Here is a 129,018-nt window from a genome sequence, read left to right as displayed (position 1 = left end):
TGGGTGTCAGACACTCATCCAAAGTAAGATTTCCAGAGACGTTTTATTTCAAAGTTAGATGGGATGGAAGGAGAGGCAAATTGCTGCCAGATGTTTCCTATAACTCAGTCTGCGCCACGCTGCAAAGGCCAGTAGGGGTCCTGCAGTGGGAAGGCTGAGCAGTATCGAACCTCCCCACACCTAGTAAATAAGTGCAAAAAAGTTTTGCGATGAGCTACACACATGGCATAACTGCCTTTCTCAAGACCGTCAAACACTGCCTGAGGTTTGCCTTCACAGAAAAGGGAAAGGGGAGGGGGAAATCAACAGTGGTTTTTACAAACGTCTATTCGAGATTCAGTATGGTTTTCATAATCATTACATAATCCTAACTGGTGAGATAGACATCTTGGAGATGTCTGGAGGGGGGAAAAAAAGAAAAAAAAAAAGAAAAAAACACTTTTCTAGGGCAATGTCCCCAAAATAGCAAATATCCAGCTCTGAATTATTTGGTTGAACATTTGCTGCTTATCTACCACGTGCAAAGCAGTGGTAGGAAATTTTTCTACCCAACCCCTATAAGAGATATTCATGTTTTCGGTGAATCCTCTGATAGCCAGGAAAAGCAGTGTGTCCTCCTGTCTCTTGGTATTAGGAGTCGGGAAGCCTGGGTCCTGGCCTGGAACTGTTGTTCCTTGTTCAGTGCTCTACCAAAGGGGCCCTGCGTGGTTTTAGCAGGGATAAGGCAACCAGGGGATCCTGGTGGTGCCCTGAGTACTTAAGAGTCAGCCAACGTGTACATTCGAAAAATGCTTCTAAATATAAACTTGTAAGAAATACCACGTGCACTATGTCCCATTCTTCATGAGAATCACAGGAATGAACAGCATTCCAGACGACAGCTTGGACTTCATAAAACCAGTGTTCAAACTGAAGAGATACCAGCTTGTTTTTATGGGTAGAGATATGAAGGTCCCCTGATTGTTTCCAAAAGTCACAGAACCTGTCAGTGACAAAGCCAGGGAGACCACATGGGTCCTTTATTCTTTTTCCAAGAACTGTCCCCCCAACACTGAAGTCACTCTTACAGAACTGACACTAAAATGGTCATTCTGAAAATCAGTCCCTCCCTCTGGAGAGATGCGATCCCCTGGGGAGGAGTGAACACGCACATCTTTAGATGCAAATGGCACCTCCTGACCAAAGGTTTCCTCAGCATTTGTGAGGCCCACAGGCCACACGGAAGCATGAATGCAAACAGTACATGATTTGGGTATCCAAGGGCCCCACTGGACATGATCTGTGGCAGGAATCCACCAGAGTGGCCTATGGCTACAGAGGCATTCTAGCCCATAGGCAGGACTCATGGCCTCAGTATTATCTTTCACCACAAGGGAAGCCCTGTCATGGCACAGGAAAGCTCTAACTCTCCTACCTCTGCCTTCACTGTGAAGAGCCCTTGGTCAGGAGATAGAGACAGAGATCTCAACAGAGGTCTGTATCCACCTGGGATTCTCTCTGGTAGGTGACATGTTTAGTTGGTGACATGTTTAGTTGGCGTCATTCATCTGACAAACACGGATGTCCCTCCCTAGCCTCCGGCCCTCTGCTGGACTTGAATTTGGCAAAGGTAGGATGGGAATGCACAACGCTCACTCTTCTTTGTGGTCAAAAACTTTCATAATGATCCGGGATCCTGGCCCTCCACCCCAAAATGCAAGATCAGATGGTTAGATCATGGGTCGGAAACTTTTTTCTGTAAAGGGCCAGAGAGTAACTATTTTAGGCTTTGCAGGCCACATGCAGCCTCTGTCACATAGCCTTCTTTAAAAAAAAAAAAAAAAAGAGCTTTAAAAATGTAAAAACTGTTCTTAGCTGTGGACTATAGAAAAGTCCAAAATCAGGCCAAGGGCTCAACTTGAACTGCTGGCTGCTGTTTGCTGATCCTGGTTGAAGAGTCATCTAGAAAGAGTGAGACTTCAGAGTGGACTCCCAGACCCTCGGCCGAGGTCTGGAATCGACATCTGTTTGTTCATTTAGAGACCATATAGTTTCTAGGCCAAATGTGAATGCTCTTGAGAAGGAGCAGAGCTGCTATGAATTACCGGGGAGCACTCTCTGTGAGCTCGAGCAGCCCAAGCAACCCCTGCCAAGTGAGTCCTGGCAGTGCTCGCCCATCCTGGGCCTGTGGGATCTCCTCAGGCCTCTGGGGAGCCCAGAAGCCCAGGCTAGTCATGAGCTGGAATCACAGTTCTGGCTGGATAGTGCTTTTTTTTTGGATGGGTTATAATAGAGTGGTGATTTCGTCTGGTGGTTTAGATGTGTTTATGTTGGTTAGGTTTTCTGTTTCCTAATTGTAATACTGATGGCCAAACGCCTCTGCAAACTCCAGTCAATTCGAAAAGGAAAGGGGTTATTAATGGTTTGGACCTGTAAGTCCTGCTGCCTCTTTCCTCTCCACCCTGTCCCTACCAAATAGGGCACAGCAGAGCTCCCTGAGAAACTTGTTTACTGTGACGGAGATGGAGGCTGAACCTAGCAGCACTGCAAGCCCCAGTCCCCAGAAAGTAACGCTAAAGTGCTCCTGGGAACGTAGCCAACTACAGGGTCTCCGCTCTTCTCTCTCTGGCCCAGAAAGTTCAAGAGGCCTTAAGAAACACAGGAAATCAAGGAGGTGGAACTTCCTCTCCAAAGCCCTCGGCCTCCTTTCCTGCTGGCCATCTTTGTGATGCAGACACACATGCTCTTCCTTTTAATCCATCACCCCCTCCTCCTTCTTTGACCATCAGCTAGAACCAAAGGAAGGTCTGTAATGCCAAGAAAACCCTGACCTTAATCCTGTGGGGATTTGGAAAGGTTTTTTGTTTGTTTTTTTTAATTGGAGTTTAATTTGCCAACATATAGCATAATACCCAGTGCTCACCCCGCCAAGTGCCCCCCTCAGTACCCATCACCCAGTCACCCCAACCCCCCCACCCACTCCCCTTCCACTACCCCTTTATGAAGCTGCAGCTTACCCAAAGGGAACTCCACCACCAATTGGGGTGGGGAGGGTGAAGCTTTCCAGAGTCCACACCTCTTTCAGAGAAAATAGGAACACATCACAACCTGCGCTGTTATAGTTGGTGAAACAGAGAAATTTCTCACTACTGGGCCCATCCCCGGGGGCCACCTTGTTACTTATCCTTTGGTAGACACCTTGGTCCCATCTGAACATGCAACTATCCGGGTGACGTTTCACTGGTCTTATTATCACACCATTTTACCAAACGTTATCATTATTATTATTATTATTATTAATCATTCACCATTAATCAATTATCTATTGAAACATCGCCCAAGTATGTTTGGAAATTCTTTTTGCACATGGTTTTTGCACATTTGCTCATGCAATCAAGCATTTGTTAATTTGAATTCTCCAGTCTCCAGGAGCTTTTCCATCTGCTGATCAATCACCGCACCACCTTGAATCCTCATGCATTATCATTACACACACACACACACACTGAAAGGAAAAATTAAGGAAAATTATTTTCTTTTCAAAAATCCCTTTCACATCGCTTCATTTTTCTGTTCTTAAAAGGGGAGTTTCTGCCCTAGAGCTTCAGACCAGGCGTTCTTTGTTGTAGCCAGGAGCAAGAGCAGCCCTGAATGAGACATGGGCATGCTCCGCAGTAGCTGGAGCAGGGAAGACTTGCACAAGTCATTTGTTCTTCTCGTCCTTTCTAGCACCTCTCACTCCTTCTCTGCTCTGGGTCCCTGCTATCTCCCCAGGCAGGGAATGCGGAGACATACAGTCTCGGTCTCCTCTCCAAGAACTTCAGCGCTTAGGGACTGCCTCCTTGGACAGGAGCAGCTGGTGGTCTCCAAATGTTTTCTGAAGTGGTGGAACCTGTTCCTAAACTAAATCTGATGTGAGGGCAGGCCGGGTGGCTCAGTGGTTTAGCGCCACCTTTGGCCCAGGTCATGATCCTGGAGACCCAGGATCGAGTCCCACATCAGGCTCTCTGTATGGTGCCTGCTTCTCCCTCTGCCTGTGTCTCTGCCTCTCTCTCTCTGTCTCTATGAATAAATAAATAAAATTTAAAAATAAATAAATAAATAAATAAATAAATCTGATGTGAACCCAATTTGTAAAATAAATAGAAAAGAAATAGAACCTAATTTGTAAAATAAATAGAACTGCCCCCCCATGTCAAGCCCCACATTCAGCAGGGAGTCTGCCTGTGGATTCTCTCCCCCTCTGCCCCTCCTGCTTGTGATCTCTTTCTCAATCTCTCTATAAAATAAAATATAAATTAAAATAAATTTCCACCTTGCTGCCCAAGGGAGAAATTGCAGGAAGCAGGGGATCACCCTCATTTCACACACACACCCCCAACACCAGTGGCACTTCCTAAGAGCTCTGGGACCCAGAAATATGGCTGAGAACCTTTTCCTTACAGCACGGAAGTTTCAAGGCTCTTGCTTCCTATGCGAGTGAGTATAGTTCAAGGATATCCTGTAAAATAAAACAAAAGCAAAGCTGAGAAACAAAACCTCTATAGGAGCGAAACACAACAATTTAACCCCATATTATGCAAAAGGACTCAATTATGTTATGGAAGATAATTATTATCCTCTTTCACAAAAAAATCATTGGCTTGTTCATCAGAACTGCATTGGAGCGGCCTATTATCATAGGTAAGTGTCTCACATTTACATACAAATATTAAACTTCATGACAAGGCAAATTCTATTCCATACTAACAATAATACACAAAACAAAATTACTGAGTGCTTCTACTAGCAAGGTTGTAGTTGGGGCCCAGTGCTCCAGGGAATATAGAAAGAAAAAGATTGGGGCACCTGGGTGGCTCCAACAGTTAAATGCCTGCCTTTGGCTCAGGTCATGAATCCCAGGGTTCTGAGATCGAGCCCCGTGTTGGGGGGCGGGGGGTCTTGGCTCAGCAGAGAGTCTGCTTCTCCCTCTGCCTCTGCCTTCTGCTCTGCCCACTTGTGCTCTCTGTCAAATAAATAGAATCTTAAAAAGAAAAGAAAGAAAGAAAGAAAGAAAGAAAGAAAGAAAGAAAGAAAGAAAGAAAGAAAATAAAATCATCGTCACCAAGCTATATACAGTCTCTTTGTTAGTCCTGTTAGTCTTTTCTTCTCCTGAACTGCACAGGCTTTCACTCCATTTACTTGCATGAAACTAAAGCCCCGGGGCACCTGGGTGGCTAAGTCCCTTAAGTGGCCAACTCTTGGTTTCAGATCAAGCCATGATCTCAGGGTCATGAGATGGAGCCCAGGTCAAGCCCAGTGCTCAGGGGGAATCTCCTTGTGGATTTTCTCTCTCTCTCTCCCTCTGCCCCTCCAGCTTGTGCTCTCTCTCTCTCTCAAATAAATAAAATTTAAAAAATACAAAACAAAAACAAAACAAAAACAAAAAACAACTAAGCCCAGACAGACAGTACTCAGGTTTCCTTAAAAAAAATAAATAAATAACTTTCTTACTTTGAAGTAATTGTAGGTTCACATGCAATTTGAAGAAATAATGAGAACTGGGGTACTGTTTACCAAGATTCCCCCAATGGCAACATCTGGTGAAAATATAATTCAACTTCACAACGAGGATGCTGACATTGATATGGTCAAGACATTACAAAGGCTTCCCATATTGTCCCTTTATAGGCACACCCAACCTTGCTCCCTCTGTTCCTCCTCCCCTCCCCAACCCCCATCCCACCCCAGGCCTTGACCCCTGGCAACCACGAATCTGGTGTCCATAGTTTATCATTTTGTACTTTTGAGAATGTTATATAAATGGAATCATACGGTATGTAGCCTCTGGGGACTAGTTTTTTCCATTCAGCATACTTCCCAGAAGATCCATCCAATCCTCCCATGTATCAATTTGTTCCTTTTTGTTGCTGAGCATATTCTATGGCATAGATGTTCCAGTTTGTTTAACAATTACTATCTTGAAGAGTACTTGAGTTGCTTCTAATTTAGGGTGATTACAAATAAAGCTGTTATGAATGGTCACCTGCAGGATTTTATGTGAACATAAGTTTCCATTTTTCCGAGGTAAATGCCCAAGAGTGAAATTGCAGGGTCATGTGGTAGGGCTATGTTTAGTTGTGTTTTGTTTTGTTTTGTTTTAAAGATTTTATTTGTTTATTTGAGAGAGAGCAAGTGTGCAGAAGTAGGGGGAGAGGCAGAGGGAGAGGAAGAAGCAGGCCTCCCATGGAGAAGAGAATCAGACATGGGGCTGGACCCCAGAACCCTTGGGATCATGAATTGAGCTGAAGGCAGATGCCCAGACACCCAAGCCATGTTTAGTTTTTTAAGAAACTGCCAAAATGCTTTCCAGAGTGCATGTGCCATTTAATAATACCACCAGTAATGCATGCAATTTCTTCACATTCTCATCAGCTTTTGAGGGTGTCTTCATTTTTAATTTTAGCCATTCTGAGAGGACTGTAGTGCATCTTACTGTGCCTTTAATCTGCCTTGTCTTAATGACTGATTAAGCTGAATAGCCTTTCACAGGTGGCTTAGTTGCTCTATGTACCTTCTATGGCGAAACATCCATTCATGTCTTTTGCCCATTTTCTAATTGGATTATTTAGAGATTTTTTTTTGTTTTTTAACTACTGAGTTTTGAGAATTCTTTAGATATTCCAAATACCAGCCCTTCATCATCAAATGTGTAGTCTGAACATATTTTCTCTTAATTGATAGCTTCCCTTTGCATCCTCTTCACATGGACTTTCTCAGAGCAAAAAATGTTTACTTTTTATTAATTTACCCTTTTTTCCCCTTTATGGGATGCTTTTATGTCAAGTCTAAGAATTCTTTGCCTAGCACCAGATCCCAAAGAGTTTCTCCTATATTCTGTTCTAAAGTTTTATAGTTTTTGAATTTTAAATTTAAATACACCATTCATTTTGAGTTCATTTTATATTTTGTATAATCTGAGAGGTTTAGGTGCAGGTTCACTCCTTTTGCCTATAGAAATCCACCTGCTTCAGCACTATTTGTTGAAAAGGCTGTCCTCCTTCTTCTATCTTGGTCAAAAAGCATCTGTTTGTGTGGGTGCTCTATTCTGTTCCTTTGGGGTATGTGTCTATCCCTCTGCCATTACCACACAGCCTTGACTATTGCAGCTTTATATTGTACGACTTAGTATCAGGAGAGTGATTCTTCTCAACTTATTCTTCTTTTTCACAACTGTTTTAGCTATTCTAAGGATTGTCTTTTCATAAGAATTTTAGAATAATCTACAGCAGCAGCTATAGTGGCTTTCCAATGTTCCTACTGTAATGCAATTTCTTCACATTCTCATCAGCATGCACACACACACACACACACACACACACACAAACACATGCACACACACTGAGAAAGCGAGATTTGGATCTTAGTATCCAAAGAAAGGTCTTTCTAGTGCTATCATAGACTATACTTTCACTCTCTGTTTTCCTTGTCGCTTTGCCATCTTTGTGCTGTGGTTCAGGATGTGGCCATGAATCATAATATTTCATAAGGCAGAGTAAAAAAATTCGAGAACCACATACTGTTAGAGATCATGACGTCCAACCTCCAATTTGACAGATGCACACAATGAGTCTGGAGAGATTAGGAGAGTTGCTGAAAGTTGATCAGAGTTTATGGCAGAAGCTTGCCTGTAACCAGGGCCCTGATTGCCGTCCTGAGCCTGAAAGTCCTGCTACTCGGCTCTGAACTTCTAGTAGCATAATTCACAGCAGGGCCATTTGCTCACCTGGATCAGGGTCCTGCTTGCATCAATTCTATTAGCCTCTGTATCAGAGGCAGGGAGGGAGGCCGGGTGGGGAGGTGAAATAGAATAGGGCTTTATTTGTCCCTCTGACTGCCTTGACCAGTTCTGCAGTTTATAAATTTCCATTCTTTCTAAAATGTAAACAATGGAGGTGACCAATATGCTAGAGAAAAATGGACATGAGTCCTAACTCTGTGTTACAGTGAATGGCCTAGCTGGAAGAAAAAGACAAAATAAAAACAAACAAACCTTAATCAGCCACTAATCGCAAGTCACTGTGGGTGATTGCCTAAGTGTACCATCCTGTCCCTTGCCCTCAAGGAGCTTACAATCAACCTGGAAGGGCCAGCAAGTACTTATTGCTCAAGTGACAGGAAATGTGAGTTCATCATTAGGTAACCCTCATCCTGACTATAGGAACACATTTATTTTTCCGGTGCTCATTACAACAGAAGTCAATACGGCATTGAGGATGAATAGTATAACCACTTGGTGAGAACTACTGAAAAATCAATTGTTTGTTTTTGTTCATCTTTCATTAGGCACGATGCATGTCTAGACCAGTTGAAAAGCATTCTGCTGATTTAGCAATGTTAAAATCGGTGCTGATAGCTCTATTCCTGCTGCTATAGCTGAGGCCAAAATGCACTGCAGAGTGTACAAGCACTACCTCCTTCCACCCTCCTGGTGATAATTACAGGCCTGAAGTAGACTTAGAGACACATAAGACACCTTTATGTCAGTAGCCATTCCATATTGGTAGATGGGCTGTCCAGTGGTTAATTACTAAGGTTCATCAGTGAACCAAGAAGTGACTATTAAGGATAACTGCAATTTAGTCTTTGATATTTTTTCTTCTAATTAAGAAACACAAATTTAGCTTCCTTCCTCTTCTTTCTAATTTAGTCCAGCAGTCATTGGGCAGGTACAAGTAAGTGATCACAGGGCCTGGGTAAGGATAGTATTGGAATGAGGTGGCAGGGGCAGCTGGTGACAGCCAGGAATGACAACTTTACAAAGACAGTGTCAGAGCACGGGAGAGAGGCGGCCTCACATAGTTGGGGGAATGGCTACATACAGAGAACTGAGCAAGTAAACCTACTAAGGATAGTGAGACCAGAGAAACAGAAGAAAGAACAGTTGTAAAGGTACGTGTGCATACATACATATGTGGGTGGGCATGTGTGTATATATAAAAGTACATGCATTTCTGAGCTCTGTCCACTGAGAGGGCCTGTGACAAGCAACATGCCAGTAGCAAAGGGCCCACTGAGCAACCAGATTTTGGCTTCTCAGTATCACTGTCCATGAAAAGGAATCAAGGTCTCTGAGAGAACTAGCTGATCCAGAGCTGGGGCAGGGAAACTACAAGGTAAGCCAGGAGCAGCTTGTTATGGGGATAGTGCTCGACAATAATGGGCATGAGTCAAAAGGGCACAGAAGCCAGGTTCACGGGGCTTCTGGTGTCAAAATCTGGGTCATTTTTGAGCATGAAAATAATTCTTGATAATAATTTGGTATAACCCATGCAGAATAACTCATTTGTTTATAAGCAAATGAACAAACTTAGGAATGGGAGATGAGAAAGTTCCTCCTCGCAATAGAATGCCAACTAATAAATGTGTAGGGAATGATACAATTAGAAATTGTCTAGTTGGCAAACATCATAGTGATAATAAATTCAGGCAAGGAACCTCAATGGGTGCTAATACAAGTAGGTGAAAGTAGAATGAGTAATGGATATTTACATGGCACTTCTTAATTATAAAAGAAAAAAGCAACTTTGCGCAGAGAAATGGGGCAGACACACTCATTATCGAGTGATCAAAGTTACTACTGGGACACAAAGTTAAAGGGACAAAGTGACAGCAGGGGCCACTTGATAGAGAGCATTAGGAACACAATATCACTTTTGCGACATTCCTGCTCAAAGTGCATAACATGGGGCTAGTCATAAGGAAGCAGGGGACAAACCCTCGTGGAGGGTCATAAAGGTCAAGGACCTTAAACCCGTTCTAGGACTAGAGAGACTAGATCATGCGATCCCGAACTGGACCCTGCTGGCAGGCACATCATGGGTTAAAGGGGCTTGGATGAGAGGTATACAGTTCTTTGTTGCATTCTTGCAACTTTTCTGCAAGTTTGAAATTGGTTCAAAATTCATTGTTTTTTAAATTAAGCCAGCTTAATAATGATAAGCTGTAAAGATGACTTAAGTGAGAATAACGTGTGTGGCAGTCTGTAGACAGACGCTGGTCTGCAAAGCTACCATCCTCCATCAGGAGGAGGAGCGTGAGCTGTATTGCACGTCAGCTGCCTCACCAAGCACACCTGTGCTTCAACTGGTGGGTTTGTGCAAGCCTGACTTGCTCCACGAAGGAAGGAGAACATTGAGTCACATTCTTGACCAAGCCCCTCCTATCACCAGGGACACTTTGAGCAGCAAATGACATTTATAAACGACAGTGAAACACGGATTGAAACTTCATAAAGGAGGTTATGAAATTGGAGTTCTCTCTCGTGAGTCAGGGTTAAAAATAATCATAATTATATGACCTTAAGTGTCCAGCTCTGAACTTACTCCTCAAGGTATTTTGGATGAAGTGACCGGCACCAGCGTGAGCTGGACTGATCACCTCATGGACTTATTCTGGTTTCCATCTCTTGGCATCCTCATAATCCTCAGAGGAGGGGATGCCTCTCCACTCTCCCTTAGTTCATCATGGAATCTTCACCAAATGAACACTGGTTAGACCCTTGCCATGGAGAAAAAAAAAAAACAATCAAAGAAGCATGTTTAAGTGAATTAGTGTGGAAAAATACTTCACCCAACATTAAGAAAACCCTCCTTGTAGCTAAAAGAGATACTTCTTGAAGATTTCATGCTTAGAGTTTATGTCTAGCAAACTGGAAAACAAACATCTTTCCTTGACTCCCTTGACTATAAAAGTTCTTGGCCATCTATTTCTTTTTTTTTTTAAGACTTATTTATTTGAAAGAGAGAGAGTACAAGCAGGGGGAGGGGCAGAGGGAGAGGAAAATCTCAAGAACCCCCCCATCCCCTCCTGGGCACAGACACAGGGCTCAACAGGTGGCTCGATCTCACAACCCCAAGATTATGCCCGAGTCAAAATCAAGAGCTGGACTCTTAACTAACTGCGCCACCCAGGCACCCCTTGGGTCATCTTCTTAATAATCATCTTATTTGAGCAAAATCCTTGTTGGCATGTTCCTCTCACAGTTCTTCATGCTAGTCTTATATTTTGCCCTTTTGGTGAGTTCTACTTGCTCATGCCAAACTGGTGTGAGCCTTTTTTTTTTTTTTTAATTTCTTGTATTTACACACCAGCCCATACTGTTCTGCTTCTGTTGCCAGGGTAAATAAATAAGATCACCTGATTTGTATACCTCAGTTCAGAGGGGCAGGGACTTCAGGATCCAGCAGCTTGGCACACCAAGCTGGTCAGTCACATGGCCTGTGGGGCCATCCAAGTCCACCAGTGGGAGGAACAATTAAAGAAACCAGCAGGATCTTCAGTGCCAGCCTGGCATTGTCAGCAACTTCTACATTCTCGGGAAGAATGTAAACACTACCGCTACCTTGACCCAGTGAATCAATGGTCCCTGCTGCACTAGTTCATCTGTAGCACCTGGAGGTGACACCAAACATGGGGACGTCTGCCCAGAGCTGGGTGTTCCCTCCTAGCTAGCAGTGTTTGTCCTGGATCTGCAGAAACTATTTCATCAGCCTGCTAAGTGCTATAGCATGTGGGTGCAGCATGAAGGCAGACAGAGCCCTGGAGAGGGCAGAGAGGGTTTTCAGAGATCCACAGGAGCCCTGAAAAAGAGATCATGTTGCTGAACCTGTGGTGGCAGCCAGGGAAGTCAGGGACCTAAGGATGGAGCTATATCTGAGGCCCATTTCAATTTGAAACTTAAAAAATACTACACTGCTTGAAGCAGGTTCTCCACCATTTGGTTTCTCTGGCTTCTGCCTACCTCCATGGCCTCCATTCGCCAGATCCACCACTACCCGCTGACTCACCTTCCACCAAAGCCATGTTGCTTGGCAGTCCCCACATAACCCACGCTATTTCCTACCTCTGAGCATTGCTCATAAAATTCCTTCTGCCCTGTTGACTAAAGGCCCAGTCCTTGGCTTATAGAGACACTCAGGCATGGTTGTTGAGCTGAGCTAATCCTTTTCTTGTTGTGAACTACACAAGCTACTAGAGTTTACTCTAGTAAACTTATCTTTAAGGCTTCCTCTTCTTTTTTAAATTTATTTTACTTTTTTTTAATTCAATTTGCCAACATATAGTATAACACCCGGTCCTCATCACATCATGTGCCCTCCTTAATGTAAGGCTTTTTTTTTAATCTACTTCCCATAAATGAGAGGCCTAACATGTCTCAGCAATAGGTTAATCCTATCTCAGAGACATAGACGCTGGTCAGAATTTTAACCCAGAGGAAATAACCTTTTGCATTGGGTTTAGCCAACAACACAGCATAGCCCATACAAATATCTCAGCTGGTGAAAAGAACTGCCTCATCCAAACTGAAAAATACCCAGGGTGTGATGATGTCTATTCCCATGTTAACAAAGCACTAATCATCATAGTTCTTAGTTGCCATGGTAATTTTCTCTATTGACTTGATTCTCATAGGTGAGATACCAAGGCCTTGCCATTCCCCACCATTAAGGCAACTTTATAAATTATCATCCAAACTAGGACACTCTTAAAGGTCAGAAGGACTGAAAATAATAATTACTCCAATACAACATGTATAAAAGGAAAGTTTCTGGACAGTGGGGCTATATTGCACACTATCCCTCAGGCTTCATGGTGTCCCATGCAAATACACCCACAACAAGTGATTCCCAACTAAATGTGCTTTGTTTTTTTTCTCCCCAGTTTCAATTTATGGTCATTAAGAGCAGAGGTGATGTCTAATGCTTCTTGTAGATTACTTGTAATGTTAGACATATAATATAGTTGCTCAAAAAATATGTGCTGGGACGCCTGGGTGGCTCAGTGGTTGAGCATCTGCCTTTGGTTCAGGGCGTGATCCTGGAGTCCCAGGATCAAGTCCCACATCAGAATCCTTGTATGGAGCCTGCTTCTCCCTCTGCCTGTGTCTCTGTCTCTGTCTGTCTGTCTGTCTCTCTGTCTCTCATGAATAAATAAATAAAATCTTTAAAAAAAAAAATATGTGCTGATTGAGTTCAGGTGAGATGTTCTTCCCAAGTGAAAATTTCCCCTGAGTAGCTATAAATGTAAGAATGGAACTTTGCTGAGAAGTTAGGGCTAGAATATTTGGGTGGGTCTTTAGCACAGAGAAAATAGTGTTAACTATGAATAAAACACTCCCAAAATATTGTACGTGTTGAAGAAAATTCAAGTCAATGGCAAGATCTGAAATATTTCCTAAAGACAGTGAAATCCTCCTGTATCTTGCTGAGCTAGAACATAGGCTTTTTACTAATCTTAGTACTTTATAAAGTGAGAGGAAGTAGAGGAGCTTGCAGATTATTTTGCTTAGGAAAAAAGTAATAAAATGGGATACTTTTGAACAACGCCAGCTTTGATAATGATAAATGAACATGATAATACTAAAAAGACACAGACTGTAAATACAGGACAGAACCACGGACCACTTGTGACTCCTACTGCCTCATCTCACAGATGAGAAAACAAAGATCGAGAATAGTTAAATGGCATCCAGTCACCTGTTGCCATTCTAGGAAATGCTTGCTGTGAGAATTTAACAGCATTTAACTACCCATCGGTGATTACTACAGCAGTCCTGGGACACTTAAATTGCCATCCCAAGGCATGAATATTGTCATCTGTTAGATAAAGGAAGTGGAAACTTTTCAAAAGTTTTTCCAAGATGAGGACCTTCTTTTATTCTTTGCTGACTCTACCCCCGACCAGGTCTAAGTTAGCAAACGTGGATCCACTCTTGGAAGCAACAGAAGTGTGAAAAGGGAGAAGGCAAATAGAAGTTGTAAGCAAAAGTGGTGACATCTGGCCCCCCATGAGTGAATGTCTGCCCTTTGCCATCTTTGGCACAGAGACGATAAAACGTCAACATCTGATTTAGATATCCCCAAAATGAACTGGAGAGTTCGATCTCTGAGTAAATTGAGGACATACGTTTATGACAAGTCAGAAAGCTCTGTTTAAATACTGTTATAGTTTTAGCAATGACCAGAAACGTCACCTTTGTAGGGTCACTTTATTTTTCTAAGCCTCTAGTAATATTTCAAGGGTCTTCGCTGACACAAAATTATGAGAAGCAACACCTTGGCATCTATCATTCGCAAGGACCACAGAAAGGTTCAATTCATTTCCCAAAGTTACACAGTGAGTCAAAAGGACAGTGCAGTTTATGCTTCTAACCTTCTACTAGAGCCATTTCTGGGAAGATGAAGAATGTGAAGGCCTTTCCTGGCTGTGTCACAAGCTGCCATTCTCAAAGAAACTGCTCCAACCCTATATGTACCTCCTTCTACTCCATTTCCTCCCCTTAACAGGATGCTTTTTCCAGCATGATTATTAAAAATAGGGAAAGAAAAAAAAAAGAGCCAGAGTTGGGGAGGAGAGAGGCAGATCTTGGAGATTCCAGAAACTGACAAGATTTTGGTGCCAAGAAGGCATTTTAGTTAGGACTTTCATTCCTAATTTATCTGAAACAAAAACTTGTACACTGATGAATTCCTTAGAGAAGAGGTCCACATCCAACCTACTGTGCTGTGAGCCTAGAAGTGAGCATAGTGACGTGGAAAAGCAGACATGGAAACTGAGTTCTACAGAGGAATTAGAAATGTAAACAATCTTTTCCTCCTACCTACCCTAAGCAGGTAGATTCTTTCTGTAGGTGGGAAAGTTTAACCACTCAACTCCAGAGCACAGGCCACCAAAAGAAATGACTATTGTACCTTTGAGCTTGATCCTCTGTAGGAATTAGAGCCCTGGAAGCAAAAAGTGGCCTAGCCAATATCAAGGTACCCCTAAGTAATGACAGATAGGCCAACAGCACTGACTGGGCAGGGAGGCTTTAGCTAGAGTCAGAGATTGAAGAGCACCATGTTAAGATCCTGGTTTTGCTTATTCATGTTTAGTTTTTGGAAGGTATCTGGGAAGTAAAGATGTCAATGACACTCTAGATACTGTTAAACTCATGATTCACAAGCAAGATCTGGGCAAGAGGCTTCTTTCTAGCTCCTGGCCACCAAAAATAAACCGTAGAATTAGGCTGTTAACAGCTTTGGAAGAGATCTCAGAGTTTACCCAGACTTACTGATGAGGAAGTCAAGAAAGGCACAGTGACTTGCCCAGCATCATACCAGGATGTTGGGAACAATGAGGTCTACAGTCAAAATCCTCAGAGTCCTTATCAGATGAACGCATGTCTTCTACAACTACAGGGATTCCCTCCCTTTGGGGTTCCTGGCACTGCAGGGCCCATTGGACCTAGATATTCTCTCAATGAGAGAAGGGAATCAGAAAGGTAAATATTTATGTATTTATATGACAATGAATTATATTGGCATGTTTTGTCTGCAGAGAAGGAGAGGTAAAACCTATAACTACTTTATGCTTACAAGAAAAGAGGTGTTAAAAGTCAGGGAAATCCAGATTTTGGTCCTTCTTCCACATGCATCCAGCTGTGTGACTGAGAGAAAAAATCATTTGATTTCTTTAAGTCTCGCTAATTCACTTGCACAATGAGGATAATAACTAGACCGAATTAAAAAATTCTGGGGAGGGCTAAATGAGATCTGTCTATGGAATACTTACCATGATGCCTTGCAAAGAATACATTAGCTATCATCATTATTTTGGTTTCTGCATGTTAGTCAGCTCCACTCAAAGTCACCTCAAAGGCTGCCCCATATCCAAGCGGACCTTCTTCTGTGCGCTGGAGGCCAGTATCCCGAGATGAGGGACCTTATAAGCACTTTTGCTGAGCAGGGACAGGGATCCCAGCCTGGATATATTTGTCTCATTGACACAGGCATGTACATCCCTCCAGCCAAGCCTTAGCACTCTTTCCACTTCAACTTCCTTCTCTCCAAAACAAGGCAGTTGGCAGATCAATCTTCCTGCAGATAACAGCCATAAACTCTGTATAAAATATCAAAGACAACTACCAAAAGCACGGGAGAATGGCCAAGAGCAAGCAGAAAGTAGAAGAACCAACACTTGGAAGAAGGAAAAGGCACTTGAGGAGTTCCTGCCTATTTTAAGATTTGGGGAGACCCAAATTCTGTATTGAAATTTTCCCCAAATCTCTGACTGACCCCTGAACTCTGCAAATGTGGGGTAAAATCCAAACAACCCATGGCTAAAAGAAGTGAGCACAGATTTCAGCCTCTGCTCATTACAAGGTATACAGATTTTAGAGTTTGAGGCCTGCCAAGTTACTCTCCTGTTAACAACAACAACAACAACAACAACAACAACAACAACAACAATTTATCTCTTTGGAGGAATATATGAGAATCCAGACTGTCTATAATGCATTATCATAATGTCTGCCATATAATCTGAAATTAAATGATATATAAAGAATGTGATACTTTTCTTTAAAAAAGTAATCAATGAAGAACAACTGTGAGAGGATATAGATGTTAGAATGAGCAGAAATGGGTTTGAAAGCATCTATTATAACTATGCTCAAAGGCATAAAAAATAAACTCATAATAAGTGAACAAAGAGGAGATCTTAGCACAAAAAAAAAGAAACTAAAAAATAGCTAAGAGAAATCTTGGAACAAAATACCCAATATCTGACTAAAAAATTCTTTGGATGTGCTTGGCATATTAGACAAAAGAGAATATTGAGTCAGCAAACTTGAAAATAGGTCAGTAGAAATTATCCAATTTTTTTAAAAAGAGGAACATTTTGAAAAAAAAATGAGCTTCTTTTTTTTTTTTTTAAACAGAGCTTCAGTGACTTGTGGCATATATCAAAAGGTCTAATATGAGTAACTGGAGTCCCAGAAGGAAAGAAAAATGAGAATGGGCCAGAAAATAAATATTTCAAGAAATAATGAGTGAAGGTTTCCCAAGTTCAGGAAAAGACAATAACTTATAAATTCCAAAAAATTCAGGAAATCCCCAAATATGATGTATACAAAGAAAGTCTAGGCACATTGTAGTCAAATCACTAAAAATCAAAGACAAACAGAAAATCTTTCAAGCAGTTAGCAGAACAGCATTTTATAAAGAAGAGCATCAATGTCAATTTTCACTGACTTCTCACCAGAAGCAATGAAGGACAGAAGACCATAGAATAATATCTTTTATAAGTGTAAGAGAAAAACAATTGCCAACTTAGGATTCTATATCCAATAAAAAGTATTCTGCAAGAATGAAGGAAATAAGTGTCTTTAGTGAAATAAAGACATATCCAGACAAACAAAACCTAAGATAATTCATCACCTGCAGATCTGAACTATAAGAATGCTATAGTGTAAGTTCTTTAGAATAATGAAAAAGCTATAGCCACTTGGAGTTTCAAAGAGGGATGAAGAGTGTGAAAATGGTAAACATGAAATATTTTCCCACTGAATTTCATAAACGGTGTATATACAATTTCATAAATTCATAAATGGGTATATATGAATGTGTATAATGTGTTTAGATGCATGACAATTGTATCATAAAGACTAGGTGAGGTAAAGGACTTGTCAGATATAAAGGTTTTATATTTAATGTGAAGTGGTATAAAGTAGAGATTGTAAGTTAAAGATATGTATTTTAATCCTTTGAATAACCATCCAAAGCTAATTAAAGAGGCGTAACTACAAAGCCAATAGACAAATTAAAATAAGCATCTAGGAATGTCTGGCTGGCTCAGTGGTTGAGTGTCTGCCTTTGGCTCAGGGCATGATCCTGGAGTCCCGGGATCGAGTTCCACATCAGGCTTCCCATGGGAAGCCTGCTTCTCCCTCTGCCTATATTTCTGCCTCTCTCTTGGTCTCTAATTAGTAAATAAATAAAATCTTAAAAAAATAAAAATAAGCATCTAAAGTGTTCAATTAATTTGGGCTGCCTGGGTGACTCAGTCAGTTAAGATCTGACTTTAGCTCAGGTCATGATCGAGCTCCCCTGTTCAGACTCTGTGCTCAGCAGGGAGATTGCCTGACCCTTTGCCCCTCCCCCTGCTCATACTCTCTCTCTCAAATAAAAGTAAAATACTATTTAAAAATTTTTTTAAATAAATAAAATGTTCAATTAACTCAAAAGAATGAAGAAAAGGAGGAGCAGAGGGACAAGAAGGAGATGAGACCAGCAGAAAACAAATAGAAAAATAGGCCCAAATCTAACCAAAATAATAATTGTATTAAATATTAATAAAACATTTCAATTAAAAGGCAGAGATTGTGTTCATGGATAAAAGAGCAAGACCTAAATACATAGTGTCTACAAGGGATGCACAGAAAATATAAAGACGTGGGGCACCTTGCTGGTTCAGTTGGTAGAGCATGTGACTCTTAGTCTCAGGGTTGTGAGTTCAAGTCCCACATAGGATGTAGAGCTTACTTTAAAACATAGATAGATGATAGATAGATAGATAGATAGATAGATAGATAGATGATAGAAAAAGTAAAGTAAAAGAATGGGAACAGACATACTATGCAAACAGTAAGCTTAATAAGACTAAGTAGCAGTAACATTAGGTGAAGTTGACTTCATAAGAATTAAAGTGTCGGGATCCCTGGGTGGCGCAGCGGTTTGGCGCCTGCCTTTGGCCCAGGGCGCGATCCTGGAGACCCAGGATCGAATCCCACGTCGGGCTCCCGGTGCATGGAGCCTGCTTCTCCCTCTGCCTGTGTCTCTGCCTCTCTCTCTCTCTGTGACTATCATAAATAAATAAAATTAAAAAAAAAAAGAAGAACTGCTTCTTGAAAAAAAAAAAAAAAAGAATTAAAGTGTCAATTTATTAGGAAGACAAAAATTGCATGTGTATATATTAAAGTATATACAGCATATATATATATTCCAAGCATATAAATATATATAAACAAATATATAAAATGAGGACATTGCATGTGACATTTTATTACCCTACATGAGAAGGTGGTAGTGGTGGGAAGTTCTGGTGGCAGGTGGAGATGGAGTGAGGACTGTATTTAGGTCAGCATGAGAGAAGCATTCCACCTCCCCACACAGGAAAATACCTGGTTCATCTTCTATACTTTATGAACAAGACAGCAATAGGTTCTTAGGCACTCTTTGGTATAATTTCCACAACAACCCAGGCATCATTTGGAAATTCTTCATTGGAGCATGTGAATAATTGTATATATTGATAACTAATAAGAATATTAGTTTGAAATCAACAGACTTTCTTGAAACCATTGAGAATTTGCTCTATGTCTGCTGTTGTGCTATAGGCTATAAGCTCTCTGCCTTCAAAGAGCTTAAAATATATTCGGGGCAGTAAGCCAGAAAGGTGAAAACAATCCTTAATGATACAAACTGAACTGAAGTTTCAAATAATCAGTGCAGATACAAAGTCACTCCGGTAGGTGGGCATTTAAAATGGGTAGAATTTGGTGAGGGAGTCAGGGGTGTGCTGTGAGCAAATTTCAAAGGCAATGATCTGGCTTCCCAGGAAACAAAGAGCATGGCACACTGGCTGGAAAGTTGCTTCCTATCACAATCCTGCCCTTCAGAGGAATGGAGCAGATCGAGACCTAAGGTTATTGTTGGCTCAGCCTTTCAGGATTTAAAAAACAATGTACACATTTGGATTAAAGCTATGCAAACAATGATCAGGGACTGTAGGCCAGATGTACCCTACAGGAGGCAGGAAGAAAACAGAAATCCCTCTTTACTTCATGCAGGGAAGGTATGTTTTTTATGCCAAGCAAAGCCCCCCAAATGGTGTAAAAAGCCAAGGTCTCCATGGTTGGTGTGATAGATTTCCCAGGCAGGGGATGGCAGAAGGGCTCTTTCCTTCTTTTTGAAACAAAGGAGAATGATTTGCCCCCAAGCAGAAGCAGGCAGGGGATAAGGACTGTATAGCAATCTAAGGAAATGAAGGAGTAATATCCCCCGCCTTATTCCATGAAGTTCCGTCTCCTTACTTGATGTTCCCTCACCATTTTTTTGTACACTCTCTACCTCTCGGAGGCACTTGCTTATCTAACATCTTGGATTTTTCTTCTCACTCTTTAGCATATGGGTGTCTCATTACCACTTGATATAGTAAGTTCTCCAAAGTCAGGACCTGCTTTCTTCTACCCTTTCTGGTGTCCTAAGGTCCAGGATATAGCAATGCTACAAATGGGTGCAGGGTTATCGTCCATGTAAACAACCTGCATCAAGCTGCTTCCACTGCTGCTTTTACTACTCAGGCCTCCACATGCAGGTTGACAGGGCATGAGCTGACATAACCAGCTCTTCAACAGGAGCTCTGAAAGAGGAGTCTATTGATAAACTGGCCCCTGCTGTGTTGTTCAATGTCTGTAACTCCGAAAGCACAACTCATTTCTCCTATCTCACTACAGAAATTCCTTGGAGCAAAAGAAGGTGCCTAGCCTTGAGCCAGACCCAGCTTCATTAAACGTATAGAGTAAGGCCACAGGATGCTATGGGTGAAAGTAGTAGTACATAACATGCTCCCACGACAGAAGCAAAGGGAACTAAATGAAATCCTTGCACTTAACAATGCAATTGTCTTTTTGTTTTTTAACTCTTTTTTTAAGTTTATATTTAAATTGTAGTTAGTTAACATACAATGTTTTATCAGTTTCAGGTGCACAATGCAGTGATTCAACACTTCCATATTTATCACCCCATACTCATCATAAGTGTACTCCCTAATAACTCCATCACCTAGCTCACCCTTCCCCCGATTCCCCTCCCCTCTGGTGGCCATCAGTTTGTTTTCTACAATTGAGTCTGTTTTTTTTTTTTTATTTCTTTCTTACTTTTTCCCTTTGCTTGTTCATTTTGTTTCTTAAATTCCACCTATGAGTGAAATCATATGGTATTTGTCTTTAAGATTTATTTATTTAGGGAGAGCACAAGTGGAAAGGGTCGAGGAAGAAGGAGAGAGAATCTGAAGCAAACTTTGCATTTAGCAAAGATCTTGATACAGGAGAGCTTGGTTCTTGTCTCACGGAGCTGAAGAATGAATCTCGAATCTCGCCGACAAGAGAGAGTTAAGCAAAGTGAGAGTTTATTAAGCAGACAAACAGAGAAAGCTCTCAGAAGGGAGAGGGGGCCTGACAGGGTTGTCACTGAGGGCTTTTATGGCCTGTCTTTTATAGGAAACTGACCAGGGACTTGGTAAATTTTTGTCAATATCAGGGTGGATAATGGAACAAACATGGTAGACTTAACAACTATCATAATAACAAGATGTTTTTGTAAATATCATGAGTCCAAACAAGGTGTTCCCTTCTCTCAGGTTAATATCTCCTCCATAACATTTCTCTACATCTGGGATTTCTGTTTTTTCTGTCTTATCTCTGTTTTCTTGGGATGGCCTGACTCTGGGGCTCTTCCCTTATCTTTCCCTGTCTAGCCCCATCTGCCCCTAACTCATTCTTACATCAATCTCACAACCCTGAGATCAAGACCCAGGTGGAAACTAAAAGTCAGCCACTTAACTGACTGCCACCCAGGCTTTGGTATTTGTCTTTCTCTGGCTGACTTATTTCACTTAGCATTATTTTTTTTTTCCACTTAGCATTATACACCCAAGCTTCATCCATGTTGTTGTAGATGGCAAGATTTCATTCTTTTATATGGCTGAATAATATTCCTATATATATATATATATATATATATGAATCCTATATATAATATATAATATATAATAACATTATTATATTATTTATATTATATATATTATATAATATATATTCCTATATATAATATTCCTATACTCCTGTATATAATATATATAATATTCCTATCTATATTATATATATAATCATATATATAGGAATCCTATATATATGATTATATTCCAATTGGATTATATTCCAATATAATATTGAAATATTATATATATATTATGTATTATATATATTTCACATCTTCTTTATCCATTAATTAATGGATGTACACTAAGCCTGCTTCCATAATTTGACTATTGTAGATAATGCTGCTATAAATATAGGGGTACATGTATTCCTTTGAATTTGTTGTTCTTGTATTCTTTGAATAAATACCCAGTAAGTAGTGCAATTGCTGGAGCATAACGTGGTAATATTTTTAACTTTTTGAGGAACTCCATACTGTCTTCCAGAGTGGCTGCACCAATTTATATTCCCACGAATGGTGCACAACTGTTCCTTTTTCTCCAACTGTTCCTTTCTCTCCACATCCTCACGAACACCTGTTGTTTCTTGCATTGTTGATTATGCAACTTTCAAAAGAACATTTCTAATCCATCATTGAAACACACAAGCTACAAATAGTTACTGAGTGTCTGTCTGTAAACACAAACCACCAAACCGCAGGCTAGCATGGGAAGCTAACTACTTAGAGCAGGCCTTGGCAATACAGCGGACTAAGAAGGTTTTAACGAAAGTTGTTTTTAAATGCATAAATGAGCTCCCAAGAAAGAAAGTGAAATACTCATTTCCCAAGAATGCAGAGGTTTTAAAAAGTTTTTAAAACAAAAACAAGAACAAACCCGGAATCCACACTAGCTGTTATTGCGCCTTCTCCAAGGGACCGGTTGGAAAAGTGAGCATTATATAACTTGGTGATCAGGGCAGTGCTTCCCAACCTCCAACATGCTCATGAATCACCTGGGATCTCATTAAAAGGAAAGTTCTGATTCTCTAGGTCTGGGAGGGACTGAAGTTCTGAGTTTCTAACAACCTTCAAGATGCTGCTAATGTTGCTGGTTCAGGGACCACTTAGGATCTTGGCACCATTGGGTTTTAAAGTAAAGAGCTTGTGATTTCAAACTCAACAAGGCCTGATAGAGATATGAAGCTGGGAACTGAAATCCCTGCATTAAGTTAGAACCCTAACAAGAGTTTCCTCTTCGGGTAAATGATAACCTAGAAAAATGCACCACCAAAGATATCATGAGGAAGTTTTTCTGTTTTGGGCTGGACTCTGGGTAGGGAAATACTGTCTCCCATGAAAAAATAGCAACTCTAGCCTACATCTAGTATGGATGAAGAATTCAAATTTACCTGTGTAATCGAGAAAACACTAAGTTTGGGAATTAATGGAAAAGCCTGGTCCTGAGCCAGTGATACCAGAGTCTTTGGCAGAAAGCAACCATTAGAAGCAGCCTTTAGAAGTTGCCTCAAAACCTATGTCACGAGAGTTTTTCACACACACGCAATCTCTACTAGAGCACAAATAAACAATTACAAAACACATGAGGAGACAACACTATTTGCAAGAATGACAAGGCAAAACAAAATAAAAAATTAAGACTTTATTCAATAGAATGGCAAATCAAAATAAAATATAAAAGGAATGTTTAAAATAATTACATATCCCGAAGGCAAAAACCCCAAGTATAGACAAGGCATTATGAAAAAAACCCAAAGATTTGAAAATTTTTTTCTAAGAGTGGACAAGCGTCATGACAAGATTAAAATGCATGTACTGGGGTGTCTGGGTGGTTCAGCTGGTTAAGCGTTGGACTCTTGATTTCAGGTCAGGTCATAATCTCAGTGTGGTGAGATGGAGCCCCAAGCCCTAAGTGAGGCTCTCCACTCAGCATGGAGTCTGCTTGTCTTTCTCCCTCCTTCTCTGTCCCTTCTCCTATGCATGCACATGGACTCTCTCTCTCTCTCTCTCTCGCTCTCTCTCTCAAATAAATATATTAAATCTTTTTAAAAATTTTAAAAATAAAATGCAAAGTACAGTTTAACTACAGATTAGCAAAACTGAGGAGAGAATATGTGACTTGTAAAATAGGTCCTGGTAATTTATAATTGCAAAATGGCTATGCACATGTTACTCATTAAAAGGCCAGAGAGAAAAAGAGATCAGAAATAGTAAAAAGCATCAAGAGAAGTAGAAGATGGAAAAGAAGGACCAACATTTAGTTGGGGTTTAAGTTTCGAGAAAATGTGTGGGAATTCATATTTAAAAATAAGGAGGAGGAGGCATTAGTCCCAGACAGAAGAGAAAAATAAATATACACCAACACAACCATGGCAAAGCTACAGAACAATGACAACAACAAATGACTTAAATGTAGCCACAGGAAAAAGTAAGAAAAGAGAAGAAAAACAGAGAGAGAGAAGGAGGAGGAGGAGGAGGAAGAGGAGGGAGGAAAAAAGGGAAGGGGACAGGAGGGAAGAGAAAAAAAAACAATGAGAGAAAAAGACACATTATACAAAGGACAACAAGTAGCCTGATAAAAGGCTTCTCAATACCTGCAATAGGCATTAGAAGACAATGGAAGAATATTTCCAAATACTGAGGGGAAAATAATTTTAATCTGGAATCTCTGCAAGGCTAAATTACTAAACACAAGTAGACATGAAATAAGATAAATGCAGACAAAGAGAATATGCTATTCACTGATCCTCAATGAAAACAGTGGACTTTAAGAAGGAAAAAGTAAGGTGCAAACAGCCCCCAGATCTGAATCAATGACAGCAGAACGGTAGGTGGGCAAGACAAGGGGGGGGGGTCAGAAGGCATTCCTAGTGAAATCGTTGAAATGCACCCAATAAAGACATAAAAGCAAGTACTCTCTCCTTGTACCCTGCTCTATTTTTTTTTCACAGTACTTTGTTTTGTTTCTTGACTTTCTCTCCTACTAGAATCTAAATGGCATGAGGGCAAGAACTTTATCCACTGTATTCCCCAGCCGGGCATATAATTGGTGCTCATGTATCTATTGAACACAAAAAATGGAGCCAGCTGGTGCAGAAAGGCCTCAAAGTGTGTGGAGTTTAGACTTCCTTCTCTGGGGAACAGGTGGTATGAGGTAGGGAAGTAACTAGCATTTAGGAACATCCACCTGGTCCTGGGCTACACACAATTCCTTTCATTTTATAGGCTGTGCAGTAACAAAACCCATATGCTAGGGAGCTAAATGAATTGGTCTTTCGATCTGGCCTAAAACATAAGCTGGGCATTTTTTTTTCATCTCAGTTTATTATTTATAGACATTACTGCCAATTTCCAAGGGAGATGTGGGCTGTGATTGGACATCCAATGTGATGTCACATCCAACTGAGGCAGAAGAGAGATCGTGCTCTGCGTGCTTCGGTAAAGCTTCCACACTCAGGACATATCTACATTCAATACCACTTAATGACCTGGTAATTCCAGTTTTCTCACACCTACCTCTGTAGACTCCAGGCCACAGAAACCCTGAAATTCTGGTTCTAGCCATGAATCATTGAAAATCAAAAGGCTCCATCATGAGGTCACAGCCAGCCCCACTCCTTCTTGTCAACAGGCTGTCTCATCTTCTATGTTCTCAACTGTACAATGAAGATGCCCTCTTTGAGCCACCTCAGGTCCACTAGCTGCTGTGAAGATGTCAAAGCCAAGCGACTCTCCAATTCTGGCCATCAGCACCCACCAACCGCCCCCCCCCACCATCAACCCTGCAGCCAGTTCTAGATACACACTGACCAGAACTGTTCTAATGAATGGTGTCAGACACTGTGTTCTCATTCAAGTCCTGATAGCATGAGGGTGACTCTACACACAGATCTGAGGGCAAAGAGCAAGAACCCTTTCTCTTCCTCTCCTACAGCTAAGACAAAAATGGAGAAGGCATTTTTTGAGAATAGGCTTAGTAGCTGGTGAGCCACGAAAAAAAAATCACTGGTTATATGTCTATATAGCATGAGAAAGCAATGGGAAATAATCCTGATTGAGAAGCACACACAGTGAGGCTGGTGCTGCTGGCTGCCCACCACCTGTGTTCTCGCCTTTTCTCTTGGAGCCACATTTTTGCTCTTTGCATGCCTTTTGCAGTACCTGCAACCCTGCCTTCTCCACTCACTTAGCTTCCTGGGCTTGAAACAAGCTTGAAAACAAACAAACAAGCTAAACCTTCCTCTCATCTTCTCTTTACCGTCTTCTTTCTCTGCTCTTTCCCTCCCTCTGAACCCTTGCCAAAATGACTTCTTCTAGACTTTGAAATTCGTCTCCTAAAGCTGTTTACAGCTTCCATCCTAGATAGTAAGCTCCATGAATACAAGGGGCACATGCTGGTCCTTCTTGTTAATCCAAAGCTTCACACATAGTAAGTGCTCCATAATTGCTAGAAGGAAGGGAGGGAAAGACGGACTGGTTTGGGAAATGATGTCAACACATACTGTATTCTTTCTAAAGAGCGACTCTCTGAGCCTAGAGACCTTGGAGAAATTGGAAAGGATCTGGTTTCAGACCCACTTTGTGGTAGGACAACAATGTGGTTTCAAGTTCTGTTCTCTCACTGCTCCTAGGTGGATTCAGCTGGCTGAGCAAGTATCCTCTTTCCTCTCTCACTACAAAGATTTGTAGAAGAGGTTCTGCTGTCACTCTAGGCCACCCCTTCTTGTCTATAATTCACCAGCCCCGTAACGGAGGTCATAGCAGATTCTACTACATTTAGAGAAGGGTGGGGGACGTGTTAGCTTGAACTTCTTCCGTGTTCTCCAGAAAGTGGCAAATTGGCAAGCACCCACTATTTTGTCAGGACTGAGGAGAGTGGATGGGAAAAAAGGAAGCAGAAGACACAGACTCGGATTCTGATATGATTTTGCTCTCATTTTGACAAGATTAAAACCACAAAATAATTTATGAACCACACAATGTTTATTTTTTTTAAATTTATTTATTTATGATAGTCACACACACACAGAGAGAGAGAGAGAGGCAGAGACACAGGCAGAGGGAGAAGCAGGCTCCATGCCCTGGGAGCCCGATATGGGACTCGATCCCGGGTCTCCAGGATCTCGCCCTGAGCCAAAGGCAGGCGCCAAACCGCTGTGCCACCCAGGGATCCCCCCACACAATGTTTAATTAGCACAATAATTACTTTAGAGGGGAGAGAGCACTGTTGATAGGAGAGGTAGAAAGAACTTCCTGGAGGGGGTGGGGTTGCAAGGTTATCCTTGTCTACTGTGGACTATGGTAGACATTTCCTGAGAATCTGGGTCTCCAGTCTGTGGCGTTACCTAAAACCACTAGCTGGGCTTTTCCGGGGATACCTTAGAAGGTTTTAAAGGAGGGAAGGATGTGACCAATACTACAGACACTTTTTATTTCCCTTCAAAGGACCCACAGGATGGGGAGGGAGTCAAGGGGAGGGGTACCTGCCCTGCTGTTAAGTGGAAAAGAAGGGCCCTAGGTGTGCTCCTTCCTAGCCTCCCCGCTTTATGATTTGGAGCCCAGGGCTCTTTGTACACAAGAGACAAAGATTTCTTCCTGAATCCAGCCATCCATGTTTTGGGGAATAGTTTCCATTTAAAAGTGAACACCCGTGAAAGTAGCACTGGTGGCTGCCGTGTGGCTGCAGCCTGGAGTGGGGTTTACATGCACACTGAGAGGAGCTGACATGTATGGATGCCTCTGGTGATAGCAGCAGTTATATTTAGGCCTGAGCTCAAGTTAAACATGGGAACTCCTGCAATATGCATGAAGAGAGCACAAGAACAAACACAAGTGCAGGGCCAGTAAAAATAAAGAGCAAAGTACAAGACTCAAAAGAAGAAATATGCACAGGCTCTGTGATGGAGCCGGTGAAGCTGGTCACTGTGGGCAAGGTCGGCAGACGTGGGGTTGACAGCAGAGGGGCTTTGCCCAGTGTTAGGAGCCCACAGTGATTAGAATGAATCAGCCAGGACGTGCCTTCATTAACCATCCGCTCTCCAGCTGCTAGGCTTAGGGACAGCAGCCTTGTGCTTAAGAAAAGGCCATGAAACCTTGGAGAACTCACCTAATTTCCCCATGTTTTAGTTTCCTTACCTATAAAAACCAGGGAATTGAAGCACATGATACTCAAATTCCCCCTCCGGCTTTAGGACATTTCCAGCTCACCTTGCTCACTGTCTAGAAGACAAGGCTGAAAGACACCTTTGTTTTCTGAACACTGTTGACATAGTGATCTGTTATCTTTACCATGTCCTCTAAGAGATCAACTGAGCAAAAAGCACACTTCCCCTCCCCGCCCTGAACCAAAGACGATCTACTTAAAGCTAAACTACTCTAGGAAAATCGTACCTGGTACAGCAGGAACACACTGGGTGGCGGGGGGGGGGGGGGGGGGGGAGTGAGTGGGGGGCAGCCTTCAGGGGACCTCTGAGCAAATTGGAAAGGGAGCCTCCTCCAGGTGAGCAGAGGTCTGAGGGCCTCACCTCCCAGCTCACTGGTTCCTCTTCTCTGGCACTTCCACACCTGCAGGGTCTCCACAGAAATGGAGCAGCTAACTGTAAATAACGTGGGGACAGTCAGGGTGGTTTATATGCTTGGTTCCCTGCTTACATGGCATCATTTTTATCTACCTCCTAGGACTTTTCTGCTTTTTTATTCATGTATGTAATGTATGTAGGTAATTAATAACTCACAAATTCACAAAATGCTGCAGTTTTTTTTATTTACTACTCTATAAACTGTTACCCCCCTTAAAGTCAGGGAGAGACAGAGTTGATCTGTGCAAAATGCATGACATACATGGTGAGTATTCCTTAAATATATTGAATAAATGAATAAATAAATGGATGACAACTAATCTCTCAGTGGTTCTGAGTTGATTTTGAATGGTGGATTTCTTTGAAAGCTGATAAAAGCCAGGGACATTTTCCCACCAAAATGCTTATGTATAAACATACAAAATTTTGCATACAGTTTGGGAGGGATTGCCAACCCCAAGCAGGAAAAGCTTTAGATTTTAAGTGAGGATGGGAAAGTATGAGTTTTTAAGAAAAAAAAATTAAAAAAAAAAGAAAGAGAAGGAGTAGAAGGAAAAGGAGAAGAAGGAGGGGGAGGAGGGGGGAGGGGAAGGAGAAGGGGAAGGAGAAAAAGTAACTAGGAACTGACAGCAAGAATCTAAGGCTTTGACTGATAATTTTCTTCAGTCCTTAAAACCCTTTAAAATAGACATTACTATCTCCATTCCACAAATGAGGAAAATAAATAGCTTTTCCACTGTGAAACATAAGATCAACTATTCAATCTAAGTCTTTTTCACTCCCATACTTGTATTCTTTCTGCTATATATCATTCTACCTTCAAATATTTAGTCAATCCCATTTATTGTGTTTTGATGGAGGAGATCCTCTAAAGAACTATGATCTAAACCTAGTAAAAAAGAACTACAGTTTAAATATAGTCATATATGGGGGCCTGGGTGGCTCAGTTGGTTAAGGGTCACCTTTGGCTCAGGTCATGATCCTGGAATCCTGGGATTGAGTCCTACAACAGGCTCCCTGCTCAGTGGGGAGTCTGCTTCTCCCTCTTCCTTTGCCTGCCTCCTCCCTGCACCATCCCTCCTTGGGCTCTTTTTCTTTCTCTCAAATAAATAAATAAAATATTTAAAAATAAAAATAAAATAATATAGTCATATGTTTGGATTGCACAACTTTATAAATGATTTCTACAGAGTTCTAGAGCAATATATAAAAATAATTTTTCTAAATGTATCTTGCATATCACATTTTGCTTAGATTTTCAGACTAAGAGTTAAAATGAAACCAACATAGGGGTGGCCAAAGAGACCTGTCAGTTCCTTAGAAAATTAAACATAAATCTACCACATGACTGAGAAATTCCACTCCTTGTGTCTACCCAAAAGAAATGAACACATACATCCACATAAATAGCAGCACGCAAAGGTTCAGAGCAGCAGTATTTAAAGTGGAAGCATTATTTAAAGTTAAAAAGTGGAGGAAACACAAAGGCCCATCAACAGGATTTAAAAAAAAATGGTATATGATACATGGAATACTACTCAGCAGTAAAAAGCATGAACTAGTGATACATGCTGCAACATGGATGAATCTCAAAAGAAAAATGCTGCGTGAAAGAAGCCACACACACACAAAAAATACATATTGTATGATTATTTATATAAAATCCTGAAAAATTCAAGCTAATCAGTAGTGTTGTAGTATGATTACTGCTTTGGGTAAGAGGTAGGGGAAAGAGGGAACAGAACAAACTTTGAGGGGTGATGAGTATGCTCACTCTGTTGTAATGATGATTTTATGGATATAGACATATCAAAGCTCATCAAGTTGTATATTTTAAATAAACAGTTTATTATATGTCAATTATACCTCAATAAAGCTATATTTAAAATGTTTTAAAACCCTCTAAAATGGCTTTGATTGCTTTCAGAATAAAATCCACCCTCTCTACAATATATTATGAACTGCTTATTTATTTTTCTCTTTTCTTTCTTTCTTTCTTTCTTTTTTTTTTTTTTTGAAATCTCCCTTCTTACTTACTAAATGGTAAATCTCTTCTGAGGAGAGGGCGTGTTTTGTTTGGTTCACCATTGGATCTTCCATACCTAGTACAGTGGCTACAAAGGCAAATTGCTAATGAATGAGTAAGGAACAGAAAATCATTACAGATTGAAGAGCAGTACGGAAAATATGATATAAAGTATACTATACTACACCAGAGGAGGGAAAAAGAGTAGACATGGAATTGTCACAAAAGGCTTCAGAGGGAGGTAAAGCTCAAAGCGTCCTGAACATTGGTATAAATAGGAAGAGAAAATGAGAGGGCCTCCAAAGGGAGTGACAGTGAGAGTACAGGCAAAGATGTGATAGGGCCTGGAGCTTGTTCCGTGGGAAAAGTAGGCTTACAAGCCTTAATTCCCATAGCAAAGGCAGTATTTAGGACAGGCAGGATGGACCACTGAGACTAGCAAGAATGCTAGCAAGGAAGTTGGAAGGAGAACAGCAACAGGATGTAAGTCATGAGCATTTCCAAGACAAGGATCACAGGACTTCGGGTGCACTGAGCACTCTTCTCCAGCGATGCCACAGGTACCACCAAAGTCAAGCTGCTCGAGCAAGCCTCCTGGCCAGCCCCATGCTGCTGCCCCTCCCCTCTTATCCTCATCCTCATGGTGACCCTATACACAATCCAGCAGTGATAACTGTCCAAGTGCTTCTCCTGGGATGACCCCCAGGCAAGAAGAAAAAGGCAATTGCCTTGGTGCACTTGGCTTTGGTTTGGGGCTGGTGAAAAGGCTCATTCCTTAATTCAGAAGCAAGTGTAGGTGTCTTTAGACATCTTTGTTCTGATGCCTGGTTTTTCTCCACCTTATAAGGGCCTATGAACTGGGGCAGGTTTGCAATCCAACTCCCTTTCTAAACTCAGCAGGAAGCACTTAAAGGGCCTGGCTTTGTTTTGAACAGAGAAAAGAGGAAGCAAAGCAACTGAAAAGCTACTGTTTACTTTTCATTCAATGCTAAAGCCAAACAGAAAGTGTTTGCTCTCTGCTGAATGCTGAGGAATGGAGAGTTGTATCTGAGCCTCATGAATGGGACAGTAAGTGTTCTCTCTGCCTTAGTCCACAGCACCACATTTAGATAATGCTCGAAGTTTACCAAGCACTTTCACACACATTATCTCATTTGATCCTGAGGTCAACCCCATGATGAAAGTCGGGATTATTATGATTTCCATATCACATGTGACCCAGTGCCCTGTAGCTGGGAGGCAGGGGCCCAATGGATGTTTCTTTAAGAAGGTCACTAAGGCTAAGTGACTTGCCAGGGTCACAGAGCTGGGTTAATCAATGTCTTCTCCCTGTCCTCAAAGATGATCCTTAAACACAGAGCAAACTGTAACTACTACAAACACGTATACCATGGGTTTGCGTATCCCTTGGTCACAGGTCCCCTATTTACACTGCTGACTCCTTGCCATTACACAGGAAGCTAATAAGGGGTACCAATTACTGAACATCCATAATGTGCCACGTGCTTTCATTCAGCATCTCATTTAATCTTTATGATCCAAAGAGCAAGTTATATTATCCTCCTCTCTGCAGATGATAAACTAAGGGTCAGCAAAGTGAATGAACTTTCTCAAAGTCACTAGCTGTTCCAACAGCCAGTAAAAAGCAATCAAGATTCAAGTCAGAACTTCTGGCTCTGAGGTCTGCTCTTTTTTCCATTCTGCTATGATGGCTTTTAACTGGGGAATTATCTTTGGGTCTTCCTGCCACCCACTACCCTATTCCAGGTACACCCCCCTATCCCACACCCCCACACAACCACACTCATAAGACATACATACACACATCAGCCCTAAGGGGATTACAACCTTTTTGAGAATAGGAAAAATCATCTGAATCTTAGTACTTTTGAGCCTTTAAATCTAGCAAAGCACTTCAGGGTTTCCTGTCTTCTTCATAAAGACAGCCATTGTTAAACATTAGGGAAGGGCCAGTCTTGTATGAGATGAAATAGCTAGTAATCCCAAAAGCAATGAACCCCAGCAGGAACTCACATTGTAAAACATAGCAAGTAATGAGAAACACATTTATGTTCCCCAACCAGTGCAAAGAGAAAAGAGAAAAGGAGATGTGGTCTTTGTTCTGAGCCGTTGGGTTGCTGGAAACTCACCATCCATCAAAAACACTGGACAGAAAGAATGAGCAAAGGCAAGCTCTCCCTTGTGTTGAGAGCAAGAGCAAACAGGTAGGACAGATGGTTGGAGGGTTTTTGCCTCATCAAAGAGGTTCACAGATTGAAAAGTCTGAGACTCAGTGCTTTCAGGGACCACAGAGAGAGGGAATGCTAGGTAAAACATCAATCCCTAACTCTTGTAGGGAGGCCTCTGGGACGTTGCTCAATGTTCACTGAGAATAGGAGTGAGATGATTTGCTGGCTGTTGCGATTTGTTGTAAGAGTCCACAATGAGCCTCAACATCCATAATGTAATAGGATATTATTTTAAGAATTGGAGCTTGTCAAGAAATAGCATAGCTAATTTTTCTACTTCCCTCAATGCTCTGTCTGCCATCTGTAATATTTTCCAGCAAAGCTTTTAAGTTGCTGATGATTACTTTGTCATTGTCATCATTAAACAATTATATTAAAACAATTATTAATAACTGTTGAAGCTAGCTGATAGACATGTGGGTATTTTTCTGCATTTGAATGATAAAAAATACTTAAAATGCGTTAGCATCCTCTCCTAAAACTCAGAACTGCCCCCTTCTCTCCTTGAAAAAATAATTATTTTTAAAGTCTTAAGCTGTTTTATAAACATTATTTATAGGGATGCTGTGCTTCTTCATTTTGTAGTCCCTCGGTGTCTTCACATCCATACCCTACACTCAGCAAATGTCTTCTGGTAGATAAAGCTCCCTAGAACATTCGGGGATCTATGTTCTGTTTCCTTAAAAGTGTGCTGTTCTCTTGGACAGATGTGCTATTTTCCTGACCCCTGATGAATTAATCCAGATTAATGCAGATCTGTTCTCTGAAGGACCAGTACTGGTCCCCCTTGGTTTCTCTGTGCCCCCTTGGTTTCTCTGTGAATGACTTCACGGGACAGACAAGATTCTGGATCTTCAGAACTAGCAGGGACAATGTCACAGAGCTTCTGTTGTTCAACTGGTGCAGGGTGGTGCACCACACTCACTGCTGAGATGTGGCAAGCCTAGAGCACCACAAAATGGCATTTACTTAGTCACTACAAGGCTGTCGAACTTTTTAAGTTCTAGGTGATCCAGTTCTACCATGCGTCTGAGCCAGGTTCACCAGGGTCTGCTCTGGCAATTGCAGACTTGCCCAAATTGAAACTAAACTATTGTGGAATAAATAAGTTTCTAAACCAAAATGAAGAAGTAAATCATGCTAATGATCTTGAGAAATGGAAGAAATTTTGTGAAATCATAAACCACATCTCATGCTTTCCAACTGGCCGGCGTGCTAGTTGCATGCATATGTGGCTATTATTCCTGCCAAAAAATAACTGATACATGAAACATCACTGTACCATCAAATTCAGAGGCGATGCCACAAATGTATGTAATGCATAACTGCTGTAATTGGCACCATACACTCATCTGTCATAATAATGCTATAGGATTCCAGTAAGACTCCACCATGCAATCAGTGTCCAGAGCAAAACGAATTGGCCTTCACTGCAAAAACATTATACATACAAGCATGTATGCACATTATCTGTTTACATTTGTTGTGGGTTGAATTGTAGCCCCTAAAAACCCATATGTTGAACTCCTAACTCCCAGTACCTCATTTGTGACCCTATTTGGAAATTGGGCTATTACAGCTCGATTTCCCTTACTTAAGATGAGGTCATATCAGCATAGAGTGGGACCTAACCCGATATGACTGGTGTCTTCATAAAAAAAGAGGAATTTGAAGACAGGCATATTCATAGAGAAAGCACCATATGAACATGAAGGAAGACATTGGGGGGATGCGTCTACAAGCCAAAAAAGACGACTAGCACATCCCCAGGAGCTAGGAAGCAGGCATAGAACAGGTCTCCCCATCACACCTTCAGAAGGAACCAACCTTGCTGACATCTTGATTTTGGACGTCTACCCTCCAGAACTGTGAGGAAATAATCTCTGTTGTTTCAACCACCCAACTTGTGTTATCTCATTACAGTAGCCCCAGTAAACTAATGCAAGATACGTCTATACATATAAAAGTCACCAGGTCTCAAGAATTCAAAATACGAACAAGGAAGTAAAAATCTGAATCTAGTTCTAGTGGCCGACCCCCACCCACAGCCTTGGCTCACAGCAGTTATCGCTATCCTCATAAATTGATTAGTAGGGAAGGACTGAAAGAAAAATTGCTCCTATGGTGCCAAGCAATCTTCACTTAAGTCCCATATCTGTTTATCTATGGCAAAAGCAAATCTTAGTTCAAGTAATTACTAACAGTCTACTTGACCAATTAACCAGTTTCTGGATATAAATGAGATATTTTCTTGTTCCAGCCCAGACTCAGTGAACCTGACCACTGGTCATGAGTGATGACAGTGGTGTCAACAGGAACATTCTGAACAGAATGAGGGCCAATACCCTTCCAACTCTGCTCCTTTAAGGGTTTACATAACATCACAGGAATCTCATAATCAATGCACAGACACACACTTCAGTGTAAGTGCAGAAAGCTCTTTCCAACATCAGAAACCAACACTTCTGCTACTGAGTCCTTTTAGCAGTCTTTAAGAATGTCTGTATCTTGGGGTGCTTGGGTGACTTGGTTAGTTGGGTGTCAGACTCTTGACTTCAGTTCAGGTCCTGATCTTGGGGTCGTGGGACAAACCCCTGCATCAGGCTATGTGCTTAGCATGGAGTCTGCTTAAGATTCTCCCCCTCTCTGTCTGTACTTCCTCCCCACCCCAAAGAATGTCTGTCTCTTTAAAGCTTGTGTATGGATTCTGAAATATAGTTGTAAATCCAATGATCTGCATTTGACTCTCAAACTTACATTTAACATTTTTGGGAACTAGAGAGTTCCTAAGTGCTGTCATATACAAACCAGACACTTATTTTCTTTGGGATTCTTTTGAAAAATCTGATAACATTAGTCCTTGACCTAAGAATCAGTGTAAAATTTGTTTTCCCTGATGGATTCATTTATACAAAGCCAAAATTTAAACTTGAGCATTTGGCACTCAAACGTAAAATAAGAGGAACCTTTTAATTTACACACAAATAGCAAGAACTCTAACTTTCTTGTATGTGTTGATTTAGGGATGATGGAGAAGGGTCAGTGGAAAGATATAATTCATGCTCTGTGTATTCTGAAACAGAAGCATATTGACCTGCAGTGGCATTGTAAACTTGAATATGAGAAGCAAAGGGGAACATATATCCATAAATATAAACATTTATTACTTAAAGAAGATTATCTGTGTTCCTGGCTGAATTCTGAACTTGAATGCAGTCTTTAGGTCCTAAATGCTGAGTGTTAAAAAGCGAATATTACACATTATTAAAAAAAATAGAAAAAGTACCCTTAATTGTGCCACTCAGAAACAGTTGGGAATATTTCTTTTCTGTAGTATTTTCATCCCACTCTCTCAAATTTCAATTACACTGCAAAATTAGTGGTCTTATCTGTGTCTGTCTTCCACTTACCATTACTTTGGAGTCTTTTTCTTATTTCACTGCTTTCTTTTCTAAAGCACAATCTGTAAGTGATGAGAGTAGTTATATCTATAGGGAAGGACTGAGGTCTAACAGAGAGAGGCCTCCTTCTTATTTCTTCTCTTTTGCACTATTTAGACTCTTAAACAATATGCATGGATTACTTTTCAGGTTAGAAAATGAATACATCTAAAACATCATTTTGGGGGGCACCTGGGTGGCTCAGTCGGTTAAGCATCCAACTCTTGGTTTTGGCTCAAGTCATGATCTCAGGGTCATGGGTTTGAGCCTCGAGTCAGGCTCTGCATTCAGTGCAGACTCTGACCCTCCCCCTGCCCTTCCGCTTGCTCAAGCCGGTTTCTCAAGTAAATACAATCTTCAAAAATCAATCAATCAGTAAAAATAAAATAAAACATCATTTTCATTGGCTGTGTAATCCCATCATATAGATGTACTTAAATACATTTAGATACTTCCCATCCTTAGCCATGTCAGTTTTTTCCCAATATTTTATTATCATATATAACACTAAGGTGAGTACCCTTAACATACACACTAATCATCATCACCTATGATTTCTTTTGGGGAGATTTCTAGAACTAGAATTACTGGATCAATGAATGAGAACTTTTTTTTAATTAAAAGATTTTATTTATCCATTCATGAGAGACACAGAGAGGCTGAATGAGAACTTTTATATATCCATGCAAATTATTTTCTAAACTACGGCACCAATGTGCCCTCCCACCAGCAAAACTCCCTGGAGCTCACCTCATCTGTGTTCCTACTGCTCCAACACCCACCTGTTCTCTGGCAAAATCTGAGAAGGAGGATGAAGCAGTTGGGTTTCTAGATAATTGGGTCAGCCAAGCATCCTGGGCCCTTGGATTAGGTTTGCTCACTCAGTGGGGTTGTCATTACTCACTCCTCAGTACATGCGGGTGTCTGTGTTACACACGTACACACAGGAATGTGATTATGGTGGGACGAATGCCAGGTCGACAACATACAAGCTGTGATCTCATCCTGCTGCCAGTCATCCTTCCTTTGAAAGCAGCACTCCCTCCTTTCTGTCAGTTGTGTCAGGAGATGTTCTCATGGGTGATTTCAGGGAACCTCTCTCCTGGCTCACACTCACGTCACCCTCCTCTGGATCTTACTAGGATTCCTACCAACAAATCTCACCTGAATTCATCTCACCACACCTCTTATCTCCTCAGCAAAAAGCAAAGTGGACTCTCTTACCTAATCCCCCTATTCTTCCTAACGGTATAAAACAAACAACAAAACCCTGAGGAATTGCTGACTACCCAAACCTTGTCATTTTGCTGTTAGCGGAGAAGAGGTGCCAAGAACAAGAAGGCATCAGATGTGGGCTCTTGGTAAGACTGAAGAGGTGACTAGGAGAAGAAAAAAAGTGCATCTTCCCAGGAGAACCCAGAACCCTCGCCAGAGTCAGTAAGATTCATCTGTTTCCTCCCCACAGAGCAATGTGAGCACTTTCTCACACTGAGTTCTATAACACCTGGGGGACCAGAGAAGCCCCAGTGGCACACAGGACATACATTACAGACCCTTGCCTGCATTGGTCCTTATCAGAAAAGAAAGGTGAACCTATAGTTCCCTTGTGGATCCAGGCTCCTTGCTCCAGGACACTGTGTGCCAGAAAATGAGAACAATCTAGAAAACCTCTCGGTCAACTACAGTCTCTTTCCATGTGTTATGCAGGCAGTAAAGGTGCACAAGTCAGAGGACTTCAGTAGAGAAGGAGAAAAATGAGAATGATGTAGGAATTAGATTACTTCCATTGTACATTTGAGGAAACGGAGTCTCAGTAATGTCAAATAACTTGCCTGATGTCACACAGTTAGAAAGTGGTTGGGCGGCAGTTCAATCCTAAGTCTGGCTCATTCTAAAGTATGGGCCATTTCATTCTGCCATGTGTGCTGAGCCTGTGGGCTAGGAAAAATATAATTCTGCACTTCATCACAGAAAACAGAGGGAATGTCTGGTAGCACACCGCATGACCTGGTCGGGGAATGTGCTCAGGCTGCTTGTGGAAATGCTCTCATACATCCCAGACAGAGCGCTCTAGACACTGGGGTGAACATGAGCAATGAGGCAAGTTCCCTGAAACTACCCATGAGAACATCTCTTGACTCAGCTGGTAGAAAAGAAAGTGTGCTACTTTCAAATAAAGGATGACAGGCAGCAAGACGAGACCACGATTTCCGTTTGTTGAAGTGACATTGGCCCCATCTCACCCACCACCCACAAATGTATGCATGGCCAACACAGGCAGAAATATTTGATGCTAAGTGCCCCAGCAGCTTCCACAGACTTCCACTTCCGTCACATGTCAAATTTCCTTTCAACACCAACTGTGGTTTGCTGGTTCCCAGTCCTGATCCCTTTTCTCTTTTGCTTTTATAAAATGCTTTGGTGGGATGGGCACAATTGGGTTAATGAGTTACAATAAATGCAATTCCAGCAACATTAATTAGTTTAGTGTTTAATAATAATTAAAGTGAGAAATTAAGTCATTGGACAGCTGTTTGGCCTTATTTTCAGATCAGACTTCATTTCGTTTTACTTACAGAGGCTCAAGACAGAACAAATGCATGCATTGAGATAAACGCAGGGTTGAAAAGGTGTCACCTAAAGTGAGCTCTGCTTTCTTCAGGGTTAGAAAGCCTCTTATGAGCACTGAACCTCACTGCTGAGCTGGCCAGGAGAGCCAGAGGTCAGCAACACTTTCATAAGTAATCTCTAAAGAGACCACATCCCACGGAGTGAGTCAGAAACATACCTCTGCATACCTGCGTCAGTACTAGCCATTCCTCCCAAGCCTGCCAGGAATAGGGTGACTGCCTTCCTAGTTTGCCAGGGACTTTCTCAATGCAGCACTGAAAATATCATATCCTGGGCAATTCTTCAGTCCCAGGCAAACTGAGATGGTTTGTCATCCTAGCCAGGAAATGAGGAAGGAACAAAGGGTCCCCAGGTATCATACCTGCCAGTCTCTGCTTCTTTCCCTCTCTCCAAAAGTAGAACTATCTATAACCCTTGTGGGGCCTGCTGCCCATCTAGCTACCTGGGGTGGTCATTTGGGTCAGTTGGGACAGAGTGCAGGTATCTAAATTTATCCATTTAAATTTTGTGTTACTTCTCTGGACTGAGATGTGTGTATGTATGAGTGTGTACATTAACCCAGATGCAGAAGTAATACATCATCACTGTAGAAAAACTAAAAATAAAGATAAGACAAGAAGGGGATCAAAAGTATTCATACCACCCAGCAGTAACCATTTTGAGAATTTTTATGTATACTCTTGTCAATTATACTGTAGGTATATAGATAGGTATAAATTATAGGAAGTCCATTCCTGAAAAACATAATTACAAAAATGATCTTCTGAAGCTCTTGTTCACTCAACAATATGGGTATTTATCCATGTTAATGACTATACCTTTACAACATCATTTTAAATGGTCACATAATATTCCATAACATGTATATACTACAGATTACTCAATAAATGGATTAGGTAGGACATTTAGGCTGCTTTCAATTTTTCATTGTTATAAACAGTGCTGAAACCAATACGCATGTTGCTATGTCACTGAACACATCTGATCTTATTTTCCTAGAATAAATTCCTAAAAGTGGAATTACTAGGTCAAAGAGACTGCACTGCTTTTAACTCTTCTGATATATGTTAGAAACATGTCTTCCAGGGAAGTTATCACACTTGCAATGAACAAGAATGACTATTTCCTTCTTCTTTGAAGAGCCTAGGTTTGAAGTTTCTTAGACACTACGATCAGAGCAAGAAGAAGCAAAAGACCATTTGCAAAACAATTATTGCATTTTTTGAACTAGAAAGAATACTAGAGATCATCCAGTTCCACTCCATCATTTTCTAGATGATAAAACTGGCAATGAGGGAAGAAAAAGGCTTGCCCAGGATCCATGGTACCCAGTGAATGGCATCCCCCTAGCCCCACTACCCTGACCCCACTCCCACTATTATCCTGGGACTAACTTAGTGAGGGACCAGTGGGTGAAGCCCTCACTATAAGGCATCCTCTTCTTCAAGTAGGAAGGATCTGAGTAGAGTAGAATGAAGCATGACCAAATAACAGTCATTACTTGCTTTGAAGAGTATATCAATCTCAAATAATCTACCCCAGCCACCCTCTGCACCCTCTGAACTTATTTGCAAGTTATCTCTATTTTTTGCATTTGTAAAAAATGCCCCAACACCACAAATTTGGATTTGGAAGAAGACTGGAGTTATGTCCCTAATACTAGGGATGAAGTTAGGCTTTGATCTGCTTTTCCTGTGATTGTTCCTGGTTATATGAGAGATTACTTGTCTTCTGCATACACACACATTTTTAAAAGTATTTTGATCAAATAAGATTCTGTTACATTTAAGTCCTCAGTGGCAAAGATTGCCATCGATAGAAGTTAGAAGTCACCTGCTATTCTGTATTCCACAGACCTCCACTAAATGGTAGAAGATTGCTTTTAAAAAATTTTATATTTATTTATTTGGGAGAGAAAGAGAGAATGTGTGGGGGTTGGGGGAAGGGGGAGGGGTAGAGGGAGAGGGAGAAGCAGACTCCTGAGATCATAACCTGAATTGAAAGCAGACACTTACCTACTGAGCCACTCAGGTGCCCCAGAGGACTGCTTTTTTTATGCAACCATTTCCAAAAGCCAAACTTTGTTATGAATTAGTGTCAGGTATTCCTGTCCAACTCTTTTTGGCTCATCCTCTAACTTTTATTGACTCATCATTTAGCGTGAATCTAAATCAGAGGTCAATAATTTTCTTTTTTTTCTGCAAAGGACAAGGTAGTAAATATCTTAGGCTTTATAAGCCACATGGTCTCTGTCACCACCATTCAACCTTACCATTAGAGCACAAAAGCAGAGACAATACATAAAGGATTGTGGAGGTAGTCCAACAAAACTTTACTTACAAAAACAGGCAGTGGGCAGGATTTGGTCCTCAAGCTGTCATTGCTGATCCCAGATTTAAATCATCTAGCCCAGATTGCTGCACTTCCCTCCACCATCAAGGTTTCTGATTTACTAGGTTTTGGGAATTGGCCCAAGAATTTGAATTTACAAGTCTCTAAGTGATATGTCGATGCTGCTGTTTGGAGGCCACATTTGGAGAACTTTTGTTCTAGGATAGTCCCTTAAGCCTGAAGTGCTCAATAAATCATTAAACTCAACAAATCATCACAATTTCTTCTGAGTGACTACAACACTTGTATGTAGTCTTGTTTTTTTTTTGGAAAATAAGCATGACTAGCTTTTGTACCAGTCAGGCTACCAAGTTAAAGTCAATGGAACCCTCTCCAGTTAGTGCATGAGGGAAGGATGTATTAATGCATGTTATAGTGCTCACAGATTCATTGGAAAAGCTGGAGTAATATCTTCTCGGGTCAGCTTCCAGGAATAGCTCCCAGAACAACATTGCAGAGGGCGCGTGTACCTCCCATCCCTCCTGATTCCTTTCCCAATTCAAGTCCTAGCTGAAGTCTTGTGCCAGGTGGGTCTGATTTTCAAAACTCAAGTCCCCTGTGAAGGCCCTAGGAGCAAGGGAGGCTGGGAAACACAGATTTAAGGATTTCTTACTGGGAAAGCTAGCAATAAGATGACTATAAAAATGTGGAGTAGCATTCAGAAGATTTTAGGGTAGCCACTAGTCATACAATCCCATTACTAAGAAAGAAAAAGTACCTAAGGAATGGAAAGTTATAAGGCAATAAAGCTCCAGCTCTCTGGGATTTGTTTTAAAATAATGGGGTTGCAGTGAGCAGAAGGGTTTAGATGAGGTAGTATTGATCATGAGTTGGTGGTTATTGGCTGGGTGATGGGTACACGGAGGTTCCATTGTTCTGTTCTTTCCACTGCAGTGTATGCTTGAATTTTTTGTAATACAAAAGTAAAAATTTAAGAGCCATGAAAGGCAGAAAAAGAATGGACTTAAGGAGCAATGTCTAAAGGCTTGATGGTATGCCCTCTCCAAGAAGCATATACACTGTAATAAAGCCTTTAGATGGGAGTTATTTTCATGGCAGAATCATTGTTTTAACATTATTCCCAAAGGAAAACAATAAGTGCTTTTTTTCGCTGAAAGTAGGTCAAGGTAAAGCATTATTACTCCAGTCATTGTGTTTGCTTCACCTGGACAAATACACCATAACAGCTTGTTTCATTTCGGGGAAACAAAAAGGGTCAGAATGACTGGGCTACTATATAGGGTCATCAGCAAATGAACATGCAGGACCCAGTTAAATCTGAATTTCAGATAAACAACAAATCCACTTTCTTAATATATGTGTATCCTGTGTAATATTTGAATATGCTTATACTAAACCTGCTCATACTAAAGATGTATTTGTTGTTTATCTGAAATTTCACATTTAAGTGGATATCTCATATTTTATCTTCTATAACTTATAACTTAGGAGATTCTATCCTCCCCTACTCTTCTCCAACCCATGCCACACACCTTACCTCACCCTGAACTAACCAGACCGGACTTCTGTAATTATGACTCTCTGGGTATTTCGCCATTAACTTTCCTTATTTTCCCACAAAGGCACTCTTCCCAACCCTGGATAGGCTCAGGCTGGACTGTTGGCTTGAAGAGGAATAGGTAAGGAGAGAAGCCATTTGCCTAAATGTTCCCAAGCAAATGCCTCCTAAGATGAGGAAGCCAGACTTCACTGCGCGATAAATTCTTCACAATATCCTTTGGACACAACTGAGATTAAGACCCCTGACATGTGTAGGCCAGTCCTGCTGTGGCATCCTTTGTACATCCAGAAGGGCTCCATAGAATCTGGACTCCAAAGGAAACAAAGAAAGAGTGATTCCATGCTGGAAGGCAGGAGGTATCTCGTCATCCAACCTAACTCTGTCTTGGTTTGTCATTGCCGGTTCCAGACTGTTAACACCCAGATAATCAAGTTTTTGCAACAGGGAAGGCACTTTTGTCTTGTCCTGCCTTGGTCACTTGACAACTCATTAGCATCTCCACTGGAAGCAAGCCAGAGGAAGGAAGTGATAAAATATCGTGAGTCAACATGTTACTTGCCAGGAGTTCTGGTAAAAGGGGTAAGATGGTTTAAAGGAAGAGAAATATAGAAATTTGTATTCTTACAGAAATCTCCTTGAAGAAAACAACAATTTCCCAAGATTGTGGGGATTTCTATTTTCCTGCCCCTACTCCAGTGACAAATCAAGGGTCAAGTCTAATAACCTGGATCTCTCCTGATGGAAGTTTCTCTAGACAGGGACTAAACACCCATCCCTGGAATCAAAGGAAATATCTACCATTCATACCTTCTGCTTTTGAGGTTAAATGAATTTTAGAGTTGTAATGGGGGAAATATGGTGATTTTTATAGCTTGCTGCAGGTGGACCAGGAGGAAAGCATGAAGAATTCTTCATGAGGTTAGAGCTGCTTTTTGTCCATAAAAACAGTATGAATAGGTATGTTTGGTATAAAAGAGAAGGTACTTCCAGTTTGGGCTTATGAGAAGCCCCAACAAAGAAGAAGTAATTGTTTGCTTTGTACAGAACAGGATGGTACTAATGGTGATGATGATGGTGATGATGATGATGATCACGATGATGATTTAGCATTTTGCTGAGGTGGGGAAGACAGGGTTTTAGTGGATGACAGAAAGAGGTGAGGAAATGGGTAATATGGGGTAGAGAGATCCAAGCAAACATATCAGTAGGCAGAGAAGGATGGCTAGAGAGAAAATGCCTGTGCCAGGGATGGCTGAGGGACTCTAGGACAGTGGTATCTAGCATCTACTTTCAAAAACTTTATTTATTATGGATCACTTCAAGCATGTGCAGTAGTAAACAGACTAGTTTAATGAACTTCCATGTGTCATACCCACTTCAACAATTAACTCACAGCCAATCTTATTTCATCTAGAACGCCCCCACCCATTCATTCCCTCCCCTATAAATTATTTTGAAGGGAATTCCAGACATTATATTTCATTGGCAAACCCTCTAGTATAGCAATCAATTTTAAGCAGTAGCCTATCCTGGACTGCACCGTTGTCTCCCTGAATTAGCCAGTGTCCTCACTAAATGCCTGTATAAAGGAAAGACACACTCCTGTGTGTCTCCTTTATTCTCAACACTCTACTACAGCACGGCTGTACTTTGGGCACCAGATGTGTGTGTGGTAGTTTCCCCACACAAAGCAATTCTGTGACAGCAGCTGGGTGTCCTACAATTTAACCCAATTCTGACTCCATCCACCTGGAGATAGTATCAGATCCCACGGGCTAAGGGCTCGACCCCACAAAACTCCATCCCCCCACCAGGCAATGCAGATGCCAAATACAAGTCTGAGTTGTCACCTGTGCTTCTGACAGACTGGCTGTATCTCAGAGGTTTCCACAACACCCCGCTCCCCCGTTAGGTTCAGTTAACTTGCTAGAGTGACTTAGAGAACTCAGGCAAACAGTCTACTTACTAGATTGCTGCTTTATTATAAAAGGCTATAACTGTGAACAACCAGATGGAAGATGTATAGGGCCAGATATGTGAGAAAGGGCTCAGAGTTTCCATGCCTCCTGCTGACGTGTCACCCTCCTAGCACCTCCACAAGTTCACCAACCTGGAAGGTGTCTAAACCCTGACCTTTGGGTTTTTATGGAGGTTTCGTTATGTAGGCATGATTGATTAAGTCATTGGCTATCAGTGATTGAACTCAATTTCTAGTCCCTTTCCCCAACCCAGAGGTCAGGGGGTGGTACAGAAACTTCCAACCCTCTAATCACATGGATGGTTCCCCTGGCCACCAGCTCACCATCCTTAGGAGCTTTCCAGAAGTTACCACATTGGGTTGACTAGGAGAACATGAACCCATGGAAACCTATAGGAAGATCAGGGCAAGAGTGATGGACTTCCCACAATATATGTATGTGTGGGTGGTGACCCAAGCCATTCTGTCAGACATTAAATGAAAGTTCACACTAGAAGACTTCTGGAGACTTGTAGGGCCCATCCGTTCAGACAGCAGGCTAGTGGGTTATGTGGTCATTTGAACTTTGGTAAGTTCCTCTTTCTGGCAAGCTAATTCTGTATGCATTACAAATGGGAGTAACAATCAACATTTTGTATTATACAAATAGCTTAAAGAAACCAGAACCTTTTACAGTTTTTTTTTTCTCCTTAGAAAAATGAATTGCTTAGGAAAAATAAAAGTAATCGATAGCTGGACTCACTAATGTTAGTAACAAAATGGTCACAGGAACTCTATTGTCCAAGTCCATTCTCCAGACTAAGAAGCTAACCTTGCCTTTTAGTACCTCACTATCTCCTCTCAGAACTTGGTGATCCTCCTGGATTGTTCTGCCCTTTTACCAAAAGTCTGCTGTCAGCAGGTTTTAAAAAGCATTTCTTTTTAATGTCATTTGTTCCCAAATTAAAATCCCATAATAAATCTTTCTCCCCCCTCCCTGTGAGTTTCACTAACTCTCATGAAGAATTTCCCTTTCAAAGTCCTATCTTCTTACCTCCTCCACTTAAAGCTCCACTTGACACCTGCCTTACAGGTAAGACAACACCCTTTAGAGCTCATAATCTTGCCAGTTTTGTCTTTACATTTTTTTTTTAGCCTCCATGAAATTTTTGCTCACTCAGCACTATAAGCCACCCTCTTCTCTGAGAATTGAGGTTTGCGTACTTGTTAATGATCCAATAATGCCCCTGTAGCCTGTGGAGGACAAGGTCCCCACAAGAAAAGGATAATCTTCTTACAGCCCTAGTTCTGAGACTTGAGTACACATCAGAATACTTGGAGGGCTTGTCAGAACAAAGACTGTGGGAGTCTGATGCAGCAGGTCTGGGGTGAGCCTGAGAATGTGCATTTATATGCAAAGAGGACAATGGCCTCGTCTCTGGCTTCTAGAATATTTCAGTCTGATGAAAAAAAAATCCCTTCGTTCATGTGCATAGCACTTCAGAATTTTAAAATTGTTCTCATATTTAATTTTTCTTTAACTAAACCTCAGCACAGGAGGGAGGGAAATAGCTCCTGGATTTAGGGTTAGAAAACCCACATTTGAATTCCAGCTTACCAAATATTAGCTCTGTGATTTTGGAGAAATTACTTAAGCTCTCAAAGCCCAAGTTGTCTACAGGAATAAAAATCTCCCAGGTAGATAATAAGTGTGTTTGTGAAAAGACTTTGCAAGCTGCAAAGTGCTATACAAATATAGAATGTTAGAAAACAAGAGAGGCTGTGGTCAGTGTCAGACAGACTGCCAGAGTACTATGGGAACACAGAGAAAGAAGTGGTGCAGTCAGCTGGGATGAGGAAGGTTTGGATGGAGAAGGCTTCTAGAGAAAGGCCAAGTTTTCATGGGCCCTAAAATTTTTCAACAGTCAGGGAATTGAATGGGGAAGGTATTCAGAGGTGAATGGCACATAGGCAAGAAAGATGACGAATGATACAGCTGGTAAAGGGATTAAAGCCACATTACAGGAAGCTTTGAATAGCAGGAAAAGGAGCTTGAGCATGATTCAGTAGGTGATGGGTAGCCAATTAAATGTTCTGATCAGCAACTCAACATGCTTAGAAAATAATGAACACAGGTCTGCTTACAGGGGTGATTGGAGACAGTGGAGGTAGGGAGATCTATTAGGAGTATTTTCCTTGACAGCTTTCCTTACTCTTCCCACCCTGGTTCTATATCCACTTCCCCATATCCCATCGGTGCGGCCTTACAATAAATTCCAATCTTCTCCATTATCGTTATCCTCAGAGAGCCCTCTTCAAAATGCTGGGCAGCTCTGCATTGGTCTTAACCCCACCTTCCTGAGCATTAGAGAACACACTTTCCCTCTTCCTCCTCACATTCCTGACAGCCCTGTGGTCCTCAGCCAGGTTACACTTCTGGTTGCTAAACATGCCTGGGTTTTTCAGCCATTTCTCATTTAATAGAACTTTGGACCATTCTACCCTTCTCTGGACATAATTTTGTTTCTCCCATATTCAGAAAGAGAAGCACAACGCCTTGCCAAAGACACTTGGATAATTCAAACTCTTGATGGATGGATAAGAATTTAATTCCCTGCACCTACCTCTTTTCTGGGTAACTTTATTGGCAGTGCTTGAGAAAAGGTTAAGTCCAAGATCCAAACAGGTTCTCCACTTGTCTATGGTGTCACTTATACCTTGGAGCCTTGGTCATAGTTAAATCCTTCATCTCATTCTAACTTGGGTTTGCTCTGATTTATAGTTGAAACTTATATATTGTATATTTTCCCCTTTGGGGAATTTTATGGATGCCAGCCGTGACATTCATACCCCTCGGCTATGCCCTGAAATATGCATCACATGATTTGCACTTCTTCCTTAAAATTTTCTTCTTTCCTTTTCAAGCAATGATAGTTAACCTTTGGGCAATCATTACACTGCAGTTCCTCACTTTCATTCTCCAAAGCTCAAAGGGTTAACATGTCCATGGCTGAGGTGTGCACACTTTGGAGATCATCTGTGGGTTCACTTAGCCCTTTCTAAGTCTCTTTAGCAACAACACAACAGAAATGTGCTACCAATAATTTCCCACTTCTAATAATAGGGTCAGTCCTATTCCAAGTTAAGACCATGTTCAATTATTCTGTATAAACAAATCCCATCACCTAACGTTTATGTGAAAGCTCTCAGGAGTTCAAAATACCTTTAGACACTTCATTATTATCATACCCAAAACTCCTCAGTAGCTTCTCCTTGGTCCCCAAACCCTGAAAACATTTTCCAATATGTGTCTCCCTCATTTCCTCATATTACATAACATGTGTATCTAAGGAAAAATAAGGACAGATTGAATTTTCACTTTGTGTGGAAACACATTTCACTTTGCTTACCAAAGTGAAAGGTCTATCTGAGCTTGGCTGGTGAAACATAATGCTTTAATTTGATAAAGATTTTTCTTTCATGTAGCTTGGTGTGGAGGCATACTCAGATTCATTTGGAAAACAATTTTTATTGACTGTGACTCATTAGAAAGAATGTCATGTACTGGCATTTCATCACTGAGCAGGGAATCTTTCCCTTATAGGGCCTTTGGCTCTGATGTGACTCAAGAAAGGAAAAATGGACTTCTGTGGGAAACCCATGAACTCAGCCAGGACTACACGAATATATGTAAATATATGGTACCCCTGTCACTCTTTTGTGTTACATCCTGTACTGTTGAAGGAAAAAAATTTGCTCTTATGGGCCTGAAAATTAAGAACATAAGGAAATGGCTGATTTTTCCCTTAGAAGAACTAAAATAAGCCAAGAGGACTACACCCTCGATTAGTTAAAGCTTCAAGAATTCAAAAAAGGTGGTTGTGATGGAGGGAATACTACAGGAAGTGTTCATGTATATAAGGGCACTATAAAAATAAAGTATAGTGTTTACTGAATCATGAAATTTTATTAGATATTATAGGACTTGAATCTTTCATGAAATGAATTATTAACAAGTGAAAGACCCTAAAACAAAAGTCTTGTGGCATGGATATAGTTTCATTCCAGTCTGTCCAGTCCTGATTGCATCAGAAGGAAAGCAGCTGAAGTATGTTTCAGCCTATTTAAGAAATGAGAAGCTTTCTAACACCACAAATTTTTCACAGCAGAAGAATATAATTATTCAGTGACATTTTTAAAAGCCTGATATCTGTGCTTTCAAAATAAAAATTGAATATAGAATGATTAACAGCTTGTAATTTTTTTTATTTTAAAGATTTACATTTATTTGTACATTATTGTTTGTTCCCAGGACCCAGGGATCACGACCTGAGCAGACGCTTAACCGACTAAGCTACCCAGGTGCCCCCAAAGCTTGTAATTTTTGAAAAGTTGAACTGGAAAATCAAAAGAATATTATCAAAATCATTCTACTTGTTATTTTAGAAATGGCTAGTTTCAATGATTTCTACTATCCTCTGTTTTCTTTCCTGCCCACCAGTACTCACGGGGGCCCTCCTCCTACCTAAATATCCCCGTGTATGCCTTCTCTCATGCTTACCCTTATTGGAAATATTCAGGGCCATAAGTGGAGATATTTTAATAAGAGAATGGAAAATGCCCTTCAGTAGAAAAGAACTCTCAGTTTAGATAATAGAGAATGCCTTGCATCTTTGGGATGATTTGACAGATTAATGCTACTTTAAGGTGGTTAGGATACAGCCTTCAGCGAAGATAAATAATGTTGATTCACTGTTCTTCCCAAACCAAGGACAAAGCTGTGATAAAGTTTATGGCTGAGAAGACAACCAATATCCAAATTGATGGACAGCAAAAGCCAGAGGAAGAATTATTCATAGGTTCCTGGATGAAGGTGTTGGATACAGATGAAAAGTCCCGAAGGGGAGCAGAGTAGAAGGTGAAAATAAACTAAAGGAAACCACAGAGTGACGGGATAGTGAAAAGCTAGACCACAGCATGGTTTTGTACTTCAGAAGAGGCAAAAAGATGAATCCCCTGCAGTCTGAGCTCCATGGAAAGACTTAAGGCTGAGGAGGCTCTCCAAATGCTGGTTTGAGATTTTCAGTTCACCTGAGGACACTCAGCGCTAACCCCAACCCTCAGTTTCTCTCTGGGGTGCTACTTTTGTTGGTAGATCGTTCTGTTCCCTTAGCACACTGGCTCCAACTGAAGGGGAGAACACACATTAAAGTCTGGGAAAGAACGGATCGAAAAGAGTGGAGATTTCTATTAAGTGCTGATTCGTGAGGGCTTCAGAGATTAAAGCAACAGCAGCAAATAGATTAGTGGTTTAGGGCTGGAGGGGATGAGGGGACAGAGAGGTGGCAGCTAAAGGATATTCAGTTTCTTCTTGGAGTGATAAAAGTGTTCTAAAACCAGCTGTGGTGATGGCTGCACACATCGATGAATACACACTGTAAATGAGTGAATGGTATGGTATATGAATGACACAGCAGTAAAGATGGTGTGGTTTTTTGTTTTGTTTTGTTTATAAGCCTACAAGAAATTAGAGAGAAGGGTCAATGTGAGGTGAGAGTAAGCCTTAACACAGTAATCTCACAGGGCTAGAAGGTAAAGTCTGGGTATCAATGACCCTGATAAGCAAAAGTATTAATCAAATGCCAAGTAAAGAACCACAGAGAAACCCAAAATCATTATATTCCACATTTCACATCTCTTATGGGAACTGGGTTACTCTCTCATTCTCCAGATACTGCCTTTTCCCAAGTTGAATTACCTTGCCCTGTTGGAGCTCACAACCTATGGGTGTGATAAATGTGTTATAGTCCATACACCTGAAAGGACGGTATTAACCACAGAATGAATCACATGAGAACATTTTCCATGTTTCCCTGTGGAATAGGGACCAATTAAAGAAGCCAATTATGCTGTCCTACCTGGAGAGAGCATTTCTCAGGCGAATGAAATGGGAACTGAAAACTGGAAATGGGTTTTTATTCCTTTATATAATTAGGACACCATTTACAGGACTTGTACTTCTTGGGTGTCCCCCAAAATTCCTCACATAGGCTGACATTATTAAAACTTAACAAATACTTTCTGCTTTTAATTATATTGAATTCTAAAGAGGAAGCTTAGGCATTCTGTGATGAGTATGCATTCTGCTTCCAAATGTAATAGCTAGACTATAAACCCTAGAAAAGGAAAAGTATTTATCAAACACCAAAGCTCCTTTGAGAAATGACCAAGTCAAGTGTACTGGTTCCCATTAGTTTTATTAAAATGGTTAGGAAAAACTGACCTTGCAGATGTCTAGAACCATGAAAGCTTCAGCTTAGAATAATGCCCTGTATTATACTGTGTAAACACCAAAACTTTCCCTTGTGAGTCCAATAATCTTAGCAACAGCTCCCTTTCCAAACATGCCAAGAAAGATGTTGCTTTGGGTTACGGACACTGGAAAATCAACAGACCAAAACACGCAGAAGAAGTGAGTAGAGAGAGGATTGAGTTGGGTCACCCTGCAGTCTCTGGAGAGCTGCAGAGTGATAGAGCAGATTGCAATGCGCTTGAAAGGTTCTCTTCCCACCCTCTGACTGCCACCACCACCACAGCATCCCTGCTAGGCTCTTCACATGTGGTCTGCCACAATGGCAAGGAAAGAGAGACTTAAAATGAAGTCAGCCCCAAGATGAGAACATAGCTCACAAACTACAGTTAAAAAAGTTAACTTTGACCTATACGCCTGAGACTGGAGCTAGAGCTATACACCTGAGACTGGAGCTAAAGCTAGAGCTAGAGCCCTTCAGATATCAAGGGTTCTCTTTCTATGAGCATTTGCAAGGATGAAATACATAGGGTAAGTGGGTTAATTGGTCCTTATGAGCAATGAATTCTTATGAGGATTAATTATGAATGCTCTGTGGGTGAATAAGTAAGTGGTTGGGATAAGGGCCAATTTCTTCCTTTCTGTCCATACTGGTAGTTCTGGTAGTTCTGAACACCACCAATGTCCCACCAAATATAACAAAGTACTTGCACTGTGTTTTATTAAATACATTATTTCAGTAAAACCATATTGTTCTCTGCTATACTCATCTTGAGTATAACAAATCATTATGATTGCATGACTTGTTTATACTTCTTAAAGTGCCATCATACATGCTTGATCTTCATAACTGAGAAAGGCTGATACAGTAACCTTGATTTACACAACTTCTTCACAAAGATTAACTGAATTTCTTGACCACTAAAGTTTATCCTTTTATGTTACCACAATCAAAAAACAAAATCTTAACTAGTCTGAACAAAATTTCTCAAAAATGCACTTCAAAAAAGAAATGTATATTAAAATTAGGAATAATAAAAATTATTTTTAAAAGATTTTGCCTACTGTAGTAACAAGGACTTCTTATTAAGTTGTGATACCTAGGTTCATAGAGGATGTAAGCGAAAGGATCCTCATAGACATTGTTAATGAGTCTATACATTTTGACATTTTTGAGAGATGACTTGATAATATGGATTCAAAACCTTATAAATGTTCAACTCACTGAGCCCACAATTCTTTTATTCTTTTAATAATAGTTGAGTACCTATCAACTGCTAAATACTCAAGATACACTGATGAACAACTCAGACCAGCTTCCTGCTCTCAGGAAGCTTATATTCTCCTGAGGAGAGAGAAAAACAATGAATATGCACACAGGTAAATAGAGAAGATAAAGTCAGATGTGATAAATTCTTTTTTTTTAAGATTTTATTTATTTATTCATGAGAGACACACAGAGAGAGGCAGAGACATAGGCAGAGGGAGACTCCCTGTGGGGAGCTCCATGCAGGACTCAACCCAGGACCCCAGGATCACAACCAGATCTGAAGGCAGGTGTTCAACCACTGAGTCATCCAGGTGCCCCCAGACATGATAAATTCTAAGAAGGAAATTACACCATGGGCATGACAAGGGAGGAAGAAGTTGCTTCTGGTGATGTCAGGAAAGATCCCTGTGGCAGAGAGGTTCAATGCCCTTACAATATCCAGCTTCCCACTCATCCTTGATAAAAAGAGCTCTAACTAAAAAATAAAATAAAGCACAAAACCAAACCCATCTTCGCTGGCCTTTTGGAAAATCAGAGTAGCATGTGAGATGTAATGAAAGTCACGAGGTAGACGTCCAGAAATATTTTTCAAAAGTGAGACAGTATTAGGAGAATCACACATGATAAGATTTCAAAGATATCTGGGGAAAAATTGAATTTCAAAGGAGGTAAATTAATGATAAAGGGAAAAGCAATTCTGGCTTAGCTTTGGCTCTGAAAAATATATGTCCTCTGATTCCTCTGCTTTTTTTTAAGCTATAAAGCTTTAAGTTAGATTGTGGACACTTTTTGCTTGGAGGAGAGTGTTGGTGGAGGAATGTTATATAATATAAAGGTGGTATAACATTCTATGCTAAAATGTATAGGAAAATTGTATGATACTTGACAGAAGCAAAATGAGCTAGACCTGGCTTCCAGTACTGATTCTGCTCTAATAAACTATGCATTTGGGGGTATCAACTACATACATCATGTATTCTAGCCTCAATTTAAAATGAAGAAATTGGACTAAGTCATCTGTAAGGCTTCACCCAACTTCTGTTAGGCCTTGTCCACATTTCTTCTTTTTTCCCTCCTCCTATGAACATATCACACACACACGCATGCACACACACACACAGAGTTTAAAGGTTAAATCCCATTATGATCTTTATAAAATGAACAGGTCCATAGAAAGGAAAACATTATGATTATAAAATAATGAACTATTTGAATCCAGAAAACTTAATATAGCTTTTAGGATGATGAAAGAATGTGTCTATGTTCTTTGGGTATAACATATATATTCTCTATGTACAGTAGTTCCCCTTTATCTGTGGAGCATTCCAAGACCCCCAGTGGATACCTGAAACCACAGATGGTATTGAACCCTATATATACTATATTTTTCCTATATATACATATGTAGCTATGATCAAGTTTAATTTATAAATTAGGAGACTTAACAGCAGTAACTAATAAAAAACAGAACAATTATAACAATATATTGTAATAAAAGTTATATAAATCCATGTCTCTCTCAAATATCTTCTTGTACTATACTTGCTCTTTTTCTTTTTGTGTTATTAAAATGATAAAATGCCTACATGATAAGATGAAGTGTGGCGAATTACACAGGCATTGTGACAGAGCATTAGGTTACCATCCACCTTCTGATGATCTGATCTGTCAGAAAGAGGATCATCTGCTTCCCAACTGTGGTTGACTAAAGGTAAATAAAATGGCAGAAAGCAAAACCATAGATAAGGGGGGACTACTGTATGAATAATGTCCCTTAAAGGTAAATCAATAACAGAAACCTAAACTCATACAATGCTGTAGTATTTACAAAGCAATTTTATATCATATCACTTACACTTTTTTAAAAATAGGATTTTATTTTAGAGAAAGAGAGAACAAGTGCATTTGTGAACAGGGGGTTGAGGCAAGGAGAGAGGAAAAGAATCCCAAGCTGACTCCTCACTGAGTGTGCAGCCTGATGTGGGCCTTGATCTCACCACCCTGGAATCATGACCTGAGCTAAAATCAAGAGTCACACATTTAACCAACTGAGCCACCCAGGCATCCCTTATCACTTTCACTTTTGAACCTCACAGTGACTTTAAGAAATAGCTAGGGCAATATGAATTATTCCCTTTTGTTAAAATTTTATTTATTTATTTGAGAGAGAGAGCATGAGCAGGAGGAGGGGCAGAGGGAGAGGGAGAAGCAAGCTCCCTGTTGAGCAGGTAGCCCAAAGGGGAGCTCCATCCCAGGACCTCAGGAACATAACCTGAGCTAAAGGCAGAAGCTTAACCAACTGAGCCACCCAGGTGCCCCTGAATTATTTCTTTTTTACAAATGAATAGTCTTGACATTGAAAGTGTTAAATGACTTGCCCTAGTCTACATAGCAGTGGGTTGTCCTTGGACCTTTTCCCAGTTAACCAGCACTCATTCCCACCCGCCACAATGCCAAGCCACTACAGTAAACTATAGGCTGCAGTGCTTTCCTCACCCCTCATCTCACCTTTCTGTTCTGCTCATTCCATAGCTCAGCTCAAGTCACTGAGAACACCACCATGGTGAGGCAATGCATTTTCTAAGCTTTCATAAAATAGAAGCTATTACAGGGATGGATGTTCAACCTGCTGCTTCACTGTCAACCCACAGAACCACATTTATTCTCTGCAGTACGGTCTGCAGAGGGGTCTAAAATTTCTTTTGAATTTTAGATAAGAAAATAAAATACACAATATATGTTAAACCCCTTCATCTAAAAATGATGATTCACATTACACAGCCCTCATTTTTAACTAAACATGTGACCCAGGGATCCCTGGGTGGCGCAGCGGTTTAGCGCCTGCCTTTGGCCCAGGGCGCGATCCTGGAGACCCGGGATCGAATCCCACATCAGGCTCCCGGTGCATGGAGCCTGCTTCTCCCTCTGCCTATGTCTCTGCCTCTCTCTCTCTCTCTCTCACTGTGTGCCTATCATAAATAAATAAAATAAAATAAAAAAAACAATAACAAAAAAAATTAAAAAAAAAATAAAATAAACATGTGACCCACTTTGAATCTGCCTAACAGTCCAAACAATGTGAACAGTAAAGTAAATCAAATCATTGCAATCACTTATCTGGTGTGTTCACAAGATATCAGGCATAAATCCTATATAAGAACCACAATCAGTTGTCCAGATAGTAAATATTCATTTTAACCCAATTAACTAAAGTTAAGCAGGAATATATGAAGATGGTAAATGATGGACCAATTGCTACAATCTTGTTATCACTTTTATTTGTCATCTCATTAGAATGGATAAAACCACTGCCCCTTCTGAGTTCTCATGGCCTTAATGCCTGGAGGTCTCTCCATGAGCAAATTTCTTTCTCACTTTAACTCTATAACTTTTTATAACTCTATAAATTCAGAAACATTAATTAAGGTTCTATCATACATAGAGTGACCTAAGAAGTCTTAAAAAGAACTAGTCCTTGACTCCACCTCATATCATACTTCATATTTAACCCATCAGAAAGTTCCGTGGCTCTACCAGGGGCCTTCTCACCACCTCCACTTCCAGGAGTGGCCCCTGGGTGTTTGCAGCAATCTCTGAACTAGTCTCCCTGCCTTTGCCCCTGACTCCCTGAAGTCTGTGTTTAATGCAGCACAAGACAGATCATGTCACCCCTCTGGCTCAAAATCTTCCGGTGCCTTGTGTCTCACACTGAGGAAGGACCAAATCCTTACCATGATCCTTAAGACCCTATGGGATCCAATCCTTTGACTCCTGTGACCTCAACTTCTATTCCTCTACATGTTGATCACTCTATTTAGCCAACCTGGCTCCCTTGCTATTCTTGGAACACATCAGGCATATTCATTCCTATCTCAGAACCTTTGCATTGGCTGGTGCCTCTGCCCAAAGCAATTTACCTCCAGACTGTCCTTGGCACCTTGTATCACCTCTTTCAAGTCTCTGCTCAGATGCCACCTCTCAAAAAGGTCTACCCCCATCACCATATTTTAAATTGCTGCATAAAACAAAGAGAGAGAGAGGCAAACTAAGAAACAGACTCTTAGCTATAGAGAACAAACTGATGGCTTCCAGAGGGGAGGTCAGTGGGGAGATGGGTGAAATAGGTGATGGGGATCAAGGAGTGTACTTGTGTGATGAGCACTGGGTATTGTATGGAAGTGTTTAATCACTACATTGTGTCCCTGAAACTAACATTACACTATACGTGAATTTAAATAAAAACTTTTTAAAAAATTGCTGCATATACCCCCATCCTCCCCAGTGCTCTCAACCCCCTTACTCAGCTCTTCTTTTCCCCTAGCACTTACAAAATATCAGACTTTCTGTGTTTAAATAAGAATCCCTCCGGGATCCCTGGGTGGCGCAGCGGTTTAGCGCCTGCCTTTGGCCCAGGGCGTGATCCTGGAGACCCGGGATCGAATCCCACATCGAGCTCCCGGTGCATGGAGCCTGCTTCTCCCTATGCCTGTGTGTCTGACTCTCTCTCTCACTGTGTTCCTATCATAAAAAATTAAAAGAAGAAAATTATCTAATCTTTAAAAAAAAAAAAAGAATCCCTCCTTTATATCCTATAAAGGGAGGGATTTTTGTCTTGTTTTTCACTGTGTCTAAAACAGTGTTCAGTAAGAGAATGCCCAGAAGAATTATTTGGTGAATAAGCAAATGAATGTAGATGGCCTAATCTTTGTTTTGTAAACCATAAACTAGTTGACAAGTGTGATTATTTTATTAAGATTTATTTATTTATTTTTAGAGAGACAGACTGAGAGAGAATGGGAGCAGGGCCAGGAGCAGAAGGAGAGGGATAAGGAGAGACTGTGCTGAGCGGGGAGCTGGATGCAGCCTGTCATGGGAGCTTGATCCCATGACCCCCTGATCAAGACTTGAGCCGAAATCAGAAGTCAGTTGCTTGACTGACTGAGGCATCTCAACAAGTGTGATTTCTAAGTGTGAACCCAAAAAGTTGGTGGATTTCTGAGCTGTTTGCTGGCTCTTCCATGTGGCTACTGAAGTATTTCCCAATCCCAGTGAATTCTGCATTCATTGACCTCATTCAGCAATTAGAAGTTATGAGAACAGTCCAGAGCTGAGAAAAGTATACGAAAAGAAGAAATAAGTGGTTAACAAGCACATGAGGGAAGAGTGTTTAACTTCAAGAATAATCAAAGAAATATACATTAAAGCAAAAAGATCATTTTTCAACTACTGTGTTAGCAAAGGTTTTTAAAATTATAATATTCAATGGTGGCAAAGGAACAGAGAAAAATGTACTTTCAGACTGCCCTTTAGAAAATAGAGTCCTTTTGGAAAATTATTTGGTGAATCTGTCAAAAGACTTAAAGTATTCAGGAATTAATTTGCATATTTTTACCCGAAATGTGGAAAAAAACTTTATGAACAAAGATTTTATTACATTTGTATCTACAAAAGCAAAATTTGGAGGCAACCTAAATGACCCACAATAAGAAAATGATTAAGTAAACTATATATGGCTCATCAACTTGATTCCACCTTTAATGACTCATTAATACTTTAACAATATGGAAAAGTCCTAATGTGATGCTATAGAACTCCCTTCCTCCACCAGTCAATTAGGGAAAAAGATGGGAAGGAGGCAGGTGAAATATGGACAGAACTGTGCTGGGTCCCAGGCTGTCTGACTCCATCCTCTGAGTTCCACATCCTCAAAAACTGATGGTGTTTTCTGTTCTCCTGCAGGTGAAGATTGTAGTTCCAATGTCTAGAAACCCTACTTTTTCCAAACTCTTATTCACAATCTCTCCTTGCAGTTCCAGGCACCATAAGCATGTAGGCACCCAAAGACTAGTCCTGAGGCTCCATTGTTGCCAAGGGGCATTATGAATTAAGGCCCCAGAGTCATCTCATTCCTAAATACATAAAGAATAAATATAAACAAAAATGTAAGGATAGAAGATAACAAATGTATTTGTAGAACAGTAAAGTTGAATCCTATAAAAAAGTAAATCAGAATCAGGACTAATGGCATATAATGGTATGTCTTGATGGGCATCATTTGGCCCTCAGAGCTGCTTTATGATGAGAGTCGGCCATAGAGATAGTTCAGTCACAGGCTACTGTAAATATACTACAAAATGGCCTTACCACATCAGTTTATATTACTTTTAATACATCTAATCCCACAGCATTGCTTTGACACAGTAAGATAATGGGATCCACTCTGAAAAATTTTGGCAGAATATATCAGAAATTGGATAAGCTTCATCTGTGAATGTAAAAAATGGGAGCTCATTATTGCACCAGGTAGCCTTTTGGGTCTTAGAACTTTGTATGCCACTTGATGTTGTGCACTCATCTTTCACAGATGTATTTTAGAAGGTGACTTTTCCCAAACTAGTGGTGTTCTTCTGGATTCTTTTGGTAGCAAGAGAGAGAAACCTGACTCAAATTTGCTTAGAGATTTATTAAAAAAAAAAAAAAAAGGTAGCTCACAGAATAAAAAGAAGAGCTCTTTGTTCAACCATAGTCAGAAAAGATAGAAAACAAAGAAACTTCTGGGACTCCAGACATGAGAACCATGACTCCAACACCATTAGGTCTCTGTCTCTTTGTCTCTCACTGCCTGTCTCTTTGTCTCTGTTGCTCTCTTTGCCCCTCTCCTCTCAAATACTGTTTACTTTTCTGTGCCAGTTCTCTTCTCTCCTGTTGCTGATTTGGTTCTTCTCTGACACTGTGAAGGGCAAAAGGGTCTTCCCACCACCCCATCTTAAGAGTTCAGTTAGAAATATCCAAGGCTGGGGTGCCTGGGTGGCTCAGTAGTTTGAGCATCAGACTCTTTATTTCAGTTCAGGTCATGATCTCAGGGTTGTGAGATCAGGCTCCCTGTTGGGCCTCAAGTCAGGACCCATGTCAGGTTCCTCACTCAGTGCAGAGACTGCTTGAGATTCCCTCTCTCTCCCTCTCCCTTTGCCCCTCCTCCAGCTCATGCTCTCTCTCTCTCTAAAATAAATAAATAAATTGAAGGAAGGAAGGAAGGAAGGAAGGAAGGAAGGAAGGAAGGAAGGAAGGAAGGATAGCCAAGGTTTACACTCAGATTCTTACTCCTTGATCAATCATTAGAGCCAAGGAAATGGAAGGAGTCACATAAGCAAAAACTAATTAAAATATGTAACTCTTATTGAAATTCATTATATGCCAGGTATTTATTAACACTTTATTTAGCAAACATTTATAAAGCATTTGGTAGGTGCCCTGTTTGGGTACATTATAGACCACTCAATCTTCACAACTACCCTCGGGCAGATGCTATGTTATTCCCATTTTATTAGTGAGCCAACTGCAGCAGCATGAAGAGCTAAGAAACTTGTCCCAGACCACATGGCTAATAAGTGGTAGAGCTGAAATGTGAACCCAAGTAGTCTGGTCTCTGAGTTTATGCTTTCAACCACACCACAGTACAGTCTCCCCACTTCACGGGGTTTAACCTACATGTGAGGTAAACAGTGTAATTGTTACCATTTTACAAAGAGAGAATTGAGACACAGGATATGTCCATTAAATAGTAGGGTCAGGATTCAAACCCACAGAGTCTGAGCCCAAAGTCCACACTTTGAACCATTCTGCTGTGTTGCAGAGTTGGGGGCCGAGGGGCAGGGTGCCTTGGAGAGGAGGAAGAGGTGTAAGAAGATACTGCATCCATTACATTCAGTACAGTATGCAGAGCCAGTCATGCTGAGAAATCCTGTCTAGCTCCATCCTAACCTGATGAGCCAGGCATGCTAAGCCAGAGAAAGCTGTGCTCAAGGCCAAGAAGAGGTCAAGGTCAAGGAAGAGAAAGCCAACAGAGCCATGGTAGGAGGGCAAGCCTGTAATAAGGGTCTGAGGAAAATTTCCACAAAGAGCGAGTCAGCCTGGGACACTGACCCTTCCCTGCGATGGTGCATGTGAAAGAGTACAGAAAGTTGCATTTAAGAAACAGCTGGAATTCCCTTAGAATTCCTAAGAATCCCTACAGCACTGGTACGTCCTTACCCTAGAAAGTCACAGGACTGTGTCAACTCAGTTTCCCTCAGAAATGCCTTCACTGAGCTATGATTTAATGTCATGCTCTCAGCTTTATCAAGAACTCAGTTAAGTAATGTCCATTTAAGGAACATTCCGTGGTCTTCAGAAAACCTGCAACTGAATACATCATTCTTACCTTATGTAATGAGCCTAACATTCTGCCCACAATTTAGAGTCAGAGAAATATTTCTCTCTCCAGGCAAACATGTGTGCTTATTTTTATCAGGCAACAGGAGTTATATAGTACAATATGTTTCCCTTTTTGCATGGGCCCCTGTGAACCGTAAGTTAAGTTTTGTGCTTTATTATTCCAATATCATCCTGGGTTCTTGGATGCCTCCTAATGAATCCTGCTTTCTCTTTTTATCTTGAACCATCTTGGTGTTTGGTTTGTTTGTTTTTCTAACTTTTTCATTGTGAAGTAGAGCACAGATACAAAGGAGTGTACAAAACAAAAACATACAGTATAATGACTATCTCACAATAAATACCCATATAAGTACCACCCAGGTCATAAACAGGGACTGCCAGCATCCCAAAAGCCTTTTCATCTTCTTTCCAAACACCATGCACCCTTCTCTCCACTCACCCCTCATTTTCCTTCTTCCTCCTTGTTCTAGCAGCTTCAGTTCTTTTTAGATTACTATTATTTAACCACAGTATACCACTTGATACATACCTCAGCCCTGCACTTTTTATTTTAATCTTACCTGAATGGAATCATGCACTATGTAAGTCTTCTGTGACTGGCTAATTCCATTCAATATTACATTTGAGTGTATCTACAATCCATGTCATTGTTTATATTTGCAGTTCATCCATTTTCATATCTGTATAGCCTACCATCATATGACTAGATCACCATTTATTTATCTATTTGGCGATTGATCAGCATTGTGTTTAATTTCCCTTGATTGTTAATGTGGTGGAGCATCTTTTCGTATGTTTTTTTTTCCTTTTCGTGTGTTTATGAGTCATTTGGAAATTCTTTTTTTGAGCCTTCTTTTTGAACCAAAGAGACGGATTCTCACATGGCACCTCTAGAAGGGACATGGCCCTGCCAACACCTTGAGGTGAGCCCAGCAAGACCCATTTTTGACTTCTGACTTCTAGAACTGTGAGGTAATAAAATTAGGTTATCTCAAGCCACTAAGTGTGTGGCGATTTGTTACAGCAACCATAGGAAACTAATACGCCAGGAAAGGGAAGATGATCACTTTGATAGTAAAAATAGTTTGCATGAAAACAAATGAAATAACACAACAATACTTTTGCATTATGAAGGTATTACTTCATTGCCCATTTTCCATATTTAATAGCCTAACACTTATAATAGAAAAATGATCTTTAAAATTGAAGTAAATATACATGCAGTGATAGCTATAGATCTTAAAAGTAGAATTTGATGAGTATTGACAAATGCATATATCTGTGGAACTGACACCCAAATCAAGTTAGAGAACATTTCCATTCCTCCAGAGATGCCTTGTGTCCCTCTCTTAATTCCCCAACACTTCCTTGCCCCCACCATCCAGGCAACCACTGATCTGACTTCTATTCCCATAGGTTAGTTTTGTATCTTTTAGAACATCATATAAAAGAATCATACAATATCTACTCTGCTGTGTCTGGTAAGAATGTTGAATCTGAAGTTAAAGACTCCAGTACAAACTCAGGTTCTTGGATTCATCAACTCTCTGAACTTGACCAAGTATCAGCCTTTTGGAGGCTGAGTTTCTTTCTTTCATTTTTTTTAAATAATTTTTTACTTTTTAAAAGAGTTTTATTTGAGAGAGAGAGAGAGAGAGAGAGAGCAAGAGAGAGAGAGATCACAGGAGAGAGAGAGATCACAAGCAGGGGGTCAGAGCAGAGGAAGAAGCAGTCTCCCCAGTGAGTAGGGAGCCCAATGCAATGCACGGCTCTGATCCCAGGACCCTAGCCGAAGGCAGATGGCTAACCGACTGAGCCACCCAGGCGCCCCAGGCTGAGTTTCCATTTAGAATATAAACTGCCCACCTCAGAACTTCTGTCAAGATCACAGAATAACATCTGATAAAAATGCTTTGTCATTTCCTAAATGATGTACACTTGCAACACTTATTTCCAACTCAGAACAGAAAATGGATGTTAACCATCTTTCGATAATGGGATAATAAGCGATTTTTAATTTTTTCTTAGTATTTTTCTATAGTTCTCAAGTTTGTACATTAACACTCATTTCTTTTAAAATAAAAATGTCATTTTAAAATAAATTAGCACAGGAGGGTTTATCAACTCGGATTTCATATCACACACTCTTTTTTTGTTAGATTTTTATTTTAAAATTCTGATTCAATTAATAATTCCAATCTTTAAATATATAGGTGCAAATCATTGTAGAGTTTTATTCGTTTCTACACAAGAAACAGCAGGAAGTAAGATAATAAGAACCCTACACTATTATTTTCTCATTTTATAAATCTAAGGAAAGCCTGAGACAGCATGAAATACATTGCTGCAATACTATACTTAAGAATAAGCCATATCATTTGGTACAGCATGTGTTACTGTTCAGAATCAAAATCCAGGGGCAAGGTCTATGACCTATTCTTGTTTGCTTCTCCAAACAAGCCAGCACATAGCAGGTGCTCAATGAATACTTGATGGATAAATCTCTTTTCCTTATCAATTATGTCACACTTCTAACTTGAACATCCTGTCATCAGCTACCCCCAAATATCCATGTTCTGATTCACTAGTACTTTACAGCAATTTCTATTTCTCTACTTCTCAAATACAACTTAGAATTGTTTTTTTTTTTGATAGCAGTACGAATCACTTAGTTTTTATAAAAATGATTTGGCTTCAAAAAATAGCCTAAATATCTATTTATTAACGATACCAAAGGTCACCTATTTTATTAGCACTTTATTCTTCATAATTTGAGTGCTATAGCAGATGATTCATCATGAACATAGGACTGCCAAATGATAGACTTGCCAGAGGCTGCAATGAGTGGGTGAAGTGGGAGAGAAGAGGAGACATGATGGATATTCAGTGTCAGGAGGGAAAGACTTCCTGGAATAGCCTGTCTGTATAATCCTTCCTATTGCCACAGTGAAGAAAGGAAGAAAGCAAGGAAACAGAGAGACAACTTTGAAGGAAGTATAATAGGCAACAGTATTTGGAATCACAGGCATTGCCCCATAGAAAAGGTTTAAGTTTCAGACTTGCACGGATTAGTGTAACAGCTCTCACAAACTGAGATCAAAAAGATAATGGCAACATTTATTAAGTGTTTACTATTCACTAGGCACCATTTTCAGCACTTTATCAATATTAATCTTTTATTTCTCACTACCATCCTATGAGATCCGAGCTATGGAGCCCCATGTAAGAGAGGAAAGGAAGGCCAGTTATTTGGAGGCATACATAGCATAATATCAGAGCCCATGCTATCAGTCCATTACACTCTGTAACAATGCCTGGAAAGTGACTCTGCATTTACAGTTTGAATTGTAAATAATTATAGTCAAAAAGACTAAAAATTCTCATGATTTAGTGTATAGCCTTTGAGAAAAAGAAGTGATAATTCGAACATATACCCATGGAGAATGTGTAACCACAGTGGATATTTAAGAAGATCAAAATACACAAACTTGGGACAACCGGAGAAGTAGTTGTAGGCAGGGTCAAGGGGGAGACATTTCCCCTAGTCATATTTCTTAAAGTTACCCCCAATTCCCCATAGGAAAGTAATAGAGCTAGCACCAGAGCTAGGTCTAGTCTCTCTACTTGAAGTAAAAATTAGCAGATAATATATAGTTCACATCATAGTCCAAATTTTGTTCCTCTCAAAACTTTCTGCCATCCTTTTAATGTCCTGAATAAAGAATCTACTTTCAAGGCTTATTGAAGTTCAGTATTAGAACCAGGTGAACCAGGCTCATCTCTTGAGCCCACTTCAAGAATTATATCTTAAAGCTTATTTCTACCTGAGTGGCAACTGTGCATCACTTTTGCACCATTATCTCTTTGATCCTCCAAGAGAACAAGAAAGATACCATTAAAATCCTCATTGTAAAGAAGATATGAAGAGGCCCTGAGAAGGGGTATGCCGAAGTCCACACAGCTTGCAAGTCCTACATGTGAGACGAGAACCCAGGCTTCTTCCTGTCTTCTCTAATCCTGACCCATGTTAGTGACAACTGCTCAGATTTACTAACAAGCAACAAACCTGACGGATTTGGCCTACCCCTCTAGTGAGTTATCGGTGAGCAGTGAAATGTTCCAAAAGTGGACTGAGATAAGAAGGTAGAGCTTCTAGAACAGACTTAGAAGATGGAGTTGTCATCTTATGCTAAATGCCATGTTTTAGCACTTAAAATGTACCAGGTAGCGTGCAAAGTGCTTTGTAGATATTACCTCATCTATCCCAAAAATATCCCTGTGAGGGATATATTATTAGCTCTATTTTACAGATAAGGGATCTGAAGGTTAAACAGGTTAACTGACCAAGGGGACGGTTAGAATCCTGTATGACGGGTCGCTGTGTTCTCCTAGCCAAGTGAGTCAACAGAGACAGGAACAGCAGGCCTGCCCTCAGCACAGAGGCTGACCTTAGCCTCCGTGTGCATGGTTTTCACTCTCCCTCCCTCCTTACCTGCTGGCTTTGAACAATGAGGCTCTTTCTCTGTGGAGTCTTCCTGGTACAGGAAATCCCATCAGGCCTCTGGGAACCTAGTGTTCTTCTGATGCTTTTGTGATATTCCCCTCCCTCAATCCAGAAGGATCTGAACAAGCCAAAAAGAGGTTTACTCCCTTAGCAGGAATGTTTACTGGGACTGACGGTAGGGCAAAAAAATTAAGAAAAATAATGCTTTAATGCAAAAGCTTTAAAAATCAAGATTGATGCCCAAAATAAAGACAGGAGATCCAAGTCTACAATTACTGCACCACTCACCCCACCCCACCCCTGCCCCATCGAAGCCCTGTTGGATCCTGTCTGTATTAAAATTCTCAACATTTTGTTCATCATGGATATTTTTTGCATTGATCTTTATTTTTTAAAATATGGCACTACAACATGATTTATCTTGATGACAGATGAGTTTTTTGTTTTTGTTTTGAGTCCCCTTTAATTTTGTCCTCAAGGCCTCACCCACTGCAGTTTATCCTGGTCCTGGACTGAGTCCAATAAAAGCCAGAATCACAGATGATGGGCCCTGATCTCCAGGCGACATTTTTCCCCACCTTTCCTTGTCTCCTCCACAGATCAGCTATCCTCTGTGTCAGCCCCCCAAGTAAGGGACCACTGTGTGCACTCAAGTTCATAGCTGAGCTGCAGAGGAGGAGAAAACAGTCTCCTCCACCCTCCTCCAAAGCTGCAGTTTTGCTGTGTTTCTTTCTCCTTCTTAAAGGATACTTTTTATGCCATCAGCTGAGTAACTTGCTATGAGGGAAATTCCTATCTTTGACACCCTCCAATCAGTGTTGACGTGTAATTTTAATTATTGAATTCCTATCACTGTTTCTCTAAGGCAGTGGCTCTCAATCTTCAAAAACAAATCCCTATGTCCAGGCTGCTCTCCAGATCCATTAAATCAGTATCTCCAGAGGCAAGAGCCTGGCATTCATAATCGTTAAAGCCTCCTGGGTGATTCCAATGTGTGGGCAAGGTTGAGAATGACTGCTCTAGCAAAAGGGCTCACTTTTTATTTTTCTCCTTCAGATGGCTTTTCCTGTGGTCCATCCCAGAGACAGTATCAGTCAGGGCTCCAGGGTCTGAAGGAGCCGAGCCAGATTCCATTTCTGGCTTTCCCGCATGCTAGCTTTGTGACCTTGGACAAGATACTTTTGTTTCCTCAACTATGCTATGGAGATAATAACAGAACCTACCACTTGGACTTGTTTGAAGGAATCAAGCTGAGGCATCTGAAACACCCAGCACAGTGTCTGGTGCACATGTGCTTACATGCCCTCATGCACCCACACACTCGGTAGGAACTATTAGTTATGCATCCATCCTGCAGACAAAATGACAAGAAGCCCAGTGAATAAATCAAGGCAGAACTGCTCTGTTGGAAACCAGGGCTGGGAGGAGACTCAGACCCCACTCTCTTTGCCCAGTGTGTTGTGAACCCCTTGGGAATTCTGGGAAAGAATTCGAAGACCACCAGCATGGCATGTAATGACATTCTGAATCCAATTTTACTCTGTGTGGTGGCTTTTTCTGCCTCAGAACCACTCTGGCCCACTACTATTACTACTACTACTACTACTACTACTTCTTCTTCTTCTTCTTCTTCTTCTTCTTCTTCTTCTTCTTCTTCTTCTTCTTTCTTCTTCTTTTTTTTGATTTTTTTTAAAAAAATATTTATTCATGAAAGAGAGAGAGAGAGAGAGAGAGAGAGGCAGAGACAGGGAAGAGCAGGAGGGCAGAGGGGAAAAGCAGGCTTCCTGTGGGGAGCCTGATGCAGGACTTGATCCCAGGATGCCGGGATCACAACCTGAGCCAAAGGCAGATGCTCAACCACTGAGCCACCCAGGTGCCCCTCTGGCCCATTTCTAATCTCATTTTCAGTGGCAGGCATCTGCTGACTGGGCTCTAGGGATGCACTGTGGCCACAGAACTTAACAGAGCAGGGCTCCTTGGCCCAAGTAGCCTCTGTGGCCTCAGCTTACTAGTGGAGTAAACAGCCACTAAGTGAGAGCACCAACCCTCCCAAAAGATGCTGCTCTAAATTCCCAGTCCCCTGGCTAGATGAATGTCTCTGTTTGGTTTTTAGGTGTGTGGTGGTGGCCGGAGGGTTGAACATGTTTCCTGTGCAAGAGTAGAGGAGTATTTAAGTGTCCTGTGCAGGAAGACCCTTAGGGCATCCTGGCTCGGCAAGGATGGCTCCCTTTGGGAAAGAGTAGCTTGCCAGTTTTTTCATTTAAGAGCAGTCTGTGCTCTATTTGTTTCTTAGAAGTGTTGATTGTTTCAACCCAACTGATCAAAAATCCCAGCTCAGTTGAGAGACCTCGGCCAGCCTTGGGCTGATCCAGAGAGGGTGAAGCTGAAGTACAGATTGAGATCAGTGTAACTGAGGTTGGCTCTGCCTCAAAAATCATCAGTGCCACAAAATTGGCTATATTTCCTTTTCCCTTAGGGAGGCCCATCTGGGCCCTGCTTGTTCATGTGGCTCCCATTGCTACCTTTCATTTCTGCCAATCAAAATAGCATCTTTTCCTTTTTTTCATAAAGGAGTACTCCTCGTACTAAGTTAATCACTGAATAAGCTACTCAATAGTAGGAGTGTTTTGTGTTTTCCTCCCCGGAGCCCATTTCCAGACTCGTTTGGGGAGAAAGTTGAGATTTCATACCCTAGTGTGTATAAAGTATATGCTTTGATTGTTCTTTAGAGAAGCTCTTTTACTTAAGACTTGTGATAGTTGGGCTCTTCAATTGCAAGTAACAGAAAACAACTTGTGGTGGCTTTGCCAGAGAGGGGAATTTATTATACTATAAAGGAATACCTCATAGAAGCAAAGACAGGAGGGTGGCCAGGCTTCAGAAAGGAACGGGAAACAGAAAGCTCCAGAACACGTCTGCCATTTCTCATCTGTGAAGCTTTGCATGTATGCGGCTTTTCTCTCTCTGCTCACTGGCTTGTACTGCCCTTGTGTACAAGGAGAAATGCTGCTGTCGTCAGAGCACAGTGCTCATCACTTCCATGCAAAATGTGCCGAAAATGTCTCGTGGCTTTCAGTATTGATGCTCAAGAAAAAGAATGTGACTGGTCAGATTCTATCAGCTATGGTCAATGGATAGATAGCCCAGGGGCTGTCTTCTCAACCAAGGCTCCCAGATCTGGCTGATGACTAGGGTCACTTGTGGGAGTTTATATATATATAGACCCAGGCCCCACTTTAGAATCTGTAGGAGTAGGGCCTGGGACTCTGCATTAAAAATTCCTCAAGCAATTCTGATGATAAATTAGATTGAGAGCTACTGAGACAAAACTCTCTGATATCCATTAATCTTTCTACGAAGGTCTAATGAAAGACTGCCTCTTAAGCTATCTGCTGTTTGTTGGAGGCTATTACTCTAAGGTTAGAGTGAGCAATTCATTTTAGTGAGAATGAATGTGAGTGGGATGGGGAACTCCCTACCCTATAGAGCATTTGCTGTAGAACCAGTCTAGTGGAAATCTGAGAAGCCACCTCAGAGTCAGATTTAATATCACTATTCTTAAAGGCTTCATGGTCAGGACTTTTAGACCAAAATTTTAAGAACAATTCTTACCAGGTGAAATCTGGCTCAGTGTTAGCCAAGCAGATGGCACAGGTACTCTGGTCAGTGTGAGAGTCCAGAACAGGTTTAAAAATCTAGGTCTTCATGCTAGGGAAAAAACAAAACTCCACTGGGGGGGGGGGGGAACCATGTTAGAAAATTAAGCTGGGTTTTGGATCCCATGTATTTGTCTCTTACAACAGGCTGTTTCTGCTGCTTGATAAACTATTACCTCTCCTTTTTTAATGTCTATTGCTTTGTTCTTTAAGACTTAACTTGTGTTTCCACTTAGAGATTGTCTTCTCTGACTCCTAGTCTATTCATCTTTGATTCTGCTCCTTTAATATCCTCTATTTACTGTGATCTTATCATGGATTGTAATCATGTTACTTCTCCAACATCTCCACCTGATGATGGGTAGTTGGCACTTCGGTGACTAAATCTATTTGTATGGGGGTTGGTATGACTGTCCTTCTACTAAACTGATGCAGTGACATGTTTGCTAATCTGGCCCCTGGCTTCCCTTCTGTCCCTCACATCCCCTTTATTTCAAACAGTCAGAGCCACCAATCTCCATGCCATTCTAGGTTCTGGATCACTCATCCCTTAATCAGAAAATTAAGAAGCCCTAAACCTGTGGCCTTGCATCCAGGATGCCATGCTTGTTAGGACACCCTTTAGCACCGTGATGAGTTCTGAAGATGTTTTGAGTTTTACTCTATGATACTCTAGCTAAATCAGCCACAATTCACTAGGCATGATTCAGGTATTAACTCATTTAGCTCCTACAAGCCTACAAAGAAAGCTTTATAGGGAAAACTGGGAGTACAAAGATGAATCTGCCTAGGCCACACCACCAGTGTCAGAATCAAGATCAAAACCCAGATCTGAACCCAAATCCTTGTGCTTTTAAATACCAGGCTGTACTTTAGGCCCCCTTTAAAACTTACTTCACATAATTAGCTATTTAGCTATGGTTAGAGTAGTTTACACAGTTAGCTATCTTTCCCTGTTTATGCCTTATTTTCTGAATTAGAAATATTCAGTATTTGTTGGTTGAATATATACAATTATGGATAATACATCACTGATCTGAACTAAGTGGCCAACTTCCTATCAGTTATCAAGTACAAAATAATTTTCTAGAAGTGTTTATCTGAAAGTTTCCAACAGAACGTGAGACTATGCTTATTTGCATCTCTTCTACTAAACATGGATGAGGGAAAAGATTTCTCCACTATTGTCTATGAAACAACTGAACTCCAAGGAAGTCCTACTTCCAAGGTGTTTTTTGTTTTAGGTGTGGCCCCTACATGGTAGGGTCTGAGAACATGCAAGTGCTGTATGAGGACAGAGTGACGGGGCCAGCCACAGCCCTCAGAATATTCATAATTGAGTCATCGGAGTCATACAAACCAAGCCTGAAATTGGGCAGTTAGGGGAGAGCAGTACATACAAAGGTCCCCCAAACATACCATCCACATATCTGACAGCCCACACAGAACACATTCATCATTTGCCTTAAAGGAGGGATTTTTAAGAAGACACAAGAGTTCTAGGGGATATCCAAAATAGGTTGCATTGTTAGTGAGGAAGAAGAAGGGAAATTTAAAATATTAGATTTTTGTACCTCCTCCTTGCTCAAGTATAGTTCAAAGGTTAGAAACCCAATGAGATGCACTTAAGACATAAAGCACACTTGAAACTAGTATTGCACACCAGAAACTGTACGTTAACTGGAATATATATTTTTTAAAGATTTTATTTATTTTTGATAAAGGGAGAGAGAGAGAGAATGTGTGTGTGTGTGTGTGTGTGTGTGTATGCGCACGCACAAGCTGGGGGAGGGGCAAAAAGGAGGGGAGAGAGAATCTCAAGCCAACTCCCTGTTGAGTACAGAGCCTGACTCTGAGCTGATTCCACAACTCCTCAAGGATCCATCTTGAGTCGGATGCTCAACTGACTGAGCCCCCAGGCATCCCTAATTGGAATTTAAACAAAAACTTAAAAAAAAAAAAAAGGAATAGAGGCAAAGCCCACCTATTCCAACAAATGAGATAAAATGTAGTTGGCAAGGAATCAATAGTCAAATCTTTTCTCTCCAGAGGCCAGCAAACTAGTGCAGAGCCTTGGAGAGATAACAGATGCACTAGGCAGATATAAGAACCTATGCTTGGGAGCAATAGAGGGAAGGGCTGATTTCAAGCAAGCTCAGGTGTCACCTCCTGAAAGCATAACATTTTCCGCCAGCTTCATTAGCAAACTTTTCATTCTAGATGCAGAGGGTAATCACATCTAGACTTCCTCCAAGGGCAAAAAGCCAAAGCACACTGCAATGTGACAAATGAAGCATCCCCATAAGCATAAAGAACAGGGAACTGGCTGCTTTGCCACAGATTTTGAATGTGAGTGATGAGCAGGTGACAGAAGTATAGGCTGGAGGGTAGAGAATGGGGGGACAACCATATATTATATCTTAATGCATTAAATTTAAGATGCTGGTGACACATTCATGAAATACCCAACAAGCTGGTAAAGAACTTCTGGAACTCAAGAGAGGTCAGGGCAATAGATTTTAGGAACTTTTTGCAGGGAGGTGATAAAATCTTGTGCGTCTCAGGGAGACAGTAAAGCAAGGTGAGGACCAAGGACACAAGCTTAAGGAAATATACACTGTCTGAGACATTCTGGTTATACAATCCCCAAGTTTTTCTTCTTCTTTGTATAGAGATTCCTCTCAGCCTTGAGAAATTCCTAATGCTTATCTTATTCTATTCCTTTCTACCTTGAGCAGAAGTAGTAAATTTTCTTCCCAAACCTGACAGTCAAATAGACCTCTGGAATAAATGCCTTTACTCAGCAAGGCCATAAAAAATGTTGTAGTACAGTGCAGTGTTTGAACGGATTAATAACCCTTCTCAAGAATAAAGAACTATGGTATCTGAGACAGAAGATTCTTATTGCATTGATCTCTGTAATTTGAGCAAAAAGACACTTATAAGAATGTTTTAAATTTTAAGTTGGAACTGTACTACACCTGATTTTTTAAAACTCTCCTTTCTCTTCTCCCCAAACACTAACCAACACAGGTTGCCTGAACACAGGTTGCCTGCATAAGGAATGCAGGATTTAACACCAATGGTAGGACTTAGGGTTTATTAATTATATTTTACCTGTCTTTCCTGAATTTCTTGAATCACCATCAAGTTAGTGTTTGTAGTTCCCACATTTTTCTCCCTATATACACAGAATGAACAAAAGTCTTGGTCATTGTTCCCTAAGGGGCCCCGTATGCATTTTAAGCAAGCTAGCAGAAGTACAGTGTAATCGCTCAAACACTCAACAGAGAAAGTGATTGGGTTTCAGCTGTCTGCACTGAAAACTGTTTCCTAACATTCCACCTAGTGTGTATGCAGTTTCAACACAGCTCGGGCCTGAATAAGCACTAGACTGAGGTGGGAAGAGCGCTAACCCAGGTGTTCTTGACATTATCTGATAAAGGGAACTCAAAAGGCTTGGTGTTGGCCAGTTGATGGATAAGCTCCATGACATTAATGAGGCAGGAGCAAGCTAGTTTGTTTTACACTCCCCTCCCCTACAAAAGATTAACCCAGTCTTCTCAGTGCTCACTAAGGAAGTCCTAAATAAGAACTTTTATCAAATGTGGACTCAAAAAAAAAAAAAAAAAACCACAGTATCACTGATGGAAATGTTTTACAAACACACAGAAATAAGGGTAGAACTTTTCAATGCTCTGGACCAGAGGCCTTCATAAGGGGTGTATTTAACCCTATGAGGGGTACTTTAAAACCTTTCAAGGGGTCCTTAAGCAAGGATAATTTTAAAGGAATCTTCTTGCACGTTTTTACCTTTCATACATACCCTTCCCTCAAACTGAGCAGTCTGAAAAACAGAACACTGTATTCACAATATTCCTTCCATTCAAAGGCACACTGCTCACCTTCCCAACCTACACCAGATTGTACTGCCTGAGGCATTAAGGTCTAAGTACAGAGTGTTAGTCCTTGGGGCTTCCTGACTTTCCCTATTCTGTATTTCTGTTGAGAGAGATATAGAGACAGGGTGTTTGGGGAATTATTAGAATGTGTTCAAAGTCTGGGTATGTGGAGCACCTGGGTGGCTCTGTGGTTGAGCATCTGCCTTTGGCTCTGGTCGTGATCCCACAGTCCTGGGATCGAATCCCTCATCGGGCTCCCTGCAGGAAGCCTGTCTTCTCCCTCTGCTTATGTCTCTGCCTCTGTGCCTCTCATGAATAAATAAATTTAAAAATCTTAAAAAAAAAATCTGGATATGTGGTAAAACAGGATACAGCATAAGTAAGAAGGATTTTTATTTAACAAATTGGCCACTTTCTATCTTCAGATTCTTGCCAAGGAAGAACTAGATCCTTCTTGATGGAAGCCCCACCAGCAAAGCAGGAAGTACCTGTAAGAAACACTGAATGCTACAGATTGTCTCATAAGTAACTTTTCCTGCTATTTAAAATACTCTTCTTTAGAATTATCACTGACTGGAAAACAAAATACCTTTGAGCAGTCAAAACAAGAATAGTTTAGGGATCCCTAGGTGGTGCAGCGGTTTGGCACCTGTCTTTGGCCCAGGGTGCGATCCTGGAGACCAGGGATCGAATCCCACGTTGGGCTCCCGGTGCATGGAGCCTGCTTCTCCATCTGCCTGTGTCTCTGCCTCTCTCTCTCTCTGTGACTATCATAAATAAATAAAAAAAAAAACAAGAATAGTTTAGCGATGCTGATCATTTTAATTGTAACTTAAAATATCTTTCAGGATGAATAGAATTTTCATGATGCACTGAATAAGAACTGCAAACAAAACTTCTTATCATGAAATACTCATTTCAAATAGTCAATCTCAATTTATTTAATCTCATGAGATGATTTATATTTCCTACCACCATTAAGAGAAAGTAAACTGGATTCTAGTTGCGACATCAGTTAGTTTTTAGCAGCCTATAGTATTTCATAGAAAAGTCTGATCCTATCTAATACATTTAATGTTGTATTTTGATTCCTAATTCTACCAAAAGCCAAACACCTTCATTCAATATATGCACACAGCTTTATCGTAAGAATATCTTGCCACCCTACATGCTAGAAGTTATAAATAACTTGTAATTTTAACTTATAGAGAACTGTGATTGTTACAAGTTAAATAATGAGAAGTAGTAAATTGATTTATCTTGTTTCTTAAATGATGTTAAATCTATGTAATTTTAAGCCTTGATTAGTAACCTTTTACAAGAAGTCTTCGGTGATGTTCTTAATGATTTTTATAATATTCTTCAAAATTTCTTAACACAACGTTTAAATTTTCAAGTCAGACTTCCTGACAGAAAGAAGTCTGATTTAGCTATTTAATCATGAGATGGTGGATATTTGATTTGGTTTCATTATACGGTGGACTGCCATAAAGTGATTAAATCTGCAGTCCCAAGGTTTTCATGAATTACATATTTAGTGAAATAAATATTATGATGAAAATATATTTAAAGCACTAATTCTATCAAAAGAGTATATCTGAAAGATGTTTTGGAAGTAACAGACTGGATTTCCCAACTGGGTTAAATATGTTAAATCAAATAAAGCTTTTCTAAGTGAAAGAGTAACAGTTACAATTAACAGTCATTTGATCGTCTTGGTAAAGCCCTCTCGGTTTATGTCCCCAAATTTGAGAATACTTCTAAGTAAGAAACTTTGCTAAATGTTAGCTACCAATTTTCTGTTTTCAACAACAACAAAAAAATGAACAATAAACTAACCATACTGTCAGCTGAAGGATGATTAAAACTACAATACGATTTTTGGCATGGAATTTTAAAAATTGAGGGAAATTGTTTTAATAAAGCTACTTCCATTCCCATCCCTTTATTTAGGGGCTGTCAGGATTTACAAAGATAGAAATGCAAGTTAGACATAGAATCAATGCTGAACCCTCCTTCATTCTAATAATGCCATTTATCCAAGGATATATAAACTAATCAGAAAATAATCTCATTAAAAGACTTTAAAAAAAAAGACTTTCAAAAACTTTCCATTTAATAAGTGTCAAATTTTTAAATGTATTTATATTTTGATCAACTACATAAGATAATTTAAACTCAAAATAGAAGAAATTTAGCACAGCTTTAAGATCACAAGAAAATAAAATTTTAAATGTATATATTCATTTCTGTTGCAAAGATGTAGTAGGACAATGTGATCGATATGACTTTCAAGCATAAAAACACATAGTAAAATTTTAAGGCAACCAATTCCAGAAATATGAAAATCAAATCTAATGAACTTGACCCCTTGTCCCTCAAACTAGCCTCCTATTCCCAAATATTGTAAACTTCTCTGGGGAAGGCATGCGCTGGTGGTGGTGGTTAGAAAATGGTCACCTTGTGATCACTTAGTTTAGCTTAGTGCCTGGTCAGTTTGTACAGTAAGTCTCACTACTTTTACATTTGTCCTGTGTGACAGTACAGACTAAAACATACACTTTCTCCCTCATTATTATTCTAATAATATGACCTCACGTTTTCACAGTTCCATTTTTTTAGGTCCCATGTAGGTATTTATGGTAGGGTTTTGCTATTGTTACATTAGGATAAAGACTTGTGAGGGAATTGCAATGAAAATATAATTTCTTTTTTTTTGAAAATATAATTTCAAGAAAAAACAAATATTTGAAATTTTAAATATTTGTGTTATTTTCTGTAATGGTTAATGGTATTAAATTTGACGATATCTCGACTCTGTTGGGTATACCTGAAAGAGTAATGAACATTTTGTTGTAAAATGTCAATATTTATACTATGCTGGGAATTATATCCCTTTGCCAATATTTAAATGTAGGGACAGCTTTAAGTATAATGTTGATAGTTCCCTTTTAAAACTAGTTTTTAAAAAAGTATTAGGGAGTACTTGCACACAAAAGTTTGAAAAATCACTGCTCCAGACAAAGGAAAAGTAAGCAATGACCTTTTCAAAGCCAAAGATAGTTGGGAGCATATTTTTTTTAATCAGCAGTGCATAGACTGAACTAGGAAGGAGAACTTAACATTTGTTTGCTTTTCCTGGCACCTAGAGGGAAAGCCAAGTATAGGCAGGGATTAAACAGTACTGCCTTAGTCAGTCTTTAAAAATGTATTTATGGTGCATAGTAACAGGGAAGAGTAGGGAACAGCCCATATCTAGAACTCTGCCCACATAACAACTCCTTTCTCAGAGAGTAGTCAACACTTATGCTCTCCACCCTTTGCAATTTCAGAAAAAGGTACTAATCTTATGGAATGTATTTTACCACCATTAATTACTTTGAATTGAGCATCCCTTATGTGTTAGGTTCTGAGGACACACTATATTAAGAACCTGCACTTGAAGAATTTACAATCTTGTTGGAGGGACATAAAAAACATGGACATAAATATGAATCTGTGCAATGAGTGAACAAATAGAGGAACGTATTGCCAAAGGTCTGGGTAATCTGGAAGCAAGAAGGCTGGAATCAAAGTTGGTCTTTTCAAAAAACCGGTGAGAGCACAAGATTGATAGGCAATTTACTGGGGACTGAAACAGGCTGGTGTAGGTATGATGCAGGTATGACGGTGAGTAGAATAGTGATTAGCCAAGAACAGATGGCTGCTATAAAAGCTGGAAGGTAGCTGGAAACCACACTGTGGAGGGGCCTAAATGCCAGCAGAGACCTGCATTTTACCCTAGGAGAAACAGGAAGGTTTTTGAGATCAATGTGCAACAAGGTAGCGTATTTCATTGTTTTTGTTCTTTAGAAATACCTTCCAGTCTTCCCCACATTTCCCGTAAGGAACATGCAAAGCATAGTTTATCCTGCAATATGGTGCCAAAGAAACATAGGGGGTGAGGTCATGGGCTTTGCAATGAAGCTCTGGGTTTGAATCCTCTCTCTGCCATTTAATTCTACTATTTTGTTCTCTTGTTCAACAGGGGGGAATAAGGATTCATATTGTAAATTTGTTATTGAGCATACTGAGTCCACAATGATTTTTCAGTTTTCATCCTAAAGAAATTCAAATTTTCCTTGATAACACTCACTCAGAAATTCAAAAGCAGATCTCGCTCAATACCTCAGAATCATCAGCCCTTTACCCAAGTATTAAAATAGGATCCATAAAACAATTACCCCCACCTCTCAGCCCCTTGTCAGCCTCACTGCAGCCTTCACCTTGAGAACATAGTGAAAAAATTTTATAATAACCCTTTCCTTCCCCATTGACTCCATCCCCAACAAGTCTTGCAAGTTTGTTACCTTTGATGTTGAGTGTTTCATAATTCCATTCAAAAGGAACACCGAATTACTTTCTGACATGTAATATTTAGTACAATCAGATATTGAAAAGTCTAAGCTGCAGCAAGAGAACACTCATCCCATCCAGAATAACCTATTTGTTGTCAGAATATCAAATGAGCTGAGGTCTCTAAGAGGAGGTGGTGTAGCAGAGGAGTAAGGTGCAAAGACTCGAGTTTGACTGCCTAAGTGTGAAATTCATATTAAGTATGGGAATTTCATACTTAATCTTTGCCAAGGTAACCTCTCTATACCTCAATTTTTTCATCTGTAAAATGGAGTTAATGCCTTCCCTACAGGATTCTCATAATAGACTGAAGTGCTTTCACAGTATTCAGTGATAAGCACCTGAACATCTAGCTCTAGGTTATCATGGTACCACAGTTGACTTCTTATTTATTGATGGAGCTTCTACATTTCTATAGACCAAGGAGGTAGGAGTAGGCAAACTTTTCCTGCAAAGGGCCAGGTGGTAATGTTTTCAACCTTCCTGGCCAGATGGCCTCTATTCCAACCACTCTGCTACTGCAACCCAAAAACAGCCAGAGAGGACAAGGAAATGAGCATGGTAGCTGTGTTCCAGTAAGACTTTACAGAAACAGAAATTTAATTTCACATTATTTTCATATTACAAAGTAATATTATCCTTTTGACTTTTTTCAACTATTTAAGAATGTAAAAACCATAGGCTTATGCCTATGTTTATGTTTATGTTCATAGGCTATACAAAAATAGACGGCAGGCTGGATTTGGCCAATGGGTGGTAGTTTACCCGCAGCTCTAGACTCAAAAGTGTATCGGCCTTGGAAGCTTTGTGGGGGCAGGGAAATTTGAAATACGGGTTTGTGGTGCAGAAGAAAGAGGAAACTTCTAAGTATATAATAGAAAAAGAACTACTTAATGCTGCCATTCATTTACTAACACTGGACTCAACCACGTGCAGAACATTCCTGGGATCCCACACTGTTGGCATCAAAGATGTAGAAGTCTCAGTCCCTGCTCTCAAGGAGTTTATATTCTCCACAGTGTCTTAGAAACTAAGTCTGCCTTCAAAATACAACATATCCTATTAGCATTCACAGCATGTAGTTTCTTTGGTGAGCCCACCTGCAGCCTACACCAAACAGCAGTTATCTTTACTGCTCCCTCTCAATAATTTCACGATCCACTCTTTCCCTCTCCCCCAAATTATTGTTTTGCATGACCATTTGGGGAGTAACATTCATAGTGATGTTACTAAATAAAAACAAGTTGGGACTCCTGGGTGGCACAGTGATTGAACATCTGCCTTTGGCTCAGGTCGTCATAATCCCAGGGTACTGGGATCCAGTCCCATCATCAGGCTCCTCGCAGGGAGCCTGCTTCTTCCTTAGTCTATGTCTCTGCCTCTCTGTGTGTGTCCCTCATGAATAAGTAAATAAAATCTTTAAAAGTATATATATAAACAAAACTAAAAAGCAGGTCAACTGGTCCTACCTTTATAAAAAATGACCATTTAACCTAGTCTCCAAAGATACATTTTTTTAGGAGAGATTTTATTTATTTATTCATGAGAGACACAGAAAAAGAGGCACAGACTTAGGCAGAACGAATATCAAATTAGAGAGGAGAGTGGAGACTCAACAGAGCAATTACAAATGGTTAGGAAGAAGGTAGGCAGAGGGAGAAACAGGCTTCATGCAGGGAGCCCAATGTGGGACTCCATCCCAGGACACCGGGATCACAGCCTGAGCAGATGCTCAATAGCTGAGGCACCCAGGGGTCCCAACATCTCCCTTTTAAAAGGTAATTCATTAGTGGCTCCTATGGACTTTCATTTCAATCCAGGTAGAAATCTGTTCCCAGGAGGCAGATTAAACAGGACCATTGTTAGGCAAAAAGGACACTTCAGAAAAATATTTTTTCACAGCTTATGTTTTGAAGTGCTTTATCCAAAAGAACATGGAACAAACAAAACACAGACAAAATTACTCTGGCATATATCTCAGTTCGAAAGATCATTAATTTGAAAATAATACAGCAGAAACCAGTATGCCAGTATGTCTTAACAAGTGAATATCAGAAAGCCAAGAAATTAACATAGCTAATGATTAAGAAAAAAACAAAGGGTTGTTTGTAAATAATAATTAATAAATATTAATATCATAATGGTAAATAGTATACATTAAAATGTTAATAGTAAAAAAATGACAATAAAATATTACTAATATTGCTGATTTTCTGGAATCCTAAATGGCATTCGTCTCCTAAGCAGTTTTTTTTGCAAGAATTAGCAATACTGAATACCTCAAGGATAAGAGAACACAACAAAAGTCAAACCACAGAAAGCAGTACTCCTGATGTTTAAGATCATCTCATCAGAACAGGCATGATTAGTCTCAGCAAAATCCAAACACGAAGTCCATCTGATAGAAGGAATATCAAATTAGAGAGGAGGGTGGAGACTCAACAGAGCAATTACCAATGGTTAGGAAGAGGGTGGTGTCTGCAAATGGAGGGGCTAAGAGGTGACTAAGGCTCATCTCCCCCACAAAAATAACAAAAATGATAAACAACTAATTACAAAATGACAAAAACAGGGAAAACTATGTTTCCCTAAAACAGGGAGAACTCTGGAGGACTAAGGAGCAGCAAAAACCCTGCAGAGCTAAAAACAAAACAAAACAAAACAAAACAAAAAAAAAAAAACAAAAACAAAAACAAAAAAAACATGGGAAGGGCAGCCCCCCGGTGGCGCAGCGGTTTAGCGCCACCTGCAGCCCAGGGTGTGATCCTCCTGGAGACCCTGGATCGAGTCCCACGTCAGGCTCTCTGTATGATGCCTGCTTCTCCCTCTGCCTGTGTCTCTGCCTCTCTCTCTCTCTGAATAAATAAATAAAATCTTTAAAAAACAAACAAACAAACAAACAAAAAACATGGGAAGCCATCTGGAAAAGCACCGGAAGCATTTTAGCTGTGTCACCTCCTCTTGGTACAGAGCAGCTGGGCACCATGAGGGGTTCTCACGGAGATTCACCTCATGGGAAGGAGGAGAGGGAAACCTCAGCAAGCCTCACTGCTGCGGACGTTTTGCAGCCTTTGCTGCTGAAGACCTCACAGTCTTCCACCAACACCAATTCTAGCTGCTATATCTCCTCCTCCCCCAGAGGCCTCAGTTGTGGCTACGCCCTACTCTCAGAGCTCTGGATGCCACAGCACCTTGCCATGTACAGGACCAGAGCTGCTAGTGCTCTGTGCTCTACCCACTGTGTTGCAACTTTGTCTCTGGGACACCTGTTGCTGCTCTGCGCCCTGCTCTGAAAATCCCAGGTCACGCTTTCACTGCCAGCACTGGGGCCAGGCTGCACTACTCTGAGATGGGCCCCCACAGGTCCCAGATCACGGCTCTGAAATCACCATAGTGGCTAAGCTTCCACTCTTCTGCAACCTTCCCCCTGGGTCCCAACATGTGGCTTTAGTGGGCCTCCACTAGGGATGTGCTGCTGTGGCTGCTCTTCTAAGACTGCCTCCTGGGCCCAGAGTTAGAACTCAGACCCACCATCCCTAGGCCATGTTGCTACTGTACTCTACTCCCTTGGGCCCAAGCCACTCCCGCACCCTGTCATTAAGGGCCTGTGCTGCTGTGTCTCCCTCCCCACCACTCCACCTGAGTCACTGAAAGGAGCCCAACTAGCACCCTGGTTTCACAGAAGATCAGCACATACCTGCACCTCAGACACCAATGCTACTGCCAAGTGCACCCCTGCCCACAGACCCAGTTACTGTGGTGGTTCCATATCCATGATCCCAAGACTCCACTCTACCCCTGCTCAGAGTGCCAGGATGGCAGACCAAGTGCCAGGAGGTATGCCCTCAGCTAGAAGGGACAGCTTCTCCCATGGGCAAAATGGGGTAACTGAAGGACTCCAGGAGCCTTTTCCTCTAAGGATCCCAATAGCCCTTGCCACCCACAGGACCTCTGCAGTCTTGGCCACAGAAGACCCCTTCAAGTCTGTACCAACACTGACCTTGGCTAATAGGGCTGCACAGAGAGTAAGCCGCTGTGTTTTCCCAGGAACCAAAGATACTGCGCCCCAGCCAGCCAGGGCTCTCACAGCCACCTTCAGGTGAAAGTCTCCCACCAAAGCCAGGCCAAAAAAAAAGCTGGAAGAGGTCACTGCTCCCGCAAAATGTACAGACATCAATGCAAAGCCATCAGAAACATGAAAAAGCATGGAAAGAAGATACCACCAAAGGAACACAATAATTTTCCTGTAACCGAGCACCCAAAATTATAGATCTGTGAGTTACCTGAAAAAGAATTCAAAATAATCATTTTAAGGAAGCTCAGCAAGATTCAAGAGAAATAGGTAACTCAATGAACTCAGGAAAGCAACACATGAACAAAAGTTTGACAGAGATGGGAGTCATAAAAAAGAACCAAACAGAAACTCTGGAGCTGAAGAATACAGTAGTCACTTGTTTTGCATTCCACGGTTTCAATTATCTGTGGTGAACTGTAGTCCAAAAATATGGAACAGAAAATTCCAGAAACAAGTAATTCCTAAGTTTTATATCGTGCCCTGAATGGCATGATGAAATCTCAAGCTGTCCTGCTCCACCCTATTGAAGGTATGAATCATCCCACTGTCCAGCGTATTCACATGGCACAAACTACCCGCCTACTAGTCACCGAGTAGTCACCTCCTTTATCAGATGGGCTGTTGTGGTTTTGAAGTGCTTGTGTCTAAGTAACCCTTATTTTATGAAATAACAGCCCCTAAGGGCAGGACTGGCAAATCAGAGAAGCTAAAGAAAAGCCTTAAAATGCTTCTCGGTGAAAAGTAAAGTTTTCGACTGAATAAGAAAAAAAAAAATCGTAGGCTGAGGCTGCTAAGATCTCCAGTAAGAATTAATCTTCCACCCATAAATTTGTGAAGAAGGAAAAAGAAATTTGTGCTAGTTTTGCTGTTGCACCTCAAACTGCAGAAGTTACAGCCACAGCGTATGATAAGTGCTTAGTTAAGATGGAAAAGGCATCAAATTTATGGTTGGAGGACATGAACACAAAATGTTTTGACTGATGGCAGCATGTTGTGCCAGAAAATACTGAGCCTGTAAAGGCTTCAGGAGACCTGGATGAGGAGCCTCTGGCTCTGAGGATCCCAATGGCCCTTGCCACCACTGCCACACCCAGGACCTCTGCAGAGACAGTGGGAGCTTGGCCCCTCCAATGATGGGGGATCTCCTAAAACAAGTGATGCCAAGCCATTTACCACAAGTAACAGATGGTTATTACATAGATTCAAGAATAAGTTTGGACTAAAAAACATAAAAACTACTGGAAAGACTATGACTAACAATGAAGAAGGTGTTGCTACATGTTTGGTAGAGTTGAAAAAGTTGATTAAAGAGAAAGGATACTTGGGGCACATGGATGGCTCAATAAAGCTCCGACTCCTGATTCTGGCTTAGGTCATGATCTTAGAGTCATGAGATTGAGCCCAGCATCGGGCTCCATGCTGGGTGTAGAACCTGCTTAAGATTCTTGCTCTTCCTCTCCCTCTGCCCCTACCCTCCCCACCAAAAAAGAGAAAGGATACCACCATCCAAAGCAAGTCTTCAACTGCAATGAAATCAGGCTCTTCTGGAAGAAGATGCCCAATAGAACATACCTTCACAAAAGTGCAAGAGGGGTACCAGGGCAGAAAACATAGGACAAGTTAACTCCTACTATGTGTCAACACTTGTGCAAGGCATAGGATAATCCCACGCAGAGCGTACAAAGCAAAGAACCCATGCGCTCTCAAAAACGAAAACAAAAATTATCTGCCCATGTTCTGGCAACATAATCAGAAAGCATGGGTGACAGCTATCTTTTCTCTGGAATGGTTCCACCAGTGCTTCATCCTGAAAGAGAAAAAATACTTGGAAGAGCAAGGGTTGGAATTTAAAGTCCTATTAGTAACAGTGCCAGTACCTGACCATCTTGAATGTTTGCTATGAAAATGAAAATGCTGAAGTTGCATTTTAACCTCCAAATACCTCACTGCTTCAGCCCCATGGCCAGGGCATCATTTGCTTTATGAAAGCCACATACACCTGCCTCGTATTTGATTGCATTCAACCATCAAGTGATGCAGACCCTAATCTGGGCATAACACAGGGCTGGAAATCATTCACTATGCTGATGCAGTAACATTCATCAAAGCTGCAGTGGATGAATTATAACCAGGAACTGTAAATGCCTGCTAGAACTTATCAAGTGAAGTCGTGGTTAATTTTCAAGGCTTCCCAGGGACTGATGGAGAAGTTAGGAGAATCCTTCAGCAGCAAGACAAGTTGTTGAAAGAGGAATTACCAACACTCTTGATGAAGTGAAAGAACATACTGAAGGCCATCACCAAGTGTTAACAAATGAAGAATTAGAAGAACTTCTGGAATCACGTGTAGAAGAGAAGATGAGGGGTGCCTGGGTGGCTCAGTGGTTGACCATCTGTCTTCAGCTCGAGAGCCTGCTTCTCCCTCTGCCTATGTCTCTGCCTCTCTCTGTGTCTCTTGTGAATAAATAAAATCTTTAAAAAAAAAAAAAAGGAAGAGGAATATGAAGAAACTTAAGTAGAACCAGCAATGTAGACAATCCCAAAATTGGCTGATGTATATCAAATTGCACAAACATTAAAGGACAAAATTATGGAATACAATCCTTAGATGAAATGCAGCATTAAAGTCACCCATATGATCACCAAAGGATTATAACCTCTACATCATACTTTGATGAGTTAGAAAGACAATCATTTCTGATTATAATTTTCTTCTAAAAGATTTCAGCAAAAAAACCTTCAACTATTGAGGATCCTCAATCATCAACATTGTCTGTTCCTGATATCCAACCACTGACATCGTTATGGCTCAATGATTCAGGATCATCCAAAACAGATGATCCTCCTTCTGACGTATTGTCAGAAAGTCAACAGTGGCTTAGCACTACTACATCACAGTGCTTATATCATTCACCTCACTTCATCTCATCATATAGGCTCTGTATCATCTTGTATCATCGCAGGAAGAAAGGTGAATATAGTACACTATTTTGAGACGACATTCACATAACCTTTATTATAGCATATTGTTCTAATTGTTCTATTTCATTGTAAGTGACTGTTGTTAATCTTTTACTGTGCCTAACATACAAATTAAACTTCATCATAAGTAAGTGTGCTTAAGAAAAACACAGCATATTTGGGTTCAGAACTATCTGTGTTTTCAGGTATTCACTGGAGGTCTTAGAATGTATCCTCAATGGATAGAGGGGGGACTACAATATGATGAATAAAATAAAAAATGCAAGACAGCTTCAACAGCAGGCTCAAAAAGGCAGAAGAAAAAAATCTGAGGATAAAAATCCTTAATCCAGGGGGAGGGGCAAGATGGCGGAAGAGCAGGGTCCCCAAATCACCTGTCCCCACCAAATTACCTAGATAACCTTCAAACCATCCTGAAAATCTACGAATTCGGCCTGAGATGTAAAGAGAGACCAGCTGGAACGCTACAGTGAGAAGAGTTCGCGCTTCCATCAAGGTAGGAAGACGGGGAAAAAGAAATAAAGAAACAAAAGGCCTCCGAGGGGGAGGGGCCCCGCGAGGAGCCGGGCTGAGGCCGGGGCGAGAGTCCCCAGGACAGGAGAGCCCCGTCCCGGAGGAGCAGGAGCTGCACCAACCTTCCCGGGCGGAAAGGGGCTCGCAGGGAGTTAGAGCAGGACCCAGGAGGGCGGGGATGCCCTCGGGCTCCCGGGGACACTAACAGACACCTGCGCCCCGGGAGAGTGCTCCGAGCTCCCTAAGGGCTGCAGCGCGCACGGCGGGACCCGGAGCAGCTCGGAGGGGCTCGGGCGGCGGCTCCGCGGAGGGGGCTGCGGGGCGGGAGCGCGAATCCACCAGCGCAGGCCCCGGGGCACAGGGCGCCGGGACACAGCCCAGGATCCGGCCTCCCCCGGGACAGGCAGAGGCCGGGAGGGCCCAGGACAGCAAGGACGCTCCTGCCCCGAGCTGAGCAGATCAGCGGCCCCGCCCCGGAGCCTCCAGGCCCTGCGGACGGAGAGCCGAGAGAGCCGAGAGCCCCGAGCCCCGTAGTTCCTGCGGAGGCTGAATCCAGGCTTCCAGAGTTGCCATAGCAACTGCTGCTGTTCCTCCCTGGGTCCCACGGGGTAAACAACCCCCGCTGAGCCCTGCAGCAGGCAGGGGCAGAGCAGCTCCCCCAAGTGCTGACACCTGAAAATCAGCACAGCAGGCCCCTCCCCCAGAAGACCAGCTGGACGGACCAGTGATACTCCCCCGTGTTCCAATACAACTTGTTTTTGGCCACTCTGCACTGAGCAAAATGACTAGAAGGAAAACCTCACTTCAAAAGAAAGAATCAGAAACAGCCCTCTCTCCCACAGAGTTACAAAATCTGGATTACACTTCAATGTCAGAAAGCCAATTCAGAAGCACCATTATACAGCTACTGGTGGCTCTAGAAAAAAGCATTAAGGCCTCACGAGACTTCATGACTGCAGAATTTAGATCCAATCAGGCAGAAATTAAAAATCAATTGAATGAGATGCAATCCAAACTAGAAGTCCTAACGACGAGGGTTAACGTGGTGGAAGAACGAGTGAGTGACATAGAAGACAAGTTGATGGCAAAGAGGGAAACTGAGGAAAAAAGAGACAGACAATTAAGGGACCATGAAGACAGATTAAGGCAAATAAATGACAGTCTGAGGAAGAAAAACCTACGTTTAATTGCGGTTCCCGAGGGCGCCGAAAGGGACAGAGGGCCAGAATATGTATTTGAACAAATCCTAGCTGAAAACTTTCCCAATCTGGGAAGGGAAACAGGCATTCAGATCCAGGAAATAGAGAGATCCCCCCTAAAATCAATAAAAACCGTTCAACACCTCGACATCTAATAGTGAAGCTTGCAAATTCCAAAGATAAAGAGAAGATCCTTAAAGCAGCAAGAGACAAGAAGTCCCTGACTTTCATGGGGAGGAATATTAGGGTAACAGCAGACCTCTCCACAGAGACATGGCAGGCCAGAAAGGGCTGGCAGGATATATTCAGGGTCCTAAATGAGAAGAACATGCAACCAAGAATACTTTATCCAGCAAGGCTCTCATTCAAAATGGAAGGAGAGATAAAGAGCTTCCAAGACAGGCAGGAACTGAAAGAATATGTGACCTCCAAACCAGCTCTGCAAGAAATTTTAAGGGGGACTCTTAAAACTCCCCTTTAAGAAGAAGTTCAAGTAACTCTGAACGTGAATGGGCTTAATGACCCCATCAAAAGGCGCAGAGTTTCAGACTGGATAAAAAAACAGGACCCATCTATTTGCTGTCTACAAGAGACTCATTTTAGACAGAAGGACACCTACAACCTGAAAATAAAAGGTTGGAGAACCATTTACCATTCAAATGGTTCTCAAAATATACCCTAAAAACTACAGAACACTTCTGAAAGAAATTGAGGAAGACACAAAGAGATGGAAAAATATTCCATGCTCATGGATTGGCAGAATTAATATTGTGAAAATGTCAATGTTACCCAGGGCAATTTACACGTATAATGCAATCCCTATCAAAATACCATGGACTTTCTTCAGAGACTTAGAACAAATTATTTTAAGATTTGTGTGGAATCAGAAAAGACCCCAAACAGCCAGGGGAATTTTAAAAAAAGAAAACCATATTGGGGGCATCACAATGCCAGATTTCAGGTTGTACTACAAAGCTGTGTTCATCAAGACAGTGTGGTACTGGCACAAAAACAGACATATAGATCAATGGAACAGAACAGAGAACCCAGAAGTGGACCCTGAACTTTATGCTCAACTAATATACGATAAAGGAGGAAAGACGATCCACTGGAAGAAAGACAGTCTCTTCAATAAATGGTGCTGGGAAAATTGGACATCCACATGCAGAAGAATGAAACTGGACCACTCTCTTGCACCATACACAAAGATAAACTCAAAATAGATGAAAGATCTAAATGTGAGACAAGATTCCATCAAAATCCCAGAGAAGAACTCAGGCAACACCCTTTTTGAACTTGGCCACAGTAACCGGAGAAGGACAAACAGTGTAAGTTCTCATTCATTTGGGGAATATGAATAATAGCGAAAGGGAATATAAGGGAAGGGAGAAGAAATGTGTGAGAAATATCAGAAAGGGAGACAGAACATAAAGACTTCTAACTCTGGGAAATGAACTAGGGGTGGTGGAGGGGGAGGAGGGTGGGGGGTGGGGGTGAATGGGTGACGGGCACTGAGGGGTACACTTGACGGGATGAGCACTGGGTGTTATTCTGTATGTTGGTAAATTGAACACCAATAAAAATTAATTTATAAAAAAAAAAATCCTTAATCCAGAGGATAAAAAAAAGTAGAGAAAAAAAGTGTGGATAGACAGCACAGATTCCGGCCAGAGGAGGAATGGTGGCAAGAGATATGAGCTGGATAGCAGGCTCATCCACCAGGAGGAAGGTAGCAAGGACCACCACTGCTGGGAAGAGAGGATGCTTGGTGTTCATGGTTTAAGTAACCCACACCTTCATCTGCAGTGGACATGGCACTGCCCATGGGAGACTAGCCTCCTTGGTGACCCTGCACTCAGCTGGGCACCCAGAGCACAGTACTCTGCCGCTTCTCAGATCACCATGGGCCAGATGTCCTCCCTTCTTGGCCCCTGAGCTCAGGACAAGGGCCTGATGATCTGCGCTGTAAGGGGGGTTGGGGGGCCCACGACCCTTTGGTGTGCACACTGGTATGTGCACTGAGCAAGAGACAAGGTACAGAAAGCTGCCTTACTGGGGATTCTCTCATTTGGGTCTCACTGTCCCACCCCAACATCCTTTGCTAGAGTTGGGCACCAAGGGCTTTGGAGGACTAGGACCCTCTCCTCTGCCCCCAATCTTGGTGTGCAGGTTGCCCTTTTCTTTGAAATCCACAACCAGCAACCATTGGAAGCCCCTGCTCTGGGCCCACAGGACTGAAGGACTGGAACTTTTATGTTCTTATAGACCCTAAGAATTAGAAAAGGGGACCTGGATTCTAAGCAGCAGAATATCTTTGGCTCAGCCATTGAATCTGGCTTCACAATTCAGAAAGTAAGATTGTAAATGCCTTCCTTACTAGGCTTCAATGGTGCGCCTTCCCTTTAAAAAGTATCATTCACAGGGGTGCCTGTGTGGCTCATTGGGTTAAGCAGCAAACTCTTGATTTTGGTTCAGGTCATAATCCCAGGGTCCTCGGACCAAGCCCTGCCTTGGGTTTCATGCTCAGTGGGGACTCTGGTTAAGATTCTCTCTCTCCCTCTGTTTCTCCCAATTTGTACTCTCTCTCAAATAAATAAATCCTTAAGAAAACTATCATTCATATAAATATTTTTTTAATATTTTTTAAAAAGAGTAAAGAAAGCCTATTTGTACTATGGACATCAACTGAAACAATATTTGCTTTATAGGAGTCTCAGAAGGAGAAAAAAAAAAGAAAGGGATAGAAAACTTATTTAAAGAATAATGCCTAAAAACCTCCCAAATCTGGGGAGATATGATCACCCAGGTAAATGAAACTCATAGATTCCCAAATACAGTCAACCCAAAGAACTCTTTACTGAGATACATTATAATAAAAAAAAATCTCAAAAACCAAAGAAAAAGAATTTTGAAAGCAGCAAAAGAAAAGAAGCCTGATACAGCTATCAGATTTCTTAGCAGAAACCTTAGAGGCCAGAAGAGTGTAGGATGATACATTTCTAAGTACTCAAAGAAAAAACTGTCAACTGTCAACCAAGAATACTTTACCTAGCAAAGCTGTCCTTCAAAAATGAAGGAGAGATGCAGACTTTTCCAGACAAACAAAAACTGAGGGAATCTATCACCATTTGACCTGCCTTATAAGAAAAGCTAAAGAAATGCTTAACCTTTGAAGTTCAGCTGTTGTCAGCTTGCTTACTTACACAAGACTATGGTAACTGAGATGTACTAGGAAAGCCTCATGGTAATCACAAAGCAAAAGCCGCTAATAAATATACAAATGATAAAAAGAAAGCATAGTACTACAAAAATAATCAACTCACAAAGACAGAGAGGAAGTAAGGAAAAAAGGAACTGAAAAACAATCAGAAATCAATTAACAAAATGAAGATAGTAAGTCCTTACCTATTAATAATTAACCTAAAGGTAAATGGTTTAAATTCTCCAATTAAAAGACACAGATTGGCTAAATGGATATAAATACAAGACCTAACTATATGTTGCCAATAAGATGCTAACTTAAGCTTTCAGGGCACTCATAAGCTAAAAGTAAAAGGATAGAAAAAGATACTCCATGCCAATGGAAACAAAAGTAGTTATATGGGAGGAAACACACTTTAACTCAAAAGCTGTAACAATAAACAAAGAAGGTTATTATATAACAATAATGAGGGCCAATTCATCAAGAGGCTATAACAATTATTTATGTACCCAATATTGAACACCTAAATATTAAACAATTATGAATAGATCTGAAAGCAAAAATAAATAGCAATGCAGTAATGGCAGAGGATTTCAATATCTTACTTTTTACAATGGAGAGATCATCTGGACAGAAAATCAGTGAGAAAATAACAGAGTGATAATTTAGACCAAATGGACCTAACAGACATATACAGAACATTTTAACCAATAGCAGCAGAATACACGTTCTTCTCAAGCACACACAAAATACTCTCCAGGATAGATCATATGTTAAGACACAAAATAAGTCTCAACAAATACAGGAAGACTGAAATCATAATCAACTATCTTTCTGACCACAATGGTATGAAATTACAAATCAATGATAGGAGAGCTGGAAAAGTTTGTAAGTATGTAGAAATTAAACAAAACACTTCTGAGGAGCCAACGGATCAAAAAAGAAATCAAGAGAACTAAAAAAAAAAAAATCTTGAAATGAATGGTACATATACAATGGATTATTATTCAGCCATAAAGAAAAGGGAAATACTATCATTTGCAACAATGTGGATGAGCCTGGAGAGCTAAGTGAAATTAAGCCCGATGGACAAAAAATACTGCATGGTATCATTTATATGTAGAATTAAAAAAAAAAAAAGCTAGTATCATAGAAATATAACCGAATGATGGCTTCCAAGGGCTGGGGATGGAAGAGAGAGGGTAATGTAGATCCAAGAGTACAAACTTTCAGTTATAAAGAGTAAGCTCTGAGGATCTGCTGTATAGCAGTGCTGACTATGGTCAATAACATGGTACCGTATACTTCAAAGCTGCTGAAAGTAGACCTTAAACATTCTTGCCACCACCAAAAAACAGTTAACTATATGAGGTGATGTGATTGTGGTAATGACTCCACAATGTATATCAAATCATCACATTTACATTTTAAATATATACACTTACATTTGTCAAATACTCCTCAATAATTTTTAAAAAATGAGAATAAAGCATCACCAAATAAAATATCTGAGTCAAAAGGATACTGACAGCTTATAATGCTGAAGTCTTAAAAAGAAATACAATAGTTTTTCAGTACTTAGGTTACTTCACAAAAAAGAAAAACTGGCAGAGAAATCAGAAGTCAGACTTAAAAACAAACAAAACAATAGGGCGATGTAATATTTCTTTGCCATTCTCAGATTTCCCAATTGCAATTTCAGTTGCTCATGAGCAACTACAGAAGCTGGCAACAGATAATTATGATTTTGCTATGCCATAAATTTGAATTCTAAGGTAAGGTGGCCATGTGGAAAAAAATCACCTAAAAAATATGCCAGTGGACCTCCTGGCTTCCACATCTCAACAATGATTTGTTGTTCTCTACTACTCTGCCCTGGTCCAGTAACTCAGTAAGGATTTGAAGGAAATCCTTTGAAACTTTCAGTAATACTTTATGGTATATTACAAGGTGCTATTTGGGATTCACAAAAATTTCAGCATATATCCATTTCACTACCAAAGTTTACTACATAAACGTAACACATCTAGATTTCCGTTTTATTACATCAGTTTGTCTGAGGGCATCACATTCCCCTGTGCCTTCTGTTACCCACTTTTTATTCTTTATTCTTATTCTACAGCTACCACTCAAAGGCAGAAATTCATTCTTTCTACAGCACTGTGGAGAGAATTCTCAGACGAGGAAAAAGGCCTTTTTTCTATGCAGGGTTAGAAGCCTCTTTAAATTCATTTAATTAATATATAAATCAATAAAATAAAGCAGCATCACAACTACTAATAGAAAGTAAAAGAAAAAAAGCAAATTGTTCCATGAAAGGTATCTGGGGAAATTCAACTGAGAAAATATTTTTAGCTTCTAAGTAAGAGTTTTGCTTGCTTTTTCAACTCCATAAACACACGTCTTTAGAATTAGTTAAGAATTATTCAATATTTAGTGGTCACTCCTACATCAACTTATAATAAACACGTAAAAAAAGCATTATTTGACTTTTTAACCTTACTTGTAATGTTGAAAACAAATACAAAATTAAATGGTGACCCTTATTTTTAGTCTATTTCAAAGCATGGTCTCTTAGATTTAAGAATTAGAGCAGATAAATGTCAAAAGACGGAGGGGAATCAAAAAATGAAGTCAAAAAAACCCCCCACTGATATGTTTATGTGTTATAAAGTTTGAGCTACAGTGCTTATATTCCTTTAAATGGTATTTTCTTCTGACTTTCCATTAACCTCACCAGTAACTGAATTTTTAACAAGACCCTATAAGCCACCACAAGTCTTCCAACTATAAATTGAAATGAATTGTAGGCAGATATGTGTACCAAGTACTTTATGAAATTCACCATGCACAGCTGAACTTCACATACAGAATTCAAAAATCAAAAGGACTATGATATTCTTAAAACCCAAAGGCTAGATAAGGCCTTTCCTGCACTGTAAGAAATGACTTGATCTAATGATGTTAATGTAGAAATACATTATATATTTTAACATCAATAAGATATGACACTCAAGGGGGGGAAGGCCAATAAGCCTTTACATTTTAAAAACAAAAGGGATACGTTTTGGACACCTTAAATTATAAAATTCAATTCTAAGCAGGAACTGTTACTGTGTAACAAATACTGCTCATATCAAAAGTGCTGGTGACAAAAAATTCAATATGCCCTCCCCACAGATCTGTTCACACACATTTATATAAAGAACTGTTAACTGCAGTAAGACTGTAAATGTTTAAGGTGCTTAAAATTTTGCACCGCAGGACTAATTCAGTAAGTATTCATCTGCTACCTCTTTGTAGCAACTCCAGTTAGAGTGAATGATCCATGGGCAAAGGGCAATAATGCTGTCATTTTCTAGAATGTGGCATTTGTGGAGCTGGAGTGCCCTCTATTGGTAATGAAGAAGACACACTCATTAGCTGTCCTGCATGCATTTTCTCATTAATTCGGAGTTCACATCCGTCTTGAAGCATTCGAACTGCTATTCGGGCAATATTCTTAGAGTCGTCAAGACCACTGTGAGGCCGCCCATCATAATCCATTCCTAGCTTTTCAAGCATTATTGTCAATTTGGTTTGGCTTCTAGGAACCTGTAAAATAAACAGCTTGGTAAATAATTCTTTCGTATTCTATTAAGTCACTGTGAAAAATAAGAAAATGAAAATTAATGGTAATAGCTAAAGTTAAGCAAAGGGCAGATACTCTTAGTTAAATGAAGCAAAATAACTCAAACCCTCAGAGCTTTAAAAAAAACTTAAGTTATAGATGAAAATACAAATAGGTTGAATCATCAAGACATCTAAAGAGTTTGCAGTTTTATAATGTGACAATCATTTATGAAAGGAAATATACTGTTCTGGATTTATAGCAGAAGCTCTACCATTTTTTGTAAGTATATGCTCAATATCCAGCATGGATTCCAACAAAGGGCTTGAACTTATAACCCTGAGATCAAGACCTGAGCAAACATCAAGAGTCAGACACTTAACCACCTGAACCCAGGTGCCCAAAGCTCTGCCATTTTAACCCAAATATTCTTTTCCATGGTATTTTACTCTAATGTTTTTTTAAAAAAGATTTATTTATTCACAAGAGACACAGACAGAGAGAGGCAGAGACATAGGCAGAGGGAGAAGCAAGCTCCCTGCTTGATGTGGGACTCAATTCCAGGACCCTGAGGATCATGCTCTGAGCACAAGGCAGATGCTCAACCGCTGAGCCAAGACATCCCTTTACTACAATATATTATTTTACCTGACAGAATCCTTAGATACACACACACACACACACACACACACACACACACACACACACAAAAGTAACCTTTCTATGACTAAAAGATAATGAAGTTCAAGAATGAAAAGAAATTATCATATGGTACTTTTCAACCAATTTAAATACCTGCTCCAATTTGATAAATGTAAAAATTTCACTCCCCGAACTCCAATATGCCCCTCCACTTTTGAGACCACTATTTTATCTTCTGTGTATGTTAACTTTTATATTCTATAGTTTGTATAGCTATGCCAACTATACATCTTGGGGCCTCAGCTACTTTTTCTGTAAAATAAAACTAATAGTCATACTGCTTACTCATTAGGCTATTGGGAGAATCACAAATCAAATGATATAAAAGCACCATGATAAACATCAATAATTATCCTAAAACTGTAATACTGTAATGCATTCTGGTCCTTTCACTAAATATCATCTAGAAAAAAACTTCCAAAAATAACTTCCAAAATGAACTACTTAGGTGAAATGGACTATTTCTTGTTAGACAAAATCTACCAAGACTGAATCATGAAGAAAACAGAAAATCTGAACAGATCTACAGTAAGGAGGACTCAACTGGTAATCAAAAACCTCCCAACAAAGAGAGGCCCAGGACTAGATGGTTTCACCAGTGAACTCTACAAAACATTTAAATAAGTCGTAACACCAATCAAACTCTTGCAAAAAATTGAAGAGGAAGGAACACTTCGTAAATCATTTGACAAAGTCAGTATTACCCCTTATCAAGGCCAAAGACACTATAAGAAAACTACAGACCATTATTATCCCTTATCAATATATTTTTTTAAATTTTATTTATTTATCCATGAGATACACACAGAGAGAGGCAGAGACACAGGCAGAGGCAGAGAGGAGAAGCAGGCTCCTTGCAGGGAGTCCAACGTGGGACTCGATCCTCGCACCACGGAATCACACCCTGAGCTAAAGGCAGATGCTCAACCACTAAGCCACCCAGGAGCCTCTATCCCCCTTATAAATACTGATGCAAAAATCCTCAACAATACTAGTGAACCAAATTCAGCAGCATATCAAATGGATTACACACCATGACCAAGAGAGATTTATTCTTGGAAAGCAAGGATGGATGGTTCAACATACAAAAAAACAATCAATATAACAAACCACATTAACAGAATGAAGGGAAAAAACACACGATCACCTGAATTGATGCAGAAAAAGCATCTGACAAAATTAAATACCCATTCATGATAAAAAATACTCAACAAACTAGCAACAGAAGAAAATTACCTCAAAATAAAAAGTCCATATATAAAAAATTTAGAGTGAACATCATCATATTCAATGGTGAGAAGACCGAAATCTTTTCCTCTAACATCAGGAACAAGATAGGGATGCTCACTTTCACCACCTCCATTCAAAAGAGTATCAGAAATTCTAACCAGAACAAGTATGAAAAAGAAATAAAAGGGATCTGAATTGGAAAGGAAAAAGTAAAGTGATCTTTGCAGGTGTCATGATCTTATATGTAGAAAATCCTGATGATTCCACCAAAAAACTATCAGAACTAATAAGCAAAGACAGCAAAGTCACAGGACACAAAATCAGCACACAAAAATCAGGTGCATCTCTATACATTAACAATGAAGAATCCAGAGAGGAAATTAAGAAAACAATTCCATTTCAATAGAAAAAAAAAATTAACCAAAGAAGTGAAAGACTTATAAATAAAAAACTACAAAGTGTTGCTCAAAGAAATTAAAGACAATACAAATAAATGGGAAGACATCTGTGTTCATAAATTGAAAGATTTAATATTATTCAGCTATCAGTAATATCCAACTTGATTTAAATACAATGAAATCACTAATAAAACATTAACTCAAAATGGATTAAAGACCTAAGCCTAAGAGTCAAAACTATAAAATTCTTACAAGAAAACCAAAGGGAGAAGTGTCATGACATTGGATTTGGCAATGGTTTCTTGGTTACAACACCAATAGCTGAGGAAATAAAAGAAAACCTAGAAAAAAATAGACTTCATAAAAATTTACAACTTTTGTATATCAAAGAGCATACTATCAAAAGAAAAAGCCCATAGAATGGAAGAAAGTATTTGGAAATCATGGAATGAAAAAGGACTAATAACCAGAATATATAAAGAATTCCTAAAACTTAACAATACAAAAGACAAACTACTTGATTTCAAAATAGGCAAAGGACTTGAATAAACCTATCTCCAAAGGCATACAACTGTCCAGTAAGCACACAAAAAGCTGCTTAACATCACTCATCATTCTGGAAATACAAATCAAAATCACAATGAGATACTGCTTCACACTCATTAGATGGCCATTAAAAAAAGAAAAGAAAAAGAAAACAAACAAAAGAAAAAAGGAAATGAAAAATAAGTGTTGGCAAGGATGCAGAGAAACTGGAACCCTTGTGTGTTGGCTGGGTGAATGTAAAAGGTACAGCCACTGTGCCATGGAATTTCCTCAAAAAATTAAACACAGAATTACATATGATCCAATTCTACCTTTGGGTATATACCCATAGAAATGAAAGCAGGGACTCAGTTATTTGTACATCTACATTCACTGTAGCATTATTCACAACAGCCATAAGGTGGAAGCAATCCAAGTGTCCATCAATAGATAAATGGATAAACAAAATGTGATATATAAATACAATGAAATATTATTCAGCCTTCAAAAAGAAGGAACTTCTAAAACAATGGAATTATTATTTCACCTTTTACAAAGGAAGGAAATTCTTACATATGCTACAACATGTATGAATCCTGAAGACACTGGTAAGTGAAATAAGCCAGTAACAGTCCGATCATACACTAGAGAGATTTACCGATCTGCCTTTAGAATAGCTGTGGATTTCTGCATAAGAACAGGGTCCAGTCATTCATAGAAAAGCAATGAACATTTTGCTGCAGCTTTCAACCTTTTATATGTGTAAGTAAGCATCTACTTATTTAACAATATAAAGAATAAGGGCAGAAGTTGTCTAATTTCAGTGGAAAACAAAATCTGTATGAGCTTATCTCAAATCCAACCCAGAAGTATTTGTACAGGAAAACAAAAACAAAAACAAACAGCTTCTGCCTTCTCAAAATATAGTTTATGCTTTACTTTTACTTCAAAAATGACATTTTAATGCACACACAGAACTACAAAGGAAATAAAAAAACATGTTTGTATAATTTTGTAAATGCTAAACCTACATTTGAGTATGATCATGCCACACATAAGTTTATTTTCTAAAATCTTGTCTAAAATTATGTCTGTAACCTGTATCTTTATTCATATTGTTTTAGCCTACTTACAGAAAACTCAAACCTACTTTAAGTTTAAACCAGCTATTAAACAGAAAAGTATTATGCTTGCCTTATAAATCTCTTAAAATTATGAACAAGAGATTATTTTTTTTTAAAGATTTTATTTGAGAGAGAGAGGGAGAGCACAAGCAGGAGGGGAGAAGCAGAGAGAGAGGGAGAAGCAGGCTCCCCACTGAGCAGGGAGCCTTACTCGAGGCTTAAACCCTGGACTCTGAAATCATGACCTAAGCCAAAAGTAGATGCTTTACTGACTGAGCTATCCAGGCATCCTTAATTTCAAATGTCATGATCTATCTCCATTCCCAAGAAAGGTTGGGTAAAAAATCATTTTTAGTTTTAAAAAGGAGAAAAGAATACTTTGTACATACCAAAGACTATACATTGTTAGCATTCTATATAGTAAAAATTTGTGATAAGACTTTTAGGTGTCCTTGAATAAGAAAAACAAAAACAAAACAAGGAAACATTTTAAAAAGAAAAATGTTAAGTTTCCTCAACTTCCACTAATTGGCATTATTGTTGATAACTATTATGAACAGGGGAAAACCACACAGAAAAGAGCAGCCTAATAAATTGGTCAACATCAATAGATCCACAAAAAAATACCATTCTCTACTCAAGAGTGTTGGCAACATTATCGCCTTACTGTATCTACAAGTTTCTTAATACTGTAATGTACTGTGAGCTGTGTATATTTTTATGCAGTGTGAAAAATTACTTTATGGCTTTATTAATCACAAATAATTATCCTTAGAATAAAGTTAAAGATTTGAGAAAGACATCCTAATGTAAGGATTCATTGTCACCTGGGAAGTATAGCAAAAAAATTAAAAAAGCAAACCTAAAGACGACTGTGCCCCTACAAAGTTACATGAAACACAGAGAACAGAGGCATATCTGAATTAATATCACAAGACACAATTAGCAAAATGTAGACAGTATGAAAACCTACCAGATAAATGACTTCATTTCTTAATAAAAATAGTAACAATAAATCACCAGAGAGAAAAAGGAGGTGGAAAAGGAATTTAGAAATTAAAAATCTGAGAAAGGAGCACCTGGGTGGCTCAGTGGTTGAGCATCTGTCTGACTTTGGCTCAGGGAGTGATCTCGGGGTTCTGGGATCGAGTCTCGCATCAGGGTTCTCACAGGGAGCCCTGCTTCTCCCTCTGCCTAGGTCTCTGCCTTTCTGTGTGTCTCTCATGAATAAATAAATAAAATCTTTAAAAAAGAAGCAAAAAACAAACTTAAAAGAGATATGTGAACCAACTGGAAATGTGTGGGCCTTATTCTGATCCTGATTCAAAACACAAAAGGTACAAGAAAAAAAAAGATAAGGTGAAGGGGAGTAAGAGGTACAAACTCTCAGTTATAAAATAAGTTACAGGAATGAAAAGTACAGGACAGCCATAGTCAATAATACTGTAGTAACACTGTATGCTAGTGGATGGTAACACATATATCGTGGTGAGCATGGTGTAACATACAGACCTGTCCACTATGCCTGAAACTAGTAACACTGATGTTATTATACCTCAATTTTAAAAATTAACTAATTAAATTTAAAAAGAAAACTCTTTTTTTAATTTATTTTTTATTTTATTTTTTTTAATTTTTATTTATGATAGTCACACACAGAGAGAGAGAGAGAGAGAGAGAGAGAGAGAGAGAGAGGCAGAGACATAGGCAGAGGGAGAAGCAGGCTCCATGCACCGGGAGCCTGACGTGGGATTCGATCCCAGGTCTCCAGGATTGCACCCTGGGCCAAAGGCAGATGCCAAACCGCTGTGCCACCCAGGGATCCCGAAAACTCTGACTTTTTGACAACATTAAGGAATTACTGTTGATTTTTTTCTAAGTGTGATAGTGGTATGATGGTTATGTTTTTTAAAACTATTCCCTATTTTTGGGGGTTACTAACGAAATGTTTACAGATCAAATGAAGTAACATTTGAGATCTGCTTCAAAAGAATAGGGAAAGAAAATAATAATAAGAAATATGTACGGTCTTAAAATTAAAAAAAAAAAAGTAAGGAAAGGGGAAAGTGGGTGGAGATACAGATGAAACAAGGCTGGCCATGAGATTATACCTCTTAAAACTGGGTCAAGAGGATTCATTACACCTGTCAACTTTTGTATATATTTGTAATTTTCCATTACAAAAGTTTTTTTTGAGAATTCGCAAAATGAGTGAAAAGATAAATTCACAGAAAAGGAAAAAAATTTACCAAATATAATCAAAGGACTAGTATCCATAATAAATATGTATAAATAATCACAATATGTATAAATAATCACAAATTGTAATCTACAATTACAAAAGGACAGACCACTCAATTTTTTTAAATGGGAAGATTTAAACAGGGACTACACAAAACAAATTCAAATGGCTAATAACCACAGAAAAATAAGCTCAAGCTCAACCTCATGAGTAATCAGGCAAATGCAAATTAGAACCTTCATGAGGTGGCATCCCACACCAACCAGATTTATAAACATTTAAAATGTCTGGCAATACCAGATGCTGATGAAGACCTACAGCAATTATAAATTCACCCACTCTTCTGGGGGAGAGTGCAAATTGGTACAACCCCCTCAGAAAACAATTTTTGCATTACCTAACATCAATGATGCAATATCATATGAACCAGCAATTCTACTCACAGGTTTATACTCTAGAGAAATGAGCACAGAAAGGCACCAGAAATGATGCACAAGAAATGTTTAGAGTACCACTGTTCCTAAAAGCCTCCAAAATGGCCAGCCAAAGTGGGACAGATGAACAAACCCCTGTATATTCACAAAATGAAATTCTCCACAGCAATATAATAAACTACAGCTATATACACATCAATGGATCTCAAACACAATGTTGAGGAAAAAAGCAAAATGAACAATATAGCCAGTACAATGCTAATTATACATAGTCAAAAACAAGCAAAAGTAAACCACATGGTATAAGGATACACACATAATATTAAAACTATAAAGAAAAACAAGAAAATGATTTCCATGGAAGTATGGACTATTTGGGAGGGCTCTGAGAGAAAGGAAAGGGATTAAGTGAATGGAAGTTATATGAATTTCACTTTAAAACAAACTCCATTTTTCTGAATGTACATTTCTTAGCTTTAAAAAATGTTAAAAGTACAAATGTTAAGGGAAAGCATCTTTTCTCACAAAACTACTTTAGGATATACTTCACCAAAATGAGGTTGTGAAGGAAGAAAACCAACACAAAGTCTAACACATGACAGAAAAGCAAGAAACATATCTCCTAGGATGATTTTAGAAGAAGCCTGAAGAACAAACAGTTCGGATTAGAACAGGATTAAAGGCTCTAGGAAGGTAGTCTCCAAGGAAAAAGGGGACAAAAAAAAAAAAAAAAAGAAAGAAAGAAAGAAGAAAGAAAGAAAGAAAGAAAATGGACCGACCACTAAGTGCTTTGAATACTAAGAATGACTTACAGTTTGAATGGAGAGTTAATGGGATAAGAAGACGACTAAAGGCACTTGTAAAATCTAGGGAGAAGTTGTGAATACTCTCCACTGCTACAAGAACATAAGCAGTAAATAATGATTTGATTATAAAGATAATGTAACTAATTAATTAGGAAGACACACAGAGAGGAAGGACATGCAGATATGGTGGCTTTTTCATAGAACTAAATCTTTATTTTCCATTGCAGGAACTCCACAGATACGTCAACAAAAGTTCAAGAAACAGGAAAACAAATCATTTAGAAATACGAAGGTAAATACTAGAAGAAATAGCTAAAAAAAGTTGAAACTGGTTGCCTCAGGAGAATAGGAACCAGTACCAGTGAGGGCCTTAGTGGATGAATGCCACTTTCCATAAACCTTATAATGCTACTTAAAAATTTATACTATGCATATGTACTAACTGATAAAATTCAGTGAGGAATATTTGCTCCATAAACAATTCACATACTGAATATCCCTACAGTTTCAAACCTCTCCTGAAGATCATGTATTTACAGTTAACCTATTCAAATAATAGTAACAGATTGAAAGAAAAATAGCTCAATTTTCCAAACTCATATGATCATCCTCACGTTTGGATTATAAAAAATTACAATTGAAGTATATGGCCTTTTTCTGTGAAAAGCACCCAGTAAATCACAACTTAACATACATACAAAATGTAATAAATTTATCATCAAGGGCAGTATAATCAATAAAATAGAGAAATTTTACCTTGTAAAAGTTTCCATATGACTTTCGAATATTGATCCACTTTTTAGCAAAAGGAGGATATTTGAGCCTGCTTAGCCGGCACTGAATATTCAGGAACTTACTCATATCCCACGAACTTGTAAAATCAAAAACAGGGGTGGAAAAATGGTAAAATAAATGCTGTACTGTTCTTAGTAGTATATTAAGTCATTCTATTTATTTTTATTTACATGTCACCTTTCTTTCTGATATTTATATATATTATCAAGCTTAGAAAATTAACCTCACTAGCTCCAAAATACTAATTCAAAAATAACAAAGAGAAGTAAAAGTCAAGTATATCCGTTTTTTTTTTTTTTTTAATTCTTACTAGACTTATCATGATCAATGTCATGGTTCTGATTACTTGGGCAGACTTCTATCTTGTTAATTATTTTTTCATAATCCTGAAATACCTCTGCTAAGTTTACTTTTAATGCCAGGTTTATAGTATTAGGAAGTTCTTTTGGAGTGTGCTTTGAAACAAAACAACAAAAACCAAATGAACAAAAATGAAAGTAGTTGGTATAAAGTGGTAAGAACACAATTTGTTCTGTTACAGCATATGTTTCTACAACACTAATCAACTTAAATAAGTAGGAAAATACTAATTGTATAATATGGAAATTGTATTGGTTCATACATGGTTTTTCCTAGGGAAAAGAAGGCAATACAACACCTGTACACATTATAACCTACAGCAGGAAAGAAGAAAGCTCCCAACTCAGCTACTGTACTACCAACAGGAGTACTTTCAGGTATATATTAAAAAAATAAAAAATGAGTGCTTGTCCCCAGGATGCTATTGCTTCTGTACATTTATAATATCCTCTGAGGCAACTTCCACTAATTCTGAGCTGCCTGCCCGTTCTGTCCAAATTATTTCTGGATGTTTGAGATATGTCCCAGAATGTGAGGTTTTTACAGAATTACCTATACTATGTTATGACAGAAACACCTATATACTTTAGCAGGAAACTGCTCATTCACGTTTAAAATTGACAGATTTCTAAAGAGGTCCACCAACATTTCCCCCAATTTCTATTTTTAAACATAATTATAATGTGACTACTTTTCCTATGTAAGGGTCACTAAACCCTTTATGTAAGTGACATCTCAGCTTTAGTGTACAATCTGTCCATAGTTTGAAACAGAAGTTGATTAGGACTTTCTTCTTCAATCTTAATAGTATTATGGTATGGGAGCTGCCTTGGCACAATGCCTATAATCCTTGTTTCAATCTTTCTGATCTTCCCTCTAAGCTTTTCATCTAACAAATGCTTTCTGAGCATACATTCTGAGTTCAGACTACAGTAAGAAGCATTATGGAAGACTATCAAGTAGCAGAAGTCTCTACTCTGAAAGGATTTTTAATCTCTCTGCAAACAAGTCTTACATAAATAAAGTTTAGACATCAGAATACTTAGATGGCCACACAAATGGTATATATAAAAACTAAGACATCGAAAAAAAGAAAAAGATAAGTGTGAGTTGTAGTATGTGGAGTAAAACAGAAGAAGGGCTTTGAATAATAATAAAGAAGTAGTAAAGGAAGAGAGCCTTCTAGTAGAGGGAAAGCATGAATAAGTGCACAGAGAAAGGAAACACCATGGGATTCATTAGCCAGCATGCACAGAGTGGACAAGAATGACAGGTACATCAGGTTACGCGGTGGGTGGGGGGGTGCGAGGGTTAGATAAGAGAACCTTGAAAGCCATATTGAAGAGTTTGGACTTCTTTGAGCAAGGAAGTGTCATGATAAAAAGTTTCAGTAAAGGCATTTTCGTTTTACATATTAATATTTATCTTTCCCTACTCCTCCAGTCCTGAATTAGACTATTATCCATCCTTCTTTTCCCTCCTCTTTTGAGCTCTAGGATGCAAAGCTTAAGTAGAAAAAAAAACAAAAAAACAAAAAAAACAAAACAAAACAAAAACACAAAGTTTAAGCAGAAATAAAAATTTGAAAGGAAAAAATGGTCTCCTGTGGGAGACCCCAGTACTATCAGAAAACAGTTTTTTGTGGTTATCCTAAAAGTTAAATGGATATGAACATCTTTGATCTTAAAAAAGTAGATAAAAAAGATAATTCTCCTAAATACTCACCCATCTGTCAATATGCAATATTTATACTTTGTTCCTAATTCCTTCAATTTCATCCAGTCAATTACTTTTTTTAGTACCTGAGGGAAGGTATCAGCTCTGTCTACCTGATCCTGAGGATATAAAAGTAAAATTTATAAAAATAAGCGTAGCTACATGTAATCCTACAAATACCCAGATACAAATGTTGAAAGGAAAGAAACAGTAAGAGAAAGCCTCACTATGATATTTTAAACTCTACATGATTTCCTTAGCTGAGATCCACCTAACATTTCGTTTTTAAGATAATTAAAAATTCTTCATAGCCAGGCATTAGGGACACTTTTTTTTTAACATTTATTTTTTTATTTATTTATGATACTCACAGAGAGAGAGAGAGAGAGAGAGAGAGAGAGGGCAGAGACACAGGCAGAGGGAGAAGCAGGTTCCATGCACCGGGAGCCCGACGTGGGATTCGATCCCGGGTCTCCAGGATCGCGCCCTGGGCCAAAGGCAGGCGCCAAACCGCTGCGCCACCCAGGGATCCCTAGGGACACTTTCAAGTGAAGTATATAATCCTCCCAAAATTAAGACTCAAGATCATCCCCAGTGTTTCTCCATTTTTTTTAGACCTCAACCCAATGGCTAATTCTCCAGAATGGAGAAAAGGGAAATAGCTGAAAGCTATGGCTCTGTAACGTGGTCTCTCTATCTTAAAGCTCAGATCTTTCCACAACAGATGACATACCAGATTGATCTTCCTAATTTGATCTGTCACATCACTTCCATACTTAAAATCCTCCAAACATTCCCCAAGGCTTTCAGGATAAGACACACAGACTCTTCATGACGTGGCCTCCCTCTATCTACCACTTAAGCTTTATTTTCAACCACTTTCTTACTAGCCCATTCACACTTGAATCATCCCTGACTACTTACAGTTCTGCTGTCCATACCTGAAATGCCCATTCTTTCCTATTATCATGATTCAGCCCAAGTTCATTAACTTGAGGAAGTCGCGGAACAGCCTTCCATTCCCTCAGTCATAAGCTGCCCATGATACCCAAATAAAACACCAACTTGTCAGTCTTCCTAACCATATTGTGTCACCACTGGTTTAGTCTATCTGTCCTCCTGAATATAAACTATTGAGTGAGCTGAAGAGACTGATTTGACTATCTCTGTATCCCCAGCACATTGGCAAATAGTGCAGTAGGCACTCATATACTTGTTGGGTGAATGAGTAAATGAATAAAGGAACTAAATAAATGAACAAAGAGCCAACCACACTGCACTACAATAAAAAAATTAGAGACCTAAAAAAAAAATTAAGCTATATATCACGTCAAGTTATAAACAGATAAATTTCAAAACTTACTTTACTAATGATCCAAATTAAACCTTTACTTTCATCACTACAAGTCCTTAAGAGGAAAGACTGGGCAAGATTTTACCAGGTACAAAATGTGCTTTTTTACTTTAATATCTTAATATGAAAGATATTTATCAACTAAAAAAAGTACATTGATTTAATTGCTTACAATAATAATAATGTTGTTAAACTACTAAATAAACCCTACTTTCAAAACCTCTTTCAAATTCTAGAAAAAGAAACAAAAAATTAGAACCTGAGTAATTCCAGTTAGGTTGATGCAGAAATCAGAAAGTTGTGTGTTAAGCTCTGGTCTCACATACTGTTGGAATGTATCTTCCTACAAAGGAAGGAGAAAAAGTTAAAGTATTTTCTATGACTTCATATACATTATACAAGATACATAATAAAACATTAAGGCACAGAAGGCTGTAATTTTATAGGTGCTCATGGTATAACCCTTTCTAGAATTTTAACAATATAAGGATAATTCTCCATTCCCGAAGCACTCTAATTTTAATTATGTTTCATAGTTTAAAATTTTTAAAATTATGTCCCATAGTTTAAAACATTTTAACTGCCTGGGTTGCTCAGTCAGTTAAGTGTCCGACTCTTTGTTTCGGCTCAGGCTGTGACCTCATAGGTCAAGACATCGAGCCCTGATTGGGGCCCCCCACTCAGTGGGAAGTCTGCCTGAGATTCTCTCGTTTTTGGCCCTCCCTCAACTTGCGCTCACTCTGTCTCAAATAGATTAATTAATTAAAAAAATTTAAGATGGGACACCTGGGTGGCTCTGTCTTTAGGTGACTGACTTATGATTTCAGCTCAGAACATGATTTCATAAGATTAAGCCCCATGATGTGCTCCATGCTGAGTACAAAGCCTGCTGTAGAGTCCCTCCCTCTACCCTCCCCACTTGCGTGTACACTCTAAAATAAATAAGTCTTTAAAAATTTTTTTAAGATAAAGCAAGTATCTGAAAGCAAGACTTCAAATGAAAGATTAAGTATTTTCTTGAGGATCAAATGTTGATAATTTTGTTTGTAATATCTGAAATGAAACCATAAAGCTTAATAATGCAACCTCAACTTCAATATACTAAGAGCTTTTTAAATAATAATAAATTCCTTGAAGAAATGCCAACCTTTAGTTATTACTATTCTCATTTACTCTTGACTACTCCTTATTTTTGTATTGACTCCATTAAACTAAATTCTGAAGAGTCACAAATTGAACTAGTAGTAGTTTAAAGTAGTTAAAAGTAATAGTTTAAAGTAGTTAAAAGTAGTAGTTTAAAGGGTGATAATAATATTATATTTTTGTAGCAATTTTAACCTCTTCAAGAAGCTTTCACACTTGCCTTCTCAACTTATAATCACAAGTCTGTGAACTCGTAAGGCCAGTCCTGTTACCATCAAGCTCAGATCTCAAAGTACTTTTTCCTAGAGACTAATACTGTCTCCCTAAACAAAACATGCCATCAGTTGTTAAAACTTAAGGACAACCTCAAAGCCTAAAGGCAGCAATCATTAATACCAGGTAGATACAGAGAAAAAGACAAAGAACATTTTTTGTGACAGAGATTCAAATATTAAGAAAAGTAAAGGTTTCATTTCCTAAGAACAAATCTTTCTTCACACTAGTGTATTAACTCAGTGACTTATAAAGGTTACTATTGTAAAAAAATAAAATTAAAGAACAGTAAAGAATGTTTGAACTTTAAAAGTTAGATGCTTTTTACTTACCAGATACATTGCAGAAGAAAAAATTCTACTTGATTGAATTTCAGATAAATGAAGTATTTTAAGTATCAATATCTTTATAACTTTCAAAGAAAATCTTTCAAAAATATGCTGCAACTTCCCTTACCAAATATTTAGCAATCGCTTAAGTAAATTACATAATAAGTTAACAGGTGATAAGGGGGGCATTGGTAAGCGCGAGCCACTAAAGGGATTTGAGCAAAGAAGGGAAATGATTTGACTTGTATTTTATAAGAATCACTCTAGGGGATCCCTGGGTGGCTCAACGGTTTAGCCTCTGCCTTTGGCCCAGGGCATGATCCTGGGGTCCCGGGATCAAGTCCCACATTGGGCTCCCTGAATAGAGCCTGCTTCCTCCTCTAACTGTGTCTCTGCCTCTCTGTGTGTCTCTCATGAATAAAATAAATAAAATCTTAAAAGATATATACATTTAAGGATCACTCTGGCCACTATGTTGAGAATTGGCTGTAGAAGACAAGAACAGATACTGGTCTGATGGTGAATGCAGTAAATCCAGACAAGAAATTACTGGGGTTCAGACTAGAGTCATAGCAGTGCAGTTAAGTGGCTGGGTTCTGGATGTATTCAGAAGGCAGAGCAAACAGGAGCTGCTGCTCACCAGGATACGTGTTGGGAGAGAAACAGGAGTCAAGGATGACTCCAAGGTTTCTGAACTGAGTAATTAGAAAGACAGAGCTGCCATCACTCAGAAGGCTGAACATTTAACAGGTTGAGGGTAAATTTCATTTGGGACATGTTAAGAGGTCTATTTAAATATCCAAGTAGAAATGATAAATAAGCAGCCTGGATTTGGGATGGAGGTCCAGGTTGGAAATATAGATTTGGAAGTCATTAGCAAACAGTTTCTAAAAGCTATGGAAGTAGATGAGATTAAGGGAGAGGATCTATATAGAGAAGAGGACCTAGGATTAAATCCTGGAGCATCCAATACTAGGAATTACGAAGAAGAAGGAACCAGCAAAGGAAACTAGAAAGGGGAACCCAATGAGGTCGAAGACAAATCAAGAGAATGAGGTGTACTGATAGTAACTTGCAGAAGATATTTCAAGGACAGAGTAGTCTAGACCAGGATTAGGTAAAGGTGATACAAATGAGTAATTTTAGTGGAGTCCTGGGACTGAAGACAGTGTGAGTTTAAGACAGAATGGGAGGAAACAGAGATTTGTTTTTTTTAAAAAAAAAAACAAAAAATCTTCTAACCATGTATCGTTTATTATAACATAATATATATACATATACACATAAGTTATGAAGCAAATTAAATCATGACCCACCCCAAACCCTTTACTTGAATATTACCTATCTCTATATTGTGTTCAAATTACCTGTGGTCCTTTCATATCCCATCTCTTTTTTTTTTAATAAATTAATTTTTATTGGTGTTCAATTTACCAACATACAGAATAACACCCAGTGCTCATCCCGTCAAGTGTCCCCCTCAGTGCCCGTCACCCATTCACCCCCACCCCCTGCCCTCCTCCCCTTCCACCACCCCTAGTTCATTTCCCAGAGTTAGGAGTCTTTATGTTCTGTCTCCCTTTCTGATATTTCCCACACATTTCTTCTCCCTTCCCTTATATTCCCTTTCACTATTATTCATATTCCCCAAATGAATGAGAACATACATGGAAACAGAGATTTGTAACCTTTTTCAAAGAGCTAAGAAATAGAGTAGCTGGCAGAGAAGTGGGATAGGGTGAAGGTTTATAATAATGTGAAAAATAGCATGTCTGTATGTGATGAGAACAATACAGTAGAAAGTAATAAATCATTAATGTCTAAACAAAAGAGAAGAATTGTGGGCAGCTCAGGTGGCTCAGAGGTTTAGTGCCTGCTTTCAGCCCAGGGTGCGATCCTAGAGACCCGGGATAGAGTCCCATGTCGGGCTCCTTGCATGGAGCCTGCTTCTCCCTCTGCCTGTGCCTCTGCCTCTCTGTCTCTCTGTGTCGCATGAATAAATAAATAAAATTAAAAAAAAAAAAGAGAGAGAGAAGAATTGCTAGAGCAATGTCCTTAAGAAAGAGAAAGTGGAATCTAGTGAAAGTGGAGCCTAGTGAATTAGATAAACTTATTACCTTCATAGCTGTCAACTTTCCTTTTAATTTACTGACTTTAATCTTCTTTGGACAAGGAATTTATTTAAAATAGTCTAATTATAACTAAAAGATGCTCTGAACAACACTAAGAAAAAAAAAACTATGCATTTTAATACACAAGCCTTTTTGGAGCACCTGGGTGGCTCAGTCGGTTAAGTGTCTGCCTTCAGCTCAGGTCATGATCTCACAGTCCTGGAACTGAGCCCTCATTTGGCTCCCTGCTCTGTGAGGAGCCTGCTTCTCCCTCTGCCTCTGCCTCTTGTGAATAAATAAATAAAATCTTAAAAAAAACACACACACACACACACACAAGCCTTTTTATACATGCTCCTAACACGTTGGTGGCAACTGAGGCAACTGTTGGTGGCACAGAAGTAATTTCTGGATAGATGAGATGTTGATATACCTTGCTCAGATTTTACAAGGCAAACAGTAGTGTTTAGAGAACTCCTGCTGACTTCCTGAACTAATAACACAGTGACCACAAATATCTAAAGCACATGTATTATATGGCTTGAAACCAAGGTTAGGAGTGTCATTTCCCCCCTAAACTTTTTACTAGAAAGATGGTCAGTTCTAAATTGATTTCCATAATTTGCCATTTTTAGAGATCACAGCATACAGCAGTCTATAGCAGTGGTTCTCAAACCTGACTGCATGTCAAATGAGAAGCTTTAAAAACACGGTGATGTCAGGGGTTCCACCACAGAACAACTAAATCAGAATCTCTGGGATAAGGGCCAGGCATCTTTTTTTTTTTTTTTTCTCACTCCCTAGGAGATTCTGATGTCCAGCCAGATAAGTGTTCCAAGCAAACAGGAAAAAAAAAAAAAAAAAAAAAAAAACAACTATAATTTTAGCTACTGGAAAAGAAGAGAAATAACCTGAAATTACTTCATTATAGCTTTCCTATTAATCAGGTTGATACAACATACAGAAGAGCAATGAGCCCATTTTTGAATTCTCGTTCTAGCTTTAAACCGGCAAATGAGATCCCTGCTGAGAGCCTCAGAATAGTTGCTGCTAAGCATAAAACTGAAATATAATAATTTACTTACTATTTCTAAGGTATGGGTATTCAGTAAAACCACAGGAAATTCAATTATTTCATGTATAAACTCAGGTGGGTTACCCTCTTCACAAGTGGCTTCGAAATCAATGATACAAATGTAGTCGTAGTAACTGTCAACACAACTGCCTTCTTTCAACATGAGCTTCTGCTTCTTGTAATAGTTTTTCAGTCTTTTCTTTAGCACATCCTTTACTCCTCTAAGGAAAGAAGAAGAAAATTAACTCCTAGGTGAATTTTGCAATTAAGAATCTGAACTCTTTACATGCTGGAACTTGGATGAACATGAGAAATCACAGCATAATTTAGCAGATATCAGCTTAAGCGTAAAGAAAGATTTAAAGCTAAAATAGCAAAGAATTAATATCAAGTGTAACACAGCATCAATATTTTCCTTCAGAAGTAACTTTTTGTTTTTGAAGTACTTAAGAACATTTCTCCTATACTGGGATTTCAAACCGTTAAGCCTTGTTAGCATACATCACCTCCACTGCCATACTGCTTTATATACCAAGATGACATTTATGTACTATAAAAACTGAAATTAATGTTCTACATTAATTATTAACTATTAATAGTTAATTAACTATTCTACAGACCAAACACAAATTTCAGAGTAAGACAATTCAGGTAAATGGAACATTTATGCTGTCTCTTCCCTTTCTTTTGGTTTCTATAGGTCAGATAACTAAAATATCTCTATGAATATGAAAACATTAAGAGCCTAGCATATAAAGTTGAAAGTCTATTAGCTACTTACCTAAGAAAATTCATTTAGAAGATACCCTAGTGTAAACTACATCCAAAAGAACACTGTCATACTTAGTAGGTTCTCAATGGGGAAGTAGGTTTCTTAATTTACCATGGGTAGAATTTAATTCAGGAGATAGAAGTATTTTCAAAATATATATTAAACAAATGTTGGTTGGAAAAAGGGTTGTTCTAAGTAGATAATGATAGCTGGCAATTGCACTCACGTTTTCAAACATATGTGCTTCTAAAGATTAAAAATCACAAGTGCTCAGATTTCCTTCAGTGTTAAACTTGAGTCCTATTAATGGTTTACAAACACAAAATGCCAGTAAAAATAAAAGGACTTAAATTGTAATTAGTGTGCACTAGACAACTCAGGCATTTTGGTCACATCACTGATAACTATTAAAAAAAATTTAACCTTTTATTTTCCTTTCTAAACTACCAATGTAAAGGAATCCTATTCATAAGAAATTAACCAGTTGTTTTAACCAAAAAGTTGTAATGTTTATTTGCGGGCAGCCCCGGTGGCTCAGTGGTTTAGAGCCACCTTCAGCCCAGAGCATGATCCTGGAGACCTAGGATGGAGTCGCACGTCAGTCTTCCTGCATGGAGCCTGCTTCTCCCTCTGCCTATGTCTCTGCTTCTCTCTGTGTCTCTCATGAATAAATAAATAAAATCTTTAATAATAATATGTTTACTTGCTTGAAATTTTCTAAATTACCAAAATCTAGGACAGAAATCCCTTAACTCCCTTCATACTATTGTGAGCGACTTCTGTGTCATGGGACAGCTCTTGATTACTTTGTCTTAATTTCTCTCTTTCTTGGAGAAGCTATGGTTACTTAAAGGGGTGCCTGCAAACCTCGTGGCAACACAAAAATAACCAAGCGCTCCAGAGAGAAACTTGTCATCTTTAACATTTCCTTTGCTAATATACATGTAAATAATCCCCACTTTTGCCAGTTCTAACTCAGAAAAAGATTCAGAATCTGGTTCTTCTGAATTGTCTCTGGTATGGAGCCCATGAGCTCCATTTGCCGACTCTGGCAAATACCTCCAATGCACAACCCTCCTCTTCATTCTTTACCCTACTTGAGAACTACTCATTAATGCCAATTTCCTGCTAAAAAACCTGCAGTGACTCCCTTGTACTTATAAGTTACAAAGACTTCAACATACAGTTCCTTCACAACTTGGCTACAACCTATCATTTCTGTATCATCTTCAGATGGTCCCACTCCCCCATAGTACAACTAACACTGCATATAAAACACTGTATGAGCTGCTGCCTAATATGTGATATGCTTTCTTGTTTTGTAACTTTGCTTGTACAGCAGCTGATGAAAAAGCAAGATTACTTAGCAGAAAGCATACCTATAGAAATTAGAAAAGTTCTGAGTTCTTTCTGCCTGAATTGGCCCTTTATCCCTTTTCTGTTTGGCCTATCCATTGTCACTCCTGATTTCCTAAGACAGACTCTATTCTTTATTTGCATGCTGTGCCTGGCCATACTTCCCAACACAGCACTGGTCACACTGTATTGTGATTGTGTGCCTTCCCAAAAGACTGTCTACTTTCCAAAGTGGGGAATATACATATCTATTTTACTTTTATAACTTTAGTCCCTAGTCTGCTGCTTAGAAATCAGTAAGTGCTTGTTGAATAAATGTACATACAATTAGATCTCTAACTGCCATGCAAGTCACAAGTAAGCAACTGATCTTCACTCCTAGGAAAGACAAAAATTTTGCTCAGAAAATCCTCACAGGCTCTATCTTCGTAATAGAGTCAGAGGGGGGCAGCCCAGGTGGCTCAGCAGTTTAGCGCTGCCTTCAGCCCAGGGTGTGATCCTGGAGACCCGGGATCGAGTCCCACGTCGGGCTCCCTGCATGGAGTCTGCTTCTTCTCGCTTGCTCGCTCTGTGTCTCTCATGAATAAATAAATAAAATCTTAAAAAAAAAAAAAAAGAGTCGAAGGGAAATGAGGTAAAATTTTTCTTCACAAGTTATCTTGCAGACAATCTAGAAGGGAAAAAAGTCCACATATGTTCTTTTGAAAAGCAGAGAAGTTCTATTTCAAAGCAAAGGAAGAATATTGCTGAAAGGAGAAAAACGATATAGGGAGACCCAAAAGTAGTAATAGATTTCATCTACTGTAGGCAGTCAACTTTTTTCTTGATGCCTAGCAATTCAATTGTCTACCATAAATATTCATGCTTTGGGACACCTGGGTGGCTCAGTGGTTGAGCACCTGCCTTTGGCTCAGGGCATGATCCTGGAGTCCCTGAATCGAGTCCCACATCAGGTTCCCTGTGTGGAGCCTGCTTCTCTCTGTGTCTGTGTCTCTGCCTCTCTCTCTCTCTCTCTCTCTCTCATGAATAAATAAATAAAATCTTAAAAAAATATATGTATACCTTTCTGGATTCCAAAGGTCATTCTTGCCCATGCCCCAAGTTGAAATAAAGTATTTGTTTTGCAAAAAATTACTAAAAACTTAGGATGTATATATCTCATTGAAGATACACACATACACAAAGTTGGCTAAGCTACATTGTTTTCTCATTCAATATACAGTTACACATAATACAGACTATCATTCTGCATACTTTTAGAAACTAACATGGAAAAAAATATTTCCCTGTAGGTGATTTTTTTAAAAAATTACTTGGTTTCAAAGAAACCCACTTTATAAAAATAACACAAATGAACAAAATAAAAATATATATATATATCCAATCTTATTAATAAGGTATAACTGACCATCAACCAAATGAGCAACTAAAAATATTCAAAACATATGTAGCATAAGATAGCTACTCCTATACATTGTTGGTAGATTGTCAAAATATTCAGACTTCAACTCAGCAATCTTAGTCTGTCATCTAAGAGACTGTCAGAAATAATCAGAGTTATATATAAATATTCACTTACAAGAATGTAAATTATAGCTCTATCCGAATGGTTGATAATAGTTACCTCTTTACAGCAGGATTACAGGCAATGGTCAATTTTTTTAAAAGTTATTTTTGATTACCTGGTTTCAAGCTTGAATTCTGAAAGTTTAGCTCTGAGTTCTTCTTTACTCATTCTATTAATGCATCCATTCGTAATAGCAATCTCTTTGTAAACTGGGTCACTGAAATCACTTGCACTGGAGGTAGTGAACTTAGATCCTTTTGTTTCTTGACCATCAAATCTACATCGTTGCTTTTTCTAAAAAAAAAAAAAAAAAAAAAAAGATACAGCTTAAAATTAATACAAACATCTTAAAGATTCAAACTCCTGAGGCCCATTCATGCTACATGTTCAATGAAAAGTGCATAGAAAGAAGAAAGACGTTTCCAATATAATGTACCCTGCTGCTCTGAGTCATGAGATTTCTTAAAGGAAATGAAGCTAAGTAAAAATAGCACTGGTGTTGGGAGCACATCAAAACAGAGCCCCAGCTGACCATTTACTAGCAGCATGACCTTAGATAATTACTTATTAGCCTCTGATCTTCAGTTTCCTTAACTATAAAATAAAGAATAATAACTGTTCCAAGTGGCATTTGGTATTTGATAATGGTAAATAATATTTAAGCAAGGTTATTGTAGGGGTGCCTGGGTGGCTCAGTTGGTTAAGCATCTGACTTCAGCTCAGGTCATGATCTCAGGGTACTTCGAAAGAGCCCCTCACCCTGCTTCCTGCTCAATGGGAGGGAGTGGGTAGGTGTCTGCTTGTCCTTGTCCTTGTCCCTCTCCCTCTGCCCTCCCTAACCCCCACTCATGCTCTGCCTCAAATACATAAAATCTTTTTAAAAAACAAAGTTATTAGAAGGATTAAATGAGATTACGTATATCAGGCTCTAGACACCATACCCACTGTGCCTATTAAAGGAAATTTTATTACTATCATAGACTGGGGAACAGAACTTTTCACAAATGACATTCTAAAATTTACAAACAAACCAATTTTTAAGTGAACTTTTACAACATTATGCGTGTCTAAGTCCATGACTTCCTTAGAATTTTTTCTTAGATTTTATTTATGGAGAGAGGGGGGAGTGGGGAGGGAGAGAGGGAAAGAGAGAGTGTGTGTGTAAGGGTGGGGTAGGGGAAGAAGGAGAGAGAATCTCAAGTAAAGTCCTCATGAGCACAGAGAATGATGCGGGGCTTGTTCCCAGGACCCTGAGAGATTATGACCTGAGCCAAAAATCAAGAGTTGGACACTTAACTGACTGAGCCACGTAGGCGTCCCCTGAGAATTTTTTAACCTGATTTCATTTCACTAAGTTAACAGAAATTGCCCAATATAAAGACAAAATGGACTAGATAGAAATCTAGTTCAAAACTTCCTAGAACTCAAAGCAAAGGAGGAAATGTATTTGGTTTTAAAACACACAATTTCTAAAACTCATATGTATACAATTATTCAGAAGAACTACAATTACTATATCATAAATCTTTCCTCTTTCCTTAAATCAAAATCCGTGTTAAGGAAAAAAATGACTCAATTGGTAGTCCAGAATTATTAATTTGCTAATATTAAAGTTCCATTTGTAAGTTAATTATTTTCCATATGCAATGTCACAAATATTAGATATGTTCCAGAATTTTCTTTTTTTTTTTTTAATTTTATTTATTTATGATAGTCACACAGATAGAGAGAAGCAGAGACACAGGCAGAGGGAGAAGCAGGCTCCATGCACCGGGAGCCCGACGTGGGATTCAATCCTGGGTCTCCAGGATCACGCCCTGGGCCAAAGTCAGGCGCTAAACCGCTGCGCCACCCAGGGATCCCTGTTCCAGAATTTTCAAAAAGACTGGAACTTCCCATTAATCCATATTAAAATTTGTTAACCTAGTCATAATTTTTCACATTGTCCCCATGTGAACTTTAATGACAGATTAAGAAGGGATAACCAGGGACAGGCCAAAGACCCTGACTTAGCACTAATCCTAATGGTTCAGGAACTATTTCTTTTCTCAAAGCTCTCAATTATTATTTTTAAAGACTTTATTTATTTATTCATGAGAGACACAAAGAGAGAGAAAGAGAGAGAGAGAGAGAGGCAGAGACACAGGCAGAGGCAGAAGCAGGCTCCATGCAGGAAGCCCGATGTGGGACGCGATCCCGGGCCTCCAGGATCACGCCCTGGGCCAAAGGCAAGTGCTAAATCACTGAGACACCCAAGGATCCCCATCAAAGCTCTCAATTTAATACAACGCATGCTTATTAGAAATGTAACACTAGGTATCATACTAGAGCACTCAAGAATTACTCCTGTCTCCTCAGAGGAAAAGATCAGCAATCCCACTGTGTGAACTGTCCATAAACTGAAGAGTAACTATATTGAAGCTCCTTGTTGACAAATGTTTTAAAAACTTTATTACACTGATCCTTGACTAAAGCTAAGAAAATAACTAGCTTTCAGTAAGACATTAAATTTATACCTAGCTACTTTATCACTAGAACTTACTCAGGATAATTTCTCTTTTGTCTTTAAATTGAACTTCATCTTCAGTCAGGTTAAAATTTAGGTCAACAATGAATAACAGTTTTTCTACCAAAACAGATGGCTCAGTCAATTAAGTAAATTTACTCTTTGGCTAAGTCCTCTCTCTCTGATTCACTTGCTTAGTTCTTATCTAAAACTGTAGCTATAAAAATTACCCACAAATAACACTAACGCCTATTTTAAATCTGCTATGAATCCTGATTTCTGTAAAGGAAGATCTGCTTCCTCTCTCAGTTCCAACTCAAGCTCTTTCAGGGAAACTCCGGGCAGTCAAGGTCCGATTTTCTTTGATCAGCCTCTTCTCCCAAATTTAAGGTCTACACCAATGGTTTCCGAATTGGAATCAATCCACTAAGGAAAAGAAGGAAAATATTAGAAACCCCACAGTACTATTAATCTACTAAAATGCTGACTAGCTGACTAATAATACATAGATTGACAATGGCACCTTCCACATGTCTATGTCCACCTGTCACACCTCACAAAAGGTACCGGACATACAATGAGGAAAGGGTAGACAGATTCCATAGTATGAAAATTCACAGTATTGTGACATTCTGCAATCTTCCTGTGTTCATGTAAATGACTATAGGATTTTTGTTATCCTAAATAAGAAGATATTGGAAATGACCATAAAAATCTTTTACATCAAAAAGAGGCTTTACTATCTTGCCTTAAGTACTTAGAAATGGTTTTGGTCTTCAAGTTGAGTTACGTATTTTCATTTACAAGACAGGTATTACAAAACTGCTGTCTTTTCAGTAATGAGAAAGAGAATAATAGCTTGAAATTTAGGTTTCTTTTAACAAACACAACTTGTCATTTCAACCTGAAAGAAAATATGTTTCAACAATAAGATAAAAAGGTAAATACTTATCAAAAGAAATGTTTCTCTGTAGCAAGAACATTTTAAAAATAGTTATTTTGGAAATGTCTTCATTATTTTATTGACAAAAATTGCATTACTTACAAAATAAACAACCCCTGCAACTACATATGAAAAAAAAAGGCCTGAGAAGTGTAATTTAGCTTGATTAAAATTCTCCCAAAAGAATAGTTCTGATGAAATTGGAACCTACTTGCTGAAAAATAAAAATGCAACACCTATTAGTTTATAAAAACAACTGACTTTAGGGACAATGAAAATGTACTTAGCTGAGTTCCAACAAAATACTCTGCTTGACTGAGAATGAAAAAGAAAACTGTATCACCATTTATTAATAGTATCCAACAGTAAGTTTTTAACAAATTCACTAAAACCAATTTGGAACATAGACTTAAGTCTTAAGTCCCTAGATCTCAAAATTTGAAGACTTTCAAATATAATGAAGTATACTCAACTATTTTTAAACCAACTTACATGATGATGTTATTGACAGTATCTCAGACTGAAGAAAAAAGGTGAGTTAAAAAGTGGTTCTTCAGCAAGAAGGGGCATGGAAGATTTCTTGGAAAGCAGCATCTTTAAGAGAATGCAATAACTACGCAAAGATCCAAAAGAAGAGCATGCATGGCAAAGGGAGCATACAAAGACCCTTAATAAGAAAGACTATCCACATTAAAACAAACAAACAAACAAACAAACAAAAAACAACAAAACAAAAAAACCACAAGAGCAGAGAAGTGAAGCCAGGGGCTCTGATAGCAAAAGGAAAGCAATCGTGTGATATGAAGTCAGCAATGGAAGCATGATCCAGGTTCTGCAGGGCAGCAGAAAGAAGAAACACAGACTTAATGTTATTAAGAGATTATTCTACGGGCAGCCCTGGGTGGCTCAGCGGTTTAGCGCCGCCTTGGGCCCAGGGCGAGAACCTGGAGACCCCGGATTGTGTCCCGCATCGGGGTCCCTGCAGGGAGCCTGCTTCTCCCTCTGCCTGTGTCTCTGCCTCTGTGTGTGTGTGTCTGTCATGAATAAATAAATAAAATCTTAAAAAAAATCATTCTACCTGCTATGTGGAGACCTCACTGTGGATGCAAGACCAAGAGTAGCGAAGCCTCCCGCAAGTACCCATTATTAAGTTGCTCAGCACGTTCCTGAAATGCAATGAAGGTTGCATTTAGCCTTCGGTTTTTTACAATCGGCCTCGCTGGTCAACAATGATTTCTGTCAAACAGGATGAATAAGTGAGTTTTAAGGCCGTCTTTACACTTTTGCTCGGTAACCAGGATCTACCACGGAGCTGTCAAAATCACCACCGAGAGGAAGTCACGGGATAGGTCCACATGAAAAAGTAGCAAATGGGCAAAAAGTTCCAACCCATGGGCGCGACCACCTTCTGTTAGGGCTGAGAGGTAATGGGCTTCCTTCGGGTCCTAGGAGCGCAGGGCGCGACCTTTAAAACGTACGCAGCCGATTACCTCTAAGGGCTTGGCCGCAGGACCGCGGCAACAGCGTGCACAGAAGATCTGGGGCAGAATTCCCACCAGAACGTATAAAAGCACAGTTCACACGCTTCTCGTCTTGACTCTACTTCCTCAGGACCAGCGGGCAACCCGGGCGAGAGGCGCCCCAGTGACAACCAAGGCGTCGGAGCCGGGGCCGGGGGCCGGGGGCCGGGGGCCGGGGGCCGGGGGCAGGGGGCGGCCGGGGCTGAGGGCGGCCGGGCGCGCGCACGCTGCGGTCTCCGAGGAGCACCCCAGAGGACCGGGGCGCGGGCGGGCGTGCGGGCGCCTGGAAGCGCCGGGCACCCACGGCGGGGCGCGGGCGGCCGACTCACCTCGGGATTCGGGTGCTGCGGCTCCTCCCCACACTCCGGCCGGGGCGACTCCAGCCGCGCGGGAGCCACGGCCTCGCCGCCAGGCTGTCTGCTCCGCTCCTGCTCCATGCCGGCTGTCCCGTTCAGAAGAGAGCTGCGGGCGCCCCACACTTCCTCTCACTCTCACTCGGCCAAGCCCGAAAGCCTCGCCTTTCTCCGTTGAAAAATTACCGGGCTCGCGTTCCCGCGGCGGCGGCCACACAAACTCGAGGGGACACCTCCCACTTCCGGGAGCGTGTGGCGTCCACACGCCGCGCAGGCGCAGTGCGCGGGTGCGCGCGGCACGCTGGCGCCTCAGCCGCCGGGAGGGGAGGGGAGGGGGGGGAGGGGAGGGGAGGGGAGGGGAGGGGAGGGGAGGGGGGGGGGGGGGCGGAGGCCCGCGCGGGAGAATCCGGGCTGACGTGGCGCGGCGCGGCGGGCGTGCGGCCGTCCTGTCGCCTTCACGCAGGAGTCTAGTCCCTGGGAGCTCCCGCCGCGGTGCCCCGGCTCGTCGCCGTATTACCAGGGAAGTGGCGCGAGGCGTGCGGTGGCTGGAGAGGGGAACTCGGACCGCGGCGGGCGGGGCACATCCGTAAGACCGTTGGCATTTTCCAGGAGGAGGTTGAGACACGTCCGCTCCTGGGCAAGAGCAGGTTTTTTTACTAAGAACTCACCAGAATAGATGAAACCGCTGTTTTCAGACACTGAGCGAGGGGCGGTTCTGAGAAGCTGCCTGAGGGAAAAGGAGGAACTCCGAGGCCCGCGGGTGTCGCCGACAAGACCGAGGTCTCACAGAGTTGAGAGGACCGCGATCGGCCTTTAGGGGGCCTGGGGGGCCGAGCTGTTGGAATCGGTGAAGCGGACTTGGTGGGGGAAGAGCTAAGGGGTCGCGCGGGGGTACTCTTGCGCCTGTGACTGGATACGTCGGTGGATAAAGGTCCTGTGAGATTCCGCAAGGCGCAGAAAGAGCGATTGGGAGGAGCGGGAAGCCGGGGCGGCCCGGTGGCTCAGCTCAGGGCGTGACCCCGGGGTCCCGGGTCGAGTCCCGCATTGTTCCCCGCTTGGGGCCTGCCTCTCCCCCTGCCTTGTCTCTGCCTCTCTCTGTGTGTCTCTCATAAATGAAAAAATACAATCTTAAAAATAAAAAAATAAAAAGGAACAGTAAGCCAGACAATTCTCAGAGCCTCACACACGAGGAGGCCCCACAGCCAGAGGGGAGGAAGGGCTGAAGACGTGGAATATGCTGTAGAGACACCAGAAGTGTCCTGCGGAAGTTGTGAGGTAAACCAGGCCGAGACTCGGGGCGGGGGGGGGGGGGGGTGGTCTAGAGTAAAAGCTACTGTAGACCCTTCAAAACCTTAAAACCCTGAGAGGATCAAACTGCTCCCAGTGACTCACGTGACTGCCTACCAGAGCAAAGGCTACAACAAAACTCTAGAGTCACCATTAAGTTGAAAATATCAGGCATCCACTAGTTAAAAATGAATAGACCTGCCACGTAGGTATAGGAAAGTACATGAAAAACTCTCAGGCGATAGAAACATATCCAGGAATGACACAACACAAATGGTGGTTTTAGCAGGCAAAGACTTTAAACATCTATTATAAATGCACTCAATATGCTCAGTGATTTAAACGAGGAAATGATGGGAGAGGAGTGAGATTTAAAAAAAAAAAGAAAGCGAATAGAATTTCTGGAAATAAAAAATATCTGAGATGTTTTAAGTTTGATTTAAAAAAAAAAAAATCTCTAAAGGGGATGGATAGCACGTTTAGCACCGTAGGAAAAAAGAAGTAATGGGGCACCGGGGTGGCTCAGTGGTTGAGCATCTGCCTTGGCTCAGGTCCTGGTCCTGAAATCCTGAGATCAGTCTTGATAGAGAGTTCCACATCGGGCTCCCTGCATGGAGCCTGCTAGTCCCTCTGCCTATGTCTCTGCCTCTCTCTGTCTCTCATGAATAAATAAATAAAATCGTAAAAAAAAAAAAAAAAAAAGGAAGTAATGAATTTGAAGAGCAAGCACCAGAAGCAATCCAAAATGACACAATACAGCTTCTGTGGCCTATGGACTATTTTTACTTTATTTATTTTATTTTTTTTTTTTTAGTGATAGTCACAGAGAGAGAGAGAGAGGCAGAGACACAGGCAGAGGGAGAAGCAGGCTCCACGCACCGGGAGCCCGACGTGGGATTCGATCCCGGGTCTCCAGGATCGCGCCCTGGGCCAAAGGCAGGCGCCAAACCGCTGCGGTTTGCGGTAAACCGCTGCGCCACCCAGGGATCCCCTGACCTATGGACTATTACGTAAAGAAGCTGTTTATGTACGTTTGGAAGAGGACTTCAAAAGCCTCCATTGTGGCCTCAAACTTTCTAATTAAGTACTTCCCAGCTTATGGCAACTCAAGCGGGGAAACCCTGAGGGCAAAGTGTTCCCTGATGGAAACCAAAACTACCCTCTCAAGTAATAGGGACAGCCTTGAGCCAGCAAGACCCCACCCATGATTGACCCCAAGACAATGATTGACTTGACCTTCACTGCCCGCCTATATATACTCACAGACCTTTGTCCTGCATTTTCCTTACATAAACCTAGAAGTATTTTAAGCACTTTGGAGACCTCTTTGAGATACTAGTCCACTGTCTTCTCAGTGTTGGCCTCACTGAAATTTCCTTCTTGTTTGACCACACTAGTTCCTCTGCCTTTGGCTTTTGTCAGCAGTGAGTGGCCTAACCTGGTCTGTTTGGGAACCCTGCCTACCCCCAGCCAGGTGCTGATAAATATAAAGAAACTACGTCAGGCCACATCATAATCACACTGGTGAACACAGTGATAAAGAGAAAAATCTTGGGGTGCCCGAGTGGCTCATTTGGTTAAGCATCTGCCTTCGGCTCAGGTCACAATCCCTGGGTTGGAGTCCTGCATTGGGCTCCTTGATCCGCAAGGGGTCTGCTTCTCCCTCTCCCCCATATGGGCTCGCTCTCTCTCTCTCTCCCCCTCAAATAAGTAAATAAATCTTAAAAAAAAAAAAAAATCTTAAAAGCAGCTAGAAAAAAAAAAGGCACAGATCACATAAGAATTTTCATAGACTTCTCATTAGAAGCTCTGCAAGCCAAAAGAAACGATAACTTTAAAGTGCAAAAACAAAACCATCAGCTTGGAATTCTATACTCAGCAGCAGGGTCAAAAAAAAAAGGCTTTTTCAAACAAGCCCAGGAAAGCCACATCCTGAAGCACAGTCATCCCAACTGATTTGAAGACCTGTGAGGAAGAAAAATAAATGCTTATTGTTAAGCCACTGGGGTGTTTTGCTATTCAGTATTATAATAAAAATAGTTTAAAAGTACAGGATCATTTCAAGTTACATGGCCTTGGGTGAAGACATATAATTCCCTAACAGAGAAAAAAAACACATTTGGAAATCTGCCACAGGTATTTTACTTCTGATACCACCTGCTTCCTCCTTAGTGGACGACTATGTTTTCCCTCATAACTACAGGTTTACCTTTGTGTTTATAAGCTAAGATTTATAGACTCAAAAATTATAAAAATATCTAAGATACAAGAGAACCAATACTTTCTTTTTGGTCAGATTTATTCATTTTTTCTTTAAATTATGACTTTGAGTCCTGACACACAACTGCAGAGAACTTGATGAAATACTAATTTCATCTCTCTCTCACCTAAAAGATGCTGTTTCTCTCTCAAAGGAGAAGAAAATGACCCAGTGGACACTGTCAGGAGGCCATATTACATGAACAACAAGCACTAGTTACGAACTGTTCCAGTTGAGCTTTTTGATATATGTGTCAACTGTTAAGTAAAGATTCATTATCAAGGAGTGATAATTTATCTACATTGCAATGAGGTGCTTGTACCTTAGTACAGATGCCTGTATCGATGGGAATAAGATACAACAACCATTCATTCATTCAACAACTATTTATTGAGCACCTGTTATGTGTCAGGAATGAGCATTGAATAAAATAACAAAAATTCTTTGCCCTAGTGGAATTTACGTCCAAAAACTGGAATTAGACAATAAAAGAAATGAGTACAATATTTACATTATGGAGAAAAATTAGGGAGGTAAGGGGAATGGTGAAGTGGTCATGGGGGCCTCAGGAGGTGGTTGCAATTTTAAATAGAGTGGTTATGGGAGGTCTCTCTGATAATGTACTATTTGAGCAAAGACCTGAAGGAGGTGAGAAGTGAAGGAGTGAACTGTGAAGATATTGGGTAAAAGAATTTCAGGCTGAACAAGTAACAAGTAAAATGGACCTGAGCTGAGAACATGCCTGGAATGTTCAAGAAATACCAGTGTCCCATATTTTCCTTTCATTATTTGATATCTGCATGTTGGAAACACAAATGTTTTTCAATGTTGACTTTGCTTTTACTTTCCACATAACACTGAGGGAGAAATGTCAATGATCCTAGTGTCTTCTGCCTAAGAAAATATCCCTAGTTGGACAGCTAAAGAAGAAAGCCTCCCTGAATGTTTCAGATATATGACACAAGCCTAAAAGAGAGGTTTTAGAATTGGTTATTCTCTTATTAACCCCAGTTAAAAAAAAAAAAAGTACCTGTCTTTCATTTAGCTACAGTGTCCCTGGATTAAGCACTGTCAGTAATAGATCCACATAGGGGTATTGTTAGATACTGGAGTTTGTAAATTGTTATAGGCTAAATTGAATATGTAACCTTTGCAGAACTGAATTTGTGTGTAAGTCATTTGCCCATTGTTACCTGATATCACAAGTTGTATTTCTTGTTCTATATTTAGGTTTGTATTTGACGGCCCATCTCTGTTCCATTGGTCTGTGGTGTCTGTTCTTATACCTTTCCCATGCTGTTTTTATTGCTTGGCTCTGCTATGTGTCTTAATATCTTCAAAAAAAAAAAAAAAAGTTCCTCCTCTTTTTGTTCTTTTTCAAGACTGTCTCAGCTATTTACAGATTTTTGGTCTTTTGCATACATTGTGAGACAAGTTTATTGCTTCTCAAAAACCCAACAAAAATTTCTTATTAAAATTGAATTCAGACACTTGTGTGGCTCAGTGGTTGAGTGTCTGCCTTTCAGGTCATGCCATTCAGGTCATGATCCCTGGGTCCTGGAATCAAGTCCTGCACTGGGCTCCTCACAGGAAGCCTTCTTCCTCTGCCTATGTCTCTGCCTCTCTCTGTATCTCTCAAGAATAAATTAACAAAATCTTTAAAAGTAAATAAATTAAAAAATTGAATTCACTAGATTAATTTGGGGTAAACTGACATATTAAGTCATCCTATCCAAAAATATAACTATTCAGATAATTTTATATGTCTTTAGAATTTTATGATTTTGTCCATAAAAGTCATATTCTTGGTTAAATTAATTCCTAGATATACTATGATTTTTGTTGCTATTATTAATGGTATACTATTTTTAGCTTAAGTTGGTTATTTATGGTGGAAAAAATACTACTGATTTTTTTTAAAGATTTTATTTATTTATTAATGACAGACACAGGGAGAAAGAGACAGAGACACAGGCAGGGGGAGAAGCAGGCTCCACAGTGAGCCTGATGTGGGACTTGATCCTGGGACTCCAGGATCACGCCCTGAGCTAAAGGCAGATGCTCAACCACTGAGCTACCCAGGCATCCCAATGCTACTGATTTTTATAATTCCTAAACTTTCTTGTGTATTTTAATCTTTTTAAATATTCTGTTGGTTTTGGATGACTATTTCTGCAAATAATGTTTTAGCTTTGCTTTTCCTACACTTGGACCACTTTTATCTCTTTCTTTCTTATGCATTGGCCAGGAGGCTTGATAATTTGTCAACAATAAGGGTACAGGTGCTGGTCTCATAGGAATTGCATGTAAATTTTCTCTATTTAGCATAATGTTTTCTGCAGGTTCCAAGGTCTTTACCTTCAATATTTTAAATGTAATACTTCATTGTCTTCTTGCATGTAATATTGCCTTGAAAATCTGATATCAATATAATTCTCGTTTTTAAATGATCTGTTCTTTCTCTCTAGAAGCTACACGTATTTTGCTTTTGTCAACCGATGTTCTTAAATCTCATCATAATGCGGGTACTTGGGTACTCAGTCACTTAAGCTTCCAACTCTTGATTTCGGCTCAGGTTGTGAAACGGAACCTCACATTAGGCTCAGCACTGGGTGTAGACACTCTTTGAGAGTTTCACCTTTAATTTGTTAAGAAGAAATATCTTTGAGAGATCAACCCCTCAGTTCATAATCCATCAGCTCTGGGATTTGGGGTACAAGGGAAGGGTGAAGAAGTCAATGTCTGAAGTGAGCTGGACAGCTTATTTTAGTTTTCATCTATTCCTCTCCCCTGCCAGGTGCCCAAATGCTTCTACCCTAATATAAGACATGGGCAGGCTTACAATGGTGCTGCTGGTGACCTCCAGGCCTTCCATGGCTGCTCCCAGTTGCCTGCTATTCCAGGCTGAGCCCAACACCCCACCACCACCCAACAAATAAACACATGTTCATCCCACACCATTTCAAAACTACCTTCAGATTCCCAAGGAGTTTCTCTGTTTGTTGTAGGTGTGGTTGTTCATTTCTCAAATCCATGCATTTTTCTTAACTCTAGATTATTTTTTTAGGGTTCATGGGAAAGGAAGGAAGCTAATGAGTTATGAAGCAACTTCATTAAGTATATGGTATATTAGTTTCCTAGGTCCACCATAGCAAAGTATCCCAGACTGGGTGGCTTATACAACAGTAATTTAACTTCTTATAATTCTGAAGCCTAAGAAGTCCAAGATCAAGGTGTGTGCAAGGTTGGTTTCTTCTGAGGCCTCTTGCCTTGGCTTGTAGATGCTGTCTTCTCCCTATATTTTCACATGGTCTTTCCTCTGTAACTGTCTATGTCCACATTACTTCTTCTTGTAAGCCCACCAAATATATTGGGTTAGGGCCTACTTTAGTGACCTTCTTTTAACTTAATTACCTCTTTAAAGACCCCTGTCTTCTAATACAGTTACATTTTGAAATACAGCAGTTAGGACTTCAGTGTATGAATTTTGGGAGCACACAATTCACCCCATAATATAGGCATTTAATTTCTATTTTTGAGATGTAATTTCACATTTGATTTAGCTCACTTCTAATGCTTTGACCTTCTTTCTCACCACCTAAGGTTCTATGGTCCATTATCATGATGAAATCTCTTTGCAGCATCTTAAATTTATTTCCCTAACAAAACTCCCATGATGATAAATCTGTCTACCTTCTGCGTACTTGCTCTGAGTTTTGAAAGATGCCTTAGAGATCACACAACAGTAGGTCAGTGTTATGATAAATTAAGGGTCACCATGTCATCTGAGTGTTAATACTCCCTGGCAAACCCTAGCATGTTTCTCACCTCATCTTGCCTTTGCTCTTCACAACTCATACAGGAAACCTCTGCTCTCACCTCCAACTTCCAATCTACTTCTTGCTTATGCTCACCTCCTGCTTCACAAAGAAGGTAGAAACCTTCTGCAGAAATTTTAGCTTTCCACCTCCAAATCTTCACCTACCCAATTTTGATATTTTGTTCATCAGAGATTTTTTGCATCAATTTTTGTTACACTAAAATAATATTTATCTTAATTACTGAGTTTTTGGAGCTTCCCTCAATTTTGTGAGTGTCTTATTTGCTTCACCCTAGTTCTAGCCCTGATCCATCCCTCCATTCTGCTCTTCTTCAATATCTGAGTGAATACCACTACATGTTCTCTGAATTTTCTTCCTCTCCTACTTGCTCAGGAAGCTTGAATTTTGTATTAACCATTCTTTCTTATGTATTTTCCATCTTTTCCTCGCAAGTAGACCTTTCCTTTCTGTATTTAGATGGGCTCAACTCAAAATTTTCCAACTTAAAAAGGCAAACCAAACCAAACACTTTCCTCAACCTCAGAAGCCTTACAGCTACTGCCCTTTCACTCTCTCCTTCCCCCTTTAGAGTTAACCTCTCGAAAGAAGTGTCTCTCTTTACACACCATCCACTCACTATATAATCTTCCAGAGTTTGGATTCCACCCTTATAGTTCAGGACCTTTACTTCTCCATTAGGGCCATCAGTTATCTCCCTGTGGTTAAATTAAATCCAGTAGGCTCTTTTCTGAACTAATCCTACACGAGCTTTCAACAGCATCCAACACTGTTGGCTGTTATTTATTTGCTGAAACACTTTCTTACCTTGTCTCCATGACAACACACTTGCCTGGCTCCCTTCCTTTCTCTGTCCATTCCTTCTCAATCTCCCTAGTCAGTTCCCCCTCTTGTATTCCATTGATTAAAGCAAGAATTTTGTCAGGGCTGGATCTTAGACCTTCTTCTTTTCTCTTATATTCCTCTATCAGTATAAACTCTCGCTCTAAGTGTTTTTATCCGTTCCTCTAGCTTTGTTTACTTTCCACTTGCCAATAATTCCCCAACTTATGTTTTTTTTTTTTTTTAGTTTTTTTTATTTATTTATTTATGATAGTCACAGAGGGAGAGAGAGAGAGAGGCGCAGAGGCATAGGCAGAGGGAGAAGCAGGCTCCATGCACCGGGAGCCCGATGTGGGATTCGATCCTGGGTCTCCAGGATCGCGCCCTGGGCCAAAGGCAGGCGCCAAACCGCTGCGCCACCCAGGGATCCCCCAACTTATGTTTCTACCTGAGATCTTATTTCTGAGTACCAGATTCACATAACTAATTACCTACTCACAAACACCTCAGACTCAACATTTCCAAAAGTGAACTCATCATCTTCCAACCAAAAACTACCACTCCTCTGTCATTTCTTTTCTCAGTAAATGGTTCTACAAGTCCCACAGTTGATCAAACCAGAAACATGAGATTCACTTTTTACTTTTCATCTTCCACACCTTCCTTAATCAAGATGGTTACAAAACTCAGAATGACCTGGGTTGTTCTTACCTCTCCAGGTTGTTCTTATCTCTCTGTCCTTCCATCCTTAACTTCTTTCAGTAGCTCAGCATTCTATGCTGGTTCTCATCTCAGGGCTTTTCCAGCTAATTTCTCTCATTCTTTAGGTTTGCAGTTAAATTTCACTTCTCCAGAATGTTTCCTACAAGTTCCTAGATTTTGTTAGATTCTGCCTTTTATGAGATCTACTTCCTTCTTTGGCATATTAGAATAAAGATTTGACTCTATAAGGAAAAGATCTTAAATAGCAGCAGGTTAAATGACATAGAATTTTATTTCTCTCAAAAGTTCAAGCTTGGCTCTGTAATGTAAAGATGTCAAGGCCCCAAGTCCTTCTATCTTGTTACTCCACCATTCATACTACGTTGAGCTCATCCCCATGTTCCAAGCAGCGTGGCATTCTATATGCATTCCAGCCAGTGGAAAAGGAGAAATTCAAAGGGAGAATGTGCATTTCCTTTTAAAGTCACACCCAGAAGTCATGCATATTGTTTATGCTTAGATCCCATCTGTTGAAACTTAGTCACATAACCACACACTAGTCACAGAACAGGCTGGCAAAAATATTGTCTTAGTTCTGTGAACAGTTAACTGTGAATAGTTGCGAGTCTATTGTTGAAAAGGGAAGATCAAATATTTGGTCACCTGATAGTCTCTGCCACAATCCTGGTGAATACATATATCCATGCACACCTTTCTCTGCACATAGAGCACACTTATCTTTTCTTCAATGGACATAACCTCCAGATCCTATTGAGCTGGTACATTTAGCTTATAATCTCTGGGTAATGTGCGGTCCTTTCCATCAGGCTCAGATGGGGCTCTTCTTGGTTCAACCACTTAAAACCCAAAAGATAAGTTATCTGCTCTGACTATACCCAATATAAAATAGTAGGAGTAAGACCAGGATAACAGGAATAAGAATGTTTATTTGGAAAAAATAAGAAAAATGGAAAACATAGATAGTCACTGGGCCATAGAAATGACCAATTCTGACTGAGCAAGAACTGAAAAGACTGGGCCCAGATTGATTAAACTCATGGCAAATGCTGTTTCTTCTCTTAGAGAAATAAAGGGGGGTTGTCTCTCTCATCTTTATCTTCTCTGGCTCCTATCTGATAATATCCATTTCCCTTATATTTGCCTGACCACTCCTTAGCTATGTAAAACATTTGAAAGTTTGAATAATTTTATTCAGTTTAGATGTATATGTATGCATATATAGTGTATCATATATAAAGGAAATTACATTTTATCTATAAATTATTTAAATGTAATATATATTATTGCACACAGTTATATAATTTATTAGACGATTTTTTTTTTTTAAGATTCTGTCTTTAAGTAATCTCTAAATCCAATGTGGGGATTGAACTCACAAACCTTAGACCAAGAGTTGCATGCTCTCCCAACTGAGCCAGCCAGGTGCCCCAAAATATACTTACTTTATATAATATATAAACCATCTATAATTTTATACTCATACATGTATTTTATTTTTATCTATCTGTATGCATGTATGTATTATATTAATTTGTAGGTTAATTCCTTGTTCTAATTGCTTATTCCTTTTTTCTTGCATAATATCATGTAATTGCTTAGAAACATTTGTGTGACGTGGTATAAATCATGTCCTGTCTCATTTTGAAGACAAAACAGAGTCTTCTGCTCTACCCACAGCATGGGGATATATAGTCTTGCTGACAAGCACTGATGCGCATGACAACCCAATGACAGGTGAGGTATGTACAAATTTTGACACTTTTGTTAAATAGACCATCCAAGAAAGCTTATTTTACATATTTTTATGTCTTTATTATCTTTAAGATTTTACTTATTTATTTAAGAAAGAGACAGAGAGAGAGAGCATGAGGAAGGGCTGAGGGCGATGGAGAGAGGATCTCCAGTAGACTTTGCTGAGCACAGAGCCTGATGTGGGGCTCAATCTCAAGACTCTGAGACCACGACTTGAGCCAAAATCAAGATTTGGATGCTCAACCAACTGAGCCATCCAAGTCCCCCTATATGTCTTTGTTTAAATAAACACATCTAAGCCTGCATATTAAAGATTTCAGATTTATTTTGAAATTTGAATTTGCAGAAGGAAATCAATTTGGGGGTTTGGTATATAAAATAAAATAGATTTTCTATTACAAAGAACTTCAGCTATTTATTTACCATTTGAATTATAAATAATTCATTTGAGAGTTATCATAATCCAATTGAGTCAGATTGGGAAATAATAAAAATACAGTAAATATTAGAAATAA

The 129,018-nt window shown here is 39.9% G+C and overlaps 1 protein-coding gene across 2 annotated transcripts; it reads right to left on the bottom strand.

The window, feature by feature from the left end:
* Positions 1-79,115: 79,115 nt before the first annotated feature.
* On the bottom strand, positions 79,116-118,041 carry ERI1 (exoribonuclease 1). 2 transcript variants are annotated; one of them, XM_055334726.1, is made up of 9 exons: positions 117,797-118,041; positions 112,614-112,792; positions 108,814-109,024; positions 104,132-104,215; positions 102,528-102,637; positions 100,404-100,518; positions 91,870-92,170; positions 82,939-83,152; positions 79,116-82,487 (listed from the first exon to the last, which is right to left on the bottom strand). In XM_055334726.1, exons 1-7 carry the CDS (start codon positions 117,902-117,904, stop codon positions 91,928-91,930), a joined length of 1,050 nt encoding a protein of 349 aa, XP_055190701.1. In that variant the 5' UTR covers positions 117,905-118,041; the 3' UTR covers positions 79,116-82,487; positions 82,939-83,152; positions 91,870-91,927. The 2 variants fall into 2 exon arrangements, with proteins under 2 accessions (XP_055190701.1, XP_055190700.1); XM_055334725.1 differs by having other exon boundaries at positions 79,116-83,152.
* Positions 118,042-129,018: the final 10,977 nt, after the last annotated feature.

The sequence above is a fragment of the Nyctereutes procyonoides genome, unplaced genomic scaffold (genome assembly GCF_905146905.1).
Source record: "Nyctereutes procyonoides isolate TBG_1078 unplaced genomic scaffold, NYPRO_anot_genome, whole genome shotgun sequence".
NCBI lineage: Eukaryota > Metazoa > Chordata > Mammalia > Carnivora > Canidae > Nyctereutes > Nyctereutes procyonoides.
The sequence above is the reverse complement of the archived record's forward strand: the minus strand, read 5'-3'. Positions and strand labels throughout refer to the sequence as shown.

Excerpts from the sequence above, each read along its gene's own strand:
- ERI1 (XM_055334725.1), bottom strand. The coding sequence starts at position 117,904 with ATGGAGCAGGAGCGGAGCAGACAGCCTGGCGGCGAGGCCGTGGCTCCC. Across the intron at positions 102,638-104,131 it reads ACCTAACTGGAATTACTCAG|GATCAGGTAGACAGAGCTGA; the intron begins GTTCTAATTTTT and ends TTATATCCTCAG. Across the intron at positions 100,519-102,527 it reads TATTGCATATTGACAGATGG|TTCGTGGGATATGAGTAAGT; the intron begins GTGAGTATTTAG and ends TGATTTTACAAG.